The sequence below is a fragment of the Bufo bufo genome, chromosome 8 (assembly GCF_905171765.1).
Source record: "Bufo bufo chromosome 8, aBufBuf1.1, whole genome shotgun sequence".
NCBI classification, from domain to species: Eukaryota; Metazoa; Chordata; class Amphibia; order Anura; family Bufonidae; genus Bufo; species Bufo bufo.
Window position 1 is genome coordinate 192,289,256 of NC_053396.1, and position 144,179 is coordinate 192,433,434.

Sequence of the window (144,179 nt, forward strand, 5' to 3'; positions counted from 1 at the left end):
AATAACCTGGAAGGTGAGAGTCAAATACACATTCCAGCTGCTGAATCCAGTCTCGTCTGCTTATAGACTCATGTACTATAGTGACCTTAGGCCTCGAGTGGATGAGGACGAGAATTAACGTGGAAAATCTGGCACTTACTGTGAAGGTGGACACACTGGATTAAGACGGTCACACTACTTAAGGAAGGCATCTTAAAGAAAAAAAAAAAGCATACATGCATAACGGGAACTGTGTACGCAAAACAGATGACTTAAAACTAGAGAGGAGCGAATTGATTCTCAAATTTGAGAATTCAACCCAAATTCTCTTAAAAGGTCAGGTTTGAAAGCACTAAAATTTTTTGCTATTCGTTTTGGAAGAATTGAGAGATAGAGAGAGTTATCTAAGCAATCGGGCACTTGTGTTTTAAATTCAATTTATTCGCCTCTGAGTTGACCTGAATGTTCGAAACTATTAGAATTTATGTGATTCATATCAAGAGAATCGGGACAGAAACAGAGATAAAGTAAATATAGAGTTTTACAGGCAATCGGCCACGAGTAATCAAATCAAATGTATTCAGACCTGATTTGACCCAAATTTTCTAAAAAGTTTGGGTTTGAAAGAATTCTAAATTTTATGATTAGTTTTGAGAGAATCGAGAGAGCGAGCTAGACAGAGAGAGAGAGAGAGAGAGAGAGAGAGACAAAGATACGGTTATATACAGTACAGACCAAAAGTTTGGACACACCTTCTCATTCATAGAGTTTTCTTTATTTTCATGACTATGAAGGCATCAAAACTATGAATTAACACATGTGGAATTATATACATAACAAACAAGTGTGAAACAACTGAAAATATGTCATATTCTAGGTTCTTCAAAGTAGCCACCTTTTACTTTGATTACTGCTTTGCACACTCTTGGCATTCTCTTGATGAGCTTCAAGAGGTAGTCCCCTGAAATGGTCTTCCAACAGTCTTGAAGGAGTTCCCAGAGATGCTTAGCACTTGTTGGCCCTTTTGCCTTCACTCTGCGGTCCAGCTCACCCCAAACCATCTCGATTGGGTTCAGGTCCGGTGACTGTGGAGGCCAGGTCATCTGGCGCAGCACCCCATCACTCTCCTTCATGGTCAAATAGCCCTTACTTTCAAAGTTTTCCCAATTTTTCGGCTGACTGACTGACCTTCATTTCTTAAAGTAATGATGGCCACTCGTTTTTCTTTACTTAGCTGCTTTTTTCTTGCCATAATACAAATTCTAACAGTCTATTCAGTAGGACTATCAGCTGTGTATCCACCTGACTTGTCCTCAACGCAACTGATGGTCCCAACCCCATTTATAAGGCAATAAATCCCACTTATTAAACCTGACAGGGCACACCTGTGAAGTGAAAACCATTTCAGGGGACTACCTCTTGAAGCTCATCAAGAGAATGCCAAGAGTGTGCAAAGCAGTAATCAAAGCAAAAGGTGGCTACTTTGAAGAACCTAGAATATGACATATTTTCAGTTGTTTCACACTTGTTTGTTATGTATATAATTCCACATGTGTTAATTCATAGTTTTGATGCCTTCAGTGTGAATCTACAATTTTCATAGTCATGAAAATAAAGAAAACTCTTTGAATGAGAAGGTGTGTCCAAACTTTTGGTCTGTACTGTATGTAGGGAGAGAGTTTTCCAGGCAGTCGGCACTTGTGATTCAAATTTTTCCCAAAAGTTTGGGTTCGAAAGTATTAAAATTTTTGTGATTCATTTCAAGAGTATCGAGTGAAAGAGAGCGACATACAGTACTTAGAGAGTTTTCCAGGCAATCGGGCATGAGTGATTCGAGTCACATTTATTAAGACCTGACTCGGCCCGAATTTTCTAAAAATTTTGGGTTCGAAAAATGTGAAATTTTGTGATTAGTTTCAGAAAAATTGTGAGAGAGACAGAAACAGAGATAGAGATTGGAGATGAGCGAATTTCCGCTTATGAAATTTGTTCACACTTCGTTTGGTGGTAAAAGGTGAATTGCGTTATGGATTCTGTTACCACGGACCATAACGCGATTCTATGACGGAATGCCTTTAGAGACATTCCGTTATTCATTCCGTCATAATAGAAGTCTATGGGCTGCAAAACGGATCCGTCCCGTTTCCGTTATGCAGGGGAGGACTCCGTGGTAACGGAATCCATAACGCAATTCACCTTTTACTACCAAACGAAGTGTGGACGAATTTCAAAATATGAAATTCGCTCATCTCTAATAGAGATGTTTATATATAGAGAGAGAGAGAGTTTTAAAAAAAAATGGGCATTTAGAGTTGAATTTATTTGGACCTGAATCGAATTGGATGACCGATTCAGCCAATTCAGACCCAAATCAAATTTCAGGAAATTCTATCATCTCTATTTAAAAAAATTTTCTCAGGTCGAACAAAATCTAGCCAAAAAGGAATATCCATCTCCTGATAAATCCATCGCCATTACGGTGTCACTACTACAGTGCTCGCAGACAGTCTTTGTTTACTAGGCTGTAGGGATGATGCCCATCTATACCCATGACCTCTGCAACCAATCACTGGCTTCAGTGGTGTATAACGTGTCGAAACCACCAAAGCCAGTGATCGGTTGTAGCAGTCACATGTATAGACAGGCCTGTCAACAAAGATCAATGAGGAAGACATGAGCAGCAGCGCTGGAGTGGCGTGGTATTTATCAGGTGAGTACTGGCTCTTTTATTATTTTATGCTCCTTGGCTACATTTTGTCCAGTCTTGAAAAACCTTTTCCGTTTTGTGCATAGATCACCCTTACAGTACATACAGTAGCTCAGATGCTAGCAAATCGGAGACAGCAGAGGCAGCAGGTATGGACTGAGATATTTCAGAACTCATCACAGAGACAATTGTCTTGCTGGCAGATGGCAATGATGTATATTCTAAAGTTTCCGTCGGGAAATCCTCCTGATGGAATCCTCAGATGCACTCTGCAAAATATAGCATGTAAGGAGCCTCACAGCGCATTCGGAAATGATTTTCCTAAACTAGACAACCTCTTTAAACCCCATTTTTCCTTACAGTCAATGCCTCAGTGTCCTTCTGCCTTGTTCCTTTCTATCTAGCCACGATGCCAATGCCACCAATCGAAGACCACCCTGGGGACTGCGATTTCGGGAGTAGCCTGCAGCATGAAATAATACCTCAATGAGGTGGTTGAGAGTGGTATACCGTAGAGCAGGCATGCTCAACCTGCGGCCCTCCAGCTGTTGTAAAACTACAACTCCCACAATGCCCTGCTGTAGTCTGATAGCTGTAGGCTGTTTGGGCATGCTGGGAGTTGTAGTTTTGCAACAGCTGGAGAGCCGCAGGTTGGCCATGCCTGCCGTAGAGGGTACCTTCCCTGAATCGGTGGCACTAGAGAGACAGTTTTCACTTGTGGAGAGCTAGTTTGCATACTTTTTTCCCATGGGACATTGCCTGTAAGGCTGAGTTCACACGGGCGAGTATTCCGCGCGGGCGCAATGCGGGAGGTGAACGCATTCCACCCGCACTGAATCCGGACCCATTCATTTCTATGGGGCTGTTCACATGAGCTGTGATTTTCACGCATCACTTATGCGTTGCGTGAAAATCGCAGCATGCTCCTCTTTGTGCGTTTTCCACGCAACGCAGGCCCCATAGAAGTGAATGGGGCTGCGTGAAAATCGCAAGCATCCGCAAGCAAGTGCGGATGCGGTGCGATTTTCACGCACAGTTGCTAGGAGACGATCAGGATGGGGACCCAATCTTTATTATTTTCCCTTATAACATGGTTATAAGGGAAAATAATAGCATTCTGAATACAGAATGCATAGTAAAATAGCGCTGGAGGGGTTAAAAAAATAAATAAAATTTAACTCACCTTAATCCACTTATTCGCGCAGCCGGCATCTCTTCTGTCTTCATCTGTGCTGTGAGCAATAGGACCTTTGATGACGTCACTACGCTCATCACATGATGGATCATGTGATGGACCATGTGATGAGCGCAGTGACGTCATCAAAGGTCCTATTGCTCACAGATGAAGACAGAAGAGATGCCGGCTGCGCGAACAAGTGGACTAAGGTGAGTTAAATTATTATTATTTTTTTTAACCCCTCCAGCGCTATTGTACTATGCATTCTGTATTCAGAATGCTATTATTTTCCCTTATAACCATGTTATAAGGGAAAATAATAATGATCGGGGCTCCATCCCGATCGTCTCCTAGCAACCGTGCGTGAAAATCGCACCGCATCCGCACTTGCTTGCGGATGCTTGCGATTTTCATGCAGCCCCATTCACTTCTATGGGGCCTGCGTTGCGTGGAAAACACACAATATAGAGCATGCTGCGATTTTTACGCAACGCATAAGTGATGCGTGAAAATCACCGCTCATGTGCACAGCCCCATAGAAATGAATGGGTCCGGATTCAGTGCGGGTGCAATGCGTTCACCTCCCGCATCGCATCCGCGCGGAATAATCGCCCGTGTGAACTCAGCCTAAGACTCTCTCCTCAAAGAAAACCATCAACCGCCTAGAGATGAATAAGGACAATGACTACAGGAGAGACTATGCCTGCGATCTAAGGCTACTTTCACACGAGCGTTCGGAGCGGATCCGTCTGATGTTTCATCAGACGGATCCGCTCCGATAATGCAGACGTTTGCATCCGTTCAGAACGGATCCGTCTGCATTAAAACTTAGAAAATTTTCTAAGTCAGAAAGTAGCCTGAGCGGATCCGTTCAGACTTTACATTGAAAGTCAATGGGGGACGGATCCGCTTGAAGATTGAGCCATATGGTGTCATCTTCAAGCGGATCCGTCCCCATTGACTTACATTGTAACTCTGGACGGATCCGCTCGCCTCCGCACGGCCAGGCAGACACCCGAACGCTGCAAGCAGCGTTCAGGTGTCCGCTCACTGAGCGGAGCGGAGGCTGAGCGCTGGCAGGCGGATGCATTCTCAGTGGATCCGCCTCCACTGAGAATGCATTAGGGCCAGACGGATGCGTTCGGGGCCGCTCGTGAGCCCCTTCAAACGGAGCGCACGAGCGGACACCCGAACGCTCGTGTGAAAGTAGCCTTACTTGCTTTACCTAAGGGTACTTTCACACTTGCAGCAGAGGATTCCGGCAGGCACAAATGCATTGCAATACCGGATCCGTCTTTGTGTTTTGCCGGAACACTTGGGGAAATTAATGCCGGATCCGGCATTCCGGCAAGTGTTCAGGATTTTCGGCCGAAGATAAAACTGCGGCATGCTGCGGTATTTTCTCCGGCCAAAAAACGTAAGAGGGACTGAACTGATGCCTCCTGAACGGATTGCTCTCCATTCAGAATGCATTAGGATAAAACTGATCAGTTTTTTTCCGGTATTGAGCCCCAAGGACGGAACTCAATACCGGTAAGTTTGGCATGTCCACAAAAAACGGATTGCATTCTGCATTTTTGCGGACCCGTAGACTTTAATGGGGCCACGTCCCGATTTTCACAGACAAGTATAGGACGTGTTTTGTTTGTTTTGCAGGGCCGTGGAATGGAAGAAAAGATGCAGACAGCACACGGAGTGATGCCCGTATCTTTTAGGGTTCCATAGAAGTGAATGGGTCCGCATCTAATCCGCAAAATTGTGGATCAGATGCGGAAAGCAACATACGGCCATCTAAATGAGCCCTAAGGGGGCAAAAAGTGGAGAAAGACATGTGATCGGCAGACGGAACGTGCAATGATGTCTGTAGAAATTTATATTTCTGCTCAACCCCTTTCATTCAAGAATACCCTGAGTGTCTTTTATTTGGGCAGTTATTGGGCAGACTAGATGGGCCAAATGGTTCTTATCTGCCGACACATTCTATGTGTCATGCTTTACTTTATATATCTATTTGGATACTGTCCTACCACAGAGCACCAACCACCTACTACTACTAGGCAGGGCACATAACTGCTATCTGAACCCCTGCCTACTGTCATGCTGTCATAGCTATTGCCTTCATCTGCCACTAGGTGGAGCTTCCTGCATACAAATTTGTACAACTTCCATTCAGCTCAATACTAGCTTTATAGATCTGCCAATGTTGTTAGCTCCCCCTACTGGTGACTGTGTTCAGCCAGAATTCTACATGTCAGAAAAACACAGCTTCTCTATACAGATTAAATACAAATTGTACCTAATGATGACATTACCTTTAATAAAAGTATATTTTAGGATACTAAAACTCCCATTCAGTTCAATACTAGCTTTATAAATCTGCCAGAGCAGTTAGCTCCCCCTACTGGTGACTGTGTTCAGCAAGAATTCTACAAGTCAGAAAAACACAGCTCCCCTGTGCTGATTAATTATGAATTGTACCTAAGGATGACATTACCTTTAATTAAATATATTTTAGGAGGCTCTTGGTGGGGGTGACACCCACATTGAGTTTTGCGATGGAGCCCCTATGATATAGCATATATGTTTTAGCATTAGTCTTAATTACAGACGCGCTACCTTAACAAAATGTAAAATAGGTGATTTCACTTAACAGGTTGAGAACTGGTGTACGTCTCTCTTTGATCCGTTAATTATTCAGAGCAGCTTCTCGGCATGTAGCATTAGTGACCTATCAGCGAGAACATCGCTTGCGCATATTTATTTTGGTGGCACATTAGCTCCTTTACTGCAAAGAGCCTTTATATGTCACAAGCAATAGCACGCAGTGTGACATTTGCTGTCATTAGTCTGGTTGCACCAGGGTGCAGGGGATGACATGCGCCGTTATGTTATTCACATCAGTGAGGCTCAGGTTTGAATACTTATTACAGCCTAATATTGGTTTACCGCACTTTAGTTCACCTGTAAGACAGTGACCCTCACTCAGGGAGCAGCTCTGTATATTGCAATCTATACCATACATCTGGACTATTTATATTCATATAATGTATACATGTCACGTAGTATTACATCAGGGAAGACGTCTTCGTGCAGCCTGCGGGAGTCTCATGAAGACATACCTGAAATACAGAACACTCATTTATAGCTTAGAATCTGATTGCAGCATATGCCGCGTGCAGATTGCTCCAAAATCCCTGGAACCGATCAGATGTGCTGATGTTTCATCTGACTTTGGGGCATTCCTACTTTGAAGGTTTGCATGAGTCTAAGGCCTCATGCACACAAACGTATTTTCTTTATGTGTCCGTTTCGGGGTTTTTTGCAGACCGTATATGGAACCATTCATTTCAATGGGTCCGCAAAGAAAACGGAAGTTACTCCGTGTGCATTCCGTTTCCGTATGTCCGTATTTCCGTTCCGCAAAACAATAGAGCATGTCCCATTATTGTCCGCATTACGGACAAGGATAGGGCTGTTCTATTAGGAGCCGGCTCTTCCGTTCCCCAAAATACGTAATTCACACGGACGTCATCCGTATTTTTTGAGAACCGCTAAATACATACGGTCGTGTGCATGAGGCCTACATGAAAGTGTCTGTTTTGTTCTCAGAAACAGCGTCACCTTTGTAGAGCGGGTTCACATCAGCGTTACGAATTCCGTTATTGTTATCTGTTATAATGGAAAAAAACTGAATTTGTAAGACGGAATTCAAAATTCATTCTGTTTTGATCCCTCATAATAGAGGTTTATGGGCAAGCAAAATGGATTCGTCTGGTTTCCGATATCCAGGTAGACAGGACTGATGGCAATGATTGTGTTAGTAGTACTCGCGGCGATTGTCCTCACTCTGGTGCTCTCTGGGCTGTGTAGCAGATGGAGGGGTGCTTCTCACACCACGCTCACTACAGCTTCCAACTAACAGAGGGGTGGGACCAGCCCACACCCAGTAACTGTCTCTACGGAGCCAGAACATTTAACCCCCTTCTCTCCCATATACAGACTTTGCGATACAAAGTGCATAAAGAACAATTGAACCTATTTAACAGTGAACCAACGGGCTACTGCAGACCCTACAGACTACGTGCATGGCTTGCTTGTAGTCTGTAACCATGGAGACACTCTGTATGAAGGAGATTTTCAAGAAAATAAAAATGGATAAGGGGTTAGGCTACTTTCACACTTGCGGCAGAGTGATCCGTCAAAACGTATGCCAACTGATGGCATTTGTAAGACTGATCAGGATCCTGATCCGTCTTACAAATGCATTGAAATGCCGGATCCGTCTTTCCGGTGTCATCCGGAAAAACGGATCAGGCATTTTTTTTTTCTTTTACATTTTTTTCGGTCTGCGCATGTTCAGACCGGAAGGACGGATCCAGCATACATTCCTATGGAAAAAAAATCCGGATCTGGCATTCCGTTTTTTGGGCCAGAGATAAAACCGTAGCATGCTGCGGTATTATCTCTGTCCTGATCAGTCAAAAAGACTGAACTGAAGACATCCTGATGCATCCTGAACGGATTACTCTCCATTCAGAATGCATGGGGATAAAACTGATCAGTTATTTTCCGGTATTGAGCCCCTAGGACGGAACTCTATGCCGGAAAAGAAAAACGCTAGTGTGAAAGGACCTTTAAACAACCAGGGCTGGAGATTTTTTCAGGTATCGGCCATTCGAGCGTCTGCTTTAACCATTCTCCTGCAAGCACGACAGCTGCACCCTTAAAGGGGTTGTGCAAGAATGATGGCAGGACCTGTAAAAGGAAGATTACTTATCTTCTTCGTGGCGCCGGCTCCCCGTTCCTTCTCCTCCAGACCCGCCATGTTCCCTTGAGCTCCCTCTCTCTCTCAATATCCGGTTTGACATCACCACGATGTAACAGTAAGGCACGAGTAACTGCAAACCATAGTATACAGTTAAGGCCCAGTAAAGGGTTAAACATCCATATGGCAGAGCTGTGTGCAGGGGGCCTGCATGGCGGCGCATTGTGAGGCCCTGCATTGTGTAATATATGTAGGTATGAAATGAGAGGCCTGTGGAGATGTAGCAGGGCCCCTACCCTTTAACCTTTAACCCTTTGAATGCCATATCACAGCTCCAATTTGAAGCCTGGACAGAGCCTTGATACGGCCATGTTTATAAGACCTCTACAAGTCATGGACCGATCAGCATATTCCTTCCAGCGCTTAACCGCGTAATCACCACCACAAAACGAAACCGCTAGAAAGACACCTTCATAATGCATGACCAGTGCGATGAATAATTGATCTAGTTGCTCTACGGAATGACCAATAACCAGTCCATTTCGAGTTGGAAAAAAAAAAAATGGCTGCTTTCCTCTACAAACAGCTCCACCCCTGTCCACAGGTTGTGTGTGATATTGCAGCGTAGCCTCATTCACTGCAATACCATACACAACCTGTGAACGGGTGTGGCGCTGTTGGCGAAATAAAGCAGCCCTGTTTTTTTGTACTTTATACTGGCGCCTCTTCAGACTACGCTACCAGGTACAAGCGCCCGCCCTCCCAGCTTGGAAGGTCGATGTATAAATCGGTCTCACTGCCTGATAAATCCTAGATTCCTCATTAATGATGAGATAATTTGCTGCTTCCCATCTCTCCGAACAAACCCGGTGATTTTCCTCTCCACACTTAAACTTGCAATAAGCTCGGATTGTACGTTTGCGAGATTTGCTGGGAGATGTGTTGTAAATAATTACACGGTCTGCCGCCGCCTGCCTCCTAACATCTGGGAGGTTTGGGAGCTTTGAACATCTCCAGTGATAACAACACTGTCTGGCGACTGCGGAAATCCTATCATTAGTTCTGACTGTCCGTACAGTATGGAAACTCACCGAGAAGCCAGCGCCGCAAACTGCTCCATGATTTACAGCACATGGGGCTGCGAGGTCTGCCAGTGTATTGTACCAGTCAGGGGCTCAACCCCAAGGACTATTCCTGCAGTCCCTATAGACGGGAGTCAGGCATGCAATGATCGTCCATCATTATCTTCCTCATACAGTATCTATCTCTCTCTCTCTCATAAAATTATGTATCTATCTATTTCATAAAATATCTATCTATCTTTCTATCTATCTGCAGCGAGCGCCGTAGGAGCCGGTGCAGAGGATGGGAGTGGTAGTGGCTCTGATGAAGAGATGTGTCACACTCCCTGGGGATCAGTGCGCTGGAAGTGTAGTTTGAAGAATGAGTACAGAAGTGAAGTTATATCCGTTTCTTTTTACTAAGTGCAAAATATAACTTATGGCTCGTCCAATAGCAGCAAATTTGAAGTGCAGTTCCTGGCTCCAGTTAAGGAGGTAATGGAGGCTGCAACTGAGCACGTGTGGGTAGGTATAGGTGTCCATCGTAGGGTTCAGACTTGAACGTTATCTGGACTAGTGGTAGTTTTGGGTGATGGGTGTCTGAGCTGTAGTCCCTCACTTTGCAGCAGTTTTCTGAAATGCAGGATTTTGCCGTTCACCCTGCTGTCTTATCTCTCACGTGTTTTCTTGAGGCATTATTGAGTCGTCTCTGTGGAGAATCTCTACAAGGAGCAGGAGCTCAGCAGCGCGCTTCCTCTCCCCTTTGTAGCTGCTCTCAAACTCCCCCTCCTGATCAGAAGTAGAAACAGCCCAGTCCTACCAAGAGGGGAGTAACAGAGGGGTTAGCCCTGCCAACCATTTGCCAACCATACTTTCTTCGCTGGTACAGTATGCATGGCCATAACATAAAATGCATCACAATACAATAAAACTATTTGCAGATAGCCACAGGTCTGGAGTACTGCATATCTATCTATCTATCTATCTATCTATCTATCTATCTATCTATCTATCTATCTATTATCTATCTATCTATCTATCTATCTATCTATTATCTATTATCTATCTATCTATCTATCTATTATCTATTATCTATTATCTATCTATCTATTATCTATCTATCTATAATCTATCTATCTATCTATCTATTGTCTATCCATTATCTATCTATCTATCTATCTATCTATCTCATATCTATCTATCTATCTATCTATCTATCTATCTCATATCTATCTATCTATCTATTATATATTATCTATCTATCTATCTATCTATCTATTATATATTATCTATCTATCTATTGTCTATCCATTATCTATCTATCTATCTATCCATCTATTATATATTATCTATCTATCTATCTATCTATCTATCTATCTCATATCTATCTATCTCTCTATCTATCTATCTATCTATCTATTATCTATCTATCTATCTATCTATCTATCTATCTATCTATCTATCTATCCATCTATCTCTATTATGTCTACCTTCACACATAATCCTTCACATTTGTATTCAATTCTAATTTTCAGTTAAACCCCAAAATCCATTCCTTTCTGAGCATAGTTTCAGTCTCTTATGTGGATGAAATCCACGGTGCATTTGATTGACAAAATGGCTCATGAATAGAATGTCAGAACTGCTGTAAACACTGACACATCCCAGAAGGACAGGAAGAAAGAGCAGGATTATGATATAACTGTGTACATCTACACCTTCAGGGTCAGTGGAAAGACACATGATCCCCCTATAGGAGACCCCCTATGGCAGCTGTCATATGTAATGGGGTGCTGCCCTGTAACGCCTTTCTCCCGGCTGCATCACCATATACTAATTAATGCTGCGACACATTTTCCTAAATGATTCCAATAAAAAGGCAAAGTATTCTTGCTTTCACTTATTAAGGGCAAATCAAGGTGCAGGGAGAGTCTCCTCTTTCTGGTTTGTACAAATGCGCCTATTAATTGACAAGTAGAAATTACCCGTCTTCCCTCTCGCTGCTCCCGGCGTTCTGCACCTCATTAAGGAGCTGCTTTACTCACGGAGTATATTTTTATTAGTTTGGAGACTCCAATGCTCAGATTAGGAGATGTCTACTGGGCCTTTGTTTCTATGTACATTTTAACTATTTTCTTATGTTTTGCTGAGAAATTAGAAGATAAATACAGCAGAAATCCCGTCATTGTTGGCGCCTGCTTTGTCTCTAAAAGGGGTCCTTTTTTCCAAAATTAGTGCTAGTCTCTCAAAAATATGGTAGGCGCCAGAGGCTACAACCCATTCCGCTTGCAGCAAAGTCCAAGGTTGTCTTTCCTGTCCCAGCATATGCTCTTACCCGGTCCTATACCGTCTGTGGATATTTTTCCTGATTTCTTTCAGGATTGCTCTCCTGGCACAGTCGTGTTTCTCTGGCAGCTTCTCGCTCCACAGGAGTAGTGTTTTTCTTGGAGAAAATTCTCTTTCCTTGCTTCCTCGGCTTCTGCCAGATTCAAAAGCATCTCCCGTAAACAACAGGCAGAGCCAGACTGAACTGTACACTAGCCCAAAAAACTGGCCAGAGGCGTGACCAGTGCATCACCCTGGTAACTATACCAGAAGACTGCCAGATAAACTACTTCAGCCATGTGGGACACACAGCGTATGAAGTAAATGACATTTACCCTTTAAGCAATAATTAACCCTTGCAGTGGTCCTCTGGGGTACTGCATCCTCTTGATACTATCTCCTGAGATATCTCAATTTGTCAGAAGATGGCTAAATGGGAAGGGTTAAAAAAAACTAAATACCCTGTTAGGGCAATCTGAGTTAATGAAGGGGAATCCCCCATGTAGGACCCTGATCTACTAGTCAGAGACTGAAAAGTGCATGTCTGTGTATTACATGGACAGTCCACCAGTTTCAATGAAAACTCTGTAATGCTTCATTTCTCCTGTGGTGGTGCTGCAGGGGTATTGGACACTTCCTGTCAAGTTCTCTGATGGTTTATATCTTAAAAGGGGTTGTCTCACTTCATCAAATCGCATTTGTCATGTAGAGAAAGTTAATACAAGGCACTTACTAATGTACTGTGATTGTCCATATTGCCTCCTTTGCTGGCTGGATTCATTTTTCCATCACATTACACACTGCTCGTTTCTATAGTTATGACCGCTCTGATCCAGCAGAGGTGGTCGTGCTTGCACACTATAGGAGAAAGCACCAGCCTATGCATTCTACTACGGTCTCGGCCACCAGAGAGGTCAGGACTTTTTCCTATAGTGTGTGGGCACGACCACTGCTGCTGGATTGTAAGGTGGTCGTAACCATAAAAATAAGCAGTGTATAATGTGATGGAAAAATGAATCCAGCCACTGAAGGAGGCAATATGGACAATCAAAATACATCAGTAAGAGCCTTGTATTAACTTTCTCTACATGATAAATGCTACTTGCTGAAGTGACACAGCCCCTTTAAAGAGATTTTCTGGTTTGCATCAACATCCTTTAAAATTAGGGTTTATGAAGGTAACTGTAATTTAATTTTGTAATATATTTCTGTTACCTTTTCTGTTTCTATCTTCTGTTCTGGGCTGTGGTCACATGATCATGTCCACCCAGCCCTTTCTTATTTTCTGTGACGTTGTATCCATGGGCGGGGCAGTGATAGGGGAGTGTCTATGTAACTAGCTGGGAGGGAGGAGCTATAAAGTAGCTGGGCGTTGTTAGGGGCGGTGCTGGAGCTGTGGCAGAGGAAGAAGAAGTGGATCATGGGTTTGGTTGGATACAGGAACAGGAAGTGCTGCATACAGGATGGAAACAAACCAGAGGGATTGGTTTACATGGTGAAAACGGGTCAGGAGAGTCCAAATTGAAAAAAAAAAAGAAAGCATGGGGAAGATGTACATGAGGTAAGCAACTACAGTAATCCAGGAAAACCCCTTTAAGGTGACCACATACCATAACTGTTGGCCAAAGACTCATTTTGGCTGTCAGCTATTCCTCCAGACCATGCATGCATATGTTGTTAGCAGGAAGAGAGAAATCAGCGGATGCTACACGTCTCTGACTGAAGCTTATCTCTATGAGAAAAAGTGACTGGGCATGTTGAAATCCAATCATCAATGGCAGCAGCATTATTATTATTAGGACTTGCTCCAAAGCTTCTCTTAAAGATCCTGTGTGTGGGGGAGGTAAGTGAAGGGACATTGTCTACATGCTGTTCTCTGGATAGTCTGCTCAATGTAAAGAGAGATCATCAATGCATATGACACATCCTTATAGGAGCCTATACGGAAATGCAAATATCATGAACGATGCTGCGCCGCATCTCTCTGCTGGTCTGAGACATTCACATCTGCCCTGCTTGTCTTTAGACTACTGCCTGCTGATTGCAGCATCTGAGACTCACATTTATCTCCTCAGGGGTTAATCCGGTGTTAAAAAAAAAAAAAATTATACTCACCTCATCCAGTTGATCGCGGAAAGGTAAAGGACCTGTGTCAAACGGGAAGACCTCATCACGTGATCACACTGGTGACGTCATCACGTCTTCACGCTCGCCGCAGGTCCTTTGGCGGGTTTCCTTCAATCAAGGAGCGGACAGCCTCTCCACGATCAACGGGATGGGGTGAATATATTTTTTTACATTTTCAGCCACCATTTTAGGAAAAGTTGGCTCATTTACCACAAAGCGTGAGGAAATTCAGCATTGTGGCAAATAGGGATGAGCTGTAAAGTTCGGGTTCGGCGTTCAGGCAGTGGAGGAATCCTATTATGGATTCCGTTATAACGTAATATAACGGAATTCTATGACGGAATGTAAAACAGAAGCCTTTAAGAGGCATTCCTTAAGGATCCGTCATAATAGACGTCTATGGGCAAGTATAACGGATCCGGCTGGTTTCCGTTATGTAGGTTGAAAAACAAAGTCCTAGAATTCCGTTAAAACGGAATCCATAACGGGATACCTCCACTGCCCAAATGACGAACCCCGAACCGGTAAAGTTCAGGTTCGCTAATCCCTAGTGGCAAATAAAATTTTTCATGAAATTCGGATCGAAGTGCACTTCGGATACTTCGGTTTGCTTAACACTAGTGATAGCGCTGCACTATCCGTACTATAGTCATGGCGTCTGTATACGGCACGGCCAGGACCACTGCCACTGGTCTGCTTTTTATCTTCAAGGTATTGTACGATGAAACAAACATTTTCATTGATTTCCAAGTGTAAAATAATTAAAACTAACATGCTCCATAATTTAGTTTTCTGAAATAAAGTATATTAGGAAAATTTTACTTTACTTTTACATTATTTTTACATTATTTTACATTTAGAATCCAATAAAAAAACATTTTATGTCCTGTCAGACAACCTCTTTAATGTTTTTTTTTTTTTTTTTTAAGTGAGTCAGTCAGTCTGCTTGATAAAAACTTGATAGGAATCTTGATAGGAGACATTTTTAAGGGGTCCTGACCTGGCGCTTCTCCCCCCCCCCCTCCCAGTCATGTGACTAGAGGCTTGGTAATCATAAGCCCAAAAGTCTCCAGCTATGTGACAATTTTTTTATTGAGCCGTAACGCTAGGTAGATGTTTCCTAGAAAGATATTGTGACCAGTAGGTTTCCATTCATAGTCTGACCGATCAAGGGATATCAAACGTACCTATGACATATGAAGAATTGGAATCAAAATTTGATCCTTAGGTTCCCCAAGGCCGAAACTTCCGAGACTTATGACCGGAGAAGCATCTGATTCTCTTCATTCTGATTATATTGTAGGCTTATTACAAAATTAATTATGATTGTGGGTTTTCAACTATTAAGTGTTCTGTTGTCCTGTAAAGAGGCACAGACCTTATCTACCTCCTGAGGTTTGGAAAGACAGATGCCATGTATTACTTTGTTAGCACCCAGGTCAGTAGTAGCAATGAACAAAAAATATTTTGTTTCTGTTGGTCACCTGAACTAATTTAAAGGGAAGCTGTCAGCAGCAAAATGGCCCCTAAACTGCCCACAACACCTTACAGCTGATGCCATCTGGCTTCTAATGATGTATTTGCTAAGGTTGTTTTTGATGGGCATGATCGCTGTAAAGCAACTTAACTCACCGTAGGGTTTATGCAAATGAGGATCTTGAAGTCAACCTTACCATATGGTGCACACGGAGCATACATGAGATCTCAAGAAGAAATTGCACATGAAGAGAAGGAAGAAGCCCATCAATCAATCACAAAGGGGCAGGAAGGGGATTCAGCTGGCTTGACTTCGAGCGTGAAAGCCGCTGCCCCCTTGACTTCAAGATCCTCATTTGCATACAACCTGCGGCGGGATAAAAGCTGTTTTACAGCGATCGTGCCCATCCGACGTCATCATTAGAAACCAGATGGCATCAGCTGTAAGGTACTGCGGGCAGTTTGGGGGCCATGTTCCTGCTGACAGGTTCCCTTTTCATTACCGGTACCTTCTTGGAAATTTAATTAGCTCACCTCTGTGGGGTCTGGATTTAGACTAATGAATTGTGACTCATATCTGCTGCAATACGATTCATCACATGATTTATACAATGTCATTTCTACAGGATATAGGGCGATTCATAACAGTTTTCCGCGCGGGTGCAATGCGTGAGGTGAACGCATTGCACCCACACTGAATCTGAACCCATTCATTTCTATGGGGCTGTGCACATGAGCGGTGATTTTTACGCATCACTTGTGCCTTGCGTGAAAATTGCAGCATGCTCCTCTTTGTGCGTTTTTCACGCAAAGCAGGCCCCATAGAAGTGAATGGGGCTGCGTGAAAATCGCAAGCATCCTCAAGCAAGTGCGGATGCGGTGCGATCGGTGCCATTTTCACGCATGGTTGCTAGGAGACGATTGGATGGGGACCCGATATTAATTATTTTAATTATTTTCCCTTATAACATGGTTATAAGGGAAAATAATAGCATTCCTAATACAGAATGCTAAGTAAATTAGGGATGGAGGGGTTAAAAAAATAAAATAAAAAATTCAACTCATCCACTTGTTCGCGCAGCCCAGCTTCTCTTCTTTCTTCTTCTTTGATGACCTGGGAGAAAAGGACCTTTGGTGACGTCACTGCACTCATCACATGGTCCATCACAATGGTGATGGACCATGTGATGAGTGCGGAGTCATCACATGGCCATCACCATGGTGATGGGTCATGTGATGGACCATGTGATGAGCGCAGTGACGTCACCAAAGGTCCTTTTCTCCCAGGTCATCAAAGAAGAAGAAAGAAGAGAAGCCGTGCTGCGCGAACAAGTGGATAAGGTGAGTTTAATTATTTTTTATTTTTTTTAACCCCTCCATCCCTAATTTACTTGTTATAACCATGTTATAAGGGAAAATAATAAAATTTACACAACACCGATCCCAAACCCGAACTTCTGTGAAGAAGTCCGGGTTCAAGTCTGGGTACCAAACATGCCGATTTTTCTCAAGCGCGTGCAAAACGCATTAAAACGTTTTGCACTCGTGTGGAAAAATCGTGCATTTTCCCGCGACGCACACCCGCATCCTATCCGGCCCTCACACGCGACGCCCATATGAAAGAGGCCTAACTCTGCGCTGAATCCTCGCTGAATCTCCCATTGAAATGAATGGGAAATGTCAAAAGACTTCATGCGCATGTTTGAGTGGTTTTTGGTGTGGGTCCGGGCTAAATGCTGCAAGTGGAAAACGCCGTTTTGGAATGACATATGCCCCCAAATTGGTTTTGAAAACCATGTAAAAAATGCAGTAAAAACGTGCAAACGCACCAAACGTGTGTCGAAAAGCACACATAAAAACTTGCTTCCCATATCAAAGCTGATTTTGAAAGGCAGATGTTTTTAAATCTATTGTGTGAACATGTTTTTCCATGGTCCATTATGATCTAATAGGATCTGTTTCATTTTTATCCTCATTGACTTGATTTGTTTCATACAGTATTTATCCTTATTGAATTGCTCCATCTTGTTTTATCAGTTTTTATTTTTTTAGGAAAGGAGTTGTCCCACAAAAAATATTCTACATTTTTGAAACCAGCACCTGGATTTTGTAGTTTCAAGTAATAAAAAATGTAGTATAACTACTGAGCTATTCAATAAAATCTCTCTCTCTAGTGCCTACTGCTTTTTGCTCTTTTTCATGATTTCTCTTTCCTGCTCACTGAGGCTACTTTCACACCAGCGTTTTTACTGGATCCGGCAGGGCTCAGCAAAAACGCTTCCGTTACTGATAATACAACCATCTGCATCCGGTATGAACGGATTCGGTTGTAACATAGTACATAACATAGTAACATAGTACATAAGGCCGAAAAAAGACATCTGTCCATCCAGTTCGGCCTGTTATCCTGCAAGTTGATCCAGAGGAAGGCAAAAAAATCCCTGTGAGGTAGAAGCCAATTTTCCCCACTTAAGGGGGAAAAAATTCCTTCCCGACTCCAATCAGGCATCAGAATAACTCCCTGGATCAACGACCCCTCTCTAGTAGCTATAGCCTGTAATATTATTACACTCCAGAAATACATCCAGGCCCCTCTTGAATTACTTTATTGTACTCACCATCACCACCTCCTCAGGCAGAGAGCTCCATAGTCTCACTGCTCTTACCGTAAAGAATCCTCTTCTATGTTTGTGTACAAACCTTCTTTCCTCCAGACGCAGAGGATGTCCCCTCGTCACAGTCACAGTCCTGGGGATAAATAGATGATGGGAGAGATCTCTGTACTGACCCCTGATATACACTCACCTAAAGAATTATTAGGAACACCTGGTGTATTTCTCATTAATGCAATTATCTAGTCAACCAATCACATGGCAGTTGCTTCAATGCATTTAGGGGGGTGGTCCTGGTCAAGACAATCTCCTAAACTCCAAACTGAATGTCAGAATGGGAAAGAAAGGTGATTTAAGCAATTTTGAGCGTGGCATGGTTGTTGGTGCCAGACGGGCCGGTCTGAGTATTTCACAATCTGCTCAGTTACTGGGATTTTCACGCACAACCATTTCTAGGGTTTACAAAGAATGGTGTGAAAAGGGAAAAACATCCAGTATGCGGCAGTCCTGTGGGCAAAAATGCCTTGTAGATGCATGAGGTCAGAGGAGAATGGGCCGACTGATTCAAGCTGATAGAAGAGCAACGTTGACTGAAATAACCACTCGTTACAACCGAGGTCTGCAGCAAAGCATTTGTGAAGCCACAACACGCACAACCTTGAGGCGGATGGGCTACAACAGCAGAAGACCCCACCGGGTACCACTCATCTCCACTACAAATAGGAAAAAGAGGCTACAATTTGCACGAGCTCACCAAAATTGGACTGTTGAAGACTGGAAAAATGTTGCCTGGTCTGATGAGTCTCGATTTCTGTTGAGACATTCAAATGGTAGAGTCCGAATTTGGCGTAAACAGAATGAGAACATGTATCCATCCTCTGATGGCTACTTCCAGCAGGATAATGCACCATGTCACAAAGCTCGAATCATTTCAAATTGGTTTCTTGACCATGACAATGAGTTCACTGTACTAAAATGGCCCCCACAGTCACCAGATCTCAACCCAATAGAGCATCTTTGGGATGTGGTGGAACGGGAGCTTCGTGCCCTGGATGTGCATCCCTCAAATCTCCATCAACTGCAAGATGCTATCCTATCAATATGGGCCAACATTTCTAAAGAATGCTATCAGCACCTTGTGGAATCAATGCCACGTAGAATTAAGGCAGTTCTGAAGGCAAAAGGGGGTCCAACACCGTATTAGTATGGTGTTCCTAATAATTCTTTAGGTGAGTGTATTTATACATAGTAATTAGATCTCCCCTCAGTCGTCTTTTTTCTAAAGTGAATAACCCTAATTTCGATAATCTTTCAGGGTACTGTAGTTGCCCCATTCCAGTTATTACTTTAGTTGCCCTCCTCTGGACCCTCTCCAGCTCTGCTATGTCTGCCTTGTTTACAGGAGCCCAGAACTGTACACAGTACTCCATGTGTGGTCTGACTAATGATTTGTAAAGTGGTAGGACTATGTTCTCATCAGGGGCATCTATGCCCCTTCTCATGCAACCCATTATCTTATTGGCCTTGGCAGCAGCTGCCTGACACTGGTTTTTACAGCTTAGTTTGCTTTTTATTAAAATTCCTAGATCCTTTTCCATGTCAGTGTTACCCAGTGTTTTACCATTTAGAATGTACGGGTGACTTGCATTATTCCTTCCCATGTGCATAACTTTACATTTGTCAGTGTTAAACCTCATCTGCCACTTATCTGCCCAAGCCTCCAATCTATGCAGATCCCTCTGTAGCAGTATACTGTCCTCTTCAGTGTAAATTACTTTACACAGTTTAGTGTCATCTGCGAAAATTGATATTTTACTATGCAAGCCTTCTACAAGATCATTAATAAATATATTGAAGAGAATAGGGCCCAATACTGACCCCTGAGGTACCCCACTAGTGACAGTGACCCAACATTGCCAAGACGGATCCGTCATGAATTCCATTGAAAGTAAATGGAGGACGGATCCGTTTTCTATTTTGTCAGATTGTGTCAGAAAAAACGGATCCGTCCCCATTGACTTGCATTGTGGGTCATGACGAATCCGTTTTGCTCCGCATTCCAGGATGGAAAGCAAACTGCAGCTTGCTGTGGTTTGCTCTCCGGTATCAGAACGAAATGCATTTTGGAGCATTCCCTTCTGTTCAGTTACGTTTTGTCCCCATTGACAATGAATGGGGACAAAACAGAAGCGTTTTTTTCCCCGGTATTTAGATCCTATGACGGATCTCAATACTAGAAAATAGAAACACAAGTGTGGAAGCCTGAGATGGACGCACATGCTCAGTTCTATCGTTCATCTGCGCCTCTGAGAAAGTGCACTTCCCCTAATCTGACAGCTTGAAATAAATCTAACAGAGCAATGGCGGCAATGAATGGGGATCCATGTGAGGTACTGGGCTGGTTCTAAGGCTGAGTTCACACTTCAGTTATTTGTTCAGTTATTTCCATCAAGGATTGTGAACCAAACCCAGGGGCGGGTCAGAAACTCAGAACAGGTACAAATCTTTCCATAGGCTACATGCACATGACCGTTGTGTGTTTTGCGGTCCGCAAATTTTGGATCCGCAAAACACGGAGGGCAATTTGCGGAATGGCACGGACAGCCATTAATATAACTGCCTATTCTTGTCTGCAAAATGGACAAGAATAGGACAGGTTATATTTTTTTTGCGGACCACGGAATGGAGCAACGGATGCGGACAGCACACGGAGTGCTGTCGGCATCTTTTGCGGCCCCATTGAAGTGAATGGGTCCGCACCCGAGCCGCAAAAACTGCAGCTCGGATGTGGACCAAAACAACGGTCATGCACTACTGATTTTGGGTCACAGTAACTGATGGAAATAACTGGACAAATAACTCAATTGAGAACTTGGTCTAAGGGTGGGTTCACACTAGCCTTATGCCATTCCATTATAGGTTACGTTTATAATGGAATGGCCAGACGGAATGCAAAACGGAAGCCTTTAAGAGGCATTCCGTTTTGCTCCATCCTAATAGAAGAATATGGGCAAGCATAACGGATCCGTCTAGTTTCCGTCGACAGGACTTTGTTTTCCGTCTTGCATAACGGGAACCAGACGGATCCGTTATGCTTGCCCATATTCTTTTAGTAGGATGGAGCCAAACGGAATGCCTCTTAAAGGCTTCCGTTTTGACTTCCGTCTTATGGATTCCGTTATTTTCCGTTATAACGGAAAACAATAACGGAATCCATAACAGTGATGTGAACTCACCCTAAGGCTACTTTCACGCTAGCGTTTCTATTTTCCGGTATTGAGATCCATCATAGGATCTCAATGCCGGAGAAAAACGCTTCCGTTTTGTCCCCTTTCATTGTCAATGGGAACAAAACGTAACTGAACAGAATGGAATGCTCCAAAATGCATTCTGTTTCCTTTGGTTGCGTTCCCATACCAGAGAGCAAATCGCAGCAAGCTGCGGGTTTTCTTTCCGTCATGGGACGCGGAGCAAAATGGATCTGGCATGGCCCACAATGCAAGTCAATGGGGACGCATCAGTTTTCTCTGACACAATAGAAAACGGATCCGTCCCCCATTAACTTTCAATGGAGTTTATGACGGATCCATCTTGGGTATGTTAAAGATAATACAACCAGATCCGTTCATAACAGATGCTGATGGTTGTATTATCAGTAACGGAAGCGTTTTTGCAAAAACGCTAGTGTGAAAGTAGCCTAAGTTTGTTAGAAAGAGATTGTTATGTATTATATAAGGGATGGCCAATCTGCGGCTCTCCAGCAAAACTACAACTCCCAACATGCCCAGACTGCCTACAGCTATCAGCCTACAGCAAGGCATGGTGGGAATTGTAGTTTTACAACAGCTGGAAGGCCACAGTTTGGCCATCCCTGTACTATATGATGTCTGATTTTATTTTTTTACATAATAAGAACGGAATGATACTGACATAATGCTGTCAGTGTAAGGCCTCATGCACACGACCGTTGTTTTATTCCGTGTCCATTGTGCCGTTTTTTGTGATTTTCTGCGGACCCATTGATTTTCAATAGGTCCGTTGAAAACCTCGGCTAATGCACCGTTTGTCATCCACGTCCGTAATCCGTGGTTCCAGTCCGTCCAAAAAATATAACCTGTCCTATTATTTTCGCGGAAAACGGTTCGCGGACCCATTCAAGTCAATGGGACCGCTAAAAAACACGGAGGCACACAAGATTGTCATCTGCGTCCGCGCATCCGCGTCCGTTTTTTTCCTATCATTTGCATGGCAAACCTGTCTTAGATTTTTTTTTTACTTTCCTTCATGTCTGGTGATCCCTTCAAAAATAAAGGAAGACACACGGAAACAAAAACGGATCACGGAACAACGGAACCCCATTTTGCGGAACGGAACACAACAACGGTCGTGTGCATGAGGCCTAATTCTGTAGAAGTAGAGTCCTGCAGAGACACACAGCATTATAAATCATTGTAATGCCTTGTGCCCCTGCGAAGTGAGCATTGTCCGTAACGGGGAATCACGCTCCCACACAGGAAAGTGGTTTCCGCACAGGAGACACGCTCGTCTGAATTGTGAGGGATGTAAATGCACATGCAGAAACCTATATTTATAAATAAAAATAATAAATCTATAAATCTGTATACTTGTAGGTAAATATCCATTTGTATTTTGAAATCTACAGTACAGACCAAAAGTTTGGACACACCTTCTCATTCAAAGAGTTTTCTTTATTTTCATGACTATGAAGGCATCAAAACTATGAATTAACACATGTGGAATTATATACATAACAAACAAGTGTGAAACAACTGAAAATATGTCATATTCTAGGTTCTTCAAAGTAGCCACCTTTTGCTTTGATTACTGCTTTGCACACTCTTGGCATTCTCTTGATGAGCTTCAAGAGGTAGTCCCCTGAAATGGTTTTCACTTCACAGGTGTGCCCTGTCAGGTTTAATAAGTGGGATTTCTTGCCTTATAAATGGGGTTGGAACCATCAGTTGCGTTGAGGACAAGTCAGGTGGATACACAGCTGATAGTCCTACTGAATAGACTGTTAGAATTTGTATTATGGCAAGAAAAAAGCAGCTAAGTAAAGAAAAACGAGTGGCCATCATTACTTTAAGAAATATAGTATATGGTCATATAGCCCTTACTTTCAAAGTTTTCCCAATTTTTTCGGCTGACTGACTGACCTTCATTTCTTAAAGTAATGATGGCCACTCGTTTTTCTTTACTTAGCTGCTTTTTTCTTGCCATAATACCAATTCTAACAGTCTATTCAGTAGGACTATCAGCTGTGTATCCACCTGACTTCTCCTCAACGCCACTGATGGTCCCAACCCCATTTATAAGGCAAGAAATCCCACTTATTAAACCTGACAGGGCACACCTGTGAAGTGAAAACCATTTCAGGGGACTACCTCTTGAAGCTCATCAATAGAATGCCAAGAGTGTGCAAAGCAGTAATCAAAGCAAAAGGTGGCTACTTTGAAGAACCTAGAATATGACATATTTTCAGTTGTTTCACACTTGTTTGTTATGTATATAATTCCACATGTGTTAATTCATAGTTGTGATGCCTTCAGTGTGAATCTACAATTTTCATAGTCATGAAAATAAAGAAAACTCTTTGAATGAGAAGGTACCTCAATGCAATCCTGTGCCATTAGTCCCTGTCCTAGGTGCTGAAAGTCAGAATAATACAAGGACTGTGCAGGAGGAGAGGGGGGAAGCAGGTAGAGGTAATGCTCTTCGCTCTGTCCAGCCCTCAATGGGTTAAAGCTGTTTGTCACTAAAGCCATAAAAGTTTGCTTATCTGGGCCAGAGATTCCCAGGGGAGAGCTGCCAGTCTGCAGTGCATGAGTGGGAGGAATGTGTAATGGCTGTGTAGATGTGCGCTCAGGTCAGGGCTGCTGGGTGACAACTCATTGGCACTGCTAATGCTCCTCTAACTGATTGAGACAAGGATCAAAGTGTTCTGCAGACATCTATGGGCAGAAACTATGTGGAGTCTGAAATACCAAATAAACCTTTCATTGCCAGCCAACACAATGTTCTAGAGGTTTGGGGGGGGGGGGGGGGAATCTACTGGGAAGGAGTGAGAGGGAGGAGGGGGTAATTTTAGCAATGCTTTCATTTCACGGCTTCTTTTTGGAAGGGATTGATTTTTCTTGAATATATATTGGTTTTCAATTAATGAGCACAGGAGGACTGGATGGGACAGGGTGGGTGGCGGGGGGGTTGGGCTGATGTATCCAGGCTCTGCATTGCTGAACTGTCAGTGAATCAAAAAAACAGCAGACAATGTAGAAATCTAGGCTATGGATCCTTGCACAGCAGTTCTGCTATATACCTTCTAGGTACCTGCCCATTGCTTTTTAAGCAGCAGCAGGATTTGAAAGAATGGTTTAACATGAGCTTTGCTGTAGGTTTAATGAGATCTAATAGCAATCAGTCTTGCCTGGGTCCTTGCACCCTGCCTTGACATTTAGCAGGGTGGGATATGATGGTGTCCTGGACCACTGTGATGATGTGCAAGGTTCCTTGCTTTGCAGTCTTTGGAGAGAGTGCTGTCAGTGACTTGCAGCTTTAAGTCAGATGGTGGGAGTGCGCCTGCTCTCTTACATATGTATGAAGCAGATCCTACTCCCCCACATTCAGTGTGCCAGAGACAGGCTGAGAGGAGGACCACTGAGCTGATGCTGCTGCAGAGACCTGACAGCTTAACACATCATCTCTGGAGTGTGAATCCAGCAAAATCCAAGAGAGGGGGGCATTTAGGAGCACCAATCTTTGATGAGTTTCTTCATGGAATCTGGAGAACAGCATTTGTGATCTGGAGTCGTGACTGAGGTCTCTGCATCTGGAATACATTGTCTGCTGCTCTCCCCCCTAAACACAGCTGACTTCAGAGGTACCGGCTGGGTTCTTCTTTTTTGGATTGTGTGGTGACCATAATAGTCATTGTGTGGTGATGATCTAGTGGTGAAAAGATAGACCAAGCCCAGGAGCTTTAACTGTGCCGTGGTCTTCTGGGTCCATGTCATGTAGCTTGCCTGTTTCTAACAGGACCCTATAAGCCTCCACTCACATACTTCTCACATTGTTACCTCCTCCCTTACGCCCCCTTGTGTTATGTGCTATTCTTGACTTTACAGCACTACTCCCAAAGATCAAGAAAAATAACCCTTAGCTACTTTTTCCTCCAGATCCACCTCATTTTTTTTTTTTTTCCAAACCCAGTGATACACCATGACTCACTTGCGGAAAGGAACAAGCTCATGCCATTCACAGCTTTCCTGGAGACCACTTCTAGCCAATGACCCCTTCTTTTGAGGACAAATTTCACTCCTGACCACCGTACTCCCAGATCAAAAATTAGGAGGACCTTGGAACAAATTTCACAACCAGGCTCATAGTCTCAATTCTTCTCATCCACAGCACACATCTTCTTGTTCTGAAGAAGCTGACGTCTTAACCATTGCCACCCCAAGTCTATAAGCCAGGATGAATCTTCAAAGGTCCAGAGGAGTTCATTCTACCTTTGTCCCAAATGACCTTACAACATATAAAGGGGTTTTGGTGAAATTCTGCAGGATAAGATAAAGTGTGGATCCAACTACACTGGCATCCAAAGAGGTTCTAATGATGAGACAACTGGATCTCCTCCTGAGGCCATGAGTTGACACTGCTGTTCCTAACTTCTCTCCTCCTGGGGAAACACCAGAAATCCAGTGGTAACCAAAATGTGATCATCCAATAATGCAAATCAGGTAAGGAAAACCTGTTTGTTTCTAGTCCCTTGTATTATTGCAAATCGCTTCAGTAGAATAACTTAAGTTCTAAAATTCTAAGATAATTAACCCTCGCAGCCCCATTACCTACCCTACTGGATGTCCTCTGCTCATTTCAAGAGCTTCAGGTCTTTTGCAGTAGATGTTACCATGTTGACATATAATGATATAAAATACATAGGCGATAGTGATAGAGCTGCTGATGATCTGTCTACATCAATTTGTTGCAAGGCACTTAATACTAGCATTGTCTGCACGGCACCTATGTGTTTTTGGAATATTTTTGGAAAACCAATCTGTTCTTTCTTTACCCAGAAAGCTTGACCTCCGGATCGCACCAATTCCCTCAGGCTCATCTCCTGGCCAGATAGATCATCAGTTATTAGCAGATTCTAGATTGCAGCGGGAGATGATGGAGGTTTGTTTTCATTTCCAGTTGTGGAACTACAAGCCCCAACTTGACAGTATAAGACATGCTGGCACTTGTAGTTCCACAGCTTACGCCTAGCTCTAGGTTGCCTACTTCTGAATCAATATTGCTCTATGATAAGATGATGGCAGTTATTATACCTCCTTATGATCTATGTATTTGGATACAGTAGGTAGCCCTGATTTCATGTGTTATAAAAGAGGGTGATGGCGCCTGTATAAAAGATCAATTCTAATCGAAACATGACCGTAATCAGTAACCCTAAAGAGATGCTTCTGTCAGAAGTCTCCAGTGCTTACCTGCCAACCAGATAAAATATGGATTCATTGATTTCCCTTGTTTACAAGTACAATTAGCATGTAGATGATTGAATATGCTGCAATATGGATGGAGCACTGGTCATAGTGTGCAAAACTCTGGTCTCATCCTGCCAGACATAGTGTAATATAGTAATATCTCAGGGTCTTGTAACGAGCACCTATATCCACTGCTGTCCATAATCATCTGCCCATTAGCAGCGCCGTTCCATGGAGAATCTTGCGTTAAACATCCTCTCTTCTGGGCAGGCATCCTCCATTCAAATGTAATTCATGCCAATATGCAAAGATATGATATTCAGAAAATTCTTGGTGCAATGGTGCAGGTGTAGCAGAGCCTAGCTTGTTATAACCATGCACAATACTGTTTCGGCACTGCTACATCTGCTTACCGTCACATTTGTTTGTTTATTTATTCATTCATTTATTTATTTGTTTTTTATTATTTATCTGTTTATTTACATAAATCAGCTTTAAGGGATTTTCCTTCCATACAGCAAACCTGGGGAGTACCTATACTTCCTAGGGCCCCATAGCAAAATAAAATGGGGCCCTAACCACCTAGTGTAAGAAAACTGAAACAGCATCATAAGTGGCGAAAATGAAAGGTATCATGTAATTTTCGCCACCATATATAGGAAAAATCTGTCATATTGTTATTCCCCACAAAAAGATAGATCTGATTGGGGGAGTATCCAACTGGTTCCGTTGAGTATCCAACTGGAAACCATCAGTTGAGTTCCTGTTGATGCTAGTAGATTAGAGAAAGGTGTAAACATTGACTAGTCATTACCTTCCAGTGCCCTAGGTCCATGGCAGGTGGGGGTGGGGGTGTGGGTGACCACCTCTCTGGTAGACAATGTGATTTTTTCTTTTTTTAATGAAAAATCTTAATTGGACTCAGGAGATGGGATCAGACATAGAGGCAGAGAATGCAGTTGCTCTGGGGCCCCTGTTGGTTCTACTTTGCTTGCTTCTAGGTGATGATACCCCATGCAGGACATCCTTCTCCGTAGAAACTGAGGATAAAAAATTGGTTCATGGAATAGGTGTGGGGAAAGTGAACCCCAGTCCCTTTTGTCTTGGGTCTCAAATCCCAGCACCATATTTGGGACCCATTTTGATATTAGCATGGGGCCACCCTAGGGGGTGCAACAGTTGCGTTCATATCCAGTCCCCGCTGCACCTTTGCCACATAGAGGTCCTTTTAGAGAATCGCATTGTGGCCTCAAGACCTTCTCCTCCGCTTGTGACTATGATGTAAATAGCTCTTGGGAACTGCTTGCAGATTGATCTTATGAAACTCCACATTAAGCTGCCATAAAATTAGATCAAAGCAATGAATCCTAAAACCCTTTAATAACATTTCGATATGAAGTTGCTTCTCAATCTTCTCCACTTCTTATGATCCCCTCTGTCATCCTATGGATCAATCACTTATCTAACCGGCCATGTGTTAGAAGCAGAGGACTTACATTTACTGTCCATTCCCAAAGTCACATTGATTGCCACCACAAAGTGGTTGTCTCCTTCATGCAGGTGATATAGTAATACTAATACAACATGTCAATCATCCTTCTACTATAGGACAATATTTCATTCTCTGCCAAACAGTAAATAAACAATTCTTTGAATGTCTACATTTTGCAGCTCCGATGAGATTAGATACTTCCAATGACGTGGAGCAGCAGATTTTCATAAATGTATAACCCAAGTCCTTGAGTGGGCCCTATTGTATTGAAAGATCGGGTCATTGTGGGTGATTGTGTGTGTATAATGTGTGCTCAGTTCCAGTACAAGAATTATACAGCTCGCATGTGTGGTAATTGCTTGCTGATGTCTCACTGAAGCCTTATTCTGAGAATGAGAAGCTACCAGAGCTAAATATATGATCCTGTAAGGACTGAATTCAATCATATACTCAGCAACCCATTGCTGTTCATGGAAGTAATGGGATTGACAATTATTTTTGCTTCGGTAAAGCAGCTTTGATCAAATTGAATGTTAATTCAGCTGAATAATTAATACGATTTTTGAAAGGGAATTCATTGGAAGACAAAAAGATTGATTTTGCTTTAGTTTGGTCATTGACTATTTGAATCCTGTAATGGTTGGTGTATTTTACATGCCTATTATATAAAAATATAGGTAGAGGTACAATCTTCCTCTAGATTTGGACCGACAGTGGTGCTTGGAAGCTTGTGAACCCTTCATACTTTTCTATATTTCTTATAAATTTGTTCTAAAAGTACATTGGATTTTCACACAAGTCCCCAAAATAGGTAAAGATATCCAAATCAAACAAATGAGTCAAAAATATTAGACTTGGTTATTTTCATTGAGGAAAATTGCAATGGGCAGTGAGTTTGGAAACAATGCGCCAACTAACTTTGGCTTTAGGCTATCCTTAAGGGTGTTATCCTGATGATTCCCTGGTTTTCACCCTTTAACACTTATACAGGGATCTGGTCTTTGCTGCAGGGGAGCCACCAGACCGCTACCTCTTGGGATAGTCCCGGTGTAGTTGGCAGCTGACACACAGGGTCAGAGACAATGGTGCAAAGCACAGAGGGATCAGTCAATATTCATAGTCAGGTAACAGGCCAAGGTCAGGGCAGGCAGAGTTTGTGCATATCCTAGGGACTAGTCGTAGGTCAGAGCAAGTGGCACTGGATCAATACGAGAGACAGGTTAGGGTCAAGACAGCCAGTAGAGAGTTAGATTCAGTAACACAGGCAGATGGTCATAATGGGCCTGGCACACTTTCACTGGTAACTAGCGAATTAGGAAACCTATTGCTCAAGCACCTTTCCTTGGGGAAAAGCACCTTACATACCCACAGATGTTCAGGCATAGTCTGGTAAAAATGCAGAACGTGTGTGCTGGCCCTTTAACTGCTGTAAGGTGTGTGTGCTGTATGGGACAGTGAAAGAGGCCTAGTAGCCGGCGCAGGCTGCGGCCTCCAACGGGAAGCTCCAGCAACCGACCCTACCAGAGGAGGGCAGACAGGGACATTCCATCAGGAGAGTGGGTGATGCAGTGCTTGCTATGGATTGCTGGATGACAGCGGGTGCGGAGTCCTGCCATGACAAAAGTGACCCAATATCACTTGTCTGTAAGTGGCAAAAGTATGTGAACCTTTTCTTTCAGTATCTGGTGTGACCTCCTTGTGCTAAACATTTCTGGTAATTGTTGATAAGTCCTGCACATCTGCTTGGAGGAATTTTAGCCCATTCTTCCATACAAAACAGCTTCAACTCTGTTACGTTGGTGGGTCTTCTCCCATGAACTGCTCGCTTCAGATCCTTCCACATCTTTTCTATTGGATTAAGGTCAGGACTGTGACTAGGCCATTCCAAAACTTTCACTTTATTATTCTTCAACCATTCTTTGGCAGAACGACTTGTGCGCTTAGGGTCATGGTTTTCACCCACATTCTCTTGAGATTCAGCTCACGGACAGATGTCCTTACGTTTTCATTTAGAATTTGCTGGTATAATTCAGAATTAATTGTTTTATCTATGATGGCAAGCTGTCCTGGCCCAGATGCTGCAAAACAGTCCCAAACCATAATACTACCACTACTGTGTTTCACAGATGGGATGACATTTTTACACTGGAATACAGTGCTTTCCGTTCTCCAAACATAACATTTCTCAAAACACATAATCTGTCCAAAAAACATTGTCCCAGTAGCTTTCTGGCTTGTCCAGGTGATCTTTAGTAAACTGCAGATGGACAGCAATGTTCTGTTTGGAGAGCAGCAACTTTCTCTTTGCAATACTGCCATGCACACCATTGTTCTTCAGTGACTTCTTGATGATGGACTCATGAATATTAACTTAGCTAATGTTAGAAAAGCCTTTAGTTGCTTACAGGTTACCTTGGGTTCCTTTTTGTCCTTGCAGACTTTTACACACCTTGCTCTTGGCATGGTGTTTTTTGGCCAACCACTCCTGGTGAGGGTAATATAGGTCTTAATTTTTCTCCATTTGTGCACAATATGTCTGACTGTGGGTTGGTGGACTCCAAGCTATTTGGAGATGTTTTTTTTAACCTTTTTCAGCCTGATGAGCATCAACAACTGTTCTTCTGAGGTCCTTAGTAATCTCCTTTGTTTGTGCCATGATACACTTCCACAAACATGTGATATGAAGGTCAGACTTTGATAGATCCCTTTTCTTTAAATAAAACAGGTCACCGACTCATACCTGATTGTCATCCCATTGACTGAAAACACCTGGCTATAATTTCACCTTCAAATTATTTGCTAATCCTAAAGGTTCACATACTTCTGCCACTCACATACATGTGATAGTGGATCATTTTCCCCATTAAGTAAATTACCAAGTCTAATATGTGTGACTCATATGTTTGATTTGGTTATCTTTAACTACTTTTAGGACTTGTGTGAAATTCCGAATAGTTGACATTTTAAGCACGACTGTACATAGGATGTGATCTTAAAGCTATTAGGTGCAATTACACTTGCATGTACATGTGGCAATTTGGAAGGGAAGGTATTGTCTTAGAAACTGAACTCGTTCCAAGTCAAAGTTGCATGAAGGTGTATAAGGAAAAGGGGCATTCAGGGTGACATATTTCCAACCAATCAAAGGCATTTAGGAGACCATTTGGTGTGGGCAATTTTTTATAATTGTTAGAGCATTTGTAAGGAGTGAGAGCTTGTCCTAATGATAGTTTCTCATCATGGCCACTTCTATGGTCTTTGCTTGTATATATTGTTATTTCATCAATGCATATTGTTGCATCTTATCATCCGAGGAAGTATGCAAGCAACCAGACAGGCAAAATGGGATGCAATAAGATATGTAAAATTGTTTTATGAAAGCATTATTTCATGCTGGTGCTTAAAGGGCTTCTGTCACCCCACTAAACAGTTTTTTTTTTTTTTGGGTTACTTATATTCCCTATACTGCGATTTATGCATACATACTGTAATTAATCATTTTGGTTCTGCAGATTCTGTTAAAAACTTACTTTTAAAATATGCAAATTACCTTGCTACCAGCAAGTAGGGCGGCTACTTGCTGGTAGCAGCCGCATCCTCCTATCCTAATGACGCCCCCTCCGCATGTTGATTGACAGGGCCAGCAAACGGGATCTTTCTCTGCTGGCCCTGTTTGCATTCAAAATCTGGCGCCTGCGCCGTACCTGTCTTCAGTCGGCGCAGGCGCACTGAGAGGAGGACGCTCGCTCGGCCGCTCCTTCCTCAATGCGACTGCGCCGGGTGTAGATGTGACGTCATCGGCGCAGGCGCATTGAGGATGGAGCGGCCGAGCGAGCGTCCGCCTCTCAGTGCGCCTGCGCCGACTGAATACCGTTACGGCGCAGGCGCGAGATCTTGATAGCAGACAGGACCAGCCGGAGGACGATCCCGTCCGTTGGCCCTGTCAATCAACATGCGGAGGGGGCGTCTTTAGGATAGGAGGATGCGGCTGCTACCAGCAAGTAGCCGCCCTACTTGCTGATAGCAAGGTAATTTGCATATTTTAAAAGTACGTTTTTAACAGAATCTGCAGAACCAAAATGATTAATTACAGTATGTATGCATAAATCGCAGTATACGGATTATAAGTAACCAAAAAAAAAACAGTTTAGTGGGGTGACAGAAGCCCTTTAATAGCCATATTCGTACTTAATAGCAGATATTAAAAAGTCGTTCCATCTGGTACTAGTTGATATCACCACACCCTAACCACCGTGGACAGAAGGAGTTATATCCTGATTTGCCCCAGTCTTGTTTCCTCGATCCTTAGGTGGATTCTCCACCCTTGTTTTCTTATGTTGTACACATTCCGATGATGGGATCTCTACAAAATTTCTCACCACCCATTAAAATAACTGATGTACCAACCCCCATATCTCCAGGGACCCTATACAACTACATGGTCTACCACTATGGCACTCATAACCTTGATAATTTCTGCCCACATTTCTGATATATAGCCACTTAAAGAGTACACTATGGATGGTTGACACTGGTTGTCATCTATGCTCATGGCACCATCTAATTCTATTATATGCAAGGCCCAGGATGAAAATCCAGAATTTCCAGAACATCTGCATAGAAATTAGTATGTCAGTATATATGCTTATAAATGATACTCTTGATATTTGCAGTTGACATTGAGAATCCTAAATTATGGGATTATATGAAAGCTGATGTATGGGGTTAACCTTCAAATCTAATTATAGGCTGGAACATAATCCCTGATCATTATTACAAGTGGCACCAAGAAAACTGAAAATCATTCAGTTTCTATCAGAGCTCTCAGCACAGATCCAAAAAGACTGGAAGAAACCTAACATCCCCCACCTGTTTCTCAGTTTATCTTTGCCCCTGGGAAGGAGACATCTTTTTTTTCCCCTGTTGCTAAATACATTGCGGTGCTTGACAGGGTATAACACAGCACCACTATCTACAGTAGAGATCAAGTACAATGTGTTCCTTACAGAAGATAAATATAATACGGTTCACTTCTACCCATTCATTCTCCAATTTCATTTCAGGAGATACTGTTCCAGATACATACGAGGCCTTCCAATATTTCTGTGATGCATGGCCCACAAAGCCGTCTCATTACGACGTCAAGTCTGCTCCTCTTCCTCATTCTGTCAATTTATTTCCACCTATATTCCATCCTGAACCACTTCTGAGTCATCTCTTGATACCTTCCTTACAAAATGATTTATGTTTCATGTCTCCTGCTCTTCTCACTTTTTTTCTCCTCTTCTCAAACAATTATCTCTTTTTCTATAAGGGCAATTGCATTTTAGAGGAAGGACAACTTCCAAGTGTAGACTGTCGCAACTTCCTCTCTTTTGGGAGTTTGGGAGTCCTTCCAAGGCTATCTCAAGTTCCTGTAGCGTGGTGGCATGAGTTTTTGGCTTCACAGGGGTAACGCAATCGACTACAGCTTGGATCTTCATGTTTTTAATGGTCAATAGAACTTGTTATTTTACATTTGAAGTGAGTAATCCATATAAATTAGTAATGAGGAGGATACAAGGCGGTTACATTTCTGGTCTAGATGTCTGTTCTCTTTTTATTTCTAAACCATTTGTTTTTTCGGCCTCCTCCAGATGGTGTATTGTTCCTATGTGTAATTATCTGTATTCCAGATGTAAAACCTGGCCCCCATGGGTGCAACACAACAGACCAGTTCACATCAGGCTTTTGCTTTATGCTGAGCATATAGGTTCAAACTCATTCTTCAACATGTCTATAAACTTTAATTGGCCAAACATAGTCCAAAAGAGTGTGTTAAAATGGCTTCTCTACAGGGACCTTCACCAGAAGAACTCCCTCGGAATAGCAAAACAGGGGTGACCAGCAGGCCTCATGGAATCACCAGACCAAAGATTACATCCAGAATATGGATATGTGTGTTTAATATGCATGTCTCAATAGGATAATAGGCTGTAAGGGTATTTCCACCTAAGAAGAAGGATGACTTTCATTTACAATCTTCTCTTGAAATGATCAGTTCTTGCAAAGCCTTCTCATGAGATTCAATGGCTTTCTTGACTTTTTCAAGGAAAACATAATGGGTTAGACTTAAGAAACTGTCTACAAGAAGGAAGCCCTTTCCATAATACCATAATACTTGTGTGGTTATCTGCGGTTTTGCGGTTGTCAACAACTACCATTTCTCTTGAATCCATTCATCTATGCGACATATAGCCTAGAAGTATGCCGATCTACAATCAGTGGAATATACAACAGAGCAGACCGCTCGTTCAATAAGGAGATAGAGGCTGACTGAGGACACTGCCCCCAACCACGTGGGACGTCATGTGGGACACCGGGGAGAGCAGCGTTGGAGCAATCCAGTGGCCGGAACACAGTAAGCCCACATCAGTAAGAGCAAGGGCAATACTGGAGGCTACTTAAAACTGGCACAAAAATATGGAGTGGTAATGTAGAAATATATTATTAAGCAATATTAACTGACACTAATATCCTATAACCGCAATACTAATATTTATATTTCTACTTCAAAACTGGTCATTATCAGTTATGCGTTGATACACCTTGGAACTGTATAACTCCTTATAGAAGACCTTTACCTACAATTTATCTAAAGGTTAGCAACTAACATAATACCATTCAATTCACTAATATGGAACTTGATAAGTTGCTGTAATCCTCCATAAGGTGGACGTTTTTATAGCAAGTCATCAATTCAATACACCAAAAGGATGGGACTTGATATATTACTATGCAGTTATCACCATTTAATAGGAAGTTATTAATCTTTAGACTATTTAGAAAAATTTGCTTCGCACCGAATGCGAATTTCCTCGCGCTTCGTAGTAACGAATCACATTTTTCCTAAAATGACTGCTGCGCGTGTGAGGACATGGAGAAAGGAAGTCTGGGAAGGCGGGATCTCCCATACTGACATGCATGAAGCCAATCAGCAGCCAGCCAGCCCTGTGACATCATAGCCGTATAAATACGGCAGCCATCTTAGATTCTGCCATTCACCAGCGTACTTAGTGCAGGGAGAGACGTGTCTGCAGGCGCTAGGGACAGTGATAGAAAAATAAAGATTATTCAAGGTGTAGGGAAAGGATAGGGAGGAATCATTCCACTGCATTTTTGTTGAACAGGGTTCAGTCGGGGAGGTGACAGGAGGAACATTCCTATTACACCTTGCTGCACTGAGTGGCGATACAAATTGCCATTATACTGCTCTGTAATTCCAGCAAACCGTTCTTCTTAGGGTGCAAGTGCTGTTTGATACAGGCATTAACAGGGTTTATTACAAGGAAATATTTCTATCATTTTATTTGCCCTTGTGTAAGGGTGAGGAGCAATGTTCATTAATGCTGTTGAATATAATTTGTATTTGCCTGCTATAATTCGCTTGGTCAGTAGATGGCGACAAAGGATAAGATATAGTCACATTGAAGCTGTTTAGTAAAAAAAAGTTATATTCATTTTTATCTTTCAAAGTTCAAATAATGCTAATTTAAGGGCTTATTAAGGACCCTCAGAAGGGTGATAGTGAACTGTAAATACAGGTTTGAGGCTGCACTTAGAATATCACTTGCTGCATCACAGTCTCCCTGGGTAGGGGAGGAGTTCCAGGTTAGAGCAGGAAGTGACCAGACAGTCTGCCTGGTGAATGCTGAGGACGTCAGGAGAGAACTTCTATGGAGCCTGGAAGAGGATTTACGTCTCACAGTGGGCCTGGCAACGGCAGCTAGGGAATATTCACCGCCACGGATCCGGGAAACAAGTGGCTGTACGGTCCAGTTCTGGAGTGGACCAGTGGATCAGTAAAAAGCACCAAGAGACTGCCAAGAGATGTAAGTGCAGTTTTGCCGCGTCACATCGCACCACACATTACCAGTGACATTTTGGATATACCAGAAAGCTACAAGAGACATACTCCACTTTCCTTTGGATTACAAATAGTATTACGCAATACTTAGTGTGCAACCCAACGAGAAGATCGCTCACGAACATTCAGGCGCAGCTACGCTGCTTTATAGACTTTGGGGGATATTTCTCAATAGCTGGCTTAGTGTTAGGCAGCATTATCTTTACTGTGTACTTATGCTCTGTTTTCAATCAGTTTTATATATGCTCAGCTAATTGTTCATTAAGTTTGTTCAGCAAACATAACTTCTGGGAACAATCCGTTGTTTGTGTCTGTCTGGCATCGTGTACCCTCTGTATCTGTGGGCCCAGCCCTAGGTTTTCCTTCACTTGTGCGGTGCAGTTATATGTTCTAAAGCATTTTTTGTCTTGTGTTAGTGGGGAAAAAAGGACTCATTAGCTGTTGTGTGGTGAAGTGCGAAAATGACAGCCCTTTTTGTCGTGTATTAGTAGAAAAAGAAAAGATATATTTGCCGCTCAGCGGTGCAGTTATTTGTTTTAAAGCCCTTTTTTGCGTGTATTAGTTGAAAAAGGAAAAATATCTTTGCTTCCTAGCGGTGCAGTTATCTATTTTAAAGCCCTTTTTTGCGTGTATTAATGGAAAAAGGAAAAATATCTTTGCCGCCTAGCGGTGCGGTGACATATTTTACATCCCCGTTTGCCGTGTATTACTGGCGAAATACAAATATATTCGCCTTTCATTGTTGCACTTATCTGTTGAAAAGCCTTTTGTGTAAAAATAGAACTAAATTTGGACCTAATTGCCGTTCAGCGGTGCAGTGAGATATTTTACAGCCCAGTTTGCTATGTATTACCCGCGAAATACAAATATATTTGCCGTTCATGGTTGTAATTATCGGTTGAAAAGACTTTTGTGTAAAAATAGAAAAACATTTTGGCCAAATTGCCGTTCAGCGGTGCAGTGAGATATTTTACAGCCCAGTTTGCCGTGTATTACTGGCGAAATACAAATATATACTCCTCTCATTATTGCACTTATCTGTTTAAAAGCCTTTTGTGTAAAAATAGAAAAAAACTTGGGCCTAATTGCCGTTCAGCGGTGCAGTAAGATATTTTACAGCCCAGTTTGCCGTGTATTACTGGCGAAATACAAATATTTACGCCTTTCATTGTTGCACTTATGTGTAGAAAAGCCTTTTGTGTAAAAATAGAAAAAAACTTGGGCCTAACTATAATTGCCATTCAGCGGTGCAGTGAGATATTTTACAGCCCAGTTTGCCTTGTTTTACTGTCGAAATACAAATATATATGCCTTTCATTGTTGCACTTATCTGTTGAAAAGCATTTTGTGTATAAATATAAAAGAATTAGGGCCTAATTGCCGTTCAGCGGTGCAGTTATATGTGGTGAAGCACTTTTTGCGGGATGGACCGAATTACATAGTGGTGAAATTTTTTATGTCAAACAGGCTTTTTTTGGGGAAAATTGATGGGTGATAGACTTTCTTCTGTATGAACTGAATTCCATTATCCTTTCATTGGTGAATTTTTTTATTTCAACCATGTTTTCTTCTGGAAAATTGATGGGTGATTGTACTCCTTTTGCGGTATGGACTGAATTACTTAGTATTGAAATTCTTTATGTGATACTGGCTCTTTTTAGGAAAATGTATGGGTGAATGTACACCTCCTTTTGCAGTATGGAATTACTTACATAGTGGTGAAATTCTTTCTGTGACACTGGCTCTTTTTTGGAAAATGTATAGGTGAATGTACACCTCCTTTTGCGGTATGGCACGCCGCACTTAGTGGTGAAATTCTTTCTGTGACACTGGCTCTTTTTCGGAAAATGTATGTGTGAATGTACCCCTCTTTTTGCGGTATGGAACAACTTACTTAGTGGTGAAATTCTTTCTGTGACACTGGCTCTTTTTAGGAAAATGTATGGGTGAATGTATACCTCCTTTTGCGGTATGGACAGAAGTACTTAGTGGAGAAATTCTTTGTGACACTGGCTATTTTTTCGGAATATGTATGGGTGAATGTAGACTTTCTTCTGTATGAACCGAATTCCATTATCCATTCATTGGTGAACTTTTTTTATTTCAATCATGTTTTCTCCGGGAAAATGGATGGGTGTTTGTAGACCTTCTTTTGCGGTATGGACCGAATGACTTTGTCATGGGTCCAGCAGTAAAAATAATGAACACGCTGATGACAACACACCAGCAGACTTTTCCTTTACCATCTATGCACAATTTAATCAAGCAGCTTCAGTAAGTTGAAAACATTCATGTGTTTTTATCTGCGCCATCTGCATTCGATCTCCACAGCACACAAGACATGACAGCAAAGCCTCTACTTTGGAGTCCAAGTCCAGTTTCTTAAGATCAAGACTTCCATCAGAATTGTGCATAACATTCTTGCTCCCTGTGCAAAGCCATAACGAAAGGACTCCGTAGGCATACACATCAGATGAAGCTGAAGCCACATGTTGCTTACGGTGGTACATGTTTCTCGCTCCGAAGGAAGCTGAGATGGTTCAGCCCGAACTTCCGGCTGGGAGACAGGGCCATAGCAAAGACCTTCTGGGGTCTCACATAGGCCACAGGAAGGGAGGTCGGTGGTCTGGTGTTCCTCCCATCTCTCCGGATCCGGTTCTGGCTGAGGTCGTTCTCGTAAGCGGAGCACACAGTCTGCCGACTCTTGCAGACAGGGCAATTTTTTTATTGCAGCTGGGTCATCCGGCCATACCTCCGGTGCTGACAATGGGACCAGAGGTTTCTTGAGGCAGATTAACGCTACAGAAAATGGACCCTGAAGGGACTCCATGGGGGTTTATTCTACGGTGTCCCCCTTATATAGGCTGTGGCAGGCCTGAGGAAGGTAACGGCGCTTCACAGAGCGCCTGTTAACATACAGCTCCTGCCTGGTCTTGTCATCTTGGATGAAGCCAGACCCCCTCTCAACCGAGAACCACACCACACTCCCGGTCCTCCTTTTAAAAATTGGGTCACTGGGCTGGGGTTGATCCCATACCCTGACTGCCCAGTCCTCAATAGCTTTCTGATATTGCCACATATTTCCCTCATGGGCCGTAATCTCTCTGGGGACCATGGGAGTTAGTCCTTCAAAAGAGCCATGCTTCCTGGGCGGCAGAGAGGTGCCTCCGCCGTGTCAGCCGGCGCGGGGAATGCCACCTCTTTACCTTTCAGGGGCCGCTGCACTTGAGAGATGCGTATCTCTTCGGGTGCTGCCTGCATCTCGGGTATTACATCACCCCAACACATGCCGCCCCAGTTTGGCTGACGAGGACGCGCCATCTTGTTACCTCTCTGGCTAGCACACACTGGTGATGAAGGGGGAGGGGCTTCAAGGGAGGAGCTTCCACTTCCTCTCCTCTGCTCCATTATTTGTAAGATGCCTTAATTTACTCTAATTCACAATGTCCATAGAGGCATGTGATAATTTTGCACATTAATCATCCCGCTGTGTCCAGGTACTTTTAGGTTCCTCCTGGTCACTGGTGCTTGTGAAGTCCATTGAGTAATTTAGCTGTAACCTCCACTAGACTTTCTCTATATCCAGATGTAGACTCACTGGTCTGTGCTGTGCTGCTGTAATAGTGTTCTCTATTCTCCCTTAGCCTGGCCAGAGCCAAGGGGCTAAAATAGCAGCTACATTGTGGACTGCTTTGGACTTCCTCCTCTGTTCATTCTCATCCTCAACACACACACTGACTTTACACCCCCCCAGCTATATATATATATAAATGGTGCCAGCACCACCTAGGGGCGAATAAAGGTACATGACACTGCCAGCCTGTTAAAGGGAATTACAGCAGGATACAACAATACATTTGATATGACATTTAGCAAGAATTTAAAGTTCCCACATATAGCACATAGTGGGGCACTGCATCAAGATGAATCAGGCGTGGATCAGCCAGGATTTCCACACACCAATTCCTGATGCATTAGACTAGATCATACATGGTGCCCCACCAACACTTTGACAAAAGAGACCGGTTTCTTCTGGCTACCTGCCTCAGCTACTATTCTGATGCTGTCATCCGCCTCATGCCACACATCTGATGCCAAATGCTCCTTTTTTCACCCACCATCTTCAGCGGGTACTGGTATTTCCACTCACCTCCACAGTATGTCACCTTGCCACTCTGTGGCCTCCTGATGCTGCCGCCATCTCCAGACTCTGTCATTTTGCCACTCTGTGGCCTCCTAATGCTGCCGCCACCTCCATACTCTGTCATTCTGCCACTCTGTGGTCTCCTCATGCTGCTGCCACCAATACACTCTGTCATTGTGCCACTCTGTGGTCTCCTCATGCTGCTGCCACCTCCACAATCTGTGATTGTGCCACTCTGCGGCCTCCTGATGCTGCTGCCACCTCCATACTCTGTCATTGGGCAACTCTGTGGTATGCTCATGCTGCGGCCACCTCCAGGCTCTGTCATTGTGCCACTCTGTGGTCTCCTCATGCTGCTGCCACCTCCACACTATGTCACCTTGCCACTCTGTGGCCTCCTCATGCTGATGCCACCTCCACACTATGTCACCTTGCCACTCTGTGGCCTCCTTATGCTGCCTCCACCTCCACACTGTCATTGTGCCACTCTGCTACCTCCTCCTGATGATGCTGCCACCTCCACACTGTCATTGTGCCATTCTGTGGCCTCCTGATGCTGCTGCTGCCACCTCCACACTGTCATTGTGCAACTCTGTGGTCTCCTCATGCTGCTTCCACCTCAGCACTATGTCATAGGGCCACTCTGTGGACTTCTCTTGCTGTTCCCACCCTCCCCACTCATGACTGGGACACTATTTTGCCTGACATCATCATTTATTTGACCCTTCTTCTGATCTGTCAGAAGGAAGGAAAATTGATACGCACAATGGATCCTGTCTGTGTAGCGGCTGTAAGGCCTGTATGGTCCCATCAGAATTGTCCTATGATTTGGTAGCCAAAAGCAGGAGTGGGTACAAAATACAGAAGATATGCAAATATTCCATTCACGTGTCATCTGTTTTGGATCCACTCCTGTTTTATTTGGCATTAGCAATACTGATGGATTACTGACCAAATGCTGACCGAGTAAAGGCGGATGCTCCACAGACAGGATCTGTTTTTGGGGGGTTATTGTTCTGACGGATCAGAGGAAGGGCAAAATAATCAGTGACGTCAACACAAACTTACTGCTGACACCCTCTCCACTCTGTCGGGGGGCTCTACTTGTATAAGCGTTTAATAGAACAGGTTCTGATAACATCTATGTGAAATCAGTTGATGACGGTGTAAAAGGAGTGCGCTTCTTCTTGGCGCTAACATTGACCAATAAGGCTGAGTTCATATGTGACTTATTTGATCTGTTTTTGCCCGTAACTGCCCAAATAAGTGAAGTATGCAGTGATTCTAAGAGCGACGCCTGTCATCTGCATGTCATACGGACTCACAGTATTCTTTCACTACCACAGCAGACTCCCTATTCGTGTTGCTGCAAGGGACAGTGTTCTACACCACTAGAAAGGCTCTCTGAAGCCAGGAAATAGCAGTTTTTTTTATGTAATTAACTGCAACTTTATTCTGATCTAACCAAATTTTTCCCATAAAATTTGGAGAACCGGCGAATCGAATTTTTAAAAAATTCACTCATCTCTATATTTATTATATGGTTTTGGAAATTTTAATTTACAATTTTTTATTTACACTTTTATTTTTTCCATTTATAAATATGTACATGGTATTTGACTTTGAGATGAGATAAGGTACAACATTTATGAATTTCTGGTGTCAGAATCATGTTATAATAATGTGCATACGAATCATGACATATTAAGGGATATATTGTGATTGGAATTGTGGTTTCAATCGTTTTTTAATTAATTGTTTTTTAAAAAATGCTTATTTTAAATATATCTTATACTGATCAAATCAGTCTATGTATTCATGCCACAGCAGAGAATAGAGTGCCTTCCATAATATTATGTATCACAAATTGCTATGACACAGTCAGTTTAGGTCAAGGGAGCCACAGGTGACACATGGTCCATGGGCCAATCACGGTCATGTGCATGGGCCCTAAGTCACCATCCTTCTGTTCTTCTGAGGGTTAATTTTAGCGTGGATGCCATCCCAAAAAGCTGCCAGCAAAAGCGCTGAATCTGCCTCCCATTGGTTTCAATCGGACGCCGCTCTGCCCTTCATGGGGCCACAGTTTATAACCACAGGACGGGCCTTGGATGGAGCTCCATTCAATAGCCGATAAACAAGTGGATCTGCGGCATTGAAACTGGAAGAACAGAAACGGTGGCGGTTTATGCTGCGGAACAAGCAGAGAATTTTGTCAAAATCCGCCATGTGAACTAGAGTGTATTCACACGTAGCTTTTTTTGGTACAGTTAACACTGCCACACAGAGGAAAAAAACGGGTTTTGATGGGGCTGCAGTTTTTACAGCTGAAACACATAACATTAATATCTTTCACCTATAAAAACTGCAGCTTCATCGAACAATTCAGCAAAAAACACGCGCATCCTGATGTGGTTTGTAACCGCACCTCTACCTCTACGTGTGAATATACCCGTACCGATTTAGGAATTGACATTTGATGAGAAAAATGAGAGTGCGTATTAAGCCTTGTGATATGTCCTCGATAATTTTCTTTGCGTTCCAATCTTCTGTTACTTAATTATCCAAGAATCATTAACCTTCTTATTCCTTGCTTGTATAAAAGCCTTCCCTTCCCTCTCCCTTCCCCGGGTCTATCTCTTCCCTGCACATCTCCCGTCTTTTCGTGATCCTCTGTCACTGTCTCCCTCCGCCCTCATCCCTGTCTTGCCTCTATCTCCGCTCATCTCTCCCTCCCTCTCCCAGCCATTAGCTGGCTCCGGGCAGAGGAAATTGAACCATTACTATAAACCCTTCATATTGAATCATGTATTTCGCCCACAGATAATTTGCTTGTTAGCCTCTCATTAAAGGCTTGTTCTAACTGGCAGCATTAGGGTATGGCACATTGGCTTTATAAGGTTAGCCAAACAAGAAAAAAAATAATTAAAAAAATTGCAATTGGTGTTAATACCGAACGATGTATATTTATTTAATGGCCACAAAGTCGTTGCAACGTTTTTCGCACAGAGATGAGCAAACGAAGACGTTGCTTTATGTCTGTGGTTTAATTGTAGAGGAAGATGACAAAGCCTCAGTCTTCCCGATGTACCGCTGCTCCATCACTGCCTGTCTGAGATACATTAATGATATCTTACTTGTCAATTCATCAAAACAATAGTCACCATTTGAGGAAAGGAGAACCCACCCCAAGGGCGGGATGTGCTCGGAGGAAGTCCAGGAGACAGAGAATGTAGCTCAGAATGCAAAGGAAAATGCTTGCTTCAACCAATTCAGCCAACAGTAGGATTCTGCTGCTGTTTGTATAGGCACAAATTAAAGCGAGTGTCATGGGGCCTGGGAAGCACTCAAGCCACGGGACAGGAGTTAAAAAGCATCCCTGGCATACAAATTACAGCAGCCTGTGTTCACACATTGTAAAAGTCAAGAACGTTTTAGAAAGAGGTTCTTATCCTTGTACCTAAAGGCCTCGTGGGTGGCCCAATTTTCCCAAAGACTCTTTTAAAGTTCATCTTGGAGGCTGATTATGATTGAAGGACCATCAAAGAAATTGTTTAGAAGCTCAGACAAGATCAAACTCACTGGACCTTCTAGTCCCCGACTCCCTACCGTAGTAATCTCCAAACTATGGCTCTTTAAGTGTTGCAGAGCTGCAACTTCTATGTACCACAGCCTGTGATTTACAGGACATGCGGGGTATGGTAGTTTCATGACAAATCACCAGCTCCTGGCTGACTGGGCTTCTCTCGATGTAAGCTGCGGCCTCTCTCTTTTGCTCTTAAAGGACCAGCGTGCGAGCACCATGCCTGCCGCTCCCTCTCCACTTTGATGGACATGGCCAGTTATGATGACATTTTCACTGTCTGGTCCTGTCAATCAAAATAGAGAAGGCACAGCAGTTGCAGAGAGAGCAGAGCCTCTAGATTCCTGTATAGGGGTTAAAGGGTGAATTCCAGGGGCCTGCCAGAATAATGCCTTTAGGATTAGCTCAACGTCAAATCTGTTGGTCGACACAATGGTTACACACCCACTGCCCGTAATATATATCCAATAAATATCACCATACATGAAGACCACCTTCAAATATGGCATACGATTGACTTAAGTAGCTGACCTAAAAGCTCCACCAGTGTCTTATGTGAATAATCCAGAATAATCCAGAGTCCCTGTCTTAATCGGTGGAGAAGGTTGTCCAGCTCAGTGTGTCACAGTACAGGCTCCTGTTATATATATACTGGTGTCACATGTCGCAGACTGAAAAAAATGTGAAAAAAATATATGCCAGATCCGTTTTTCCGGATGACACCGGAAAGACGGATCCGGCATTTCAATGCATTTGTAAGACTTACAAATTTCAATGCATTTGATCAGTCTTACAAATGCCATCAGTTGGCATACGTTTTGACGGATCCGGCAGGCAGTTCCGGCGATGGAACTGCTTGCCTGATCACTCTGCCGCAAGTGTGAAAGTACCCTTAATAAAAAACATTATTTTGTGTCATAAGTGTGGTGCAAATCATTGTTGACCTAAGTCCACTTTCAAGCAATAAAATGGGCGAGTGTGGTGTACACAGTCATTCTTTAGATGTGTTCATACCAAAACAATGCCAGAAAACTCCAGGTAATAAAAATTGGATTAAGACCGGATCATTCATGTCTATTGGTACAAGCAATTTCCTCAGTTGCTTAAAATGATCATCAATATAACCCAGCTGTCTCCAACCAGAACCACTCAGGCAGCCAGGAGATCCTAGATGTTGTAGTTTTGCAGCAGCTGGAAGAAGACGAGGTTGGAAACCACTGCTACTAGATAACCTAATATTTCTAGTTGGATTGTGGCAAAAATTGCAATGTTGAAAACTCACCCTCGCTAGTCCACCCCCGATAACCATAGTGTGATCAGAATTGTAATAGAACAGCTAATGTATTCAATAAGAAGTCTAATTATGTCAGATTAGGTCACAGAGCACAGTGCCACCTTCTTGCAATTATCTCCTAACACCATTCCTGGGTGTTTTTCCCACAATCCTCCACTCAATGCTGTTGTGTTATCGTCTACAACCTTGAAGGACTAAACCAGGGAACATCTATCTCATATTGAAAAAGGATTTACAAGGGTTTTGTAGAACATCTATGGGAATTTCATCAATTTACATCCAAGACCCCCAAATCATGAAGGACAAAGATAACCTGGGGATGTATTTAAGGGTACTTTCACACTAGCGTTATTCTTTTCCGGTATTGAAACCTGGTAAGGGGTCTCAATACCGGAAAAAAACGCACCAGTTTTGTCCTAACGCCTTCTGAATGGAAAGCAATCCGTTCAGTATGCATCAGGGTGTCTTCCGTTCTGTCCCTTGTATGGTATTTGACCAAACAAAATACCGGAACAATACTTGCCGTATAGATGTATTAATGCCGGATCAGGTACCAAGTGTTCCGGAAATCACCGGATCCGGTTTTCCGGTCTGCGCATGCGCCGTGCTATAGGAGGAGCGGGTTTCGCTTTTGAGCTTTGAAAAAAAATTAAATACCGGATCCGTTATTCCGAATGAGACGGATCTGCTATTTTACCGGATCTGTCTAACAGATCTGGAAAAAAAGGTTACCAGTTTGCATCCTGTTTGCCAGATCCGGCAGGCAGTTCCAGCAACGGAACTGCCTGCCTGATTCAAACAATGCTAGTGTGAAAGTACCCTAAAACAGTTGGGTAAAGCCTGGATATTCTTTAATTTTTATTTACAATACCTCTGTATGCATGATGAGCCTTGTGATTGCTAAGTAGTTGCTTAGCCATATGTCCCACATTCGTTTTGTGGAGTAGTTCGGCAGCCATTAACAAGACCCACCCGTACCCCTTGGCAATCCTTTATTGATGCACTAGATCTGGGTCATATCATTGAAGACTTCATTCCCACCATTTTGGAGGTCTCCTCAGATAAGTCTACTGTAATTGGATGGAGAAAGTGTAGCATGCCACAGCCTTTTATGTTATTGGATCTCTGTGTCATGCACCACCCCTCAGGCCCTGCACCATATATAATGTAGTATATCAATTTTGCCTGAGAGTTGTCTTTAAAATGGTTTCCTTAGGCTGATTGCTGTAGGTCCGGCTTCTCTAACCCCTAGTAATCATCTATAAAGAGTGGCTCTCTATTCTGGCTATAGATGAGTTTTCAGCACTGGTCCCATTTAATAAACTTAGTAGAGATAAGCAAATTGATTCTAAATTACGCTAATTTGTTACGAATTTTCCAAAAATTCTACTTCCAAAATTCTAATCACAAAGCAAAAGTTTTGATGAGTCAATTTGGATAAATCCCACAAATCCGCTCCCAACCATTTTACATATCAAATTAAGGACACTCGTGAGGGAAACAGGGTGGGGAAAATGAAGACAGAGGATCACATGACGTTGATTGAGACCCAGGTGAACGGGCTTGCCCATAATGCCTTGCAGTCAGCCTCACAGCTAATTTGTAGGGCCTTTATTGACTTGTCCTTTAGGCACTATGTAAGGACCCAATGCAATCTGAGTAAAGCCACTGATGTGTTAGGATGCGTCTGTCAAAGACACAGCAATTAGACATCCAAGTGGGCCTAAGGCTACTTTCACACTGGCGTTTTGGCTTTCCGTTTGTGAGATCCGTTCAGGGCTCTCACAAGCGGTCCAAAACGGATCAGTTTGCATTCTAATGCATTCTGAATGGACACCAAAATATATTTTATTGAGAATTCACAGCAATCTAGATTGAGGCAAAAAAAGCTTGTTGCACCACCCCACCAAAAAATTGTCAATAATCACCATTAGAGTAACAAAAAAACACAAAAATTACACATAGACGATCGTAAAATAGTACTAAAATGAGCAGCAGATAGATCAATACAGGAGAAGATAAATAGGAGGGAGCCACAGAGCCGGAGCGCCAAAGGTGGTAAAGATGGAAATACGATAGATAAGCCTGACACAGAAATCACTATAACGGCACTAGAGAAAATCAAAAGGTAAATCCCAATATCAAAAAGTAATCACACCGAATATACACTCACCTAAAGAATTATTAGGAACACCATAATAATACGGTGTTGGACCCCCTTTTGCCTTCAGAACTGCCTTAATTCTACGTGGCATTGATTCAACAAGGTGCTGATAGCATTCTTTAGAAATGTTGGCCCATATTGATAGGATAGCATCTTGCAGTTGATGGAGATTTGAGGGATGCACATCCAGGGCACGAAGCTCCCGTTCCACCACATCCCAAAGATGCTCTATTGGGTTGAGATCTGGTGACTGTGGGGGCCATTTTAGTACAGTGAACTCATTGTCATGTTCAAGAAACCAATTTGAAATTATTCGAGATTTGTGACATGGTGCATTATCCTGCTGGAAGTAGCCATCAGAGGATGGATACATGTTCTCATTCTGTTTACGCCAAATTCGGACTCTACCATTTGAATGTCTCAACAGAAATCGAGACTCATCAGACCAGGCAACATTTTTCCAGTCTTCAACAGTCCAATTTTGGTGAGCTTGTGCAAATTGTAGTCTTTTTCCTATTTGTAGTGGAGATGAGTGGTACCCGGTGGGGTCTTCTGCTGTTGTAGCCCATCCGCCTCAAGGTTGTGCGTGTTGTGGCTTCACAAATGCTTTGCTGCATACCTCGGTTGTAACGAGTGGTTATTTCAGTCAACGTTGCTCTTCTATCAGCTTGAATCAGTCGGCCCATTCTCCTCTGACCTCTAGCATCCACAAGGCATTTTTGCCCACAGGACGGCCGCATACTGGATGTTTTTCCCTTTTCACACCATTCTTTGCAAACCCTCGAAATGGTTGTGCGTGAAAATCCCAGTAACTGAGCAGATTGTGAAATACTCAGACCGGCCCCTCTGGCACCAACAACCATGCCACGCTCAAAATTGCTTAAATCACCTTTCTTTCCCATTCTGACATTCAGTTTGGAGTTCAGGAGATTGTCTTGACCAGGACCACACCCCTAAATGCATTGAAGCAACTGCCATGTGATTGGTTGACTAGATAATTGCATTAATGAGAAATACAACAGGTGTTCCTAATAATTCTTTAGGTGAGTGTATAGCGATAAAGGTCATAGCAATATAAATAGCAATTCATAAAATACCATCAAGCAGCGCACCAACTCTGTGGCCACCTCCTCCCAATGCCGTTTCGCCACTCTGGGCTTCTTCCGGGGATATCGCTATGACCTTTATCGCTATATATTTGGTGTGATTACTTTTTGATATTGGGATTTACCTTTTGATTTTCTCTAGTGCCGTTCTAGTGATTCCATCCAAGGTTCCATTCTATATGGCTGCTACTGCGGCTACTATTGCCACTGCTACTACCCTTACACAGCTACACATCTCCTGCCTTGTCCGCCAGATTCCATTATATACTGCTGCTGTGGCGGCCATTACTAACTGCCACTACTACTACCGCTACACAGCTGCACATCTCCTGCCTTGTCTGCCAGGTTCCATTCTATACTGCTGCTGTTGTGGCTACTACCACTGCTACTACTACTACCTCTGCCGCACATCTCCTGCCTTGTCAATCAGGTTCAATACTGTACTGCTGCTGCTTCTGAAAAAGGGATAATTTTTAGACTGCTTATTCTGATACTACAATGTATTTATAACACTGACAGGCTCTCACATTACTAATGCTATGATTGTGTTAAAGAGCTTAAAAGAGAGAGATATTTGATTCCTGAGACCTCACAGTGTCATATAGCAATTTTCAGGCAAATTTTAGCACTTTCTATTCGGGTTAAATTTATTCATATGCAAATTGAATTTGTTTTAATTTGTTAGAAATGGATTGAAATGATATGACTTTATCCGACGTTTTGTGCCATTTCACACCTGGAAAACCCATGTCCTCTTCTTATGAAAGTCTCACCACTCCCATCAATACTATAGCTACAGATGTAGGAGCCTACTATGACCAGACACAAGACACAGACACATCCTCCATTGCAGGACAATGTGCCTATGCCTGTATCACATCTGATTTGGCAGGTAACAGACGTGCAGCGCAGAGGGGAGGAAAGGGGAGAACCCTACCACTAGGGAGAGGGAGTGGTGACCCCGAGCTCACCTAGCCAATATTCGCAACAAAAATTTGGGAGTAGAATATTCGCGATCAACACTAGCCCTGACATCCCTAGACAGGCTGCTAACCCGTACAGCAATCATGTGCCTCATCCCTGGCTTACCCTGAAATAAGCCCTAGGTAGTGAGTAAGGCAGTGGGAGCACTAGTCCTCACCACTGACACCTAGGGTAACAACAGGAAAAGGAGAAACAGCACAAACAATCCCCGAAGGGAGACAACAAAGAGTAGAGAACCAGAGATACAACAGCTCCACAGCAACAGTTGTCCACCAGAGGTCAGAATAGAAGATCTGGAAGGAAGGTCTATATCTGGCAACAAGGGAAGCAGAAAGGGGAAAATATATAGTAGCTGGGAGGGGCTGACAGAGAACAGCTGAAAGGAAAAGATACAGATTCCTAAATGGGACAAAAAGAATCGCAAACCTAAGCAGGAAAACTTGGACCGGAATCTGCAGCGGACCCTGCCCGCATCTGGGGGATCCCTTGCCCCTTAGGAGGTTTCTATGAAATATGTCTCTCTTATAGAGCAAGTAAACGTGACGCCAGTTGCAGTTAAGCAACAAAGACATGGAGTCCCCTTTAGTAGATGGTGTTGGTGATACCCAGGTGTAGGATTGCCAGAGTGGTTTAGAGTGGCCTACAATGTCTCTGTAGATGTTGTATGCACGTGTCATGGTGCTCCTACATGGATATCCTTGGATCCCAGACGTGGTCTAGTCTGAAGCAAGTGCAAAAGGGGGTGAATAACTTGGGTGATAAAGGAGTAGAATAAACGGAGTCCAGACTTGTAGTAATGTTGAACACAGCTTTACTTGGCATAAACGGTAATCCAAACGGTTTCCAGACTTTATGTCGCCGCCAGCTCTCTGAGAAGGTCTGGCAGACGTTCTTCTGTACCTCTTGCATGATGTTCTTTGTTTTGGTTTCACTTTGTCATCTCCTTTCCTTCTCCCAGCTGTCACCTATTTACACTAATTGCCTCCCTTTATATTCCCTCCCATACTGCCTCACTTTGCGGTTTATACTACTTCCTGGATTGAAGTTGTTCACTGCTGGAGACTTCTGTTACTGCTTGTTCAGATAAGTCCTTTCATGTATTGTGTTTCATTGCTGGCTTGATTCTAGGTGACCCTGACTCCCTCCGTATTAAGTGCAGGGAGCCAGTGGTCGTGTCCCCTCACTATTATAGGGTTTTCAGTTGTCACACAGCCAGGTACAAGGGCATGCAATCGTCTACCTCTGAGACCCTTGTATGTGCTTAGCAGTCAGGGTGAGCTCTTAGGGTTTTATAGGGGTCACCTTGTTGCTCCTTAGTTTGGGATCAAGCCAGTCGGATGTTTATCCATAACTTCCAGCTATCTGCAACATCATCCGTGACACTTTATCTTGGTCATCAGCAGGTATTCGCTGAACTCTGTCAGGAAAACACTTCTGCAACAATCTCAGCTCTGCTATATTTGTAGTTCTCTCAGCCCTGCTATGGTAGCTGGATTAAAATAGGAACTTTCCCTCTTCTGCTGGTACTTAGCTTAGCTGTCTGTAGTGTGCCTCTCAGTACAATCCTAGAAATCTTTCTTCCTGGCATCAAGCTTTCTTAGCTTAGGGGTTGAGGCAATGCAAGCCCAGGTGGGGACAAGCAACCATGTAGAACTTCACAGGCAGGGCCTGTTGGTCTAGCAGAGCAGACAGTGCTCTGCTAGCCAACACACAACCTTTGCCCAGGAGGGGGTAGGCTAGACTGACTTCTAACTAACTAATTAACTCCTCCCTCTCTAGAGAGAGCTGGAAGGGAACTAGAAGATTCCACTTCAGAGAAACTAACTCTCTGCCAATGTTGCTGCTACCTGCTGGTGAACCAGGCACATTACATGTAAAACAGTAGTTTAAAAGGAAATATAAATATACACTTTGCAGGAAATGACAGTAAATATATACAAGATGACACTTGCTGCACCAAACAAGATAGTGGGGGTAAAAAAGGAGGTGGTAATGCCACTCTGGGGTGTTACAAATCCATTTCCACCACTAGGTCATAGAGCGATCTCTTGAGCAGCCGAGCGTGTAGCCACCCGCTGCGACCTTCTGACCTCAGGCACAACAGGGTCAGTGATAGGTTGTGACACCCTCGTGACAGCTGGTCATGGGCGTTGGAAATCTAGCACAGACAATGTTACAATGGTTGTAAAGAGTCCAGCGTCTCAGAATCAATATATCAGGGCTTTATTCAAGAAAACCCGTACATAATAAGTGGTTGCAAAAAGATACAAAAAATTCCTACACGTTTTGTACAACTTCTGTCTTCCCCCTTACTCATGACAGGAAGTTGTCTGAAACGCTTAGGCATTGTTTGGATCTTTTACAACCACTTATTATGTATGGATTTTCTTGAATAAATCCCCTATTTATGGATTCTGAGATGCTGGACTATTTTCTTCTTTGGTTTTTCATGTTTACAAGTGTGGTCCGTGCAGAACAGATCCTGGAAGCACAAGTAAGGCTACTTTCACACTAGAATTTTCAAATCCGCTATTGAGATCCGTCATAGGATCTCAATAGCTACATAGCAGAAGAAAACGCTTTAGTTTTGTCCACATTCATTGTCAATGGGGACATAACTGAACTGAACGAAACGGAATGCACTAAAATGCATTCCGTTCTGTTTGGATGCCCTCCCATCACGGACAGAATAACGCTGCAAGCAGCATTTTTCTGTCCATGATGTGGTGCGGAGCAAGACGGATCCGTCCTGGTACACAATGTAAGTCAATGGGGACAGATCCGTTTTCTCTGACACAATAGAAAACGGATTAGTCCCCCATTGACTTTTAATGGTGTTCATGACGGATCCGTCATGGCTATAGAAGACATAATACAACCGGATCTGTTCATGACGGATGCAGGCGGTTGTATTATTGTAACGAAAGCGTTTTTGCAGATCCATGACGGATCCGCAAAAAACGCTAGTGTGAAAGTAGCCTAAGGGTGATCTGGATGAATTTTTTTTAATATACATTGTGGGATGTAGAGTGAAGTGCCTGGTGATGTGCTCCTCCATCTGTGGCCATATTATGGACTGGAGCATGGTGTGGTCAGAAGATATGTGGTGGCTTCTCAAGAAGTAAAAACCATTCAGAATGTCTTCTTGAAGCCATATTAATAAGTTTACTAAAATCATCTTTTCAGTGCATTTCTTAAGAAAGCTAGATGACACTGATGACAGCTGAGACACCTGCATTCCCAGATACAGATATATCTAAGAAATGGTTGAAAATGACAAAAAAAACTGATATTCTGATTTTATGGGAATAGGACCTGTCAGGCTGTCACCACTCCTGACATGTCTGTCACAGTAAATATTGGTATTCTTCATGAAATAGCAATGCCGACAAATCTTTTCTTACAAGTTTGTGGCATCTCTCTGTAATTCCTCCACGAAATGTAACGGTAAATTGACAGCTGGGTGTTACCAATTGGGGGGGTGTCCCTATAAAGTCTTACAGTCTGTCCAATGAGTGCTAGCAAGGCCAGGGATTTGTAGGGATACGACACTCCCCTTTGACAAGTGGAAAGGTCCACTGATCCATAATTATTTAGGAGGAATAACAGAGGAATGGCATCAGAATTAGGAGAATGTATTTACTAAAACTGATATGTAAGGAGTGGTAACTGGTACTCTTTAAAGCAGGGATGCTCAACCTGCGGCCCCTCCAACTGTTGCAAAACTACAACTCCCAGCATGCCCGGACAGTCTACAGCTATCACCCTACAGCAGGGCATGGTGGGAGTTGTAGTTTTACAACATCTGCAGGGCCGCAGGTTGAGCATCCCTGCTTTTAAGGAAACGTGTCATCAAAAATGTTATCTGCCAGTTAACACCAGGTAGCAGCAAATATCCTTTTTTTGTAATCTTTTTTTTTTTCTGATTGCAGATTTTTTAAATTCTATTTCCTAAACATGATTATGGGGGCGGCCATCTCGCCTGAGCTGTTCTTAACAGGATTTAGAAAGCATTAAGAAAAGTGCTTTCAGCAGCCACATGAGCCATAGACACCATGGTCAGGAGGGGACCTCATTGACTTCTATGTGAGAGTTTTCTAGGCCTGCTCTGTGCCCTGTGCAGACGTCATTGTACAAGGGAAGAATAGATAAGCTCTGACTATCACCTATTGTGAATGGTGGATCCTGTCTTGTCTCTACACAGAGGTGATATCATTACAGGCAGGATTAGAATTGCAGATAAGCAGATAACTGCAGTAAAGTGATCTGTACATACCAAGAAGTGGCGCCTATTATTAGGCTTAGTGACCAGTGCGAAAACTGCAGGATTTGATGGTTTTTGTTTAAATATAAATATTGGAATGGAAAATTAATAACATTGTTTAAAAATATGCTGTTCATAAAAACATGATTTAAACAATAGGTCATTTTCTGATGACACATTCCCTTAAAGAGTTTATGGACCGCCCATAGACTTTAAACTTCCCGGCAAACCATGGCTAAAGCCTCATGCAGACGTCCGTGAAACACGGTCCGTGAGATACCGGACTGGCATTGCAGGAGCGCACGGCGTCATTGGTTGCTATGACGCCGTGCGTTCCTGCAATGTCAGTCATGTATCTCACGGACCGTGTTCCACGGACGGCTGCATGAGGCTTAAGTCAGCAACGCTAATCTTGCAGGAGCAGGGAGCCTGTTATTAGTGACTGCCGGGCTCTACATAGAGGAGGCAGGGAGTTTTTTTTTATTTTTTTAACCTTCCCAGCCTTCTCCATGACACTCAATGAGTGTGGTGGATACAGAACAGGAAGCAGCAATGCTGCAGCTAACTGCTCCGATCCAAGTGATTATGTGATTGCTGCACAAGCTGCTGGGTCTTTGCAGAGCCAGATCAGCTCTGCTGTGAGGTTGAGCAGCCTTGTACAATATGTCAGTCCCAGTGACAAGAGAAAGCAGCAATAAAAAAATGTAGGGGGTCATTTATTAAGCCCACCGTTTTAGACGGTGGATCCGCCGAAGTTATGAAGAGGCGCCGGTCTAAATGTAAAGTGGGCTTACATTTAGACCATTTTCTACGCCTAAAACAGGGCCTACTTTTTAGACCTTGTGTGAACAGGGAAAAGTCGCAGATAATAGGTTATTTGCGCCCCAATCTGTGGCAGAAATATGCCTAATATAGGCTTATTTCTGGACAGTAATTGACCCCACTAATGTTTAAATTATGCCCGATGGTCTTGCATGAAATGTAAAATAAAAAAATAAATAAAGACAAAATAAAAAAATTAAATACCGTAATAAATAAATAAAAAACACCACCACACAGCTTCCAGCCCTGCGCCCGGTGACCATAAACTACACATCACATATATCTAAATTACTTTTATGGAAAGGGTACATCATCTAAAAATATATTTTAGTTGCACTCTGTGGTACCAAAAAAAATGAAAAAGGTGTGAAAAAGTATTTTCCCCCTTTTTTAACATTTTCTGGGGTACAGAAAAATAAAAAAAATTAAAAAAAATTACATAAAATAAAGCCCTATGTGTCACAGAAAAAAAGGGGAAAAAATGATTTACATAAGCAAACAGGAAAAAAAATGTTCTGGCTTTCCAAGAAGCAGATACTGGAAAAAATGGAAATATGTCCAGTCAGGTGCCTTTACATTGTTTGATCAAATGGGTTTTCCAATAATGCATTGAAGAGAGGGGAGCTTGGCTGTTCTCATATCTCCCATGTTCCCATATCTGCCATCTGGAAAGTAACCAGCTGCCATATATGCACCCACCTCTCTGCTAGGAAGATGGGACCTCTGGGCATCACAGTGATCACACTTTGTGGCATATCACCTTCATATATATTGTATCATGAGGAGAACTCCTTGGATTTTAGGAATGTCTTTTTATGAATTGATTGCACCTACAGCTATACTAACACTTTATATCTCTTTCTTCATAGCGCCAAAATCATGAAGGGCATTATCCTTTGGATTTTAACACTCACTTTGGGTGTAACAGGTGCTCAGCTCTGTCCCAAAAGATGTGTGTGCCAGAACCTTGCTCAGTCCTTGGCAATCCTATGCGCTAAAACCGGACTACTGTTCGTACCATCAGTCATCGATAGGAGGACGGTGGAGCTGAGACTCACCGACAACTTCATCACGGTGATTAGAAGAAAGGATTTCACCAACATGACCCGTCTGCTCCACCTTACGCTATCAAGAAACACCATCAGCCAAATCACGCCTTACACCTTTGCCGATCTTCGTGGTCTACGGGCTTTACACCTGGACAGCAACCGCATCCTTTCCATGGGGTATGAGCACCTTAGGGGACTGCAGAACCTGAGACATCTTATCCTCAGCAACAACCAGCTCAGTGAAATCACTCCAGGATCTTTTCAGGATTTTTTAGGCACATTGGAAGACCTGGACCTTTCCTACAACAATCTGGCAAACATTCCTTGGCAAGCCATTTCAAAACTGACCAATGTAAATTCTCTGAGTCTTGATCACAACCTCATTGACTTTGTGCCCAGTGGTGTTTTCACAAATCTTCACAAACTGGCCAGACTGGACATGACTTCGAATAAACTGAAGACTATTCCTCCAGATCCTTTATTCCTACGCATTCCGGTCTACGCAAAGTCCAAAGGATCACCCTTGTCCTCCCTTGTGTTGGGATTTGGAGGAAATCCTTTGCACTGTAATTGTGAGCTCCTGTGGCTCAGACGATTCACTAGAGAAGATGACCTGGAAACGTGTGCATCACCTTCTAATCTTCTAGGGAAGTACTTCTGGAGTATAGCAGAGGAAGAGTTCATGTGTGACCCACCGGTTATCACACATCACTCACCACACATAATGGTCATGGAGGGAGAGGAAGTCGTTCTGAAGTGCAAAGCAATTGGTGACCCTGAGCCTTCCATTCATTGGGTATCACCAGAGGGTAAGGTTGTCTCAAATTCCTCTCGAAGTGTCTCCTATGAAAATGGGACTTTGGAAATCACCATCACCACAGTCAGAGACAGTGGCCTGTTTACTTGCATTGCTTCCAACACTGCAGGGGATGCCACCGCATCCGTAGAGCTGTCAGTGAGCCCCCTACCTCATCCGGCCAATGCCAGTCAAAGGGGGCACAGGCCTGATAAAGGGCCTTCAGACATTCTCACGCCAGCTAAGCCTGGTGCCTCCAGCAATGACTCTATCAACCACCCAGAACGGAAAGTGATAACTGCTGAACTGAGCCACAACTCTGCTCTTATACAGTGGTTTCTAGATCGGAATATTCCTGGGATTCGGATGTACCAGATTCAGTACAACAGTTCCATAGATGACAGTCTCATTTACAGGTGGGTGTCAGAAAGACAAAGCTGGCTGAGATATGTATTGTTGCTTGCACCTGCAAAATTAAAGGATAAAAGTAGTGATGAGGTGGGGGTGGTTCAAATCTTGAACGTACAAAGAAAGATGGATTTGATAACTTGGCAAGAAGACATTTACTGTGTGTGCAAAATGCTGTGCATGTTCATTTCTGAATATATCTTTCTAGTGGTAGAGCTTTATTTTTTTTCCAGACAATGTTCCATATCCACTGCCTAGATTTAAAGAGCATCTGTCAGCAGGATCAGCACTATAAAACCAGGCATAATGCTTGGTAAGGTGGATCCTGCAGAGGAAACAATACCTCATTTATTTCAACAAGAACACAGAAGGAGTATATATAGTTCCTTGAATAAAAATATATTTATTGAAATTTGTTTAAAAAGTGTACATGACACTAATACAAACAGTTCATACAGTGAGAATATCCAAAATTGTCCTCATCTATATAACACCCCATTACTAAGAAATGGAAACTATGACAATCATGTGTTGATATCATAAAGACATGCTGTGTGCCTGACTATGTGGAACGGTGGGATAAAAATCTCAACTGTGTTCGACCGCACTGATGTCTATCAATATATCTGATTGAAATAAAGTGACTAATGCACGTGGATGAACCTCATCTGAAGTTAGTCATTACCTGTGTAGGTGGGCGTTATAGATAAGGGTGCCGCTCCTTGTGGGAGCGGCACCGCGGCACCCCCATCTATAACGCCCACCTACACAGGTAATGATGAACTTCAGATGAGGTTCATCCACGTGCATTAGTCACTTTATTTCAATCAGATATATTGATAGACATCAGTGCGGTCGAACACAGTTGAGATTTTTATCCCACCGTTCCACATAGTCAGGCACACAGCATGTCTTTATGATATCAACACATGATTGTCATAGTTTCCATTTCTTAGTAATGGGGTGTTATAGATGAGGACAATTTTGGATATTCTCACTGTACAAACTGTTTGTATTAGTGTCATGTACACTTTTTAAACGAATTTCAATAAATATATTTTTATTCAAGGAACTATATATACTCTTTCTGTGTTGTTGTTGAATTGAATTGCGGAGTATTCCGGTCACGTTAGAATTGTCTAACCATAGACCTTGTTGTGTAATAATACCTAATTTATGTTCCTACATTGCGATTCTTTTGAGAAAAATAATTTTGCATTAACAAAATAAAACTACTGTAGGTGTTTGGTGCACCGAGGGGCCGGTCCGAGGCCAGAGCTCCTCTGCTTTCTGCAGTCAATCACCCAACCACTTGATTAACAGGGTTGGGCTTCTTGCCTGACCCTGTAATCTCGTGTAGGCAGGAGCGGACTGGGAACTTAAAGTGGTCCTGGAAAAAATACGAAAAGCGGCCCCGTTTTATAGTTGGTTACAAATTGATGGAAGGCAGGGCCAGCAATACCCTATTGTGGCACATTATACCACCCCAACAGAGCCAAATACCACAGTCCATCACAAAATACTGCCAGGAGCACAAAATACATCCCCAAGATTTCCCACTGGCCGGCCGTGAGGAGGGCCCAGGTGGTCCCCTGGGCATTGGCCCACCGGGAAATTTCCCTGTAAGGTCTATTGCCGTCCCTGCGTGTATGCTACATTATTGGTGTATGTGCAGTGAATCTGCCTCTGCTTCCACAGCAAGGTAGATGACTACTGTGCATGCGCGGATCCTCCACCTGGAAGGAGGAGACTCTTGGTTTTGTTCGTGTGAAGGTTGACATGATCAGCACATGTACAGTAGTGGGGAAGCAGAGGCAGATATACTTCAAATGCAAAAATAGTATAGACTACAGCATGGGCATGACATTACATGGCGAGGCAAGATGTCTGGTCCTGTCAATCAAGGGGTTGGGATGAGTGGCTCTTAGTGCAGAGCAGAAGAGCTCTGCTGCACCAGGAGGTATGGGTCTGCCTCTAGTTTACATATTAAAAAAAGTTATTTTTTATAAGGTATGACGCAACTGAGGAACATAACTGAGATGTCATCTTACTCAATTGGATCAACCTTATTTGGGTCTAAAAGATTGATCCTAGTCACAGATGCTGTTGAAAGTAAAACCTGCAAGCTACTTGCAGCCACCCCAAGAATTAGCTGACAGCATACTGTTACACTTTCAACTGAATGATCATGCAGTATATGCAATGCAGCGGCAACAGCCAGGGCCCCTTTTATAATTGGTGGTGGTGTCACCCCTTTATGTTGTATGAGAGGGTTACGGTGCTCCTACATGGATACGGCTAAACCCCAGGCGTTGGCTCCGAAGCAGACAAGTAGGGGGGAATAGTGGAGGTATTTCAAGAAATAATTGAGACCAGACCTTGTGATGAAGTTGAATAGCAGCTTTACTTTGGTAAACATTTCTCCAAACAGTTTCAGGCTTTGTCTTGGTCCCAGCAGGTTTTGGCATTACAACTCTGGCAGGCAAACTCAGCTCTGCTACATCTGTTGCTTTCTGGCTCTGCTGTACTGACAGGCTTGCTGTATAACTTAGCTTCTTCTTTATGCTGCAAATTCTCTCTTGGTAGGGTTGTATCTTAAGTTATGCCAGGGAACTCTCCTTCTGGCTCCTGAGGCTCTAAGATGTGGCCTCCACATCCAGCAGAGCTGAAGGTGCTGTAGCTGACTTGGCTTGGCCTTGGCACATCCAGCAGAGACGTGTCCAGCACACCCTCCTTCCCCTAGCAGAGGGTAAGCTAGACTGCTCTAGAAACTGGTCCACACCCTTCCTGCAGGAAGTGGGACTCGCCCAGTCCTCCACAAGGGTGTTAGAATGGAATGGAAAGCTCCATTCTACCTAACTGTAACTCTGCTGTATTTGCTGCCACCTGCTGGTGAACCAGGCTCATTACATTTGAACACAACAGTTGCATAGAAATAAGAATGCACATTGTGAAGGACTTAGAATAAATGCACAAGATGACATGAGGTTAACCAATAAAGACAGTAACAGGGTGCAGAAGTGGTAATGCCACTCTGGGGCGTTACATATAAAGTAAGCTCCCCCTAGTGGCGTCTGCAGGTACGTAGAATGTTTTGCTTTAGGGTAGGTCTACACGGCAATCTTGGGTGCGACAGCTGTCGCTCGACCAAGGATCAGAGTGCAGCAGTGCTGCCATAGAAATGAATGGGATTGCAGCTCGACTCACAAGTTTACTGTTTTTACCAGATTTTTTGAAATTCTGGGATCGTTGTTTTTGCGACCCCATTCATGTCTATGACGGCTCTGCTACACTGCGAACCTTGGTCGTGTGACAGCTGTTGTGTCCAAGATCGCCGTGTTGCCCTACCCTTAAATCAATGTCTACACAGGGATTCGGAGCTCTGTATTTGAAAAATGAAGCTCCAAGAACTATAAACATACATTAACGAATCAATCGGAGCAGATTTTTGGACCCAAAAATGGCATAATGATAATAAGTAAAGTCTTATACTCAGTACTAACATCTGCCAGCCCTGGTCACGTCTCCACCAGCTGCACAGCCGCACTACATTGACTTGACCTTTTTTTGGCAGTGGTTTGATAACAGATGGACTTTTACGGTCCTGACCTTGCTTGGCCCATATCAGTTATGCAGCAGCTATGCATGTTTTTTCCCGGCATCTGAATATTGGAATTCACATCATTGAACTATTATTCTGAAGGCTCAATACTACAAGAGTCCACAGACATAATAGATCTATAAACAGCAATATTAATGATAGTCGTTATGTCTGTGCCTCTAAACTGTTCGGAAACAATCACGCAGCATCTTTATTATACACTGCTCCAAAAAATAAAGGGAACACAAAAAGAACACATCCTAGATCTGAATTAATTAAATATTCTTCTGAAATACTTTGTTCTTTACATAGTTGAATGTGCTGACAACAAAATCACCAAAAAAAAAATATGGAAATCAAATTTTTTAACCCATGGAGGTCTGGATTTGGAGTCACACTCAAAATTAAAGTGGAAAAACACACTACAGGCTGATCCAACTTTGATGTAATGTCCTTAAAACAAGTCCAAATGAGGCTCAGTAGTGTGTGTGGCCTCCACGTGCCTGTCTGACCTCCCTACAACGCCTGTGCATGCTCCTGATGAGGTGGCGGACAGTCTCCTGAGGGATCTCCTCCCAGACCTGGACTAAAGCATCTGCCAACTCTTGGACAGTCTGTGGTGCAACGTGACGTTGGTGAATAGAGCGAGACGTGATGTCCCAGATGTGCTCAATTGGATTCAGGTCTGGGGAACGGGCGGGCCAGTCCATAGCATCAATGTCTTCATCTTGTAGGAACTGCTGACACACTCCAGCCACATGAGGTCTAGCATTGTCTTGCATTAGGAGGAACCCAGGGCCAACCGCACCAGCATATGGTCTCACAAGGGGTCTGAGGATCTCATCTCGGTACCTAATGGCAGTCAGGCTACCTCTGGCGAGCACATGGAGGGCTGTGCGGCCCTCCAAAGAAATGCCACCCCACACCATTACTGACCCAATGCCAAACCGGTCATGCTGGAGGATGTTGCAGGCAGCAGAACGTTCTCCACTGCGTCTCCAGACTCTGTCATGTCTGTCACATGTGCTCAGTGTGAACCTGCTTTCATCTGTGAAGAGCACAGGGCGCCAGTGGCGAATTTGCCAATCTTGGTGTTCTCTGGCAAATGCCAAACGTCCTGCACGGTGTTGGGCTGTAAGCACAACCCCCACCTGTGGACGTCGGGCCCTCATATCACTCTCATGGAGTCTGTTTCTGACCATTTGAGCAGACACATGCACATTTGTGGCCTGCTGGAGGTCATTTTGCAGGGCTCTGGCAGTGCTCCTCCTGTTCCTCCTTGCACAAAGGCGGAGGTAGCGGTCCTGCTGCTGGGTTGTTGCCCTCCTACGGCCTCCTCCACATCTCCTGATGTACTGGCCTGTCTCCTGGTAGCGCCTCCATGCTCTGGACACTACGCTGACAGACACAGCAAACCTTCTTGCCACAGCTCGCATTGATGTGCCATCCTGGATAAGCTGCACTACCTGAGCCACTTGTGTGGGTTGTAGACTCCGTCTCATGCTACCACTAGAGTGAAAGCACCGCCAGCATTCAAAAGTGACCAAAACATCAGCCAGGAAGCATAGGAACTGAGAAGTGGTCTGTGGTCACCACCTGCAGAACCACTCCTTTATTGGGGGTGTCTTGCTAATTGCCTATAATTTCCACCTGTTGTCTATCCCATTTGCACAACAGCATGTGAAATTGATTGTCACTCAGTGTTGCTTTCTAAGTGGACAGTTTGATTTCACAGAAGTGTGATTGACTTGGAGTTACATTGTGTTGTTTAAGTGTTCCCTTTAATTTTTTGAGCAGTGTATTATCGTTATGAGTACTTAAAGGGATTGTCCAGGTTTAGAAAAACACGACTGCTTTTTTACAAAAACAGCAACACTCCTGTCCATGGGCTGTGTCTGGTATTGCAGCTAGACTCCATTGGGGTCCATGGGGCGGAGCTGCAATACCGCACACAGATAGTTGAAAGGGGTAGTGCTGTTTTGGGAAGAAAGCCGCCATGTTTTTAACCCCTTTAGGCTACTTTCACACTAGCGTTCGGGGCTCCGCTTGTGAGTTCCGTTTGAAGGCTCTCACAAGCGGCCCCGAACGGATCCGTCCAGCCCTAATGCATTCTGAATAGATGCGGATCCGCTCAGAATGCATCAGTCTGGCTCCGTTTGTCCTCCGCTCCGCTCAGCAGGCGGACACCTGAACGCAGCTTGCAGCGTTCGGGTGTCCGCCTGGCCGTGCGGAGGCAAACGGATCCGTCCAGACTTACAATGTAAGTCAATGGGGACGGATCTGTTTGAAGTTGACACAGTATGGCTCAATTTTCAAATGGATCCGTCTCCCATTGACTTTCAATGTAAAGTCAAAACGGATCCGTTTGCATTATCATGAACAAAAAAAAAAATTTTTTTTTTTTTTTGTTCATGGTAATGCAAACGGATCCGTTCTGAACGGATCTAAGCGTTTGCATTATAGGTGCGGATCCGTCTGGGCACATACCAGACGGATCCGACCTAAACGCAGGTGTGAAAGTAGCCTTAAACAGTAATCCAATATGAAGTTAATCCCTATTCACTGCATAGGGAATAATTGTTCAACTGGTGGAGGTCCGACTGCTGGGAACGCCACTATTAGCAAAAACAGGGGGTCTGGAGAATGGGAAGTTCCCTAGAGTTAGGTTGATGTGGCAGTACACATGCTCAGTCAGTGCCACATTCAAATGGTGGACACCATTCTCGTGATCATTGGAGGTGCCAGCGGTCATATCCCCACCAATCTGACAGTTATCGCTTATCCTGTGCATAGGGGTAACTTATTGTAACCAGACTACCCCTTTAAAGCTGACTCGCTCATGTTCTTATAATGCTTTGATGCTTTATTGCATGTGCAGTATCTGGTATTGCCACTATGCCTATTTAACAGAATGAGGCTAAGTTGTAATACCAGACATTGCCCACAGCACTAAAGCCTAAGTGCAACTGCTACCTCTGCACCCCCTGCTACGCCTGAGATTGTCCCCCATATTAGAGATTTTCTTCTAAGCTGTAGTTCTCTTTTAACCTTTTAGTGACAACCATACGCCTTTTTAAGGTGACCACTGAGGGACCTTAGATGGTCCACCACCTTGTATTGGTTGCCTAGTCTAAGTGCTGCGTGGGTTTCCCGTACAGTAGAGAGCATTGGCTCAGCTATCACATAAGAGCCAGGCTCCTGCTCTAACTGGCAGGATCAGGAAAAGCATTGATCATTGCCATTTAACCCCTTAGATGCCATGGTCAATACCCACCGTGGCATCTAAATGGTTTAGAGGGAGTGGGCTCCCTCTGTCCTCCATTGGCACCCTGCGAATGAGATTGTGAGATGCCAACATCGTCACATGGCTGCCTGGTGCTTAATGAAGGCATATCAAGCTGAATCTCTCTGCTGCACCCTGCTGGTGCCTGTCGGTATAGCACTGGCAGTATAATACACTGTACTACGTAAGTAGTACAGTATATTATAGAAGCAATTAAAATATCGCCTGTTAAAGTGGCCTTGTGGGAATAGTATTATTATGAGTATGGTTAAAAAAAATTGGTAAATGAAGTTTCTTTTTAAATAAAAAAAAATTTCCAAGATCAAAAATATACTTTTTTCCATTGAAAAAATGTTTTAATAAAAAAATTAAAAAAATATAAAAATTGAGCAGCACTACCATTAGGTCCAAATTGGACAGTCCACAAAGTGGCAGTGCCAGCAGTGTTAGGCCTTAGCCCCGCAGGCCCCTGATAATCAAGTATTTGGGTCACTCTGCTTCAAAAAGACTCATTATAGTCAAAATGTTGCATTCTTGGTGAATAAATTAGGAATTGCATTGAAGACATTGAGTGCTGCAGTATTTGTCCCAAATTCTTGCAAATATAAAATCCCTTCCACACATTTGGTATTAATGTGTCTGCAACAACCCACACTACAAAATTATCTTGCAATTATACAGTGAACGCTGTAAAAAAAAAAAAAAGCCAGAATTTGTGTATTTTTTTTATTTACCACCAAAAAAACAAAACAAAAAAACAATAAAAAAAAGATGTACCCCAAAATCGTGTCAATGAAAACTACAAGTTGTCCTACAAGAATCGGTTCATACAGCTCTGTAGAATGAAAAATAAAAATAATTATGGATCTTGTGATGCAGAGATGCAAAAACATTTTCTTTTTTAAAAAAAAATGTTTTGATTGTCCAAAAGTAGTAAAATGTACTTGGTATCGCTATAATAGTACTGAGCCAGATAATAAAATGTTATTATTATTTTTGCCAAAAAAATGCGCACTATTAAATTTAGAACGTAAAACCCCAGTGTACACCATAATGGTGCTGTTAAAAACTACAACTTGTCCTGCAAAAAATAAGCCCTCATACGCTACATCGAGGGAAAAAAATAAATAAAAATGATAGCTCTTGGAAGGTGACAATGAAAAAATGAAAAATAAAATTGCTTGGTCAAGAAGTCCATAAGCAGGCTGGTCACTAACGGGTTTAAGCGATCTCCTGTCCGATTCTCCGCAGCTGTACACAAATAACCTCGATATTGAACTGTTGTTGAGGGGGTCAGGCACAAGAGTAACCGAGGAATGGCGGCTGGACTTTGTTTGTCTGCTCTTGTCTTATCTGCCGTTTCCATGAAATCTCTTGGCCTTTATGGATTCTTATTGTGAAGCTCAGAGAAAACAGAATGATTGCTGTGTAGTCCCTGCCAGTTGCCTGCACAGTTATGGAAGAATTTGGTTGAAAGCACATCTGGCGGCTGAATATGCTGCTGTATGTAAGAGCAGTACGTCACAGATACAGGTCCGTTCTCCTATTAGCCAAAACGGCACAAAAAACAGCGCACCATTTGACTAATGCTGACAATCAAAGAATACAATGGCTTCTTCTCTGCCGCTTGGAGAAGAGACCTGTATCGGTAATATACAGCTCTTTTAAAAGACACCACATCCAGGCGACTGATCTGCTCTAAGGTGAAGCTGTAGACCTACGCAGCAGACGGCACAGAGTAAGCTCGCATGCATGTTTTATTTTTTTTTCTCTCTCGCCATTTTGGCTGACACAACAGTTTTTTGTAACAGCAGCCGTATGTTATACTGTAGTAAGTGGAATTTTGAAATGTGTGTGCATAATGCAGCCAAAATCGGAGCATTTTTTCTTGTGTCTCTTCCTCGGCAGAAGCAATAATAGGAACACTGCCTAGTACTGTGGGGGTCATTTACGATCAGAAACACGGTCTAAATGCAAGACAGCAAGGATGCTGGCTGACATTTAGACCGGCGCTGGATATGCCGAAATTATGTAGAGGACGGATCCACTGCCAGCGCAGGGGCTTATTAAGATCGGCGTCTAAAACGCCGGATTTAATAAATAACCTCCTATATGTTTATAGCAGACCTGTCAAGTCCTGTGTGATGGCAGCATATGCTAGAGAGGGAGAAATTGAGCCTGGAGATATATAGTTTTCAAGAATTTTATTCTGTATTTTCATGTAAAAAACTGTTTAACTGCTGCCAGGACTCATAAGGTAAAGCTTACTTCCCCCGCCTACTCCTTGAGAAAGCCTATGAGTCCTTGTTCCCCTTCCCACTAATAGAGAAAGCCTGTGAGTCCTGCTTCCCCTACTCATTTATAAAGAAAGCCCGTGAGTCCTGCTTCCCCATGCCCACTAACAGGGTAAGCCTGTGAGTCCTGCTCAGGGCCGGTTCTAGGTGAAATGGGGCCCTGGGGCGAAAAACAATAAGGGCCCCCCCCAATGCACATTTCTCCAGTCCAACTGACTCCAAACAGAACCAGGGCCGCAGGTCGGGCTAGTACACTGGCACTGGCACGGGTGAGATGATGCCTGGGATGGATCCGATCCAGTTTAATCAACCAACATACCAGACTGGGATGGATCCCGATCCAGTTTAATCAACAAACCTACCAGACTGGTAGGTTGGTTGATTAACCTGGATTGGGATCCATCCCAGTCTGGTATGTTGGTTGATTAAACTGGATCGGATCCATCCCAGGCATCATCTCACCCGTGCCAGTGCCAGTGTACTACTACTGGAGAAATGTGCATTGGGGGGGGGGGGGGGGGGGGGCAGTTACTAATTTCTCCAGTCCAACTACTGACTCCAAACAGAACCAGGGCCGCAGGGCGGGCTAGTACACTGATGGACTAAGTGAGTGGGATTTGGGAAACTGGGAATGGATGGATCCGATCCAGTTTAATTAACAATAAGTTTAACCAACCAACCTACCAGACAGTAACTGGTCTGTAGACTGTACTTAGTTAGAAGTGGAACTTGGCTGGCTGCCTGTCTTCTGTGGGCGGCGGGCGGCGGGACTTCCCTGGCCCTGGCAGAGTCAGACTGTGGGCTGTGGCTGGCTGCCAATGGCGCTTGCTCCCTCTTCAAGTTCTCTGCTCTGGGGGGCGGAGCCTGTGGCAACGTCAGCCAGACGCGAGACGTGCCTGCCTGTGCCGTGCATACCGCTCCAGTCTTAAAGAGACAGGCAGCGCAGCACAGGTAGAGCGGTGGGGGGCCCCCTCCAGTCCAGACAGTTTAATTATATTACTCAGCGCCGCTGCGCCGCCACACTGTCCTGTCGGTCCCAGTCCCACACAGAAAAAAAAAATAGAATAGTACTTGCGGGCCGGCGCTGGGGGCCCCTAAAGAGTGGGGGGCCCGGGGGCAATTGCCCCCCTTGCCTCTATGGAAGCACCGGCCCTGGTCCTGCTTTTCCACCTACTCATAGAAAAAGCCTGTGAGTCCTGCTTCCCTATCCCAGTCCCACACAGAAAAAAAAAATAGAATAGTAGTTGCGGGCCGGCGCTGGGGGCCCCTAAGGAGTGGGGGGCCCGGGGGCAATTGCCCCCCTTGCCTCTATGGAAGCGCCGGCCCTGGTCCTGCTTTTCCACCTACTCATAGAAAAAGCCTGTGAATCCTGCTTCATCCTCCTACTAACACAGAAACCTGTGGGTCTTGCCTTTCCTGCCCAGTCAGAGAAAGCCCGTTAATCCTGGTTCCTCTGCCCCTTCCTAAATAAAGCCTGTGAGTCCTGCTTCCCTCGCCCACTCATAGAAAAAGCCTGTAAATCCTGCTTCCTTACCCACTCAAACAGAAAGCCTGTGAGTCCTGCCCCCCACTCACTCATAGAGAAATATTGTGAGTCCTGCTTTTTCCACGTACTCATAGATATTATCTAAGAGTCCTGTTTCCCTCGTCCACTCACAGAGAAAACCTATGAATAATTTATGAGTTTGAGGGAGTGCGGTGAGTTTGTGTCTTTTCTGTATGGCCTTCTTAAACAGGCCCATACATAGTAGGAACCTCTCCTGGTGGTAGGTGCCTCACAGGTACCTCAGGGTTCCTGTGCAATTGAACGTGCCACCAATATGTCCACTCACCCCAATCACCCACATTTGTTGAAGACTGAAATAGAAAATGTGTATATTTTTTATTCTTTATTTAGCAGACTGTGCTTGACTTGTTCTTTAACTACCATAGGATATCATGGAGAGCTCTGTGGCAAAGTGTAATCACCTCCCCATTGAGTTCTTTGGGGACAGCACATGATCCCTTTGCAATAGGTGAGGGTCCGATAGATGGTTTCTATAGTACAGTCTGTTTATATACTAAGTATGTTTAAGATGGAAATAACCCTTTTAAAGTAGAGTACCCTTGTTCTTGAGGCAAAGACGCTTGTAGCAGACAGCAGGAGTGGACCCACTGTGCTAACTAATGGGTTTGGCTTTGGGCTAAAACTATGGGCGTTGTCCTGACAGTTCCCTCATCCCTGGTATTCACCCTTTAACTTCTATACAGGGATGTGGACTTTGCTGCAGGGAACCAACCAGGCAGCTACCTTCTGGAGTAGTCCTGGTGTAGTTGGCAGCTGACCCATGGGAGCAGAGACACCAGTAGAAAGCACCAAAGGATCAGGCAACACTAGTGAACGGAAAACAGGTCAGGGAAGGCAGAGTTCATGCATATGAGATAAACTAACCTATGGTGAGAACAGGCAGCAAAGTATTAGAAGTTCGGTACACGGCAGACAGACAGAATAGCACACCTTTACTGGTTAAATAGACAACTAGGAACCTAAAGCTCAGGCAAAGGAAGGAGATGGAATCACAGTACATCATATATAGGAAGGGCAGATTAGCTCCTTAGTCAAGCAGCTGCACACACAGAGCCAGAGATTAACCTTTGCAGTACTGCAACAGAGGTTATTACAATGAACAATGGCCCTAATTCACACACAGGCAGCCGATGACCATGTGCACATGACAGTGGCCACCATAAACGGTGGTTGTAACAATGTTTCAGCTAAGGGCAGATTTCTAATAGCCAATGGATGGTATCTCTTTCTTGATCTCTATTTTCCATTGTACATGTGTTGTTTATTCCTGTCCTCGTACTGTGCCAAGACAGTTTGTTCTGTTTCTGCTAGTGATGCTCCGTAGATCCTTCTCGTCTTGGCCAGGATTGAGTTCCGTCAGTTCACCCCCGGAGAGGATTGGTTTGGTTAATTACTTAGAGATTTGTAGATCAGTCCCTGTGCTCAATATAATTACTTACTTTCACAAGGTGAATGCATTTCTTACAGTTTGTGTAAATATTATTGTAGAGCCTATGGGTCCATGCACATCAATTCCATGTGCACCAGTCCTATCAGCCAGAGGAGGTCAACAACATGTGTAACTAAGGAAGGCTAGTCATATACTTTTGTTGAATACTTGTTCAGCCAACAATTATCTCTCTTGACCCCCCTTCTCCACATGCATGCTCTGCTTGGCTCACCATGCGTATATTCTCAATTGGGAATAAGTAGCTGGAAGACAGTGGCTCATCTCGCCTGCCTGAAAACCAAAGGATTGGATGTGTCGGAAGCCAACTCCCAGATCCTTCTGTCCCCTGCCATCGGGATAGTTGGGAGGCCCCCATATAGGGCTGGTCCCACTGAAAATAGCAACTTAGGCTGACCTTCATCTAGCGTGTATGGCCGGCATATATAGGCGGCTTATGGCTCTATTATTTGGTATTTACATGGTATTTATGTGGCAGCATTTTTATTTATTTTTTCCTTAGAATGGTGTGGGTTTTACCCATGGATCTTAAAAGGTCCTGGTGAGCTGTCCTGAGGAGTAGGGTTAATGATACTGCTGTCTATTACAGACAACACTCAACAGCACCAAATATTTTAAGCAGTCCCTAAAGGAGTTGTCTGACTGATTCATTAAAGAAGGCTCTAGTTTAAAATAATAAAACAAGTCATAACTATAGTGCCGATCCCCCCCCTGCTCCTGTGTCCAGGGTTGCACAACCAATGAGGCCAGGTGAGGCGATGGCCTCAGGCAGCACCAGGTAGGGGCAAGAGATGGGCCGTGGGCTGAAGGGAAGGGGTTAGGTTAAGAAATTGGCATTGGCGAAGGAGGGGCGCCGTTTCAGTTTTCGCCTCAGGCAGCAGAAAGGCTAGGTGCACCTTTGCCTATGTCATGGTTCCCCCACAGGAAATGACCACCGCTGCAACGTGTGACTGCTTGGTCATTTCCTGTGTGGCAAGAGGAAACAGAAAGAAGAGACCAATGAAGGATCGGGAAGCATCAGAACAGAAAACTAAGGGGCTTGGTGAGTATGACATATTATTTTACACAATGCAGAGCCAATTTTTTTAAGTAATCGTCCGGACAATGAAGTTAATGGTTTTATAAATGCCAAGACCACATAATACATATGCTATATAGACTTCTTGATCTTTAAGAATCAAGTCTGAGACTTTTTTTTAGATTGCTCTCTGCTGAATAGTCCTGCATTAAGTGTCTGGTTTTACACTTTACATTCATGGTTCACTGTAATATGAAATAATAATCCCCAGCAAAAATTAATCTTACTTTTTATGCTTCTGCAAGTGATCTCTATAGAAACATTCTCCCAGGACCTGCAGATTGACTGTGGTAAGCCCTGTGTATTAGCTCCTCAGGCTTTATGCTCAGCTTGCCATCCAGTACTTGTCTATGGCTTCAGTCTACTCTCTTCATCGGGTGTTTCTTGACTTGGTCCACTAACTTCTTTTTATATCCTTATGCTATCAGTTCTGTTTCTTCTGCTTCGGCTGCCTTCTGCTGGTAATCTTCCGTCTTTGGCCTTCACTTCTGTTTGTGTTCCCTGTAGTCTGTCCAGTTTCTGCTGCTCTGTTCTCCTTCACCGTTCCTTGAGCCAGTCTAATCCCATTTCTATGAATTTCTAATGTCTCAATGTTTTTCTGTTGCTTTATGGGAGGCGAAGCGGTAATGAGTTGGACCTTGGTTCATGTGTCCCTGAAGGGTTTTTGCCCTATTGCTCGTCATAGCTGATCACGCGTACAGCATGATGACTATGATTTACGCTATTGCTTAGAAAAACCTCTTTTAATAGATCCTATTTACTGGATCGCAGGGTAGAAGGAATATTTTGTAGCGTAAAAAAACTAAAAAAGTCTATGTAAAAAAATATATTGTATGTTCTTAGCAAAAGAACCTGAGTCCCCAAAGAGATTGACCGATGGTTAAAGAGTCACTGTACTTTCACTCAATTTAATTTAATAGAGAATGGTGTAAATAGCAAATTTCTAAATCACTTCATTTAAAAATCTGCTTGCATCCACCTGAAAAAACTGTAAAGTCATGGCCACTAGGGGTCTTACTTCCACCTAACTTGCAGTCTACTGACTGTTGTCAGAATCTCTGTTACCAGGGACGGATCGTCCCTGGTAACAGAGATTCAGAAGACAGCTCACAGAAAATGGGGGTGTGCAAGAACTAGCTGAGATTCTGAGCCTGATAGAAGAACTTCTTCTACACAGCTTTTGAAGATTAGGAGTCTCCTGTGTGTCTGTAATTGTGAACTCCCCCTCCTTATATGTTCTTTATACTCCAGTGCTGAAAACAAACATAGTGGGAAGTAAGGGAAAGGACCTCACAGCAGTACAGGGCTGGCAGATTTCACAGAAGGGATATGCCCTCTGCTTGTGAGAGAAATGCATCTAGCTGTGCAGCTGAAGAGGGAAATAATATGGCCAAAAAAAAAAAAAACTATTCTGACAGTGTGAAATAAGCCACGGTATGGTTCCCCTAAAGATACCAGATGTCTGCTGCACGCCTTCAAGCTTTCCATTCAGGACCAGCAGATCTCAGGTGGAACTATATTCTGAAACTAGGTTATCCACATTGGCTGATCCCTTAGATTCAGGGTTCATCTTACAATGCCTGATGCTTGCTTCACACTCACCAACTCTTTGAGATTGTCTTTCAGGAGGACTGTAAGTCCCCACCAAGCATTAACACACCCCGTTTCGCAGAGTATGACCATTTTGTGTGGGATCTGTCCCCTTTTGTGATGCAGCACTACCCTCTTAATGTGCATTTGGCCAACAGTGCTGAGTAAGATGATGCTGCATCCCAGCACCACAAACATCCAAGGCTGGTTTCTGTGGCTACTCAAAGATGTGGCAACTCTTCAGGGAGGTTTCCCTTTTTCTGGGAGCCTCCAAAATGTTTTGGCAGAGTTGGTAAGTATGGCTTAGGGCAGGTTCACATCAGTGTAATGAATTCCGTTATTGCTTTCCGTTATAACATGGTTATAACGGAAAATAATGGGATTTTGTAAGAATGAATTCAAGATGGAAACCTTTAGAGGCATTCCGTTTTGATCTTTCATAATAGACATCTATGGGCAAGCATACCTGTAATGACCGGCGTCACGCACAGGGAGGGAAAAGGGAAAGCCCTGCCCAAGGGAGAGGGAAAGGTGGTGACCCCTGACTCACCTTGCGGCTGGCACCTGACTGCCCTGACGTCCCTAGACGGGTTCCTCACCCGTGCGGCAATCACGTGCCTAAACCCTGGCTTTCCCTAGAATGAGCCCTAGATAGTGAACGGGCCGGTGGGATCGCTAGTCCGCACCACTGACACTAAGAGGGAAACACCAGGGAGAGGACAGACAATACAGACAAACACATACACCCAGGTGGGCGACCACAGCAGACCACAAAGGTCCAACAGGGATCCGGAGGGTAGCGTTCTGGACCAGCAACCAGAGAACGCAACAACACAGCTCCAGAAGGTCAGAATAGATGTCCAGGCAGGAAGCTCTATATCTGGCAACCAGAGAAGTGTGAGAGGGGAATATAAGGAGGTTGGGAGTGCTGGACAAGGAACAGCTGAGGAGAAGGAGCTACGGATCCCTGAGTGAGCCAAAAAGGGTTGCAAAGCAAACCCAGAAAGCTATCATAAGGAAACAGCCCTATCTTACATAGAGCGCGGAGCCAACCGCTGTGACTTCCTGACCCCGGGTATAACGGAGTCAGGCGTGGGTCTTGACACCCTCGTGACAATACCAGATCCGTCTAGTTTTCGTTATGCAGGACGGAATAGAAAGTCCTGTCGACAGGACTTTCTTTTCCGTTTTGAATTCCGTCTTACGAATTCCGTTATAACGGAAAGCAATAACGAAATTCATACCGCTGATGTGAACACGCCCTTACTTGTTTGCATGTTTATATACCTTGAACACCTTTGGATCCAATATGTCTCCCTCTACTTATATGTCCTATTCCAAGAAGGCTCCCGAAAAATTGGCACCACGGCTAGGAAAGCATTTCACTTTGGTCGGCTCCACTCTGCTTTTCACAAGTGGTTGCATGGCTGTTATTATCTGGCTATCAAACCTGGGTGGATCCAACATTTATGGCACTTTTCATGGTGTCGCTTCCACTTCATTCCAGCAATTGTCGAATTCTCGCAGCTTTCAGGCCCCCACCGTTTGGACGTTGGTGGCATATCCTAGCGTTGTTACAGAAATGTCTTTTATGATTCAACTCCTATAAAGTGTAAAATGTTACAAGTATACTTACGTGTAAACTAATACTGTGCAAGCGTCTGCATCTGCCTTTACTTATCTTGTGCTGACCTTGAGTGACTGTACATCATGTCATAATCTTCATTCTGCTGCTTCCTCTGACCGCTGACCTTATAAATCCCAGTAGAGCTGACACTACTGATTTTCATTCTGGGAAGTGTGGTTCTCTGAAAATGTAGTTTGAAATAGAAAGAAAAAAAAAAACACCTCCTGAATGCAGAGAGTATGACATATCTGCGGTGATGGACTGGGTTACCTTAGGTTCTCCAAAGGAGATGATTTTGTGGACCTACCTAACATTCAAATGTATATGCATCCTGTTTTGATCACATCGTTAAAGAGGTTTTCAAGGATTTTCATATTGATGGCTTATCCTCAGGATGGATCATCATTTTGAGATTGGTGGGGGGTCCGACTCCCAGTTCCCCACCAATCAACTGTTTGAGGAAGCTCCCTTGTGGCCTTCTCACTGCTTACCAAGCACAGCACCGTCCTATTGATAGCAGCTTTGATTGGTATCGCAGCTCAGCCCCATTTACTTGAATGGGACTGAGCTGCACATAGGCCACGTGACCGATGTTTGTCACATCGTACAGCTGATTGAAGTCGGACCCCCGCCAATCCCATATTGATGATCTATACGTGATCAACATGAAAATTTCAGAAAACCCCTTTAACCTTTAAATATGCAGGCTATATCAGCTCCAGATGGGTGATAGACCACCAGATCTTATGGTCTAACCCTTTCCATGTATCTTAACACAGATCATGCCAGAGGAGCCTTGGGTTCTCTTGTGGGTCAGCCTGATTCTGTAATTCAATCAGCTAAGCTGTAGTACAGTCTTTGGCTTCATGCTCATGGCATAGCTGTGTATGGGGGGTCTGTACGTCGGCACACAGAATTCATATGGCTCTATATTACGCTGCTTGTGGCACCATATACTGCCATGGTATTATAGACTATGATGGAACATGAAATCGGAAGCATATGGATGCACAATATAGGTCTATTATGACTCTGTAAAACATGGACATGTGCTACGGCTTTCCTACCATCGACATGTGTCACCTACTGTTTCACTAGGACACGAGACTACTTGCTGGTCGTTGGGGGTCCGACTTCTGGGATTGATTTGAATTTTTTTTACTCAATAGACAGACCATTATCCAGCACGACATGGAGTATCCTAGTGTTATACCTTCAGACTATTATTGGGTGTCCCACAAAATATATTCTACAGTTTTCAAACCAGCACCTGGATCTGAATACTTCTGGAATTGAATGTAATTAAGAATTTAGTATAGCCACAGTCAATAAAATGTATCTGTATGTCGCCATTGGCAGTTTTTCCTTTTCCTTATTTCTCTGTCCTCCTCAGTAACATCGCTGAGGTGGTCGCACATGCTCAGATCCATCTTTCAACTGCCATTAGCCGAATCTACTGTTAGAAGCTGTGCCAGTTAGAGGTAATGCAGAAAGAACACCCCCTGAGCAGATAAAGAGCTGCAGCAGAAAGGGCACACCCCTAAGCTATGATAGGAAGAGAGCTACAGCGGAAAAAACACGCCCACTGAGAAAGGACAACCTGAGCTGACTGCTTGAAATAAATCTAGAAGAGCAATGTATATCAAGATCTCTGGTTCCATGTGAGCTACACAGAGCTGGTTCTAGCTTTTACATTAATCACAGGATAACCCCTTTAACCTCTTACGGACACAGGGCGTACAGGTACGCCCTGATGTCCGAGTCCATAAGGACACAGGGCATACATGTACGCCCTGTGTATTTCCGATCACCGCCGCGCGGCGTGCGGTGATCGGAACGGGGTGCTTGCTGAAATCATTCAGCAGGCACCCTGTGACAATGCTGAGGGGGGTCCTGTAACCCCCTGTATCGGCGATCGCTGCAAACTGCAGGTCAATTCAGACCTGCAGTTTGCATCGTTTCTGGGAATTAGGAGGGTGATCGGTGGTGTAATATACACCACCAATCACCCTCCGTAGATCCTGTGAGGTGGCGGTGATGCCACCTCTCAAGATCGCCTGTGATTGGCTGGACGGATGAGTGGACGGAGCGCTGCTCTCCCCGCCCACAGACTTCCGTGTAAGCGAGGAGAGAGGAGCCCCGTGTCAGTCCCTCTGCCTCCCACGCGATCCGCCACCATCCGTGGCCCCTGAGCCACCATAAAGTGCCATCTGGCACATAAACATTTAGGGAGAGCTTTAGGTTAGGCAGGGAGAGTGAAAAAAAAAAGTAGTTTTTTTTTGTGTGCAGCACCCGGGTCTGAGGGTGTCTAGGGTACACTGCAGCCTGCCCCCCCCATTTTTGGGGCGCAATCGGTTTTTTGTAGGTGCGCTGACTGTGGCCTGCACAGCATCCGGCCACTGTTTAGCGCATCACCCACCCCACCGCAGGGTATACGTAAAAACACATTGTCCCCCCACATACACACACGCACACACTAAATAAAGTTTTACACACACACACTCCCCTTTAGCGTTAGAAGATGGCCCGCCGGATGTTCTCGGCCGAGGAGGCATACGCCCAGCTGCTCTCCGACTCCGAGAGCCCCAGTGAGGACGAGGATGACCCCACTTTCCTGTTGTCATCTTTGTTCTCTTCATCATCTAGTGATGATGATGAGCCCCCAAGGCTGGGGTGGATCCAGGAGCCCCCCATGCCAGGGACCCTGTGGCCCACACTAGTATGACGAGCCCTGGGGCTCGTACTACTTTTCCGGCCCACCAGGCAAGCCCACCTGAGCCCCCTACCGGTGAACTCACCTGGAGTACCCCAGAGGATTTTGAGCCTGTGATTCCTGATTTTGTTGGCCAACCAGGAATCCAGATTCGCACAGTGGGCTTTACTGAATATTACTTTTTTTGTTTTTTTTCAGTGACCACTTTGTGAATCTCTGTGATGGTGGAGCAAACAAACTTGTTCGCCCAACAGTTCATTGCTCAACACCCGGGCTCTTTTTTCGCTAGGTCCGGTGGCTGGACTCCGGTCAGTGCAGCCGAGATGAGGACGTTTTTGGGGTCTCGTGCTGCACATGGGCCTAGTCAAAAAGCCCAGTGTCAGGCATTTCTGGAGTGGGGACGTCATCTACCAGACCCCACTTTACTGTATGGCCATGAGAAGGAATGCCCACTAGAGAAGCTGATGTCTCCTCCCCATTGCTCCGATAGTAATTGGCATATGGAGCAGGAGAGGAGACAGTAATGGGGCACAGCGGGCGAACGGAGCGGCGCCCAGGAATAATAGTAAGTGCTGGGACATCTCTGGGCGCCGCTCTGTGTAGCCTAATACTTAAAGACTACTTTATATGGGTCCAGACTTTAACACATAACACAGGAGGCGGGTGCCAGTAGCAGAATCGCATTGCCGGCACCCTGCCCCTGACAGGGAGCTGCGATTAGCGGCAGTTAACCCCTCAGGTGCGGCACCTAAGGGGTTAACTGCTGCTGATCTGCCAGTACCCGCCTCCTGTATTAAGGGGTAATTATCATTGGTGGCGCAGTGCGCCCCCGCCTTCAACCCCCCACCCCATTAAAATCATTGGTGGCACAGTGCCCCCACCCCCCAGTATTAAAATCATTGGTGGCAGTGGCCACAGGGTCCTCTCCCCACCCTCTCATTGGTGGCAGTGGAAGCTTCTGACCGAAGCCCCAGCAGTGTAATCCTGGGGCTCTGATCAGTTACCATGGCAGCCAGGGTGCTACTGAAGCCCTGGCTGCAATAGTCAGCTCCCTGCACAGAGCAGCAGGGTCAGTGTTAAGTCCTATTCACCCTGACCCAGGTTCAAGGGGGGAAATAGTTATTAAATAAAAAGTGTAAAAAAAAAAAGGTAAAAAGAACACACCAAAATATTAAGTATAAATCACCCCCTTTCCCAATTTCACATATAAAATGTATAAACAATAAATAAACATATCACATATCGCCGCATCAGAAAAGTCCAAACTATTAAAATATAAAAATAATCTATGCAGTGAACGCCGGAACAGAAAAAAGAAATAAAAACTGTGCGATTCGCCATTTTTTAAAATGCGGAATGCACGTGGCTTTTTTGGTTTATTTTTTCACGTGGTATCGAATGGTGTCGAATATCGCAATACTTTTTTATGGTATCGAAACCGAATCAAAAATTTGGTATCGCAACAACTCCAACATGACCATTGTTTTGGTCCGCATCCGAGCCGCGGCTTGGATACTGACCCATTCACTTCAATGGGGCCGCAAAAGATGCGGACAGCACTCCGTGTGCTGTCCGCATCCGTTGCTCCATTCCGTGGTCCACAAAAAAAATATAACCTGTCCTATTCTTGTCCGTTTTGCAGACAAGAATAGGTAGTTATATCAATGGCTGTCCGTGCCGTTCCGCAAATTGCGCCTTCCGTGTTTTGCAGATCCGCAATTTGCGGACCACAAACCACACAACACTTGCAATTGAGGCCTAAATTGATATTCTGTGTATTTAAATTCTGCACCACAGGTCAATTCCGCTGTGAAGTCCACATGAATTTTTTACAAAGCACGTAAACCACTTTGCAGCTCCTGTAAACGCTATGGATTTTCCACTCGCAATTACGTTACAGAAAATCTACAGCGTTTCCGTCTGATGTGACCGTACCCTGAAGGTGACCCTTACTTGTTTGGGGCTTAAGTTCAGCTCATGTCATGCAAAGGTTGCCACTAAACCGAAACAGCGCCACTCTTGTCAGTTGTCCCCCTAATGTTAAACAATCCCTTAAACTAGGTTGGGAAATGCAAGAAATGTTTTTTCCCCAAAAAAAAATAAATAAAAATGTATCAAATTTTTTAAGCCATTTGAGGTTATTTTGGAACAGATGGTTCCCTGCAAAGGGATTACACAAGTGATTGTTTTTCAAGTGTAATATCTGATGTTTCCCCCTGCTAATGTTGTGCCTGATCTCAGTAAGTTCGAGGCAGCATAGTGTTCCTTGCAAAACCGAATCTTTACTCAGGCTGGTGGGCAGACCAGGACATTCGTTTTTCTGCAGTATATTAGTACCACATGACGGACTGTGCTCAATTTAAAGAGGTAGTCTGAACATAGACTTGACGGTTGTGCTCACAGGAAAGGAATATGCAATGGTTCCCAGCCAGGGCCACCAGAAGATCAGTACATAGAAATGATCAGGAAGGGTTGGCCATGTGCAGCAGCCTAGAACTGTCCAGGATGTACTAGGGTACGGCCACACGGTCAGGTTTCTGTATGCAGTATTGGAAGCCAAAATCACAAGTGGATCATAAAAGGAGAGAAAATATACAAGACAGATGTGACTTCTTTCTGAATTCACTCCTGGTTTTGGCTTCCAAAACTGTATGCAGAAACCTGACCGTGTGGCCATGCACTTAGGAGCCTGACATCTTGCTGTATAGTTAAACTGGAGACGGATTGTAAGCGCGTCCACCAACCTGGGCATGAGAAGTAATGGCTCAATGGTGGATCCAGTGGTGGCTCCAGCTCTGTATGAGTCTTGTTGGCCACTTTTGATGATGAAACAAGCAAACATTTTTCCATTTTGTTGTCTGCGTGTGCTTTCCTCATACACTTGTGGTCCTTTGTTGTCCCTATTCATTTACTTGTTTGTCTTGAGGGTCTCCCCATACTGCTGTTTGGCCATTTGTCCTGGGTCTCTGGTAGCATCACTGAGGAGAGTAGGCGGTGGGCACGGCTGTGGCATGGGAGCTGAAGAGGAGTAGAGTCTTGGCAAGCCTTATGCGTTATGGTATCAATACCCTGACACAAAGGGGCAGAGGAAAACTCCCCGTAAGGTGTAGAGAGGGGGGAAGCTGCAGACCAATGCTTAAAGGGGCTGTGTCACTTCAACAAATGGCATTTATCATGTAGACAAGTTAATACAAGGCACTTACTAATGTATTGTGATTGTCCATATTGCCTCCTTTGCTGGCTTGATTCATTTTCCCATCGCATTATACACTGCTGGCCTCCAGGGACCACGGCAACAGCTGCAGCACAGATACAAGGGGGACGGAATAGAAGCTGCGGCACATGCATGCTTATGTGCACTCTCACGGTTTAATCCACCAGAGGCCAGGGCTTTTTCCTATAGTGTGCAATCACAGCCACTGCTGCCGGATAGCATGGTGGTCGGAACCCCTGAAAACGAGCAGTGTATAATCAGGGGTGCATCACCAATGAGGCCAGATGAGGCGATCCCTCAGGCAGCACTAGGTAGGGGCAAGGGAGGGGCAGCCGAAGGGCTATAAAGGGAAGGGGCTTGGTTAAGAAATTGGCATTGGGGAAGGAGGGGCGCCATTTCAGTTTTCGTCTCAGGCAGCAGAAAGGCTAGGAGCAACCCTGTGTATAATGTGATGGAAAAATGAATCCAGTCAGCAAAGGAGGCAATATGGACAATCACGATACATTAGTAAGTGCCTTGTATTAACGTTCTCTAAATGCCATTTGCTGTAGTGAGACAACCCCTTTAAAGAGGTATGCCACTTTTTATCATTACATTTATTTTGAGAATAGGTTGCTGAACAATTTTCCAATGTATATGTATTTAAAATTTAGCTTGCAGACCTTTATAATATCCATAGAGTAGCCTCTCCCTAAAGATTTAAAAAAATGATCTGGCCCATTTTAGTCCTGTAAAATGCATCCACAGGACAACTGGATAGGACTAAACATGGTGTCAGTCATACACCATTATGTAATCCTTACAAGTATCATGGGAACAGGCTTTCAGTTAACTGGCAGGTATCTAATAGATGAATAGTAGTGTATTGAGGAGAAAAACATATACAGTATATACAGTAATACTACCTGCAACAGCATCGCAGTGTCTGTGTAAAAGCAGATCCCCTTTTTTTTTACACTAAAATTAAATAATGTAAAATCACCTAAAGACATGTAGCCATATTACAAATCACCTATAGACAGGCAGCCATGTAAGTACACACAGTGATGTAGTTACTGTAATAATAACAATAAAAATCATGATTTCATCACTAGTCCTATTTACTTACCACATAAATGTGTCCTGTGTGCTGACCCAGCACATGTATGTCTGCTAACACTTCTGCTTATTGAATGTCAGTATATTAGAAATTTGTATGATTTACTATTGTATAAAGAATGTCTCGGAGAAGCTGCAGCTGCATCCCCTTCCTCTTGTCTTCTATTTAGTACATTGTCTGAGGAACTGAGGAGGTGTCTGAACATTTACAAAGAACCTGCCATCAGGGTCCCTACAGGTTCTTGGAAGATGGAAAAAATGCATAATTCAGCCAGTATTCATTTTATATATTCATATTTCCTCTAAAAAGAATGATTCTGCTAGATATTATTCAAACATTTTTAGTCCAGGTGCATTATTGGTGTGGCAAGAGAGTTGAGAACCGAAGGTCACTGAACGGTGGGACCCTGCATTTTCATTACTTGTAGAGGCAGGGAGTTAATTACTGTAATAAATTAGAACGGATAGCTTCTTAATATGTATGATAGGAAATTATAATCCCCTTCTCGGAAATTGTTCACACCATCTTAGCCTTTATAAACAAACTCAGTTATAAATAGGATATTAATACTTATGCCCCTCGAAATATAATCTTCCTCGAAGTTTCATACATCATTTCTTAAAGGTCGATTTCTTAATACGCTATCATACAGCGAGCCCAGCAGGAATGGAATCAACTGAGCAACACATGAATTGATGAGATGTAAAATCGCAGTGAGGGACATTCATCAATAGTGTCGCAAGACACATGTGTTTCATGATTTGGCGCATTTTACTACTCCTTCGCGCCCCTTTTTCTAGTTACTTTCTTAAAGCTGATGTGGCAGGTGTGATACGTTGAATAAATTTTGGAGCATGTGCTTCATGAATAGGAGTCTTCATCAAGCATGCTTGATGAAGACCCCTGCATGGGTCGAAACGTTGCATCTTTTGATATGCGTTAATAAACACTATGCTTGGTCTGCATGGATGCCTTCAAGCCAAATTTTAATTTTGAAATCTTCTGGTCTACATTTGTGATTTTTTGGAACTTTTGTGAATCTTCCAGTTACTTCAGTTTGCTGCTTGCAACCATAGACTGTAATAACTTTTCTTCAGTGTCTTTTTGGGGTAATTGATGGAAGATGCTCCATGGGTGACTAATCAATATGAGCTAGCCGAGAGCAATGTCCAGTATAGCCCCTTCTTAAAGGGTCTGTCTGATTACAGAGTGAAAAAAAAGATAATGGTCTACTTTTTGTAACTTTCTAACTTTCTTATAGATTTTATTTTACCCCCAAATAGGCTCCCTAAGAGTAATGAGGCCCAAATTAAGTGGAAGCACGTCTAATTTGGTAAAAGGTTAAAGGAATACTCCAGGTAGAACGGATATAACATGTTACACTTAGCACAGAGCCTGAGGAGGTGGAACATGACAAAGAGCCCAAAATATAGAAGTCATGCACCACTCCCTCAGACTAGGCATAATGCAGTGTAACAGTGTTACTTTCTTTAAAGGAGTTGTCTAGGATTTTTTTTTTTATTAAATGTCCCCCCCCGCCGTCCCTCCAGTGGGCCTTGTGAAGACAGCAATACTCCATTTGGGTTCCTTGTTTCCCAGGCTTCTCTGGACTTCCAGTCACTGCCTGTAAACCTTCTCCTGGATGAGGTCACGTGGCCTGCTGCAGGCAATTACTGGCCTCTGTTGTAACATGTCCCCAAGTGGGGCCAGGTGCTTCTTGGGGACATCTCACCATTGAGGCCAGTCATTGGCTGCAGTGGTGCACATGACCGTAAGGAAGTTTACAGGCAGGGAACGGAGGTCCAGTAAAAACAGCCTCGGAGCCATGGAGCCTGAAAGGCTGGGAACAGGTATGTATACTGTAGCTCTCTTTCAGGGTAGAACTTGCCCACCAGAGTACCAGAAGATCCTCTGGTATGCCCAAGCTCTGGCATTAATGGACCCCTAATAAAATAGGGCCCAGAGGATGGGCCAATAACTTATACAAAGACAGGTGCACTCTACGGTCTTACTAAACCCTCATACTGATGTAAAATTGAGAGATTAGCCAACATATCCTACTGTGGAGAACATGTCTGAGCCCGAGCACTGTGCCAAGGTTTCTCAAGTAGCTCGGGACCTAACGCTAAACCTACCTGTGCCATATGGGCAATACCAGGAGCCAATGGGCAAATTACAGGAGCGCAAGGTCTGACTCACAGCAAACTCACAGTTACCTCCAGCATGCAGCCATGCTTACAATGGGAGGAGGGAGAGAGCTCTGAGCCGCACCCAAGACTGGCTGATATAGCCCAGGCCTCACATGTGTACCAGAATGTTGCCTGTAGATGGAAATAAAGGCACATTCAGACTAAATTTTGGAGCCAAAGAACAAAAATAGACTTCCTAGCTCAGGTATGCGTATATTTAGCTTTCTTATCCTAATGACCATGTTCATGAATGCGCTGCCCCCTTTATGTCAAGGGCTGCAAAGCATATTGCATTTCTACTGTATATTACAAAAGAGGACGTGGAAAATTGGCCACGCTTATTTATTTTTTGTCGGCAGGGCTGTTGATTTTCTACTTGATATTTTGATGTACATTATTAGTTCCAGGTGCCCGCACTGTGCTAAGGAAAATACAGAATCAGCCATGTTAGTCTTGCCTATATTATTAACCTTTGATATTCCTGAGAATAAAGGGTACCAGTGTTGTCTGCTTTGGTCAATCCCTTTTTATGTACGAAAAGTAGGTGATTACTGCATGTACTGCTGCTGGAACCTCAGAGCTCAGCAGGAGAACCTTGTGGCAAGTGTTCGATTTTGCTATAGCACCCCCACAGGGCAAATAAAGCATTGCAATGGGCTGTACATATAATTCATGGACAGGCTGAGTCCTCCAGAGAGAGATACAATCTTTGAAGCCAGTTTTCTATCCTTGACATTGACAACCCTTTTTAAGATTACTTGGATAAATAGTGAAATATGACTGTCTGTACACTGCCTTTAATTTTTAGTAGCTGTTTTATGGCCTAAAATATAACATTAGATTGGGGTAGGGGCTTAATTACAAAACTCTTTGCCTAGGGTAGAAATTTTCCTCATTATCGTGTTGATTATTTACTTTTAATTGATTCAGATCCTGAAGCCGACTATAAAATGGAATCTTTTCTCTGGTAATGGCTTTTTATTTATATCAAAGCTCTCCTGATTTACAAAGAGCTAATTTGTTTACAGCTTTATGTGGCATCATCACAGTGTCTTGAGTTTGGGAGGAGTAATGGAGGACTGATGGTTATGAGAAAGATGAAAACAGACAGACAGGGCTGCATGCCAGGGACCTGGTAGGAGAGGAATGTCTGACACATTAATGGGCCTCCAAGGTTTAGTAGAAGACAACTCCATTTGGAGGTGACCTTGGAGCCAGTAACTTGTCACTAGGGTTAATTCCTTCTGGGAGGATTCACAAATCATATGCTAGACATTATTGATGATACTTCGTCACGTGTATAAAGATAACTACAATTATTATGGTATTAAAAGTGGACATGGAAATGGTGGAGGACCTTCAGAATAATTTCTTCTGGTATGACACTGCTCTAGGTTGTGATGGAGATCCAGCATTGTCATTCACATTTAAAACTAGTTTTAGGTACTGGAGATATTTTTATTTGTTCAGTGGTTTGGAGGATCATGGTGTTGGTGGGGTCAGCAGTAAAGATTATGTTTAAAGGGTTTGTCTCATAATGACAAGCCCTGGTCAAATGCCCTATTGGGACATATGGACATCATGATGTATGTTCGGCACTTGGGACTTTGCCTTGTCGATCCCCTGGTATTCACCCTTTAACCCCTGTGCAGGTATGTCGACTTCTCTGCACGGAACCAACCAGGATGATACCTCTTAGAGTAGTCCTGGGGATGTTGGCAGCTAAACCAAAGTGGTCAGGCAATACTTGTAAACTAGCTGAAGGTCAGGGCAGGCAAAGTTGGTGCGTATCCATAAAGAGTTCCATCGAGGCAGGCAACAGTGGGAAAAAATTGTATACAGGCTAGAGTCTGGACAGGAGACGAGGAGCAGAGTTAGTAGTCAGGCAGGCATTCGGTACACAAGTAGTCAGACATATAGTACCTTCACTTGGCAAGCTAGAGACCAGGAACCTAAACTCAGGCACCTTTCCCTTGGGGATGCTCAGGGGCGGACTGGGAACTTAAAGTGGCCCTGGAAAAAATACTAAAAGTGGCCCTGTTTTGTAGTCAGGTCCAAACTGATGGAAGGCAGGGCCGGAAATACCATATTGTAGCACATTATACCACCACAACAGAGCCAAATATCACCGTCCATTACAAAATACTGCCACCAGAAGCACAAAATACATCCCCAAAAACTTCCATTGGCTGGCCGTAAGGAGGGCTCAGGTGGCCCCTGGGCATTGGCCCATGGTGAAATTTCCCTGTAAGGTCTATGGCCAATCCGCCCCTGGGGATGCTGCCTTATATACCAAAGGATAACCAGCCATTGGTTGGGGACACATTTGACTGTGTGCTGGCCTTTTAAGAAGCACAAGTGCTCTTGCGCCCTATAGATGTCACGGCTTGGAGGTAGTTTGCCGGGACACTTTTGCTGCGCATGCTGGTTGCCGGTGGTAATGTTTTGTTGTATTGCATGGGTGTTTGCTTTCTTTTTAAGGCCGTTGCCCTTCCTTTCTGGTTTGCACGGGGTTAAGGTGTGAGCAAGATGGAGCTGGGTGTGGTCTCAGATCACTTCATATACTGTTGCTGTGAGACTGAGATCATTGTTATGTCTGCCTTTGTATGAGAAGGAGCTTGCTCCTTTCTTGGATGCTTTCTGAGGGCCATCCTAGTTTGACATCGATGTCATCCCCTTGTCTTCCCTTTGTTTCTATTCCTTTACCTATCCTCACTTACTGTTTTGAGTATGGTGTGTGATGTACAGTGTGTTTGTTGTTTGTCATTTGGTGTTCCATGTCTGGTCTATTTGGTGTTTGTAGTCCAGCATGGTTGTTTGACATTTCCCCTGTTTGTCTGTACCTCTGGAAAGGGGGTCCCTGGGGTTCCCCGGAGGGGGAACTACAATTAGTTAAGCAGCGCTGTCTGGGTCTGCCATGCATCTTGCTGCATGGTGGTCCAGGCAGTTACTACTGCTCCTGTGTTTGGTGTTGGTACTAAGTCCAGATTTGTGTGTTTGGGCATCAGTGCTTTTCACAGGACCCAGTGGTTGTCGTGCGGACGACTTGTTCCTTTTAGTTGTTGTAGGCAGATAAGTGATGTTGTGGTCCTGTGGTCTGTTGTCTTTCTGCCACAGGACACTTAACTGTCGGGTTTTTCCTCTGCTTGCTGTCTTCTCTTCTCCTTGCTGTTAGGCCTGCAGAGACTACTGCTCTTCCGTGTCTTAAAAGAACAGGTCGTCTCTGGCCCTTACCTTACTACCAGAGATCATCAGGGTTAGTAGGGCTCTAGGTTTCCTGGGTATGAGTTGTCCTACCATCCAGGTCCGCTGATATGGTGAGGAGTTAGGGCGAGGATTAGGGACGCTATAGGAGGTGACCTGCTCACTTATCCTTGGTTTCAGGCCTGGTGGCAAATGCAATCCCTTCTTCCCTGACATTGTATGCTGGGGTTTCCCCCACTCCCCACCGTGACAATAGAATAGGCCAGGAGGCCTATGATAAATAAGCAGCCTGCAGATCTTAAAAAGGATGCTGGCGGCCAGAAGCACTGCTGGCAGGAGTGCAGGACAGAGCCGGGGAGTGGACGTAAGCAGCGCAGTGTCTGTGACAACAGGGAGGACCAGCGCAGTGGTGGGAATGGACCACCAGTGTGACAGGACCCCATTTGATGAGCCACAACCAAGAGGCTCTCTGCAGGATTGTAAGACTCAAGCGTTCCTTGTATTGTAAGGACAGCCGTTCATCTTTGGCTGCCATGTAAGACTCTGTTCACACTTCTGTGGGAAGCAGCATGCAGTGCTATTTTTCCTGTGAAAATAGCCAATACCATGGCAAAAGCCAATGAACCCCATTACATCCATTGGGCACTGTTGGTGCCTATTACTAACAGTTTTGGCACTCCATTTATTTTATTTTTCAGCTCCTATGATGGAACAGAAAAACATATGTAAAGCTAACACTACATTTCAGTGACCACCAAGCAGGCAAAATCAACTGCTTGTAGGGGGTACCAAGATTGAGACTTAGCTGATTGCCCAGGGATCACTCCGATAAAACAAACCCTCTAAGTTTCGAGAAAATTTTTAACTTTATGCTCTATTTAGAAGGTGATTGACATAAGTCTGAGTCTTAAACCAGTTGATCATGAGGGTACCACCACTCAGTGCGGTCTTGGGCCGATATCGACACAGTTGACCTGAATCTATATTGTTCATGGCCACGCAGCACCTTCAATACAGCATGGTCATTAACAATATAGACCAACTGAACAGTGAGAGTTTCATCAGTTTAATTAAAGCCTATTGTGGCTCTTATGGCCATGTCGTACTCAACGGCACACAATCACTCCATGTGGTCTTACTCTTGTTGAATGGACCCTATAGGGGTAAAAATGCCAATTTGTTGATGGACATGACAGCAGTGCCTACTGGATCCACCATGCCATTACTGCCCAAGATTGGACAGAGAATGATCTGGCCCCTTGTGCCTTACAGGACTTGAACCCCTTACTAACCACTGCAGCCATGAAATGGTTGATTTGTGTAAGTAAAATGCATTTTAGGAGCATTTATCACATGCTCTACTGACAAAAGCTCTGTTGACCCATGCCGGCCATGTGCCTTTGCATACTTCCCCAACGTACATATACCAGGGACAACCTAATTACCATGTCTTAATCATGTACTGTATGACCGTCTTATCAGGTAGCCAATTAACGGGCATACTCAGAAAGACAGGGCAAAGACAGGGAGATCAAAATGTTAACTGGGGCCCGATTTGAGCCCATGGACCCAGTACGTCAAGATTATAGTGATAATGCACATTGATTTGCCGCACCAAAAGTAATGTTATGCATTCCTATTTCACATTACTGCAAACAAGGCAAATTGAAAAATTGGTTAATATTAACGACAAACAATCTTACCCAACAGCATAAAACCCATAAAACTCAGCAAAACAGAAACGTGAGATTCATAATCACAGCGAAGATGGGAAAGAACATTGCATAAATCACACAAAGACAACGAAAATGCCAGTAAATCAGAGAACCTCCTCAAGGAGAAGAAGTAACCAATCCGACAAATAAATCCATGTTAATAAAATAATAAGCAGTGCTATAAATAATTAATAACCTGCAAAAGTTTCACGAAAGACTTCTGTATAGTCAGCAGGTAAAGAAACAAGACGAGAGACATAGAAATTAGGCAACCGCTTCCATAAATAATGGTAAAAACTTCTAATCCAGTGGTCTCAAGGTGCGGTACATGTTCAGGGGTATGTGCTGCAGAGTCAAAGTACTATATATGCCAAAGGTTAAGAACAAAAATCTAAGTCTGCCCTAGTGTCCAATGTTGCTTGTTGCTAGGCCAATGTTGTACGAGCCAATGTGCTTATAATTTACGTACATCTGCTCTTAAAGACCACCCAGCACTGGAAGTCTGATCTTCTCAGTACCTCCCGTGCTGTGCCTGTTCTAATGCTTCCTCTGCTGTGCATGTCCTACCACCACAGCCGCCATCATCATCACCATGGTCCTTCTAATATACAGGCCTGCCCAATAAAACAGGAGAGGTGGAGGTCTGATTTTGATAAGGCTGCCTCAGTAAAAATTATCTTGTAACACATTGTTATTGGGTTCTGGGGGTCTGTAAACTCGGGGGGTTGTCTGATCTGAGGTTTGTAATTTTCGGTGGGTCTCATTTGAGGTCTCTTATTTTTAGTGACAGTGGTCTGGGGTTGGTGGAGGAGGGAACTGGTCTGAGGTCTGTATATATATATATATATATATATATATACCCGTATATAGATCCATACATACAAGGAAAGCCTGTATATATAAATCTTTATCTGAACTTTCGCAATGACCATTTATATTTTTCATACAGGATGATACCTCCAAACAATCGCAGCTTCTTGATCAATGACTTGGCTCCTGGACGGGAGTATGACATCTGTGTCCTGGCTGTCTATGATGATGGGATGACCTCGCTCACTGCCACCCGAGTTGTAGGATGTGCTCAATTCAACACTAAAGAGGAGAATGGACAGTGTCAACCGCTCCACACCCAGTTTCTTGGAGGCACCATGATCATTATCATTGGTGGAATCATTGTGGCTTCGGTCCTGGTTTTTATCATTATCCTAATGATCCGATATAAAGTGTACAGTGGCCAGGAGGAAGTCGGGAAAGCCAGGGTCAGTAATGTGTATTCCCAGACAAATGGACAACAAGGGATGGCCTGTGCTCACTCCTGTGTCAAGATCACTGGGGTTCCAGAGGAGCTGCCACTAAATGCCGATTTTACTAGAGAAGAAGAGTTGTCACCAAGCACAAAACCAGCACAAGATGCATGTGAACCAAAAAGTTCTGTGCCCAAACAAGGTAAGCCATGAACCATACAAGTGTAGTCAAGGACAAAAAAAGAAACATTCGTTGAGATAAAAGAATTGTCACTTGGACAACTTTCTACATTTAGTTCAGTACATAGTTTTACATGAGCTGGTGGTCTAAGGCTTAGTGACCATTTCTCTAGTATTATTCCTTGTGGCCCAGGGTGGTTTAGGTGTTGGTTATCTACAATCTGTAGTGGTATAGGGCTGTTTCAGAGGTTAATGATAAGCCAGAGTGCACAGTCAGCAGGTAAGTAATATCTAATATCCCTTGTGGCTTAGGGTGGTGAAGGGGAATTGTGGTGGTCTAGGGCAGTAAGGGGTAAAATCTGTATATAATTTCATTTGGCTAAGTCTAAACAGGTTCAGAATTCTGACCTAATTAAAGGATTTTCCCATGAAAAAAAAATCTGCAGTTGTGAAACCAGCACCTGGATCTGAATACTTTTGTAATTGCATGTAATTAAAAATTTAGTATAACCAATATTCAATAAAATGTATCTGTATAGCGCCACTTGCTGTTTCCTATTCTAATTTCTCTGTCCACCTCACTGAGATGGTCGCACATGCTCAGTTCCATCCTTCAAACACCTCTTGAGCTGTGATAGGGAGAGAGCTGAAGCAGAATGGACACGCCCCCTGAGCTGCAACAGAAAGGACACTCCCCTTGAGCCTCTAGCTTGATATAAATCTAGCAGAGCAATGAATGGGGAGATCTCTGGATCCATGTGAGGTACAGGGCTGGTTCTAGCTTTGTTAGAAAGATATAGTTGTGTCAGATTTTAATTTGTTACATTTTTCATGGGATAATCCCTTTAATTTACTAATATGTTGGAGTCAGGCTTCTGTTTTTCTGATACATAACTCCAAATTCCCTCACATCATACAAAAATCAGCCCGGCAGCTCAGTTTCCACACTGAAAATCTCTGCAGTATGCTTTTACCTTACCAGCAAATCTGTGTAAATTGCTGCAGATTTGCAGTGTGGAATCTGCCATGTGTGAACACTCTCCAAACTCAGTAAACATATACCCCACTATATTATCGTAACGGACACTTTTTATTTTTGAAGTATTCTACATTATGTTGCCCTTTTTTGTTAAAGAAAAAGAATCTCATAATAAATCCTGATCTGTTTGATAGGAGCTCAGTTACGGATCTTGTCAGCATTTTAGCAGCTTATTCCAATCATGGCTGACACTCACATACTGCACCATATGGAAGACGTCGCACTAATTTGACATTCTTTGACAGGTTGTAAAAATTCTGGGGAGAAGAGATTATCTTGTGAGTGGACAGATGTCAACATCTGATGGAGCTTCCAGGTATGAAGAACCAGCATCTGGCAAAGACATTATGGTCTTTCCTAGGTCATGTGACCGATGAACGTGACGTCACATGGCCTAGGGAAAGCTGCGGGAAGGCTGCAGAGCTACTGCAAGCGCCATTGACTTTTCAAACAGCTGATCAGCGGGGGTCCCGGGTGTCAGACCCCCATAGATGACATATTGATGACCTATCCAGAAGAGGGTCGTGCTTGCACAATACAGGAAAAAGTGTCTGGCTACGCGCACTTCCATGGTCCCAACCACCAGAGAGGCTGGTGCCTTTTCTTATAGTGTGCAAGCACAACCACCGCTGCAGGGAACGAGCAGTGTATAATATGATGGAAAAATGAATCAAGCCAGGAAAGGAGGCAATATGGACAATCACAATACATTAGTAAGTGCCTTGTATTAACATTGTATACATGATAAGTGTCATTTGCGAAGTGAGACAACCCCTTTAACACTTACATACATTCACTTTGGTGAAATTCTGAATTATTGAGCAGTGGCTCATGCAATTCTGCTTTGGCACCGTCCATCCTTTCAACAGATCTTTCCAATATTAATGAATACATAGATATGTTTGTCAGTGAAGCTGTGGAAAAGGGAATAACAAAAAAAAACGGTATATTAAAGGGCATCCATCAGTAGATTTGTACCTATGACACTGGCTGACCTGTTACATGTGCACTTGGCAGCTGAAGGCATCTGTGTTGGTTCCATGTTCATATGTGACCAGCAAGATATGCATTTATCAAACTAAAAGAAATTAAAAAGAGTATCACTTAAACCTGTTGCTATAATGAGTAACAGATTGGTCTTCAGATTGGCAGGCTAAATCCTGGGGATAGGTTCCCTCCTTTAGCAAATGAATGCTCAGCTCAATCACACATGTATTCTGAATGGGTTGAAAGGAATAAGCCACCTCCAGGGGTATCCCTCCCCTGAGAACCAGTGTTCATATCCAGTGATGGCCAGTTCGCAGTGTTCGCCAGCGAACACATGCGGGCTGCCATCTTTAGTAAGGTAGACTCACCTGTCCGGCGATGCACATGATACTGTATGGGGGCAGCTACAAGGAGACGTTATACTGTATGGGGGCAGCCACAAGGAGACGTTATACTGTATGGGGCAGCCACAAGGAGACGTTATACTGTATGGGGCCGGCCACAAGGAGACGTTATACTGTATGGGGGCAGCTACAAGGAGACGTTATACTGTATGGGGGCAGCCACAAGGAGAAGTTATACTGTATGGGGGCAGCCACAAGGAGACGTTATACTGTATGGAGGCAGCCACAAGGAGACATTATACTGTATGGGGGCCACAAGGAGACATTATACTGTATGAGGCAGCCACAAGCCCCCCCCTTCCTCAGTATAACAATGTCTTGTGGCCACCATACAGTAATGTCTTCTTGTTGCTCATGTATGGGGGAGTGGGGAGTGCCGTAGTCTGGTGCAGGCAGGAAGGAAGGAGTAGGCCAGAGTCAGAGAGGGCCGCAGTTGTAGAAGACATACATGATGATAGACAGACATAACCCCTTTATTTGAGACAGTAGGGCTATCTTTTAGGGTCTCTCACACTCCTCTTCCTCCTTCTTGGACAGTTACTGGTAGGCAAACTCTGTGGGGGTGGGAGTTGAAAGACTTTTCCGACCAGTCTCTCCTGGGCTGCTCGGCGGCCTTGCCGTCGGTGGGCGGAGACTTCATTATGGGAGCGAGGAGGAGCCGGGAGTGGCCGCTGCAGGTAGTAATTGTACTGGTATGCAATCATGCAGGGGCGGGTGGACGCAGATTGTGAAGCGGTCAGCGCACATGACCGCTTCTATAACGTCACAAAATACTGCGGTTATTAGGAAACGGCGATGTTGCCATATCTCTTAATACTGCAGTATACCACCAACACCGGTATATCACTTAACCCTATCTCTACCCCAACATCTACTATGAGGGTAGTTAGTAAGTGGGGATACTTAGTAAGTGGGGATACCCCATACACATTAGATAATTTTCTTAAAGGGGATGTTCACCCTTGGGGACCTTTTCTTCATCATGGGTCACATGATGCGTGGGTGACCTGTTACCAACTGGATTTTGACGTGAGGAGAACCAAGACCTGTGGACACCAAGGGGGGGCAGTTGAGCAGGAACCCAGCGGCAATGATCAGGTAATCATGACTCCCACCCTGGGTCTGGCCTCGCTTGTGTGGGGGGTGGATAGGGGCGTTGGTGTAGTACTGCAGAAAAGGTCCCCAGGGGTGAACAACCTCTTTAACTAATCTACTAGAGAATCCAATCTCACAATCATTGCATAAATTACTATTTGAAGAATGCAAAAGCGTTTGATCTCCAGACCAATGGATGGGCTTCCCTTCCTCTCTGGATGAGCATACGATGCATTATTTATCGCTTTGATGATTTATTTAGTGTTTGTTTGTGTTTGCTATCATAAGGATGAAGAAAGATGACTACATGCGGAATGCCGGAAGTCTACGACGAAGATATCAGATGGTTAAAAGCTGATTCATCGAGAGAGAGGTTATAACGCTGCTGTTTCCTGACCCTCTCGTTTGCAGTCAGATTGCTGTTACAGACTTGTTGCCATGGAAATGAGCTGGATAAAGTTTCTGATCCCCTTTCCACATTATTCTCACAAACACGATCACCCCCACCCCCTCCACCCGAACAGTATCTTCTTTAAACCACCTTGGACAATGATGGTCTCAATTCCATTTCTATTTCCCATCAGACCTGAAAATGTTTTTTCTATTTTTTTTATATAATACTTTTGTAAACCACCCAGATATTTTGTAATAAAATTTCTTCCGAGGAGGCTGGGGCTGCGGATTTCTGTACACCCACAAGTAGGTCATATGAAATGGTATGAACTAAGCTTTGTCTGGCAACCCACCAACACCGTAATCTTGTATAATAGCCTTTGCTATGAAATAAATAGGTGGAATAGTCAGAGGACACATGGTGGGAGTAGTAAAATCGTGATACAGTGTGTTGGAACTTGCTACAATGGTGCCTACTTTGTTGCAAACCGTGCTGGGAATTCGAAAGGCATGGATAAAAAGATTGCGCATGACCAAGGAATTAAGGCTCCATGTAGATACTTTGCTCTAGGGTTGATTGCAGGTCCTCACAAAATGTAGGATCTGATTTCACACTAGTCCATTTAGTGTTGCCTTCATGTAGGGGTATCTTAAAGCGAATTTCCACCCAAAATGTAAATTTGTCTACGTATGAAAAAATCAGGAGTTAGAGCCGAAGCCAAAGTTTGGTAAGGATGTCTATTTTGCTTACAGAGATATCACCATTTTTCCATTCAGTTATGGCGGCAACTTTTTTTTCCTTTTGAAGTCTAAACAGGAACCGCATTGATAGGTACACGAATTAGCAGAAACTAATTATACAGCTGATTGATATAAGGAGATATGGTCCTCGGTTTCTGAGAAGATAGCACAAAAATAATAGCCAATATGGCTGCACTGCCTGTCATCAATTCCAATATGGCTGCACTTCCTGTTTTCACTGTTGTAAAAATGGCCCCAGCAATTGAATAAAAAGATGCCAGTATCTCTGTAAGTAATATGAATTAAAATGGCAAACTTTGGCTACTGCTCTAACTTACAATTTACTAATATATTGACATTTCTGATCTTTTGGTTGGAAATATTCTTCAAGTGGACATGATGTGCATTGTTCCATTGCTCTTACCAGCTCCAACACAATATCGCATCTCCTAACATAGGTTTTCTGTCTAGAAGGTTCCGAATTTCAAGTTCCAGCCATATGGTATGTTGTGGCTACAAATAGAACCCGGTTCTATGAAGTCCCAGTGGTGCCCCCATATAGCATTTTATCTCAAAGATATTCTTCTCTAGAAGCAATACTTTTAGAAGAAAATGTCTCCGTTATAAAGCATATGATGAATCATGATTTGATATGAAATCGGTGGTATCAGAAGGAACGTTAAAGTCCCAAAGGCTGTGGTGACTTCTGAATTATGGCCTAATATGAAAAAAGTGTTCAGAAAACAACTCTTTTCTGCCTATAGCAATAACACACTGTATCTCACTTTTTGTAGACTTGTTTGATATTTCAAAATATTTCATCGATGACCCATGCAGTTCTATAAATTGTGGGTCTGAATAAGAAAGGTGTCATGAGTTGGAGGTCCCAGGAGAGACCACCGCGTCGTCAAGCAATAAACGGAAATCAGGTACAGACACATAAGAGTTTATTGCACAAACAGAAACATGGAAAGCAGCACAGATAAAACATGAGCTCTATGTACCGTCAGCACAGTGGGAGAAAACCCCCACTGCGCCACTGTCTAGTAATACTCCAGAGGGGCGTAACTAAGCAACTCCTGGTTTTCACTAGAGCCCTAGATGGTAGGGTTAGACTTAGCCGCAGGAAGTTGCCAGGGTCCACTCTGGAGCGTGACCTAGACAGTGACAGCAGGAGCGAATGGACAACAGGTACCAGAAGGTACCGACGGCACATAGGCAAACATAACAGACAGGTAAATACAAAACAGGGCAAATAATAACACAAGCAGGAGTTCATGCAGGGAGCAGGAGTGGCAATGAGCAGAGAAGGACTTGCTCCACCAGTAGTAAACTGCATGGCCTTGTCATGCCACTCTGCTGCAAAGGCTTGCTGAACACAGACATCAGAATAAACACAAAGTAACTAAAACATAACTGGCAGAACAGAAAGACAGGAAAAAGGACGCAAATGAACAAGTAGGGAAACTCACAGAGCACAGACAGACAGACACAGATCCCATGGGTCAGCAGCATGGGAGAGAGTACAAACCAGGAACAGGACAGACAACACACACCAGGAGAGCTGACACAGAACTGAGGAAACCTCAGGCTTATATACAGGTTCCATGGGTGCAGCAGAGAGACCACACCCATTGAGCAGACAGAGGATTTACTCCTAATAGGCACACAGAGGAGTTAACCCATAAAGAACCACAAAAGACACACAGGAACAGAACTTCAGCGAGGAGCGCCGAATGAGCAAGAACGGAAGTTCACAGTCAAAGGTAACGACTGTGACCAAAGGTAAATGAGTTATCTCCAATATAAGATCTCCGCGGGCTTCATCATGTCAAGATCATGCCTAAACAAGAGCATAATGTATTTTGATGTTTTATTATTATCTTTTGCATGCCTGCCTATTCCCCTGTGGCCCATAATCTCCAGGGAAGGCTCCAGGTTTTATAGATTTGTCCTTGGAAATGTCAATTTTCATCGTGTTGACTAAAATCACAAAATGTCCCTCTTATTTTGACTGTTAGATTCAATCCTCGCCTTGGGCATGAGTTCAGTTCTTGCCAAGGGCCAGATGTAGCATGTCGCCAAACAACCGAAGTCTAATCAAATAAGGGCCTTTGGCCAAAAATTACATTAGATTATGAACAGTAAGGCGATCAACCACAGCTTAAGGGTATGAAAGACTCACAAAATATTATGCAATATCAGTTAGAGGGGCAAGAATCTTAGTTGCTGCCATATCTAGAGGGCATGTCTCGGTTTCTCCACTGACAGCATTTGAACTCATCATGATTTCTACGTCATTGTCCACTTACTTTCCAAAAAGGTGAAGGAACGACAAGACTCCTTTGATGGTCCTGATGGGTCTTTCGGTGGTGATCTTGGCTATCATGAATCTAGAACAGGACTGGGAAAACATTTTCACAATGTGATCTACTTTTGAGGAGACAGGTGATCTACCAGAGAACCAAGGACAAATTCATGTCTCATGTGGTGTGGTTGTATATGACCTTCTCAGATGCCTCAATGAGGGATTTCAGTTGGTAAAAAAATAATTTCTTCATACTGACCATTTCCCTCCCAACTCAGGGCATAACAAGTAATTTTACCTCTTTTCTGTCTTATGCTTTTCTTCCCTAAGTCCCTAGAGTGAATATTCGCTGTCTAAAAGTGTGAGACCCATTCCTGCTAACAGGAGTGGCCGAAGATCACAAATCCCGTTAAAAGGGAACCTGTCATCAACTTTATGCTGACCTCACTGAGGACAGCATAAAGTAGTGACAGAAATGCCGATTTCATCGGTGTGTCACACATGAGCTAATAATAAGTGGTTGCCGAGAACCAGCTTTATAATCATTACAGCCCAGGCCTGGAAAAGAGTCAAATCTACCTGAGAAGAGTCATGGTTATTCATGGATTCCTGCTCTCCCTGCCCACCTGCTGATGACTGACAGTCTTCTACCTAGTTTTCTCCCTTTCTCTCTAGGAGAGAACTGCCGATCATCAGCAGATGGCGGAGAGCAGGAGATTATGAATAACCAGGACTCTTCTCAGGTAGATTTGACTCTTTTCAAGGCCTGGGCTGCAATGATTATGATGTTGGTTCTCAGCAACCAGCCTTTAGCTCATGAGTGACACACCGCTGACATCAGCATTTCTGTCCCTACTTTATACTGCCCTCAGTGAGGTCAGCATAAGGTTGATGACAGGTTCCCTTTAAGCATTACCAATGAGCCTTTAATCAAAATTAGTCTTAAACATGAACCCACAAGAAGGTAGGTTTCCCACCTCTTTGAGAAAGCTAATAACCTGCTGGTGGCCTAACATCAAGGTCTCCTGGTCAATGTATCAGATATACCATTTGGCCACCATAAATACAGTACTTACAGTAACAATATGAGCCAAATCAAAAACAACAATGGTAGTTTATAAACCCGCTGTAGATTTTACCTTTTGCCTTGCTTACACTCTGACTCTACCTTTGTTTGCTTTGTCACACCCAACTTATCTTTTGGTTTTGAACCATGGCTCCATTTACTACTCTCTGGTTCCATTGTCACGGCTGTGGTTGTGTCCCGCTTCCAGCAGGTGATTACTCTAAGAACTGTGACCTGGCGATCTGAATGGTGAAGTCCAAACTTCGTTTGAATGGTCCCTGTTGAAGAACTGGAGGATCCCTTAGACTGCGCACCTTAATTTAGCCATCGCCTGACCGGTGGTAGACACAAAGTTCCACTTTTTAGGTACGTTGGTGTAACAGCAAAATAAGCAGAAAAACAGACACTAAACTAAATGCCAACTTAGGTAGCTAATTGACTGTAACAAGTGACAGTCTGTCTAGCAGTCAGCTTCAATTTTAGGATTAATAGTTCAGTCAAAAGAAAGCCTTGATCTTCTGTACTTTTAATGATGACCAAGCTCAACGCTGATAATCAACTTCCCTTTATGTCATTTGTCTTTTGGAGGGACAGAGTTGAATTCAGTTTCTCACAGGCTATTTCTCCCCCCACCACCACCACCACTGACACAGACTAATCGCAGCTGCCAGAACAGAAAGGGAAAAGAGAAGAGATACGAGACTCAAAATAAGCAAACTAATTTATTTTTTTGGGCAAACATTTTCTATTTATACAAGTCAAGCTATTTATCTCGATGAAAAAAGACCTACAGAGGAGTGGGAAATCTACAGGACATCTACAGAGCTTCACCTGGTTATTAGATGGTTCCAAAGGATCATTCTCCTGTACATCATATAGAATGTACAGGAGCATTATGCATAAAGCAATCTTTAGATTCTTCACATACCACTGTTTTCCTTGAGTTTTTACCTTAGTTACGGCTGTTTAAACATTTACAATATGAGGACCTTCTCAAGATGGCTCCTCTGCCAGTTCTCTGAGACCAAAACTGCTTTCCCTCACTTCCCATACACACTTGCTGTAGCCAGCAGCTCCTTGCCAGCCAATCAGATTGGATTACTGAGAGACACACCTCCTCATTATGAAGCCTAATGCAGGCATGCAGTGTGAAGGACCGCCCCTCCGTCTTCTGTTTACATTAAGTTGGGAGACAGACAAGCCCCAGTAACGGTCTTTTAAGGGTGCAGTGGAAAGGGACAGAGGACATTAACGAAGGCTGTTATTATAAGGTAATTACAGATCTTTTGACAATCATTGACAGACTAACTCAGGTATACATGCCTAGCTCTAATAAACTATCAAATAAAAAAAAATATGACAGTTACCCTTTAAAGGCAATGAGAACATTTATCACTGGTGTTTCATATGCTGTTCTTAATATGTGGTCCTCTAGCATCAGATGCACCACAATTATTAAGAGGTGTTCACCTCATACTAATTTTGGAGCATCTTGGACCATCCATGCTCCAGAACTGAAATCCTCCAGCTAGGAGCTGGTTTACATTTATGGTATAATTTAATCATAATTTTCTGGCTTAAATTATAATAAATGTGCCAGGCCGCCTTGGGCCCGCACAGCCCACTTTTTTTGAAAATTGGTGAAGCACGAATAACCCAAAAATTATTTGCATAACTGTGCCTTACACAAAAAATTTTGGGACACCGGAAGACAATCTTAGAGAGTTTAATAAATGTGCCCTGCAGTGACGTTAGAAAATTAATTATGGTTTAATTACATTTTTAATTTTAAACATCATTTTTATGATTTCTTTTAATTTTAATTTTAGTTTGCATGCCACTATGTATATTATCTATATCTGCAGTTTTCATTCTGCCCACTGAGCCTAATAATAGAATGACACACTCTATTGTAGAGGTCACCTCTCAGAAGTTATGTCATTATCATCACAAGCAGGATAACAATGACAAATAAAGACCTATATACATATCTTTGGTGATGGTCACAGCTTATTTTGTTACCCTCCCTGCACAATAGGCACTGCACAGGTCACAGAGCATACCCACAGCACTCCCTCTTTGAAGTCAATGAATTATTTTCTGGCCGAGGTTTCCTATGGTTCCTGTGATCCATGTGGCTGCTGTCAAGGATATCTCCGAATGCTGTTGATCACAGCTCAGGCAAGATGGCTGCTCCTGTAATCATGTCCAGAAAACAGAATAAAAAAAAATAATACAGAATTATGAGAAAATAAAGATAAATTGAAATTAAATTAAAAAAATTAACCAGATAACTCTCTGGTTTTAAATGTAGCTGACACATACTCTACCTGCATCCACCACTAGAGGGATCAGAGAAGCTTAGTGTGCAGTGAGCTCCACCTAGTGGTGACTGAAAGTAGTCAGAATATAAGTAAGAAGTTAAGAGCAGTATTCAGAACTTAAAAAAAGATGACGATACAAGGTGGACAAACACTTTAAGCATGAACAATCCTTTAACCACCTAACATCTATTCAAATCAAAACCAAAATTTGAAATTAGCAATTTGGGCCCCATGAAGTACTATAAGGCACGACTTTAATAGTATTTTTGGTCCTTTCACTGTCTAGAGAATATATCAGTAATCAAATGGCCAAGAGAGGAGAGAAAGCGCTCATAGGTGAGGGTAAACAAATTGATGTCCCTTCCCCCTACCCAGGATGAGTGAAGTTACTCACCTGGTTTGGTTTGCACTGATTGTGGTGCAACCTTAGTGGAGGGAGGTTCGAATGGTGGAGGTTGTCTGGGTTGGTGCTGCCGGATGGTGTCCGAGACGACCCTGGGCGGGGGCCAAACCGCCACTTGGGTGGATATTTGGATATATAAAAAAGGTCTCGTCTGCACTGGATTCATGCGGCGAGCCGATGGACTTAAGGCGCAAATCACAACCCGAGCTTGGATACGAGATTTTTTTATTTTGAAAAGACGACGCGTTTCGGGGTACTCAGGACCCCTTTATCAAGTCTGTATCCTCGGCACCGTGAGCCCGCTGGTGCACTCTCCTGGAGGGTCCCTTTCAGAAGGAATACTAGTCAGCGCTGGTAATTGATGCTGAAGAGTGACCTGTTGTAGCGGCGCTGCTGTGCTTGCTGCACGTGCGATGCGACACTGCACATCGCACGTGCAGCAAGCACAGCAGCGCCGCTACAACAGGACACTCTCCAGCATTAATTACCAGCGCTGACTAGTATTCCTTCTGAAAGGGACCCTCCAGGAGAGTGCACCAGCGGGCTCACGGTGCCGAGGATACAGACTTGATAAAGGGGTCCTGAGTACCCCGAAACGCGTCGTCTTTTCAAAATAAAAAAATCTCGTATCCAAGCTCGGGTTGTGATTTGCACCTTAAGTCCATCGGCTCGCCGCACGAATCCAGTGCAGACGAGACCTTTTTTATATATCTAGAGAATATATCGGAAGGGGATTTTCCAGTAGATAAAAAGGCTTTGTCATAGAAATTGAAAGTGCTGCGTGTTCCTTTTTTTCCCATTCTCAAATAGCTTCAATAGGATGAATAATAAACAAGAAAACGGCGTATTGATCCATATTGTATTTTACCGAAGGCAAGACCTAATTACACAAGCGCATCTTGTTCTCCTGAAAGGGCTATGATCGGGAATCTGGGATGGTTATCAGAAAGTCAGTGAGCGAATACAAAAGGAAGACATGTAATCTTATTATAAACCTACTGCTCCTGACAATGAGTAATTCGGGTGGAATTGCAAATAATACAGCATGATCAGCGACGTGCGTCGGTGCAAATTGCGCAGCATGATGTGCATACATATTCGCCATTTTGTTTCAGCGAGAGAAGTTGCCATTACTTTTCCTTTTTAGGGATTTCTTTTAGCGACTGTTCAGACCTTCCCACCAGATGACAGACGGATCCTCTGATGGGCTCATACGTTACATGATACTGACCCCCAGCCACAACAGGTCCAACAGATTCTCATTCTCACTGCCAAGGAGCCCATTTGGCTGCTTAGTATGGTGCCTATGTGCATTGATCTAAAGACTCCATTGAACCATATGCAATTGGTGGCAGACAGAGGTATAGTGGAAGGTTTTTGCACCTCTATGGTTCCGTATAGCATACTGTGCCTTCATGTGCATGAGCCCCAAACTGCAAGATACACGTCCTCTGTATAACCAGATGGTAGGCTTCATCTGCTTTGAGAAGCTCAAGTTAGGCCACTCTGACCCTGATGTTCCTAAAATGTGCAAAGCTGGACTAATTAGGATGAGATTTTACTATCTACAGCGATGGGGAAATTAAGACTTTTGTTAGGTCTGCAGTCTATAGGAAAGGTATCTTCTCCAGAAAGAGGATGCCTGAGCGTTAGGTTCTCTGGTGACCAGCAAAGGAGTTTGGTAGCCTAGTGTTTTTGCGATTTACCTGCATTATCTCCTGGCTGTGTGCTCCCTGTATACCCCTGCACTTTCAAGTCCAAGTTGTTCAGTTTGTGTTTAAATAAACCCAGTCTGTCTACCCTGTCTGTGCTCATCTAGTCCCCAGCCTGCCCACCTCATGTTTGCCTCCTCGCTACTACGCCTGCAAGTCTTTCCTGTGTCTACATTAACTATGCACTGCCTTAATCTCTATAAAAACAGCATTCTAGTCTTGGGGATTGTTCAGACTATCCCTGCAGTTTTCCAGCACTTTTGTTGTGTTTTCTGAACCCTGAGCTTCAAATGCTTGCCCCAGAGTCCCCAACCCCAGTGGGTCAGCTGCCAACTACACTGGGACTATCCCAGGAAGTAGTGGTCTGGTTGCTTCCCTGCAGTGAATTCCAGATCCCTGTACAGAGGTTAAAGGTTGAATACCAGGGGAGTGCCGTAATAATGCCATTAGGGTTTAACCCAACAACAAGCCTTCTAGTTGGCACAGTGTGTCCACACTCACATTTCAACTTGCATTTCACTTCCCTCAATAAAAACAGTGGATCAGCTCCTCTTTGGCAAGACGGATGGTCAACCTACTACATGATGGAGGCCTAAGAGACTCAATATAATGACCACACATTAAAGGGGTGGTACAGGATTAGAAAAACATGGCTACTTGCTTGCATAAACAGCACCATTCTTGTCAACAGGTTTTTTGTGGTACTGCAGCTCAACCTCATTCCCTTCTGTAGAGCTGAGATGCAAAACCAGACACAACCTATGGACAGGGGTGTTGTTTTTTCAAGAAAGGCGCCATGTTTTTCTAATCCTGGACATCCCCTTTAATCCTGCTCTCCCATGCCCCTTGTTTGCACCGGAGAAATGGTTGCACATGCACTATTATTGACTTATTTTTTTTTTCATCTCTCCCATTCAGGATAATGGAAGATCAATGCAGTCACCTCTCTGCTGCAAAAATAGACATCATAGATATCTGAACCTCAGCCTCCGCACTCACATGATTGTGTTTTTTGAGATAAACCTCCAGCAGCGGATGAATGCCAGTTTAATTACATTGGTCTCAGACAACTAATATTAATTCAGTTAGAATCGTTTCAGAAAAGTGAAGTGCACAGTAGAGATAGCGAGGCCGAATGTTCATTGATATTTAAAGGTTATGGATAAGAACACTGGAACGCTTCTGTGTTCAAAATGTAAGTATTCCAGCTGTCGTAAGCTGCTTTGTGAAATGAGGAGCCTTTTTATTTTTGGATTAAAATAATTTAATCAGAACGGGATATAGATTGTTTCGTGTGTTTTGTTATATATCTTAATTACAGCACATGGTCTAGGATTCCTGGGTACTTGTACAATATGCAGTGCCCAGGCCGCAGGGACGTGTGTGTGGGTGACCGGATAGATTTAGTAGTAGTTGTACTCACGGTTCTGGAAGTCCCTGGGCTGGCGTGCAGTGATAGGAAGGGCACACTCCGGTTCTGAGGTCCTCCGACCCGATGACGGTAGAGGATTCCTTGGTCTTGGTAGTTTTGAGGTACAGTACAAGGCAAGGTTGTGGTTGTGTTGATGCCAGCGCTTTGCAGTATAATAGTAGTGCAGGAAGTAGAACAGTTCTTTACAGAATATTTCAAATGCAAACAGATCAGGACTGTTCTCATAATGCATGACTGTTTTACAAAATGCACTTTCCACAGATGTTACAGGTTTCATGGCTGCACAGGTAGTTAAAGAGGAGCTGCCACATCTCCTGACATCATAAAATATCTAGAAATCTTTATTAATCAAAATACCTAGTATTTATCTAGGTGCTATTAATTATCTAATTGCTTGTATTCCTGCTTTTTTAAGGCACACCTGCATATAATTTATGTTTAATCTTGGCCGCCTTTTATATTGTTGGTCTGTTGCACCGCCCATTAATATCATAGTAGGCCGTATTGAGAGATATTCCCTTATAGGACAGTGTATTCTGAGAGCCACAGTGATGTTATAATAATGATTCTGATGGACATTGTCTGGTAACGTGCCCCCTGTGTTTTTCTGTATCTAATTGCCATCGTGTCGTCTTTCTTTCTAATGTCCGATCAATATTATGTATTTTGATTCATAAAGATTTCTATATATTTTATGATATTAGTCCCATTGATCAGTTTTTGTGGTGTCATTTATGGTCTATGATCTATGGGTGTTGTTTGAGGATTAGGAGGTTGTTGTAGGTGTTTATGTTTATATACCTCTCCTGACATGCCTGTTTTAGAAGCTACATGCATTCCCCATGTAATAACAATTCTGGAGCATCTATTCTTATGGCTCTATCTTGTGCCATTTCTATATTATTTCTACTAGAAGTTATGAAGGAATTGCTAGCAGTCTGCAGTGAGGGTGCAGAGGGGTGGTAACCAGTTGGGGGTGTGTACCTGCACAGACTCACTCTATCCAATCAGTGCTGCCATTGTCAGACTGTGCAGGTACACACCCCCAACTGGATACCACCCCTTTGTACCCTTACTGCAGACTGCTACCAATTAATTCATAACTTCTAGTAGAAATAATAAAGGAACGGCACAACATAGAGCCATAAGAATAGATGCTCCAAAATTGTTAGTACATGGGGAATGCATGAAGATATTAAAAAAGACATGTCAGCAGTGGTGAAAGGTCCACTTTAATAGACCTTGGCGTCTCTTTAAATTAGTCCTTCTCACTCTATGCTTCTCTAGCTGACTCTGACATAAACATCCGGATGTGAGGTGTAGACTTTAAATAAATGCAGTGCAACCCACAGGGCGGTTCTGTCTGACCGCAGGCAAACACTTCTGCTCCATTCTTTGAACAGGTTGCTGCACTTGCAAGTGCACTTCCACAAAATCAACCTTGGGATGTGGAGATTTTCACAGTGGACCGAGCTGTGCTTTGATGTAGTCAGGCACCAGAGGCAACTCCTGAACACAGGTGCCGTAGAATCAATAGGTCCGTATCAGACAAGTTATCTCTACTACACCTCTCTCTCTTACATCCGGTGTGCTTCTGTAGATGTTCTGGCCTTGTCCACGTGGTACTGGGTCCAGGATGAGCTAAGCTGTCAGCTTTGCATCTTTGCATACTTCACAGACTGACTTGCACTTACTAGAATGTTTTAACTCCTATATTTATATAGAGGATGACACCAGGCCCATCTAGTGGTGGTTATGATTATGACCCGTTATTACTATGTATATATACTGTAGCAAATATAGTAAATGCATACATAAATCGCATAGTTACCAACTGTCCTGAATTTGACGAGACTGTCCCTGATTTTCAGATAGTCCTAGCAAAATTGGACTGTCCCAGGCCAAAAATGGGCAGTGCTAATGTTAACTCCTCCAATAAATGGCCATTCCTGGGTGGTGTCAGGGTGTTCCTCGGGTCAGGTTTTAGATGCCCCAGAATGTACCAACTTAGAGGGGTTATTCGACCCCTATAATGATCCCCCCATTACCCGGGCACCTCATATAGGTTATACTTACCCTGCTTCCGGACACTGGGCGTCGCTCTTGAAATTAGGAGATGGGCTACTGATACGGAGTGGAATGATCCAGCTCTCTGTAGCCAATTCTGTCAGGGATTATCCGAGAGGCTAAAGGACACATTGGCTTTTCGCAAAAATCCTTAGTCATTGGAAGCGGCTATGTCCCTTGCCATACGTATTGATAGACGCCTGAGAGAGAGATCTAAGGTCCCTCCCTCTCAGGACGAATCATCATATAACATTGGCGGCTTCCTCTGACACTTTGGGTGGAGAGACTCCTGAGTTTATGTCTGGTGATGAACCTATGCAGTTAGGGGGAGCTACCCGTGGGGCTGCTTGCAAGGGTTTTAGTCATAAGAAGGGAGTATGTTTTTTCTGTGGAAAAAGAGGAATTTTTTAAAATGTTTTTCCTTACGTTCAGAGTCAAGGTGAAAACAAAAAGAAAAAAAAGTGTTTAGTTCCCATCTTTCTCTAGGTGGTGTGGGTGGGAAGTCAGAAAAATTAGTACTCAATTTCTCCTGTCTGCTGAGGTGGCGCTAGAATCCAAAACTGTGGGAACTGAGGTGTTTATTGACAATGGGGCAGGGGTTAAACTAGTTTATGATCAGTTCATCCGTAAGCATGGGTTAACTACAATTGCATTGTAAAAAAAATATTTCAGTGTTTGCAATTGACTCCGCAGTCCGCACCACTTACTCAGAAATGTTTGTCACAGATGGTGCAGGACATCCGTTTAAGAGTAGGTGATTTTCATCAGGAATCCATTTCATGTTTTGTGCTGGAGGGTCTGCCTGCTCTGTGGGTTCTGGGTTTACCTTGGTTAAGTAAACATAATCCTACCATCGACTGTCAAGCGAGACAGATTCTCGTTTGGAGTGATTATTGCATAGACAACTGTCTTAATACATCTCTTTCTGTTTTAACCACTAAAGCTGTACCCACTTTCATTTTTGATTTTTCTGATGTATTTTCTGAGAGTGGCTGCCAGGATTTACCCCCACATCAGGAATATGATTGTCCCATCAATCTTATTCCCGGAGCGAAGTTGCCCTAATCTAGGTTATATAACCTTTCTGAACCCAAAAGAGCGGCCATGCGAGAGTATATTGCCGAAAGTTTAGCTAAGGGACATTTTAGACCTTCCAAATCCCCACTGGTAGCAGGGTTTTTCTTTGTAAAAAAGAAAGACGGAACTCTTAGGCCATGTCTGGACTTCCGTGAGCTCAATCAGATTACGGTCCATGATCCGTACACCCTTCCTTTGATTCCTGACTTGTTTAATCAGGATTGTTGGTGCCAAGGTGTTCTCCAAGTTGGACTTAAGGTGGGCATATCATTTGCTTAGGATCAAGGAAGGGGATGAATGGAAGATGGCGTTTAATAGCCCATAGAGTCATTTTGAGAATCTGGTCATGCCGTTTGAGTTAACTAATGCTCCTGCGGTTTTCGAGCATTTTGTTAATGATATTTTTTATCATTTGGTGGGGAGATTTGTTGTTGTGTATCTCGATGACATACTAATTTATTCTCCAGACATGCAGACTCATCAGGATCATGTAAGACAGGTGTTACAGATCCTAAGAGAGAATAAATTGTATGCTAAGTTGGAGAAGTATGTATTTGCAGTTCAAAAAGTGCAATTCCTGGGTTACTTACTCTCATCTTCAGGTTTTCGCATGGATCCAGAGAAGGTCCGTGCTGTGTTGGACTGGGATCGACCCGAAAATCTGAAAACGCTCATGCGGTTTTTGGGGTTTACCACCTACTACCGTAAATTCATTTTGAACTTTTCGACTGTGAAACCTTTAACAGACATGACTAGGAAAGGTTCGGATGTCTCAGTCAGGTCTAATGAGGCATTACAAGCCTTTTCAGCGGTGAAGAAATGTTTTGCTTCTGCACCTATACTGGTGAAACCGGATGTGTCACATCCATTCATTGTGGAAGTTAATGCATCTAAAGGTAGGGGTAGGAGCAGTCTTGTCGCAGGGTCCTTCACCTAGTAAATGGCGCCCATGTGCATTCTTCTCTAAGAAACTCTCGGCTCCAGAAAGGAATTATGACGTGGGTAATAGAGAATTGTTGGCCATTAAGCTGGCTTATGAGGAAGGGCGTCATTGGTTGGAAGGAGCAATTCATCCTAGTACTGTGCTTACTGATCACAAAAATCTGACTTACTTGGAGTCGGCTAAGCTACTGAACCCAAGGCAGGCCATATGGTTGTTGTTTTTTACCAGATTTAATTTCATTGTCACCTGTCGCCCTGGGGTTAAGAACGTCAAGGGTTATGCTTTGTCACTTAGCTTTCCTGCGGGGTGGGGGGCTGTGATTCGGAAGATCCTAGTCCGATATTTTCTGAAAGGGTAGTAATATCTGCCCTATATCCCGACCTTGAGGCAGAGGTGTTGGAGGCCCAGGGAGATGCACAGGATTGTTGCCCTCCGGGGATGTTGTTTGTTCCTTCTGAATTACGTCACAAGGTGTTCGAGGAATGTCACTGTACAGTCCTCACAGGACATCCTGGGAGAAGATCCACTGTCAATCTCATCTCTTGTAGATTCTGGTGGCCAGGGTTGCGTAAGTGTGTTGAGAACTATGTGTCAGCTTGTGGTACTTGTGCACGTGCTAAGGCGACACACACTCGGCTTTCCAGATTTTTACATCCATTGCCCATCCCGTCCCGACCTTGGACTCATTTATCCATGGATTTTATCACAGATTTACTAAATTCAGCAGGAAAAACTGTGATTCTGGTGGTTGTTGATTGCTTTAGTAAAATGGCGCACTTTATTGCATTGCCAGGTCTACCGAATGCTAAAACTCCGGCACAATTGTTAACATTGTGAAATTACATGGTATTCCTTCTAATGTGGTGTCAGATAGGGGGACTCAGTTTGTTTCCAAATTCTGGAAGGCGTTCTGTACTCGTCTGGGGGTACAATTGTCCTTCTCTTCGGCTTTTCATCCTCAGTCGAACAGACAGACTGACCGCACTAACCAGAATCTGGAGACTTATTTGAGATGTTTTGTCTCAGAGAACAGGGGGAGTGGTGCTCATTTCTGTCTTTAGTCTAGTTTTCCATAAATAACCGTAGACAGGAGTCCACTGATAAGTCACTGTTTTTGGGGCATATGGGTTCCAACCGCAATTTGGCACATTTTCTGGTACGGAGACCTCTTTTATACCTGAAGAGGAACGATTTTATTCTTCTTTGTCATTTATTTGGCGGAAAATTCTAAATAATCTGAATAAAATGGGCAACAAGTATAAACGTATGGCTGACAAGAGATGTATGAATGGTCCAGACCTGAGGGTGGGTGATTCTGTGTGGCTGTTCACAAGAAACATTAAGTTGAAAGTACCTTGTTGGAAGTTGGGTCCAAGGTTTATTGGTCTATATAAGATCACTGCCATTATTAACCCGGTAGCCTTTTGTCTTGAACTACCTCAGGCTTTGAAGATTCATAATGTGTTCCATAAGTCATTGTTGAAAAGATGTGTCGAATCTGTTGAACCGTCCTCCTTGCCTTCTGCTCCTGTCATGGTGGACGGTAATCTGGAATTTCAGATCTCCAGGATAGTTGACTCACAAATTCTCCGTAGATCCCTCCAGTATCTCGTTCACTGGAGGGGTTACAGACAAGAGGAGAAGATGTGCGTTCCAGCGGCCGACGTTAATGCTAGTTGTCTGGTGAAAGCCTTTCACTGAGCTCATCCAGATAAAGTCGGTCCTGGGTGTCCAGAGACCACCCATACAAGGGGGGTACTGTCACGGTCTGTCCTGGGACAGGGGTCAGAAGATCTAGGAGACTGGCTGCACGTGATCTGATCTGACAGCCTCTCTGGTTTTACTCTTCTGTGTTGTTGCTGTGTATGACCACACCTCTGATCTCAGGTGTAGCTTAAGTGGTAATTCCTATTCCTCTATTTAGTCTGGTCTCACCCATCATGCTATGTGACTGATAGCTCCTTTTGGTTGTGAAGAGCTGGTGTCTGGTTCTCTTTTGAGTTTCTGCTCGTCTGCATATTTTGGAGTTAAGTGTTTTTTCCCTATTTCTTGTTTGTCGTTTTTCCCCTACCTTTTGGTATTAGGACTGAGGGAGTGTCCTGTTCCTTCAGCTGGGAAAGAACAGGTCATCTCTTGTCCTGACATTATTTCCAGGGCCCTTTAGGGTCAGATAGTGCCCTAGGTTTTCCCTTCCCTCTTGTGATCGGTGTGGAGTTATCCTCCCACACCGCGCCGTGACAATTATGTGCCGAACATGATGAGAAGCTAACATCATAGATATCTATGTTATTTTTTACCTATTTTACTTATAAATGAATACTGCCATACAGTGCCATATAATTCTTTCATACAGGTCCCTACATAATAATACTTTCACACAGTTCCAAATAATTTTACTATATATTACCCCTTTAACACTGGCTGCATACATTTTTCAGACAATGCTTCCATTAAATTCCCAAATAAAGATGCCAGGAAGAGTCTACATATGTAATACCGCCATACAATGTAAAAAAAAATTGTGCAGTGGTTATTGGTAAATGGTAAAGTCTCCGGTAAGCTAAGGCTGTGAAAGGGTTCATGGTAAAGATTGGTGGTACAGAACAGTAAAATTTTACATACTTCACTCTCAGGGGCCCCGTATTTGACCCCAAGTAGTAAACCCCCCTCTATTACATCCCTATAGTAACATGGGAAGTGGTTGCCTTCAATAAACAGCCCCTTCACAGTAACCGATTGCCCATCGTCATCTATCAGTTGCCAATTTCCCAACCAATATTTAGTTATCTGCTGCTGTCTATCTGGTTGTTAATCGTTTTAGTCCGTAATTGTTTTTGCGCCGCGTTATAATGAGTCCCGAGTCTGAAGACAGAGTAACACACAAGAGGTCAATTCTCTGTAATGCATTTACTGATGATTTCCTGACACAGAAAGTACTTTTCCATTGATCACAGTGCTCCAGTCTTTTCACTGGGACCTCAAACAACAACAATTTTAGCCTAATAGCTGTAAACACCCAAATATAATATACAGATGATCCTCAAAAAAGTACCGTATACCTGTTAGGATTTTTTTTTTTTACGATTCTGCAGTGGCACACATGCGACTTTTACTGTGGCCCCATTCATTTCTATGTGATCATGGTGGAGACAGCTGTCACCGTGTAGCCCTAAACTTCGTCTGATGGACCGCTTCCCAATGTGGACAGTACTGTAATTGTAGGCTTTGCTTTACCTGCCGAGCGGAACAGGAGATAGTTATAGATTGTAGACCCACACGACAGTAAGGCTGGGTCCTCAAGTGACTGAAAATCTAGTGGAAAGATACGCAGCGTTTTCTGCTGCGTATCCGCAGCAAAAAACGCAATGTAACCGCGTGAATTACATGAGGTTTTTGCCACGGCAAAGCCAGCGGATTACACCCTCTCCATATGGGGGAAACCCGCAGGAGAGATCCGCAATATGAATTGACATATTGAAGATTCGCAATGACGCACCTTTTCCAACTCGTGGATGAGATTTCAGAAATTCTCATCTATGCAAATTATCAGCTATTCGGTCAGGTGTTAACCAGGACTAAAAGGTAGACTTGAACTGGGCAGACATAAAAATGACGATGCAATGGACGAGGGAATGGCATGTTTGCTTGTCTTACTCCACAAACAGGACCTGGTGTAGGAAAAAAAAACAGTCCTGTCTTTTAAATGATGTGGTCGTTGTTGGTGGACGAGAATCCCATGGTTCAACCCACAGATGTCACAGATCAGATTCTGGGAACAGGTCTGTCACTTGTCTTTTGGTGTCATTTTTCAACTTTGTGGGTTCCTTAAAGGGTTTTTCCAAGACATTATAACTGATGACCTATCCTCTGGATTGGTCATCAGTAGAGATCAGCAAAGTTCTAAAAAATGAGTCTGCTTTGCCGAAATTTTTTTTTTAAATTGTCACAAAGCATTTCTTTGTAAATAGTCAATGCAATGACAGGGAACGGCGATTGTCGCCCCTGCCATCATTAAACCCCTCCGATGCCACGTTAATCGCTGAATGTGGCCTGACATAAATATTATGACCTTTCAGGTGTAAAAAAAAAAAATATTTAATCATACTTATCTCATCCATTTGAGCACGAAGAGGCCGCTGCGGCCATCCTGATTGAAGATCCAGAGCGAAATCTCATGTGGCGCATGTTGATGTCATCACGTCAGCCGGCGTGGTGACATCAGAAATCGAAATCATACGTCACTACGCACAAGATTTTGCGCGGGATCTTCAAGCAAGATGGCCGCGGTGGCCTCTTTGCGCTCAAATGGAGATAAGTATGATTTCATTTTTTTTTGTTGATCAACCCCTGAAAGGCCTTAATATTTATCTCAGATGCTGCAATCAGCGATGGTAAGTATTATTTTTACTGCCGTTTCAGGGAAAATCGATTAGTTACCACAAAGCACGAGGAAATTTGGCTTCGTGGAGAAACACTTACTTCCTGAAAATTGGAGCAAAGTTGACTTTGTGAACCTCAATTTAATCAACATAAGTCCTCAGTATCTGATCAGTGGGGGTCTGACAACCGGACCCTCGCCAATCAGCTGTTTGAGAAGGCCGCAGCGCTACTGCAAGCTCACAGCTTCTACTAGGCTGAGTGACGTCACGTTCATCGGTCCCATGGCCTAGAAGCAGTTCAGCACCATTTACGTGAATGGGGCTGAGTGCGAGACCAGGTACAGTTGCTATACAATGGACAGCGCTGAGTTTGGTAAGCTGCGAGAAGGCAGTGGCGCTCACAGGATTGCTGGTGCCTGCTCAAACAGCTGATCGGTGGGGGTCCCAGGTGTCAGACCCTACCAATCAGGTAATAAGAGGATAGGTCTTCAGTTAAAAAAAAATGGAAAAGCCTTTTAACTTCCCACTATAATGCTAGCAACAGAATAATGCTAATTTCATTATACAGTAGAAGTCCTTCAAAAAGGTTCTCCACTTTTTGATAGAAGGATCTCTTGACAATAAGATGATCAGCTCCTAGGATCACCAGTGATCAGCGCAATCTGTGGGGAGACCTGATAGTAAGTTAATTTGCCTGCAGTGCCTCCAGAGGGGAAATTAAGAATTACACAGTACCCATTCAATCAATAGGCTGTCTGTGTAATGCATGACAAGACAGGACAGGTCCTCGAGAATGAGAGGCGCTCTTTGTCACTCTTTGGTCAAGAGATGAGGATCCTAAGCAGTGGACTCCCCCTTTATAGGAAAACTGGTTTTTAAACTGGAAAACCTGTTTAATTTTAGACTAATAGAGAAGACTAAAAAATGTTCAGGATTGGTGGACTGTGTAAAAAGGGTATTTGGAAATGCCCTCTAGAAAGAACATTCTTACAAATGCAGACATAGCTGCTGTTCAGATGGAACTCACAATGGATCATCCCTTAGTCTTTTGCGGCATTATCAGAATTTCTGGTCTATTTGGTGTGATTTTAGAAGGACTTTACTGTGTTTTCAAATGTATTCCTAGAATAGGATCTAAAGCTGCTTTGGCCATAAGCACAATGTCAGGCTGCAGCAGCAAAAGCCTATGTCATGTTAGTCTTCTTTTATCTACCATGTTCCAGATTACCTTCCAAAACAATGGGTAAAGATATTTCTAAACCAATGCTAATTAAACATTTTCAAGGGTCATATCATTATAGATGGTTGGTGAGTGTACGGTATATGTACCAAAATGGCAAGGTTGTACAATACCACTTAACTGTCTTACACAATGTCTCCTGTTTGCTGAAGTCGAGAAGCTCTATCCCATGGTGTTGACAAAGTACACACTGCTCTATTGTACATTATTTATTGGAGCATGATCACAACGCACAGAGCTTCAGTTTTTACTCGGAGGGTATAATTATATAGACATCGGCCTCCACATTAGTGTTTGACAAGATAATGGAGAAGATTCACTAAGTGGTGACACGGTCTCCAATTAGAACTCCTCATCTCCCATGTTATCCTGGGGAGCCTCTTTATTAAATTATAAGAGTGCAGATCCCGGCAGTGTTACTGATGTTTATTTCTTTATTCTCCTCTCTATCAGGCACATTATCACTTTATAGAGTTCAGACACGGTGACATCGGCAAGACAATAAAACTGATTAGAGAGTCTTAAACCCCCCCAAAAAATAAAAAATGTAAATTACACAATCATTTTAATCCATATCAAATTTGTTTGATATGCAAATATCTATCTCCCAAATGAGAACCATCTAGCTAGCACCACCTTCTGGAACTGGTTCCCTATCAGTCAAAGTCTGACTTTCTAACAAGCTTTGGGAGATGACAAGGAAAAAATATCCATCCATAGACAACTGTTTTGGAGTGCTTGTGCAGTGGATGGGAGTGGTAGTGGAAGTGATGAGATGTTGTTTAGGTGATGGGTGTCTGATCTGTATTCCCTTTACCTGCAGCAGGGTCTTTAAAGCTGAGATTGCTGGTCACTCTGCTGAATAAACACACTTCTAAGATTGAAGTAGTCTTGATTCTATGAATCTCTCTTGAGTAGTGTTCTCACAGAAGAACTTGATAGGGTCCCTTGGAGAAGAAGCTCTAGCATGTGCTTCCTTCTTCCACTCTACCTGGCCTTGAAGTCCCCCTCCTGTTAGGAACTAGGACCATCCCACTCCTACCAAGTCTATTCCTGTCCCTGCCAAGTGCCAACCATACCTCTTCTGCTGGTGTACAGAGCATAACATGGCAAAAACATAACATATATAATAGAAAACAATTGCAGATACCTCCAGGTCTGGGATACTCCACCTGCCCCTTATCAGTACAGAGTAGGATTCTGGCTGGTTGAGTGAGATGCCCAAAGAAGCATCTTAGGGGCGGTATGAGAGCCTCTGTACTGATGTGGGGCAAGTACACCAAAACAGCTGTCTACTGTCGGGGGGTAATAATTCAAAAATAATTATTAATTATGGTCCTAAAAATAATTAACCATAAAAATTTTTTTTTATAAAATTTGTCATAAATTCTTAAAATCATGACCTGGTGAATTGTAGACAACCTAATTGATCCAATTCACATCTGAGTCCAACTATTTCCTCAGATAAATAAGTTCTTTTTGACGTGAGATGACGTTAATGATAAACATGTAGTTCTGCATTATACAATAATACACAGGTATTATAAAAATATGCAGATTTATTGGTTACAAGATTATAAACATATATAAGTAAATAAACACAATGATACATGCAAATGAATATATATAGCGTTAATATAAAGCATTACAAGCTTAACAATACATGTGAGTGGAAATAACTTGTCACATTATAACCAAGCTATTATTAGGTTAGGATATCAAAGTAGGAACATAAGTTATATACATTACTTCTGTTCAGAGAAAACCTCATGATATCAGGATGGGCATGTCTAATCCTAGACATCAATATAGAATGCTAAATACATTCCACCCCCTTCTAACCAACTACACATCACATGACTTCAAGATGGGCAAATCCATCCAAGGATATAACTTAGAAGAGACAACTGTATCCTTCCGCCCCATCCTGGACTTTTTTCACATATATAACTTTGGTAAGAATATTAAGACAAATAACAGGGATCTAGGATCTTAAATGGGAAGGACTTGAAACAAGTCTTTCCTGTGGGAATCCATCACTTAGCTTGGCGAAGAATGTTATATCAATATATATATATATATATATATATATATAAAAGCAATCATTTAATGCTTTGCTAGATTATGAGTCTAGATTCTTCTGCAGGTAGAATGAAGCCTCACAATATCCTAAGACTACATCTCAATATGGAGATGATCAATTAATTTAATTATTTATTTATTCGCCAATCTAGATGGTATAATTTCACCCACACTATCAAATTAGTCTTAATAAAATTAAATATCATTTTCTGTGTCTCTTACCAAGTCCTAGTAGGAATCTCACTTCTGATCCTAGGAAAGCTAGGTGGTCCATCATAGCGCATCTCACCATGGCTTTCATCTTGATAGACCCCTCTAGAGAGCTCAACTTCTCTTTCCTCTCTCTCCTTTTTCTCCTTTTGTGTGTGGTTTATGATCACAAACGTATCAGTTAGACACACCTTCCTAGTTTGGAACTTTCCAATCATTGTCGGATGGGCGTGACCATTGATAAAAATGTGACATCATAACCTTACCCAGAATGCACTTTTGCTACTGTTGTATTGTCACCTACTGATACCTAGGTGGCACTACTGTATAAGCTATTTGCATCATAGTATAAAGGGTTAACTTATGTAAGTCTGAATATACATTTGACCTTAAAAGCTTTAATTCAAAGCCATAGGGATTAATTCTGACACTTGTAGCAATTAGAGACAGACCTCTAGGCGTCTCTCTGAATGTCTCTCACACTGTTGATTTATGGACCATGATGGTATGTGAATGGCCTTGTTTTCTCACAGAGATATCAGTACCTCCTGTCATACCAAAGATGTGAATAATTGTTACAAAACACACATCTTCACAGACACTCTTTTAGAGACAGATATTCTCCTAATGAGAAATATATATAATATACTAGATACATGTTGTCTTCGCAACATATAACAATATAATATAAACAAATATATATATATATATGTCCTATTGATTGTATTATGCTAAGGACTAACTAAGGCTCATTAAATGAATACATACATATTGCTAATGCCTAATTGTATAGGTAATTATCACCAGCTGCATAGAGCTTATCTTTATCTCCCGTCATAAATTTAAAAGTAGACAAGGAGGATTCTTCTCAGACTGGTACATTCATGAGAAGAATAACACTAAAAAGCAGAAACCTTTGTGTGACCTTACTTCGGCCTACTCAAGACATACAAAATTGCAACTATATAGTCGAGCATGGCTCTTAAAGGTAATGAACATCCATCTTGACTAGAATAAATTGGATATCAATGCATTTACCTATGAAAAGGCACAACACTACGGATGGATATTTGACTTGACTATTTTCCCCTTGTCATTTCCAAAGGTTTGTTACAAAGTTCGACTTTGACTCATAAGGAGCCAATTCCAGAATGGGGCATTGGTGAGACTGTTCTCTTGGCCTGGGAGATACCTCTTTGCATGTTGTTTCCCCATGGAGCATTTCCACTAAGGCTGATCTCCTTAAGCAGAGCAAGTGCCTCCCCCAAGATGAATTAATTTAATAATCCTAACCTGACTCTATAGTGCAGTTCCACTTTTTACCATCATTTCAGTCAGTTTTTGGGCCAAAAGTCCATGCTGATTAATTTTACAATATATCTTTATACAGGTTGCAGCTTAATTTTTCTGAGAGCTCCAAATTGATTGCATAGACAAAAAACTTAATGACACAATTTTGAGTATATGTAGTCACCACTGGAGGGAGCTCATGAGCTTACTGTTCAATCTATAAACTGTATGCATTAAGATCCCCCTGCTGGTTGCTACTTCAAGAAATGTTGTCAAGGGGAAGAAAAAAATGGCTTGGAATGGTGAGGCATACTCACATCACCAATCCTCCACTGCTCCAGTTGTGGAGCTGCATGGTCCTTTGCCGTTCCTCTACTTTCTGTTACAGCAATGATGTCCCAATTCAGGAACATGTGACTGCTGCAACCTATCACTGACCAAAGTGGTGACCTGCCTCCAGCTGCAGCATAGTGCAACCAGAACCCCTGTTAGTACACATGCAGGAGGAAGACACATGCAGGATGGACACACTGCCTATTTTATTGCTGCTGGTCCATCTGAGGGCTGTGGGGAAGGGGAGGAGAGGATGTGTCTCAGACTTTCCAACAATGATCTCCATGGGAAAGTGATGTCACAGCAAGTGATAATGTGCACAGTAACCATATCTTACACTGCATCTGAGTGAGTTGGGCCCCATAGCAGCTGCTATGCCTAATCCCTGGTAGTGATACCCGTGGGCATGCACAATTCTATAAAACCATTTCAAGGTCTAAGAAACTAGATATTAGTCCTGAAATCCAGATAGATTTTCCATCGTCTAATCCATCGCTTGAAGGATTCATAGCCCATTCAATGACCCTGAATGCACAGCTTTAATTGCTTAAAGGGGTAGGCCCATCTCAGACTTCGATGGCATATCTATAGAATGTGCCTTCTAAGTAAGATAGGTGCAGGCCCAACCTCTGGGACCCACTGGTATCTTGAGAACAGGGCCTCCAAAGTGAAGGAGATCTTGCCATGTATGGTGGTCACCCTCCTTTCACTGCTATGGGAGTTTTGAAAAAAGTCGAGTGAGCGTGCTGGGCCACCATAGCGGAGAGAGCACCGCCTGTGCTCAGCCACCTCTCAATTCACCGCTATGGGACTATCAGAAATAGTCAAGCCAATTCAGCTATTTTCGGAACTCCTATAGCCAGGGGTTTATTGGCCATAGACCTTACAGGGAAATTTCCCGGTGGGCCGATGCCCAGGGGGCCGTTTGGGCACTCCTCACGGCCAGCGAGTGGAAGTTTTGGGGGATGTATTTTGTGCTGCTGGCAGTATTTAGTGATGGAGTGGCATAAGGTGCCACAATATGGTATTGCTGGGCCTGCCTTCCATCAGTTGGGACACAACTACAAAACGGGGCCACTTTTAGCATTTTTTCCAGGGCCACTTTAAGTTCCCAGTCCGCCCCTGCCTATAGCGGTGAATGGAGGGTGGCCATACTTGAGCTATGCAATTGCCTAAATAACAGAGCAATGTAGTGCTGCCACCACCATGCTCTGCAAAAATAACACAAAGTATAATGTCTAGGTAGCAGTGCCACACAATGTCTAAGTAATTACTAATATAGTACAGTGCTCAAAAAATAGTGACATCCAGTGACCAAATAACAGCCCCTAAACAGAGTAATAACAGTATGATATGATGTCTAAATAAAACTGCTATACAAGAATTTGTGGTAGTCACAACTGTGGAGACCCATGGCTTCCTCTGGCTTCCTCTGTTCAGATAGCTAGTGTTTGGGAAAATCGTGCATTATAGGTGTGGGACTATTTTTTAAAATGTGTGTGTTAGGGTTATTGTTAGGTTTAGGGTGAGATGTTTTTTGGATGGTGGGCATGGCTTTTGAAGACCAAGGGCCTAGATCCTCCTAGGAGTCCATAGATTGTACGCACAACCACATCTATGCATGGAGATCATACAGAGGAACAATTCTTTTTGGGGAAAGAGGAGGCATTTGATAGAGGATGATGTGATCCTGTAGTTCACAGGAAGTCAGCTACACAGGAGATACTGTCATCCTGTCTACACAGGAGAGCAAGCTCTGGACGTAGTCAGACTGTTCTTGTTGACCTCCTAACATGAGCAGAAAACACATTTTTGTAAATTCTTTTAGTAAATAGGATAACATTTCATACTTAAAGTAATCAGCTGACCACTTCAGATCTTCATTTCATCTTGATACATTATTTAAAGGACCATTTACCTGCAAGAAAAACCATGTCCCTTAGCAGGAAATTGAACATACTATTGCAAACTATCCATCAAAGAGGGATGTTTACACAGAGATTATGTTCGTAAATATCCTTTGGTGACAAGAACTACATACATCCTTGTTTCTAATTATACCAGCAATAGCAGCTGTTGGAGGCAAGACTCATACATAAGCTGAGGAGATAAAGGAAGCAGTCAGGGCTTATGTTCCTCTTGTAGCGATTTATGGTTGTCTACAATGCCGAGAGTTGTGAGGTTTTGGCATCATTTTTCGGCCATTGACACAAAGTTGACTTTGTGATTCGCAGCCTGTTACTCACTTGCTCTGAAGTAAATGGTAATTTGATGAGGTGATGTCTTAGAATATGGCCTTCTGGACAGCAATAGTGAATGTAGAGCTAGACAACAAGACGGTCGCGTCGTAAAGCAAAGGCCAATTTTTGTAAAATTCCCTTTAATATACCAATTCTGGAGCATCTTTTCTTAAAACTTTGTGTTGTGTTGTTTTTCTGTTATTTCTCCTAGAAGATTCTGATTAAACTGACTAATGGAAATGTTAACACCCAGTAGTTATTTGCAAATATTCATGAGGAATAACAGAGGAACAGCACAGTCCAGCCATAAGAAAAGATGCTCCAGAATATTTATTCCGACAGGTCATCTTTAATGACTACGAATGAACTAGAGTCTTTAATGGCTCAAATATTTAAAAAAATCTTTATTTAATGATAAAATGTGATATAACATGATTCTCAGAGATATAGAAATCACAAAAAAAGAAAGAAAAAAAGGGCAGTATGGCAGTATAATAATAATATATAATAATATAATAACAACAATAGAAGTTGGTTGTCAAAGATAACAATTAGCCCGTCCTTTATATCATAAGCACATAAATACTAAATACTAATAAAGTGCAAGTGCCGGGGCATATTCATATAAAAGTCATATTAGTAGAGCAAGAATAAACTCCTACATAAACAAACCAACATCAATAAATGATGAAACACAAGTGTCACGAACCAGCGGGTGTGAACCCACTGTGCCACGTGTCCCACCTGCTCTAAGGGCGTTGTCTAAGTGTACTCCTCAATTCTTTACAGTACCCCTGATGGTGGGGTTAGACTTTTGCCGAATGGAACGCCAGGTCGCTACCTCTTGAGGAGGGTAGGCACACGAGGCAGCTGGTCCAGGCGGACCAGAAGGTACCTGAGTAGGTACCAGAAGTACAAGCGTAGTCATGCAGGCGGGGTCATTACCAGGAGCAACAGCGCAGGACCAAAGGATGAGGCAGAGGCGTAGTCAGACAGGCAAAAGGTCAGGGCAGGTGCGACAGGAACAGGTCAGGCAATCCGGGTCGACAACAGGAGAGTCAAGGCAAGCAGACAAGGATCTGACTAGTAGCAGAATCCAGGAACAAGGAATAAGTCAAGAGCACACGTGAGTATCAGGAGCTTAGCAAACAAAAGGACCTTGACACTGAGGCACCTGAGAAGGGGGCTGAGCCACTTTAGTACCTGCAGGAGAGCCTGGGTTGGTAAGCGAGGTCACATGACCTAACCCATGCAGCCCAGGGAGTGATGCGCGCCGCCCCTAGGGCAGTGTAACAAGAAACAAGCAGCAAGCATGCTGTGGCCAGGACTGAGTGGAACCTGTGGAGCGGAATCCTCAGCACCACAGCACGTACAGCGTCAGAGCCCAGGACGGAAGGATCACCGCTGAGCATGGCGCCCAGGACCACGGCGGTAAGCGGGGAACAGCAGCATATAGCAGCCGCTGTTACAACAAGTAACACAGTAACTACATACCCATCAGAGAGTAGTACCCTCAGGAGAACCGCACACCCCAACGCATGTTTCGGCAAAGCCTTCCTCTGGGGGCACGTGAAAATGTGTGTGATTAAATGTACAGCTCACCAATCAGAGAGTTGTCGGTCCAAATAAAGAAAATTGAATATAAGGAATATGCATATATCAGGCATCCCAACAGTGCAAAATAAAAGTAAAAAAGTGCTAGTGCCAATTAAAAAGTACCAATTTAAAGCAGTAAAGGATCTTCATTTATTTGGACGTTCCCTAATTTTTTTTTAAGTGGTTTGATAAACCAATTGAAGAGGGAGGCCTTGATACACCTACAGAGAGGGAAACTCTAATGATTTTAGAAGAGTTATTACAAGAACAACATACAGATGATTCAGATAGGATACCTGCAGCGATTAGAAAACGATCTGAGGAATTTCCCCTTTTATCCATATGTCCAGCAGTGGATCTTTTTCTGAAGTCTCTAATGAAAGAATTCACAAGGATGCCAACAAACAGGACATATGATAATCTTTCAATCAATCACCTTAGAAATTTGAAAAGACTGCAGTCCCTTAAAGGGGTTTTGTACTTTGTTTTAACTGAGGATCTATCCTCTGGATAGATCATCAGCATCTGATCTGCGGGGGTCCGACACCCGGGACCCCCGCCGATCAGCTGTTTGAGAAGGCAGCAGCGCTCTAGTTGCGCCGCGGCCTTCTCACTGTTTACCACAAGCCCAGTGACGTCACGACTAGTATCAACTGGCCTGGACGTGGCTAAGCTTCGTTCACTTGAATCATGCGTTTGTGATATTATGTGATAATATTGATATAAGATTTATTATTCCTATTAGATTTAATTGCACCAATATTTAGGTTGTCCATTTATTGACTATGATATGATCCAAACGCACTAGCACTTTTTAATTGGCACTAGCACTTTTTTACTTCTTGATGTATTCCGCATGTTTATTTTGCACCGTTGAGATGCCTGATATATGCATATTCCTTATACCATTGACACATAAAGATTACTGATGCTATACCGATGGGATGCTCGACATGTGTGGACCCTTGGCTTCCTGATGCGTGCCTGTATCTTAGTTACCGGGTGACGTGACCGTGTGACCGCGGCACACTTCTGGTGAGACACGGGGGGCGCATGGCGGGACAGGAGGAGCTCCAGGTTCGTCTCATGTCGTCATTACACATCAGTGGGCAATTTTCTTTATTTGGACCAACAACTCTCTGTTTGGTGATCTGTACATTTAAATACACACATTTTCAAGGAGAAACACGTCCCCAGAGGAAGGGTTCGCTGAAACAGGCGTTGGGGTGTGCGGTTCTGAGGGTACTACGCTCTGATGGGTATGTAGTTACTGTGTTACTTGTGTTTCATCATTTATTGATGTTGTTTTTTTTATGTAGGAGTTTATTCTTGCTCTACTAATATGACCTTTATATGAATATGCTCCGGCACTTGCACTTTATTAGTATTTAGTATTTATATGCTTATGATCTATAGGACGGGCTAACTGTTATCTTTGACAACCAACTTCTATTTGTTGTGCTTTTCCATAAGTGTAAAAAGTTATATCTACTTATTTTAATTCCTTTAAGAGCAATATAGATTTATATTCACTATTTTGTATGGATTTTCATGTAGGCCGAAGTAAGTCCATGGGAAGATTACTGTGCCGTTCAAAGAGCTAGTGTTATTGTAACAATCTATTATATATTTAGACAGTTAGAAGATACACGGCACCTGCAGATTTAGAGGCTTCATTGTATTTGTTATCTGGACATGAATTCCACAGTGTGAGAATTGTCTAGATGTTCCTCAAAGTATACATTCATGTATCAAAGTTTATCCCTCGGCTCTAAGACAAGGCCTCCAGATGTCAGAGGTGTGTAGTATTGAAAATATCAGGCATGTATGAGTTAACCCTTAATGGTATGATGCTTATAGCTTATACAACAGTGCTACCTAGATATGAGCATTTAATACTACACCACTAGCAAAAGTGCATTCTGGGTAGTATTATAACGTCACATTCCTTATCAATGCACATGCCCATCCAACAATGATTGGAAAGTTCCCAACTAGAAGGGTGTGTTCATCTGATAAGTTTTGGGTTAAGAAACCAGATACCAAAAAGGATAAAAAGGAAGACAGAAAGAAAAAAAACAAACAAAGAAAGGGAGATCTCTGGAGAAAGATTTGGATTATCGGAAAAACTCTTGAGAGCTGACTGTCCCAAGACTCTGCACATCACTTGACTCTTGGGTAATGTATATTTTTGTTTTTTGTAGTATTGATCTAAATTAATTGGCTTGATACTTAGCCAGATACCTGCATATTTGCGGACCTGTAACGTTAGTTGCTACATCAATATTTTCGCTTGATTTCAGTTATGATGCATATAACTGAATAAAGGGGATAATATTGGAGAAACTCTCTGTTGGGAATCGTTATATTCCCTAGTTTGATATCAAGCCAATAATTTATAAAGTTTTGTTGCAATACTACCACATATCTGAGATTGGTCATCATTTTGGGCAGAGCAAGGGCTCAAATCTGTCATTTTCTTGATTGATTTTTTTGCGCATAATCCATTGATTTTATATCTCTCACAATTTTAAAGCCGTATTGCATAATATTTTTGTATTGGTTGAGTAGTGTTTTGGTGGCACCATATAGTGGCGAATTCTGGGTACTGCATATCATTGTATATTATTGAAATATGCGTTGATACATTTTTTATTGTATTTTAAACTATTGTATAATGAACCATTTATATTTTTGTATAGACGCTTGTACCCTGTTTTACTGATTGCTCAAAATAATCAGGTTCTCGATTGAACTCTTTTTGAGATGTTTATGTCCATCTCGCGGATCAATATCATTTGCATAATTTTTCTTTTGATCCATTTTTTTTTTATATGTATATAAAGCATTTGCTTTATATACCCGTCATATTGTTATTATTATATTAATATAAATTACTATTATACTGCCATAACATCCCTCAGGGGCACCACCCCCTTTCTTATATCACATTTAATCATTGAATAAATGTTTTTTTTTTTAATATTTGAGCTATTGAAGACTCTGGTGTCCTTTTGTAGGTATTTTGTAGTGGTATAGAGCTGGCTCTTTTTGGGCGGTTCATTTCAATTTCTTTTTTTGATTTGCATTTTTGTATAACCTTCTTTTAATATTCCCTATGAAAGAACTATCATTTTGCTACAATCTCCAGCGGAGACAGACTAAAGCCAACAATCAATATTTCCTGTTGAGGATTATATGTGCGGCGGGTGGGGAGATGGCTCGCGCATACTAGGGGTCCCTTTAAGGTGTTTTTAGAGTTTTTGTTGTGACGCCAGTTGCATTTCAGCAACGAGGGGTGGAGTCCCCCTAAGTAGATGGCATTAGTGGTACCAGGTGTAGGAATGCCAGAGTGGTGTAAGGGTTGCTTATAATGTCCCTTTAGGTGTTGTGGCTGTGCACTTGTCACGGTGCTCCTACCTGGATATTCTGGAACCCCAGGTGTGGTCATCCGCTGCAGAGCAAGGGATGGTTTGATGGAGGGGATGATGAAATGAATTGAGTCAAGACTTGTATTAACGTTGAACAGTAGCTTTACTTGAATAAACTTTCATCAGAGAAACAATCTTCCAACTTTATCTTGGTCGCCAGCATACTTTGGCATAAATTCTGGCAGGCAAACACATTCAGGTCTGCTAAATCTGTCACTTTCTCTAGCTGTGCTGATTGGATTAAATAGAAACTTTTCCTTTCTGATGAACTTTACTTTCTGTAGTCTGACTGTCTTTATCTTGATCTGGATCTTTTATCTTTCTCTTTGTCTTTTATCTTTTTTCAGGGAATCTATCCTCCTGGCTTCAAAAGCTCTTTACTTTTCTATTGTGTTCCAGCAGAGCTGATGGTGCTCTACTGGCTTTGGCAAGGCCCGTCCAGGAGGGACGAGGGCCTACTGCACACCCTTCCCCTTACAGGGGGTAGACTCAACTGCTCTTCACTAACTAAAACTTCTCCCTCTCTAGAGAGGGCTAGAATGGAAAAAAGGTCCCATTCTAGGGAAACTAGCTCTGCCAAGATTGCCGCCATCTGCTGGTAGACCAGGCACATTACATTTTAACATAACATTACAGGGAAAAGAATATGCACATTATACAGGACCTGGTAATAAATACACATGATGACACAGAATTAATCGTAGGAGATAGTAGAGGGGCACAAAAGATGGTAGTGCCACTCTGGGGCGTTACATATGTCAACTATAGCTTCTGTCATGTTCACTTAAACTCTATATGCCTATTCAGGAACTTACACACCCACGATACAGTGCATGGTTGTTTTAGGAGAGTTACCATGCCAACCAGGCAAGCTACTACTGGTTGACCCACCAGTAAGCCTGGATGCCAAGTCAGTTGGGTTCCTGGCTCGGTGTGCAATCATGGAGCTAGGTAGGAGAGTTAAGACTGGAATTTGCTGCTAGTCAGTGCTTGCAATTTATATATGTCCTGGCTCCTGGTACTTAATTTGTGCTAAATTCAACTCCTGCTTAGAACTCCTGGGGAACTAACTTTGGCTTCTCTCTGGGTCAACACCTTGTCTACTGATTTGGCTTCAATTGTCTCTCTTGTGAACTGACTTTGGCTTGTCTCTGGAATTACCCACTGTCTTCTTGGCTTTCACTGACTTTCCTGGCTCAGATTCTGATTTGTACTTGTACTCTACTGCTACTCCTTGGCAGCTGATAGGTGTACCACCGTGAGCTAGCACCTGACTTCTGCCGCCTAACTCCACAGACGTAACTTGGGTACCTACGGTAGCATCCAAATCCAACCTGCCTTGCAGGGGGTCTCTGGTGAACACCTAGAGGTAGTCTTAGATCTAATAACAGGAGTGGTGAAGTAAAATACTGTAAGTAGCAGATAAACAGTTTGCTAGTGGTGGTCCCTGATGGTGACTTCTGTATTCTTCCTCACCTCTGTTTCTTACAATACCCCAAAGATTGGTTGCAAAATTGCACGGTGTATAGGCATCCAAAGGTCTTTCAAACTCAACCAATAGCTAATTATGAAATGCATGATCCTTCAGAGAATTACTTTGCATTAATCTTAGAAAGAAAGTCATTGGTGACTATGAGTTCTTATGGCACACAATCTCAAAGAATCTCAGCTTCTGGACCTCTGCATAAATCATGTAATATATGTACACATGTAAAATTAGTGACACAATATGTACAGTATCAAAAGAGTTGCATTAGACTAGTCTTTAAAGGCTTTGAACACTATTGAGCCAATTTTTTATGATTGCATTTTACTCCTTTTTGGATACAAGTCATTTCTTTAATTTAGTCTTTATTAAAAATGTTTACTCATTTTAGAGATACAGGGGTCAAAAATGTATTCTGTTTGCAGAGTATCTTTTCTCAGTCCCCTCAACTAACTCCTCATGTGAAGCCTTATCTCTGATCTCCTGACTTCATAAACAATCATTTAAGCCATATTCTTATCAGTTTGATAGGAGTTTAGCTATAATGAGTGTTTATGAGGTCAGGAGGTCAGAGATAAGGCTTCTCATGGGCAGTCAGATGACGGAACTCAGACACGAATAGACTGATTTTTTAACCCTTGTATCTCAAAAACATTTTTATAAAAGACCAAGTGGAAAACTTATTTTTTGTTCAAAATGAGTAAAGTGCAATCATAAAAAAGTTGTCAAAGGTATCCATAGTCTTTAAAGTGACCCTCCAGCCTCCTCCTCACTAAGGCTAATTTTCCTTAATATATTATTGTATAACCATCTCTTTCTCCCTGGCAATGGCTTCATGGTGAGCCGGCGGGTCTGTGTTTATACCCAGTAGCCAATCTGAGGAGGCAGCAGCTTGAACCAATGAAAACACAGAAGGCGTGTCTTAGACTACCTCAGGCTTCCTGTGGGCACTGTAGCTCAACTGTAGTCATGGATCACAGCTCTTCCTTTATAGAGCTGAACTAAAGAGCAGCCACGCAGAAAGCTCTTAGGAAATAAATATCAGGTAATGATCCCCTGCAGGTCCTGACTTACATATAATTTTTGGGCTCCTGTCCAGACAGTGGCTTTAAGTGAAATGTAATTTGTATAGGGAAGAAATTCTATAGAGACTATGTGGTTGGGAAGGGACATTTTCACATACCTTACCCTTTATTAGTCCACATCTATATGGAGTATAAGACTTTTTGATGTGGAATTGTGTTTTCAATCAGCTCTGTGCCACACTTCATCATTCTCTGCCATTTCCGAATCACCTCCCTCCTAGCAGCCTCATTAATCTCCGGCTCACCTCCAAGATGGCCATGCTCAGGAAAATGGAGAAGTGGATGGGGTGACGAGACTCTATTTTCCATTGCACACAGTCCCCTCCTTTCTTTTATGATTAAAGATGTCAGACAAGTGTATTTTCAAGGACAACGATCTCCCATCCTAGAAGCCATGTAAATGAAGGGGCACTCAATAGCACTTGGAATATGGCAGATTCAATTATAGTAATGCAGCTAATTAAAACGCTCAGGGACTAAGTCAACACATGGCAAACATATGATAGAACAAGGTGTAATAAAGTAGTACAGGATTAGATCTACGTCTCTAGCTCATTGATCTGAAAGTACCCATCCAAGGGCTGTCTTGATTTTTAGGCATCAATCAAGCTGAGATCCATAGAATAATGAGCTTCAGGATGAGGACGTGTCCCTGGGCGGGCTTGAACCGTAAAATGCAATAAATGAGGAACCGTAGGAGCAAACTGATTTGTGAGAATTCAAGCCATGGTGTCAGTCCAGGATGGCTCCACAGAGAAATTTCCATTGCATTGCAATTTGCATGTGTAGCATGTCCTATGACTCCATTCTCTGAAGACATGACTGTTATGGTGGCAATGGCGCTATATTAATATGTTGGAATGTGCTGCAATTTCACAGCAAATCTGTATGAAACTGGATGCATATGGAGATCAGTATGGCCCCACAGACTGCAATGGATGCTGATTATAGCTACGTACAACTCAGAGGTTGTAGTCTTAGTCTGAGGTACATAGCCCTATCGCCCCCGTACCCCTAAGCTAGAAGGTAAAAGGGTCGTCCCATGAAAACAATTCTACGTTATTCAAACTAGCACTTGAATCTGAATACTTTTGTAATTGTATGTAATTAAAAATGTAGTACAGCCACTGAGTTATTCAATAAAATGTATCTGTATAGCGCCACCTGCTGTTTGTTCTTTTTCTTATTTCTCTGTCCACCTCACTCAGGTGGACACGCATGCTCAGTCCCAATCTTCGACGGCCACCATCCCTGGGTTCTGTTAGTAGCTATGACAGTTACAGGGAGAGATCTGCAGCAAATAGGATACACCCCCAGAGAAAGGACCCTCCCTCCGAGAACAGACAAGCCCCCTGAGCTGCCAGTGGAGAGGTAGTTGATCCGGAGATGCTACTGATCTGGAGCTATAGCTGTGCAGCAATAAAGCAGAGTGAAACAGACTTGGAGTAGCAAAGATGTAGTAGTGCTGAACAAAGCTGAGATGTGGACATGCAGAGATGAAACAGTGGTGAAACACATTTGGAGTAGCAGGGCTGTATAAGTACAGTCCAGTGCTGAGCTGTGGACTTGCAACGATGAAGCAAGGTTGAAACACAATTGCAGTAGCAGAGCTATAGTAACACTGTGCAAAGCTGAGCTGTGAATGTGCAGTGATGAAGCAGGGTTGAAACAATTGGAGCAGCTAAGCTATAATAGTGCTGTAGAATGCTGAGTTGTGGGTGTGAAGTGATGAAGCAGAGTTGAAACACACTTGGAGTAGAAGAGCTGCAGTAGTGCTGTGCAATGATGAAGCAATGTTGAAACATACTTGCAGTAGCAAGTCCATTGTAGCAGATTGTTGCAAAGTCCTGACAATCGAGCAAACGATGGACAGTGGGGAGGCCACACCACCGCCCGCCAGTGTGACAATGCTGGACGAATGGAAACCCAAAGCGCAGAGGAGGCAGAGGCTCTAAAGCGAGGAGTGGAGCAGGGCAGTGCACTGTGCTGGATTGGGACAGGTGAGTAACACAATACCAAAAAAGTCTCCATTTGGCCTTTGTCTGGCTGGTATCTATCAGTATACCGCAAAAAAGGTATGGGATAGCGGAGTAGACTATACCATCCCATACACTGTTATCCAGTACAACAACATATATCACGCCTTATGTGCCCTTATACGCCCATAGGTGACCAAGCCATCACATTATTGGGTGCTTTTTCCAGAGCATACACCTAGTAGAGGCCAATAGCACGTTGTGAACAGAGCCTAATATTGAAACTGTGCTTGTATTCTTCAGCCGCTAACCTTTCATTTTTCAGCATCCATCCAAATTTTGGACATTTATTTTATATATAAAGCTTTTACTACATGGCGTAATTATAGGAACACAGAGCCTCACTACTGTTGTAATCACAATCAAAGCCGCAGCTTGACAGGTCATCTAAAGTACAGGGTGTGCGCACCTGCTATTGGAATGGTAGTTGTGTGTGCGTCCGTGTTATTAACGGCTCACGTGTGCTGAGATATGGAGTAATTGCAGAGCCGGGGACGGTTCTGAAGATAAAGTGGGTTAAAATGAGCAGTTAAAATGCATTAAAACCTCCCAGCGGACTGATAACTCCCAAAGAGGAGTGCTGCGTCCGGATCCCTCCAGGGACTGTATATCAGCACAGATACAGGAGGCGACCTTTTAACATAATGAAATACAACACTCTGGGTCTAAAGAGACATCTGCTAACATATTCTCCTCCAGTGGAGCTGATAATGAAATGAACAGTCGCTCCTCAAAGTGACTAATGATAGATCAGTCAAGCTAATGGACCCAGTATGGAATATCCATCATGAGCTCTGCCCAGGAACTCTCTACAGAGGAATCAGACTCCATTGGGGGCCCTAGAAGAAGACCTTATTTACAACGTCTTATATGGAGGAGTGCAATCTTATGAGATAGGAAAATGGCAGTGATCTAGAGGACTGAAGTTTCACTTTGATTTCATCCATATCAACTTTAGGGTTCATGCACATAAGGAAAGCTATGTACACCGAGACTTGGTGGTGGAAACGGAGTCCAAATGGCTCTGTACTAGACTGCAACCTAGAATGATTTCTATAAACCTCTCTGCTGGTTTTAGGGCTAGCAAATTGAGCAATAGTACAGGATCCATATATCCTAGGGCAGTGATGGTGAACCTTTTTAAGACCAAGTGCCCAAACTGCAACCCAAAACCCACTTATTTATCGTAAAGTGCCAACACGGCAATTTACCCTGAATACAACAGTCCAACATAGTATATCTTCCATGTACTTTATCATTTAGCTATAATAGCCTGCCTACATTCAGTGTGCTGCCTGTGCCGTTCATAGTGTGCCTGCACTGATGAATGGCAGGAAAAGTCTAAGGCATATTGGTACACCATAGACTTTTTCCAGGGTGTGGGTGCCCACAGAGAGGGCTCTGAGTGCCACCTCTGGCACCCGTGCCATAGGTTCGCCAACACTGTCCTAGGGGGTCTCCAAGGACTGGACCTCCAGGAGCAACCTTGATTGAAGCATGTAAACCATCACAGCCTTGAAGCTACCATTGGCTCCTTCATTGTCCTAGACAACCAAAGACAAGGGTTTCCTCTATGGAAACTTGTACCATTAGCGATGTACACCGAGCACGGGGATGGGACATGGAGTGCCTATGGAATGCAACTTGGAATGATTTCTTTCTATATACCTCTCAGAGCTAGTTTTAGGGGTACCAAACTAAGGATCCACACATCCTAGAGGGCCTCCAGGAACAACCTTAAGTAAAACATGTAAACCATTACAGCCCTGAAACTACCATTGACTTCAGGGATTTCATTTATGGTTCCTCACATTCTGTCTGCAACATGACATGATTTCCATATTACCTCTCAGAACTGGTAACAAAATTAAAAACTGGGCATCAGCCCCAATTTCCTGGGGTGCCCCCATGGACTGGGCCTCTAGAGTGGAACATACAGACCTTCCCTGCCCTAGACTACCAGAGACTTCACCTTGGACTCAGGACAACCAGAGAAATGTATGGCCGTATTATTTGGTCACTGAATGGCATTTGTATTTGCAAATTGAACAACACTATTGTGTGGGAAATATATGACAGTGTTTTGTGAGCACTATCGGGTAGTATTATTCAATACTCTATTATTTAGGCATTATATAGCAGTATTTAGAGATGAATGAAGACTTTGATTTGGCTGCTTCTCCAATTACGAATTACTTTGTCACAAAGCGGATTTCTTTGCGAGTAGCGGACACAATGGCGATGGTGCTGCCCCCCGTCATTGAACCCCACAGATGCCGCGACCATTGAGGGCTGTCAGGGGTTATCTGCTAAAAATAAAAAAATAAATACTTACTTTATCCATTTGCTTGCCAAGAGTCAGATGTGGCCATCTTGATTGAGGATGCAGCGTGAAATCTCGCGTGGTGCGTGATGACGTCATCACGCTGGCCAACGTGGTGATGTCATACATCACTGCGCTCGAGATTTCATGCGGGATCTTCAATCAAGATGGCCACGGCAGACTCTTTGTGCGCCAATCGATGAGGTGAGTATGAATTTCTTTTTACTGCCACTTTAGGGAAAATTGATTCGTTACCATTAAGCACGAGAAGATTCCACTTTGCTTCGATTCATCTCTCTAGCAGTATTAATTGCACACAATAGCAGTTTTATTTGCATACTGAATGACACGATTGTGCGAGAAATACCGTATATCATGGTGTTATGTGGGCACCACATGGTAGTACTGTATTATTTTACTGTATTATAAGGCATTGTATAGTGGTATTCATTGAGCACCCGATTTCAGTATTGTTTAGGCATTGTGTGGAAGTATTATTTGCTAAAATAAACTGTTTTATACAGATTTATACATTTTGATATTTTTTCATAAGACCATCCACAATGTCTCTGAATTAGATCAGAGGCATATGGAGGTACAGTTCGGCCTCCTAGACGTATTATGTAGGTGCACAGCTTGGTGCTTGAACGCAGCCATAATTCGACCATGTGCATAACCCCTTCGGTGTGAGTGCACGTTCCTTATGGAAACCGTAAGACCGTAAAATAAACAAATTTGCAAGTACAAACTACTGTAAGTGCTGAATCAGGAGGCAGAATTTGCTTCTGCCACAATCCATTGGAGACAAGATACAAACACTTCTGTTAGGAGAAGCCAAAGTGCAGTATTGCTGGATACTGCAAATACGGTACTCAGGCCTGCCTCTGAAAATCATTAGTATTGACCGGACACTTCTGTGTCTAGAGGGATGACGGCTTAGAAGGGCAAAAATGGAAATTGGATTTTTACCAGTAAGACTATGAACTTCTCTACCATAAGACATTGCAATGGTTCTGTCATAAGAAGTAGCGATGTATTTATCTATAAGGCTCTGTTCACATCACGCTAGGGTTATACTGTGGAGGGATAGGTTGGGAATTGGGAGTATTCCCCAACATATCTCGCTGCATAGCCATATAGGGTGGCAAATGTTGAAATATCTATACCGGTATTTTGGTATAGGCTATGTTTCTGTAAGCCCCCTGTACCGCTGCACTTTTCTATACAGTTTAAGGGTGGTTTCACACTAAGTCTTCTTTTTTTCAAAAACACAGAGTTTTGGGGTGGTGTTCTTTTTTTTTTCTTGGAGCACAAATCATCAAAACCGGATGTTACATATGTTACATAAATTAAGAAACGCCCTTCAAACATTGCATTTATCTTCAGTGATATTTTAAGACAGTTTCTTGACATTTTTATGGGCAGTATGCTCTGCGTGTGGCTTTTCCTCAGACATTTTTTTTAGACTTCTCTATATCTAGTACCCCAGACCTAAAATATTTCTAATATTCATGTTATGTCACCTTTCATGCAATACCAGCAGATGGGGTACAGTTGGCAGTGTTTGGTAACAGGAATGGAACATACTATTCCATTCCTCCCCTCTTCGTAGGAGTGGGCTGGTCCTACTTCCTGCCAAGGGAGGGGGAGGCTAATTAGTTTGGAAAGTAGAAAGAAAACTGAGGAATAAGGGAGCATGCAATCCATCTCCCGCTCTTCCAGGCCAGGACCATGGAGGCAGTTCATCTAGATGAACATCTTTGCCCCAGAAAGACTTTGAGGTCGTAGGTCACGGAAGATTGTTAAACTACTGATTATTTGAGTCAGCAGAAAGATCAAGAGATCAAGACTCCACTGCAGGGTGGTGGGAAACATGTCAAGACACCATTACCGCAGTTCAGGACAGGCACAGCTAGAAGCCTGCATCATACAGTGGACCCCTATAGTCACTGGTGCCAGAGTAAAGCCACAGGGAAGGGAATCGAGAGAGAGACAGCATCAGCTACTAAACTTCTGAGTGTTATTTTCTGCCACATTGCCAGCCACAATAACCACTTATCTGGGAAGAGAGAATTGCACTTTGTACGAGCTTCTAATGAATGTGCTGCTATATGTTTTTGCACTCAGTAAAGAAAGTTCTTTGTTTTACAGTCTCTGCCTGGTTCCTTTCATCATCACCTTTTTCACTTCAATGAACCCAGGGAGCGATGCCACCACACATATAAACTTTTGATATTTTCCTTTGACATTTAAAAAGTTTACTGAAAGTACAGGGCCACTTTACGCTGATGTATACTATCTTGAACAGGGGCCTATTGCAGCTATGTCCTTGTATTTGGCGGAAGCTTTTCTACTTTCTATAGGTGGCACTAGCCGTATTCTTTCGTTTGTTGGATGGTTATTTTGCAGTGCTGCGATAAGTTACACATATAGATACATAATAATTCTCCTTCCTGTTTCTGAACCAACAAGATCAGAGGTTTGAAACTGCTGAAGTCACTATTTTGTTACTATCTCCACCCAAACTACACCCCCTATTCGCTTTACAAGTACAAGTGCGGAAAAGACTCGCCAGGCAATGTGGCACGTAAAGCATGACTCCCTAGATTTCTGATGAATTTACAATATTTTTGAAAGGCGGAAAAAAATTGTAATAAAAGAAAAAAATTGTAATAAAAAAAAATTGGCCGCCGCCTTACTCACTTCGTCTTTATCTGCCTTCTATGTTGCAAAAATGGAACAGGTAATAAGAAGCTCAGCATGTTTATCAAAATTCTCAGACAACTTTCATAAATACATTGACCAAGTCTTCTGCTTCCCCTTGCTCAGTATATTATAAAACTCTCTGCCGGCAGCCACCACTAGGGGGAGCTCAGTGCATAGAAATTTGCACAGTTGGCACTGCTTTCAATGGACGTCCTAAATAAACTCTTTGCACTGAGCTTTCCCTAGTAGTGGCTGATGCACACAGTCTATGTCAGGAACAGAAGAGTGGCAGTTCAGCATCGGGCCCCCCCTCCCCCTGGGCCCTATAGTGGACGCATGGTCTGCCTCCATGGTACATACACTGCTGATACCTGACTCTTGCTGAGCTCAAAATAATCCACGTGATTATACCTGGTAGTAACCAAATATCAAAGTTTTACTGTTCAAAGTTTACGAATGTGAAGAACAGAACACGAGTCTGTGGCTCGCTGTAGGGAAGTATTGATTATTAAGAATTCATTCGCCACGGCAGAGTCCATACTATTCTACCAGGCTCCAGAAATATTTTTAGACTGCTCAGTTTAGAAGCAACACCAAGATCAAGAAGCACCAGCGGAGATGTGTATTTAGCTTCTGAAAGCTACCTATGAATATAAGAATTTCCACCCCTCCATTACCAAGGAGGATTTCCTAACAATTTCTTCGGGGAGATAAGCTGCCACTCGAGGTCTTGGGTACTATTTATTTAGGAGTGTGGGAGGAAACCCAAGGGGAACATACAAACTCCATGCAGATGCCATCCTTGGTCAGATTCAAACCTAGGATCTCAGTGCTGCAAGACACAAGTGCTAACCACTGTACCACCCCACTCTCTTACTCCCTGTTCAGAACATGTGCATGTTCAGCCAAGCTGAGCTTGTATGTGTATGGGTACTTTCAGACTTGCGTTGTGAAGATCCGGCAGGCAGTTCCGTCGCCGGAACTGCCTGCCGGATCCGGAAATCCGTGTGAAAACAGATGGCATTTGTAGACGGATCCGCTCTCCATTCAGAATGCATTAGGATAAAACTGATCTGTTTTTTTCCGGTATTGAGCCCCTAGGACGGAACTCTATACCGGAAAAGAATAACGCTAGTGTGAAAGTACCCTATGGGGGAAAGTCAGGTCAGATGAAGTAGCATGAAATTACATCGTCATTAGGGAAAGGATCCACATAGACATTTTCTCCCATGGGCAGCATGGTGGCTCAGTGGTTAGCACTGGTGCCTTACAGCGCTGGGGTCCAAGGTTTGAATCCAACCATGGACACCATCTGCATGGAGTTTGTATGTTCTCCCTGTGTTTGCGTGAGTTTCCTCCCACACTCCAAAGATGTTTTGATAGGGACCTTAGATTGTGAGCCCTTAGCTTGATGCTAATGTCTCTAAAGCGTTGAGGAATATAGCAGCACTATACACTCACCTAAAGAATTATTAGGAACACCATACTAATACGGTGTTGGACCCCCTTTTGCCTTCCGAACTGCCTTAATTCTACGTGGCATTGATTCAACAAGGTGCTGATAGCATTCTTTAGAAATGTTGGCCCATATTGATAGGATAGCATCTTGCAGTTGATGGAGATTTGAGGGATGCACATCCAGGGCACGAAGCTCCCGTTTCACCACATCCCAAAGATGCTCTATTGGGTTGAGATCTGGTGACTGTGGGGGCCATTTTAGTACAGTGAACTCATTGTCATGTTCAAGAAACCAATTTGAAATGATTCGAGCTTTGTGACATGGTGCATTATCCTGCTGGAAGTAGCCATCAGAGGATGGGTACATGGTGGTCATTCTGTTTACGCCAAATTTGGACTCTACCATTTGAATGTCTCAACAGAAATCGAGACTCATCAGACCAGGCAATATTTTTCCAGACTTCAACAGTGCAATTTTGGTGAGCTCGTGCAAATTGTAGCCTCTTTTTCCTATTTGTAGTGGAGATGAGTGGTACCCGGTGGGGTCTTCTGCTGTTGTAGCCCATCCGCCTCAAGGTTGTGCGTGTTGTGGCTTCACAAATGCTTTGCTGCATACCTCGGTTGTAACGAGTGGTTATTTCATTCAACGTTGCTCTTCTATCAGCCTGAATCAGTCAGCCCATTCTCCTCTGACCTCCAGCATCCACAAGGCATTTTCGCCCACAGGACTGCCGCATACTGGATGTTTTTCCCTTTTCACACCATTCTTTGTAAACCCTAGAAATAGTTGTGCGTGAAAATCCCAGTAACTGAGCAGATTGTGAAATACTCAGACCGGCCCGTCTGGCACCAACAACCATGCCACGCTCAAAATTGCTTAAATCACCTTTCTTTCCCATTCTGACATTCAGTTTGGAGTTCAGGAGATTGTCTTGACCAGGACCACCCCCCTAAATGCATTGAAGCAACTGCCATGTGATTGGTTGACTAGATAATTGCATTAATGAGAAATAGAACAGGTGTTCCTAATAATTCTTTAGGTGAGTGTATAAGCGCATAAAATAAATACATAGGGCATCTACCGACCCCTATGCAACCCTGATTCCTTCATAAACTAAAATATTCTATAGTTTTCAAACCAGCACCTGGGTCTGAACACTTTTGTAATTGCATGTAATTAAAAATGTATTATAGCTACTGAGTTATTCAATGAAATATATCGGTATAGTGCTACCTGCTGTTCATTCTTTATCCTTCACTGGATCTTGGTGTATATGATACCCACTGAACTCATTGGGAGCTGTTTAAATCTGTCTGCAGAGGAGCTCCTCCTAGTGGTGGCTGCAGGAAGACACTGTGCACCAGAGCAGGAGCTGTTTAGTGTTGGGCTTCCCCTTATCATATTAGACCCCCTAGCAGGGGATTGATCTATATCTCACTATATAGTATGTATGTACATCACTGATTAATTTATATGATGAATGTGATCACTAGCTTGTATGATAATGACTGTAGGTCCATAATCAGGCAAGCAACATATGACCTTGAATAGGGATATTACAATTTGTTCTGATCCATAAAAATAGTATATTTAGTTTAAGAAAGTGAAATATCTCTCCATGTGTAGAGGAAAAAAAGCTGGAGGCTAAAAACAGTGATGTTAGTAGTAGATGACATCTGTATTCATTTCTGAGCAAAGTCATTTCTATATATATGTTAACAGAGAGGACAATCCTAGGGCAGGCTGACACAAGGAGTACATCGAATTATCACCTCAGATGTAAAGCTGTATTAAAGCTACACCTCTATATACCATAGGGCCCCATAGAAAATCCCAGGGCCCTAAACCCTATTGAGTGCTGACAGATGTAATATACCTTATCAGATATTTCTGTAAAAATGGCATAAAATGTGTTCAGACTGACTAGCGCTCATTCAGACATGATGCTTGCAATGCCTCTTTCTCTATACAAGGCAATAGGGTTACATGATGAAATTCTGGCTGCATGTAGCTGCCAGTAGGGGGAGCTATACAGCAAGTATTGAACTGAATGGGAATCTATTTATATCTAATGAGCCCTCTGTGGTGGGAAGAATAATGCACATTTTCGTGCTATGCCTAGAGACCCCCCCCGTGGAGTTTCATACGACAGTCTTCATAAGAAATGAGCTGGGGTGAGATGCACCTAATAAGCGGGGCATGCTATACATTTGGCTCCTCTTCCAATATTCCATGCTCATCTTGTAGCAGTTCACACCTGCACATTACAATATATAATGTGCTCCAGTCCTGCTTTTTTTTATGGCGGTCCTCTTCTTCTGGTGCTCCTGCACCTCGCAGGTCAGGGGGGCAAGTACAGTACCTACTGTGAAACCAATGCCCATAGTATGTGAAAGTGTAGTGCGGGTGATATAGTGTGTGTCTGCACAAGATTTGGTGAAAGGAGACTGTGATGTCAAATGGAGAATGTAAGGACTTCAGAGAGTGAGGGGTTGTGATCGGTTCAGATGCAATGGCACAGGAGAAGCAAGAGGAGAATGGAAGTGATAGTTATGGCACCGAGGCTGGTTTTGATGCTCACAGATCAAAAGGGCAATCTTTCCTTCTGGCGCTTCCTTGGGGCCGTGCAGAGACAGGTTGGCACAACCTTATTTCACTCGGGGATTCCCTGGAGTTGGGGCTCCTGACTGGTGATAGTTGGGGTGCCCATGGTGTTATATGTTGATCAGGGTGCAAGGCAGGAGGGCAGGTACCTTGGCCGGTAAATAGTGGAGTCAGTAACAAGGTCAGTTGGTATCAATATTTGACAACAAGTAACAAGGAACAGTTCCAAAGCAGATAACACAGTGCAATCCTTCCCCAATAGAAGCGTTGATGGAGGCTGTAGTACTCCTTCTCTCTGTCTCTCCACCATCTTTCTCTCTGCAAAACCATAGGACGGCAATGAGGTTCCTTGTAAATATTTCTGCAAATTTCCAGACTGAGGGGAGCAGATTTAAGATACAGCTGGCCAAACCATCACCAAATGTGACAAGGTGCGTTTGCATGGTTTCATCTAACAGCAGTAAGGCCTCTCTGCCATAAACCTGCACAATACCTTGCTGACTGATTCCAATGCACAGCCTTGTAGATTCTGGTCCTTCTAACTTCTTCTTTCAGACGCACTTTTGATGAAAAAGCAGCTTCCTTGGCTGTAGAAGTCTCAGAGATGAAGGTTCTCTGAGCTCACTGTTTCTCAGGCAGAACTAGGCTCTCTCTTCCCATTGACTAACCGGGGAGGGGGGGCCCAGGTCCATCTCCTGGTAACCTAATACGATTAGCCAAGGTATTAATCCTTAAACTGTCCATACAGTGCTATAAGGTATACAAATTCAATAAGTCAGAACATTTCCTTAGCAATATACCATTACAGCAATTATTCTTTTGATGATGTGTATGTGTACTGCAGTGCGTTAGAGTTACTTTGTATGCAAAAATGGGGTGACACACGGAAAGCCTCTTGAATTTCATGTTTACTGCTGTTTCTGCCTCTTTACTCTGCTATCCCTGAGCGAGGGCTCCATAATACGTCTTTAGACACAATTGGAAGCTTCTGGATATTGCTTGTTCTCGCGCAGCTATTACGTATGCAAAGGGCACTGTATTATCCAGCATTAAAATATCAGTGTTGGATCAGGTGCCATCTGTAAAATGCTGTCCTGAGCTCCGCATACATGCCAGATTGAGAGAGACCTGAATAAGACACAGGCAGTGCAGAGGCGGAAAGGATTACTGAAAACATGTCTCTACTGGAGTCCCCTGTGCCTCATTAATAAATGGCCAATTGTCATTTCACACCTACACAGCCTCATGCTGTCCTGCTACATAAAATCCGCAGTGTCCCCGAGGGGGTTAAATCCGTTGTAATCTCTTACACGGCTTCCAGGGAGCATGGAATGAAATGTGAGGTATTTGCAGGGTTATGAAGAAACTAATTACTTCACTAGGATCTACTTTGGAAATACTTGAGAAGGTAGGAGACAGATAAAGGGGTTCATGTAAATTTTCGCTCTAATCCGACAGACTGTGGAGCTCAGGAAAAGACCCTCTAAGAAAGGCAGGATGGCATCAGCCATATTACCTATTTTCCAGTAGGCTTCATTACCATAGGAGACCCCGAGTCCCCTGTGTGAATGGAGAGGTGGAAAGTATGTGTTTAGTATATGGGACTGCCATGATAATAAATGGAGAGGTAGTCACCACCACTCCAGTCACTAAGGGAACTCAGGGATCCCCATTTTTGTGATTGGTGCTTGGACCCCCAGTAATAATACGGTACATCTATTACCTATCCTGTGGGGCCAACCCCTTTAAGCTTTCCATGCAGATATATTTATCTGCAGACCATTGGCAGATCCAGCTCAAATGTAATGAGATCTGTTAAGAATTTGAAGTCTGTGGTGGCAATACATGTTACATAGCTGTCAGCCAAAAACCTATGTGTTCCCAATAGGAACAGTTGAGTTAGGGGGCTTTGAACGAGGCAGTGATCGAGAATGAGAAATTTTATTTTGATCATTGCCCACTTGTTAGCTGCATTGGCATGCAGAAATGATCGTTGATGTATGGGGGATGAATAATCACCACTGTGATCATTCGTCCCCCTACAGTTTTACTCTCTGTTGGAGCCACCCGGACTACTGAGCTACAGACCGTGGGCCTCCAGCCTTTGAACAGGGTACCAGCCTTCTGAGAGTGAGAGAGGGACAGCTAGCTCAGGCCTTTCCTCAGTATCAAACCCTTCTTCTACCAGGGAGAAGCCTGGAGAAGCCAGCCCTATGCCTCGCCTGTATTGTTTTGCACCTGAATTCCTCCAGTAAAGAAGCACACTGATTTACTGCAAACCCTGACTCTATGGACTTATTTCTCATTGGGGTGCACCATCCCTTCTGGAGACCATCAACACGTGGTGACACTTGAATGGTGTCCGGGGGACTCAGCGTAGCGTTGGGGCCACGTCAAACCTGGCCACTGCATATCCTCAGATGGCGAGGTATGGTGGCAGGCAAAATGTTAGGCAACAGCACCCTAGGATATTCCTACTCTCTCTTCTGATTTCACTTTGCTACGGTTATAAACTGGCACCTGTGGCTGTAGGTGTCCACTTGAATAAATACAGGCTTTTCGAGGTGAAAATTACAAAATGTCACTTTTTTGGTAGATTTTTTATGTCAATCATTTTTTTCTTTCAAAACAGCAAGGGTTAACAGCGAAATAAACATCAATATACATTACTCTGATTCTGCAGTTTACAGAAATACCCCATATGTGTGGCAAAGTGGTCTATGGGCACGTGGCAGTGGTCAGAAGGAAAGGAGCGCCATATGGATTTTGGAGGCAGATTTTGCTAAAATGGTTTTTAGGCGCCATTCTGTATTTGAAGAGACCCAGATGTACCCCTACAGTGGAAACACTCAAAAAGTAACCCCATTTTAAAAACTACACCCTTCAAAGAATATATTAAAGGGGGTACTGATCACTTTGACCCCCTAAGCGTTTTACAGAAGTTGGAAACATTTGGCTGTGAAAATGAAAAGTTTTATTTCCAATAAAGTGTTGCTTTAGCCCCAATTTTTTCATTTTCACAAGGGGTAACAGGAGAAAAATCACCCCATAATTTGTTACCCATTTTCTCCTAAGTACTGCAACACCCCATATGTGGTGGTAAACTGCTGTGGGGGCACATGGCAGTATTCAGAATTGAAGGAGCGCCATATGGCTTTTGCAGCGCAGATTTTGATGGATTGGTTTACGGGTGCCATTGGTTTTTATTTTTTAAGTGATTGTCTTATGTGGGGACTCATTTTTTGCGGGATGAGGTTTGATTGGTACAATTTTGGGCTAAATACACCTTTTTGATCGGTTGATATTATACTTTTTGTGAGGCAAAGTGACTAGAAAATTTTAATTTTGTGATCGACTTTACAATGCATCACAATACTTCTGTATTGTAATGCATTGGCTGTAAGTGTAACACACACTGTAATATACTTACAGCTTCCTGCCTGTGAGATCCAGGGGGCTGGATCTCACAGACTCACACAGAAGGCAGCCACGATGCCTAAGGAAGGCATCGGGCTGCCTTCCCTGCTATCGGTTCCCCGTCACAGTAGCGCGGGGACCCGATGGCCACCCCACACCCGGCAGGATAACGCATGTGCCGCAGTCAGTTCTGACCGCGGCAGATGCCGGGGCATACAGCAGTGGTCCGGCTATCAGTCACTGCCGGACCCCTGCAGCTGATCGGGCGGGCACAGCTCCTACGGCGCTGGGATTTGTGACCCTGATACAAGAGCCGTACATGTACGGCGCTGGTATCCTACGGGTTAATATGTAGTATAATTAGCCTGTGCCGGTGCAAGCATGCCCAAATTCAAATCACTAAAAAATAATAAAAATACACATTAGGGTATGAGAGCAACAGCCATAACAGCTGAATTTACATGGGCAGAAACATAAAGACAGTATAATCATATGCTGGAATAACATAATTCAAAGTCTCGCAAGGAACTATAATAGCATAATCCAAGCAAGGCCATAAAATGTCTAGCCACCAGATAATACATAATGATATTAAAAATGTCCATACCTATTATGAGAGATGGTCAGTTTCGCTTCGGAGCATGAGGACGTAGGCATGCTTTGTGACCTCACAATGTGCCATGTCGGGTCACAGCACGGCAGGAAGAGCGCTGGATCTCGGAACAGGAGAATTGAGTTGATTTATTTTTTTTGTTTGATCTGAGGTCTGAATAACATTGGGGGTCTTATCTGAGGTTTGATTGTGGGTCATTATTAACATTGGAGGTCTAAAGTCTGAATTGGGGGTCTGATCTGAGGTCTGTTTAGGGGTCTGAATAACACTGGGGACCTGATCTGAGTTTTTTTGGGGGGGTCTGAGCTGAGGTCTAGTTAACATTAAGGGTTTGAGCTGAGGTCTAATTAACCTTGTGGGCCTGATCTGAGGTCTGATTAACATTGGGAGTCTGATTGGGACTCTGAGCTGAGGTCTGATTAACATTGGGGGTCGGATCTGAGGTCTGATTTCCCTCCTCTAGGTGCGTCTTATGGGCAGGTATGTCTTGTAGGGCAAAATATACGGTAAATGGTTTCATCACCATTTCATTTTTTTATTCGTGCATTTTTTGTCCATTTTTATTTTATTTTATAAGGGATCTGTATGTGTGCCATAAAGGATACACTTATCCTGGTTCTTAGAGGGGCAAACCGCATGTAATTGAATAGGAACACAAGAGCAGTATGACTAACACAGTGCGACCTCAAAGACTGTTTAACTACAGAGAATATTTCTACCTCATGAGACCTCTTGGCTTTTTTAGAGATGAAATTACATCCAAGGATTCAGTCTTTTATCTAAGAACATTACTTTAAGAAAGACTAGCCTGATGTTCTGATGTATAAAAGACTGACTTACTAGGATCTTAATGTCTAAGAGACTTGAACACCGTTGAGTTAAACATCTGTCCATTCTCGAGAGTAGAATTGCAACCTTCATGATTCGTACTGTACATTTGCTCCAGATATAGCATTACAGATAGAGAGTGCTATAATTGGCCACCACTATGTAATCCAGAAATCCCAATAGCTTTGGTATCAAGACTGATTTTCTTTTATGGATCAAATGAGGGGGGAAAAAAGCAGGAAGGAACGTTCTTTGAAAACCCATGGGATGGCTGAAATGTATCCTGGTTCTTCCTTTCAGGAGAATTGTAAACCAGATCATATTTTACTGCAAAGGAAAAACTGAAGGCCGATAGCACTGATGCGTAGGGTCTTGTTAATAAACAACCAGATAGTCTAGAAGATCGTTGGTCTTTATTGACCTTTCACACCACCACCATCACTATGTATCATTGATAATGCTAGCGTCTTAATGCCATTGAAACCTTATAGGATCCAGGGTTTAGGCGTGACTGCAACCTCTTTACCTTATTGCCACACCCTCGTTCATCACCAAGGTAGACCATTCTAGGGGTTAACCACAAAGACGTGGAATAGGTGGGGGGTTTGCGCAAAGTAACAGGTCTTAAATGTCCCAGGAAAGCATGGCAACTAGGACATTGCAGCATACACGTGTGACCAAAACCTTGCCTGCTCCAATTCCTGCTTCCAGTGTTGTTTATATACAGCTGAGGGTGATCAGTGACTACCCTGGGGACAATGACCCAAGGACCTACCTGCAGCAAACATCCAAGCCCTCTTAAAGGGATCACAGATCAAAAACAAAGGAACGTGGTTTAGTCAGTGTCAGTCTGGTTGTGGTCCATTATATAGAAACATAGAATGTGTCAGCAGATAAGAACCATTTGGCCCATCTAGTCTGCCCAATATACTGAATACTATGAATAGCCCCTGGCCCTATCTTATATGAAGGATGGCCTTATGCCTATCCCATGCATGCTTAAACTCCTTAACTGTATGTGCAGCTACCACTTATGCAGGAAGGCTATTCCATGCATCCACTACTCTCTCAGTAAAGTAATACTTCCTGATATTACTTTTAAACCTTTGCCCCTCTAATTTAAAACGATGTCCTCTTGTAGCAGTTTTTCTTCTTTTAAATATTCTCTCCTCTCTTACCTTGTTGATTCCCTTTATGTATTTAAAGGTTTCTATCATATCCCCTCTGTCTCGTCTTTCTTCCAAGCTATACATGTTAAGGTCCTTTAATCTTTCCTGGTAAGTTTTATCCTGCAATCCATGTACCAGTTTAGTAGCTCTTCTCTGAACTCTCTCCAAAGTATCAATATCCTTCTGGAGATATGGTCTCCAGTACTGAGCACAATACTCCAAATGAGGTCTCACTAGTGCTCTGTAGAGCGGCATGAGCGCCTCCCTCTGTCTACTAGTAATGCCTCTCCCTATGCACCCCAGCATTCTGCTAGCATCTCCTGCTGCTCTATGACATTGTCTGCCTACCTTTAAGTCTTCTGAAATAATGACTCCTAAATCCCTTTCCTCAGATACTGAGGTTAGGACTGTATCACTGATTTTATATTCTGCTCTTGGGTTTTTACGCCCCAGGTGCATTATCTTGCACTTATCAACATTACATTTTAGTTGCCAGATTTTTGACCATTCCTAGTTTTCCTAAATCCTTCTCTAGTTTTCCTAAATCTAGTACACAACACTTCTAATCTTCTACTTGTTGTGTCTGTTCTATCACCTGGTTTCTATGGAGAGTATATACAGTAATTAGGTCATCACAAAGTCAAAATTAAATACTTTTGCCTGGCTTTACCTACTATTCTAAAATTATGAATAAGACTCTTATGTTTGGTATTTTTGATGGAAGACATATCATGCGGTCTTTCAAGTTTTAGTTTCCTCAACACAAAAAGGTCAGATTGATCCACCACAGAGCAGGAGAATTCAATGGTGGGTGATATAATATTGGAGTCCAGATACAGTACATAAGGGTCCTTGGGGTCCAGGAGAGTTT

General features: G+C 43.3%; 1 protein-coding gene across 1 annotated transcript; it reads left to right on the forward strand.

Moving 5' to 3' along the window:
- The first annotated feature begins 24,896 nt into the window (after positions 1–24,896).
- On the forward strand, positions 24,897–92,944 carry LOC120978281 (leucine-rich repeat and fibronectin type III domain-containing protein 1-like protein). Its single transcript, XM_040406522.1, has 6 exons — positions 24,897–25,127; positions 25,655–25,986; positions 55,362–56,753; positions 88,316–88,812; positions 90,075–90,145; positions 92,604–92,944. The coding sequence occupies exons 2-5, from the start codon at positions 25,976–25,978 to the stop codon at positions 90,131–90,133; spliced, it is 1,959 nt and encodes a 652-aa protein (XP_040262456.1). The 5' UTR covers positions 24,897–25,127; positions 25,655–25,975; the 3' UTR covers positions 90,134–90,145; positions 92,604–92,944.
- Positions 92,945–144,179: the final 51,235 nt, after the last annotated feature.

Coding starts and splice junctions, on each gene's coding strand:
- LOC120978281 (XM_040406522.1), top strand. Junction 56,754..88,315: donor GATGACAGTCTCATTTACAG/GTGGGTGTCAGA, acceptor TTTTTCATACAG/GATGATACCTCCAAACAATC. Junction 88,813..90,074: donor AAGTTCTGTGCCCAAACAAG/GTAAGCCATGAA, acceptor ATTCTTTGACAG/GTTGTAAAAATTCTGGGGAG.